General features: G+C 43.2%; 1 protein-coding gene across 3 annotated transcripts; it reads left to right on the top strand.

The window, feature by feature from the left end:
• Nucleotides 1-6500: 6500 nt before the first annotated feature.
• IL20RB (interleukin 20 receptor subunit beta) lies at nt 6501-54932 on the top strand. 3 transcript variants are annotated; one of them, XM_033212555.1, is made up of 7 exons: nt 6501-6832; nt 24488-24614; nt 26176-26366; nt 32316-32440; nt 34797-34947; nt 38256-38398; nt 53202-54932. In XM_033212555.1, exons 1-7 carry the CDS (start codon nt 6745-6747, stop codon nt 53310-53312), a joined length of 936 nt encoding a protein of 311 aa, XP_033068446.1. In that variant the 5' UTR covers nt 6501-6744; the 3' UTR covers nt 53313-54932. The 3 variants fall into 3 exon arrangements, with proteins under 3 accessions (XP_033068446.1, XP_033068447.1, XP_033068448.1); XM_033212556.1 differs by lacking the exon at nt 6501-6832 and adding an exon at nt 10074-10177; XM_033212557.1 differs by lacking the exon at nt 6501-6832 and adding an exon at nt 10107-10198.
• Nucleotides 54933-123438: the final 68506 nt, after the last annotated feature.

The raw sequence follows: 123438 nt of genomic DNA, 5'->3' as shown, positions 1-123438 counted from the left end.
ACTTAAATTACCTCCAGCTGTAATGTCCTACCTTATAATCCAAAGGTTGCATAGAAGCAGGGTTGTCACAGTCTATGTAGTACCTTTGTGAGAATTAGGAAAAGGCATCTTTTTCTCTAGGCAGGCCCAGCCTTTCTCTAGAAGTTTGAATTTCACTCCCACCTTGTTGCTGGAGTACCTTCCTCAGGGTACATCTGAACGCAGTGGCCTTATACAGAAATGTTGTTCAACCCACACAGTGCTTTAAAAAATTAATTGCCAACATTTAAAAATTAGGGAGTTTCACATAAAATTTTGAAGTCAAAATATAGAGACGAATCTCTGACGATTTATTTGGGAAGCAAGAATTGTAATTCAGGGCATATACACAGATAGTAGTTTTTGGTATGTCCAAAGAACAGAGAAGATTGGGAGTTTTATTATAAAGAGAAATGTTACATATGTTTTGAAAGAAAACTGGCTCTAGAGAAGTTTTTGGGAGCTGGCAAACTCTGATGTGTGATAGTGATAGGTAAAACCAGTCTTAGAGTCACAGCAGGTCATTTCAGCAGCTACTAGGTAAAACTGATCTGAGGGTTTGCAGTTGGCTGTTTCAGTAGCTGGGCTTGTGGAAAACAGTTCGTGGAGCAGCTGCTATGCCCTTCAAGTACTTTTTCCTCTTAGCACATTGAATCTGATTTTGTTGGGTATGACAAGAATTACCCAATTTGTATAATTAACTTTCACACTCCCAACCCTTTTCCCCCTAGTTGAGATCTCCACATGCAGTTTACTCTCCCTGTTTTTACTGTAACATGGAAAGTTTTGGGTTTGGAATCTGGAAATTACCATTTTTTTCAGAAACACTCAGTTACATTGTCCAAATCAAGAAATTAGGAGTGTGGCATTACAGTACTCCCTAAGTTTTCCATTTTAACACTTTGCTAGAAGATAAGAGGTCCCTTATAATCTTGCATTTATAGAACTTTTAACTTTCCAAATGGCTTCACAATCAAGGTCACTTTTTTCTTAAAGGACTTTTGATATAGAATAGATGCTATCTTAATTTTATGTTTTGAACACTACCCTTTTTTAAAAAATGACAAATTACTGTTTCTGGGGAAACATTATTAGAAGCATTGGCTTGCTACTCGATTCTGATAGGCTGGTTCTGTTAGTGTTTAGCAAGTGTTTGTGACTCAATTCTCTGCTATCTTTTTAATACTTGACCAGCATGATATGCATGCCCCACACCCTAATTTCTTGCTGTAACATGACCTAAACTAAATGACTTAGGAACTGAAATATTTATTTCTACTCTACTAATGATGTGCACCTTTTATATGAAAGTATACATAGCTTGCTGAGATTTGTTTAATGAGTAGAACCAGGGTTAGGCTTGGTGGGGTTTTGAACAGAGGAGGAGTTTGAGCTGTCAGCCGCCATGTTCACAGAGGGAAATGTTTTAAATTAGTGTCTTTGAGAATATTTCCTGGTGAGTTAAAGTAGATTTCTAAGGTAGTTGTTTTAAATAAATTTCTGTGCTCAGATAATTTATATCTTAGACTATGGAGAAACTTTTCAGATAGCCTTCATGAAATTACTGAGACGAAAAGGTGAATTCCAGAATGAGACTGTTAAGTGTTGTCTATTTTAGGCTAAACACAGGAATGGTTATTAAACTGATATTTTTGAGTCCTTTTGAAGGAAACTTAGTAATCGAATAAGGATGGCTTATCTAAGAGAAGTAATGTCAAACTTGACATTTTCTAGACTTAATAGTCAAGGGGGATGTTATAGAGAACAAATTAATCAGGGCATATGATGATGTCAAGATGAAAATTTTTTTAAATTGTTACCTCTCTCTATATGTGATTTTATGTTTAAATACCTTTTGGAGTTACTCATAATTTATCCAACCAGCTCACCTCAAATATTGCTGAGCTGAGACTGTTCTAGCAATGTAATAGTGAAGAAAATGGACCAAGTTTTTATAAAACTTATATTTTAGTGATGTCATACGTAATGGAGAAGAGCTCTGAATTAAAATAGAGCAGGTTGAGGGTTGAGTGAGGGTGAGGGTGTTAATTTATATAGGATGATAAAAAGAGGCCTCTGATAAAATTGACCTTTGAGTATACTGTGTGCTCCACTTAATAGAATCACTGATGACTACGAACAACCAGTGACTGAATAAAATACAGCAACCAAAATCATTTGAAAATTATGTAGAACTTCACTATTACAGAGCATTGTTTCTGGTTTTCAGATTTTAAATTTGACCAAAATGGTATTTTATTGAAATGCGGAGCATTTAACTACAGAAGGCTATTCTGAATAAACCCTGATTCTCCATTTTAAGAGGAGTTTTTTGGGGGGGGTGTCAGAAAAAGCTAACTACAGAAAGGACAGTTTGGCCGACTTAAGGGTTCTAATTGAGCACACTCTAAGGAAACCGTGGAGGTTAAATTCCTGATGACCAGACGATAAACATTTGGGAGGAAATTGAAAAACGGAAGTGTTTCAGAAGAAGTGAAAAAGGAATGCAGGAGCCCTGAAAATTAGATTCTATTAAGTGTGTAGAAATTCTGCCTGGGGCCGGGCACAGTGACTCACACCTGTAATCCCAGCACTTTGGGAGGCCAAGGCGGGCGGATCACTTGAGGTCGGGAGTTCAAGACCAGCCTGACCAATGTGGAGAAACAGAGTCTCTACTAAAAATACAAAATCAGCTAGGCATGGTGGCACATGCTTGTAATCTCAGCTACTGGGAGGCTGAGGCAGGAGAATCACTTGAACCTGGGAGGCAAAGGTTGTGGTGAACTGAGATCATGCCGTTGCACTCCAGCCTGGGCAACAAGAGTGAAACTCCACCTGGAACAGACTTGGTGGAAGCATGAATTAGAAGAGTCTAAGACAAATGGAATTCCGCTATTTAAAGTCCCTGTGTTCCTTCTAGAAAGAAAAAATTGAGACAGTGAGTTCCAACTAAATGTCAGAAGTGCTAAAACACAGTATGTAGGTATCTAAGAATCTTAGTGCAAAGGGAAGGAACTATTCTGTGTTAAGTAGGGGAAAGGAAGATTACTGGAAAGTAGTAGTTGACCACATAGTTCATTGAAGGACATAGGGCCTATCCTGGACTTGCATAACCCTAAGAGTGAGTGCCTCCGATTTTGCACCCTAGGTGCTTCCCTTAATTTTAGTCCTGGCCCTGCAGGGCACAGAGAGCTTAGGGTTCTCTTCCTTGGCCACAGAACTTCCCATCCCTCCCCACTGCCTCAACCTTTTCATAAAAACCTTTTCTCTGCTGCTTTTCCTTCCATAAGTAAATATCAGAGGTTTAAGTGGCAAATAGTGTAATAGAAAAAAAAATCCTATTTCTGAACTGTACCTACTTACAGGAAATAGGTCTATTCTTCCAGCAGTTTATCTTCTGACATGGATGATCCTCCATGGAAGGTACCAGAAATTAACCTGAGAAGTGCAGGAAACAGGATAGAGAATAGTTTCGTTGTGCATGTTGCATAGACAAGACATTACAACTTCTCTTTCTATAGAGGGGCACCCCAAAGCCAGAAGAGAAAGGCAAAATCAGGGTCAGGGATCATCCAGGAATGTTAGGGGTTAGCAGGTGAGGCACAGCCCTCCAGAAGTCCCTACCCAGTGATATAGCCCAGGTAGAGGTGGGTGGTCTGAGTTACTTGTTGGGTCATGACCCAGGTTTGAAACGGATTATTGTTCAAAAAATATGACAGGCAGATGGCATTATCTCTCAGTGCCCCTTGAGGTGTGCTGAGCCCAGGGCAGACTCTGTGCAATGGCTTACGAACGATTGGCAGGCAGTACTGTCTTGCCAGAGCATAGTAGTGCTGGACAGGAGTGTCTTAACAGGGACCCATGAGCAGGTGGAGCTAACTATCCATCGTAACACTTCAAAGTTTGGTGAACAACTCTTCTTCTCTGACAGCATAGCTACATGATTCTTATTCTTTCTTCCATTTTCTCTGTTTACTTCCCTTTTCATCCTCTTAATTCAGTCATATTCCCCTCTACCTTTCCATCCTTGCTCATATCATTCTCCCAAAAGGAATGATGAACAGTGTGCCTCTCTTCCCCCCTACCCATATCTAATTGGTACATCCGGAACCTCATATTGAGGTCTGCCTATTCCCTAAAGCCTTTGCTGATCTCTTGGATCACTCCTCTGTCCCGCAGACACATTGAAGCATTCCTTTGATGCTAACTGGGAGGCAGTTAAGGTGAGTGAAAAAAGCTTGGAGTTACACAGACCTCAGTTGGAATTCCTGTTTCCATCCCTGACGAGCTGTGATCTACAGTAAGTTAATTTCCCTGAGCCCTGTGTTCTCACCTGAAAAGTGGAGAATCAAATCATATCTTACCTTGCAAGTCTGTTGTATAATATATGGACATGTATATAGTGTGTAGAAACCCTTTAGGACAAATCCTGGCAGATAATAGATATCCAGTACACATTGGCTTATATTGTTAACTTTTGACATGCTGGAACTGTGAGCAGAAGTGAACTTAGGAGAGAGGAATCAGGAAGCCAAAATGGACAACAAAGGTAAGATTGGGGACAGACGTTGAGGCCATGTATGAAGCACTCTTAAGAGGAGCAGTGAGAGACTGTACAAGCAGCTAGTGACCAGAGGTCAAAGCACAGATGTGACCACTGACTCACAGTGCTGGGATCAAGGAAAATATGCACCAAATTTTCTTGGCTATGGTGTGGTAAAAAGATATTCAGCAATGTTTATTGTATACTTTTTTTGTGCCAGATCCTGTTCTAAGTCTCACTTAGTCCTCACAACAGCCCTGAGTTGGATACTAATAATTGTTCCCAATTTTCAGATGAGAACCATAAAGCAGATAGTTTAAATGACTTGCGTAAAGAAACACAACTAAAAAGTTCACACCAATCAACCGGAAACAAAGATGATTTATATAGTGGAGACTCCCCTGCCCATATAAGCATCTAAGTTCAAATTTCTCAAGCTGAACATTTGCAGCCTTTTTCTATAGCACCCCCAATCCTGCCTGTCCTGACCACACTCCACCCACTTCATTATTTCACTTGAGGTGCTGCCATCCACCCAGTTACCCAAACTCAGAACCTGAAAGTCGTGTTTGGCTCCTCCTCCCCAGCCCTCTTAATCCACTCAATATCCAGGAGCTTTCAGTTCTACCTTCTTTATCTTTTGAATTTGGTCATTTCTCTCTACAGGCATGAGAAATCTAGTGGAAGCCAACAATGTCTGTCGCCTAGATCACTACCGTAGCTTCCTCATGGCCCTCCTGCCTTCAGTCTGGCCCCCTGTGCTGTTTTCTCCACCCTAGTTACAAACTTTTTAAAGCTCAAATGCAGGGAATGACATAGTCATATTTGAGCTTTGAACCCTTCCTTTGGCATTCATTCCTCTCAGGATAAATTCCAAGCTCCTCAGTAAGGCATTCAAAACTCTCTAGAATCCTGTTTCTGTCTGCCATTAAGCCCCATTTCTCGCCGTTTCAACCTTGTTCTCGTGTTGCACCAAACTTCTTATTTCCTAAAAACAACATTCCTGGCTGATTTTTTTTTTTTTTCCGGAGTTTAACACCCAGTCCTGGAGTCACCTCCTTCAGGAAACTTTCTGTGATCCTACAAACTGGGTTAGATATTTCTTTTTAGTGATCCTATATTCCCTTATGAATATTGTTGTCACTTCATTTTAAAAATGAACTTATGATTATTCCTGCGTCCATCTTCTCCACTAGTTGGGAAATTCTTGTTGAGGGAATGGACTGTTGAATTCCTAAGAACTAGCACATAGTAGGCCTTCAGTGAATGCTTCTTGAATGAATAAATGACCAATTTTCCCAAGGTTACATTATAAGTTCTGAAACTTGAACCAAAATACATTGTACTCTAGAACCCATGTTTATTCCACTATTGTATTTGCACATTAGGGTGGTTAAAGTCCTTCAAGGGCTAAATTTTAAGGGGCTAAATACTATCATAAGGTTTTTCTTCCACCTCTTGAAATTGGTTTTAATTTTTCAGTAGTACATTCACATGACTCAGTAATCAAACGATATACAAAGATATTCAGTCAGAAGTCTTGTTCCCATTTTTCTCTTCCACCTTTCCAATTCCCACTTTCTCTGCCTCAAGGTAACCAATCTTGTTCATTTCTTATATCTTCTTTCAGTTTTTCTTTTTGCAAATGCATGCACATGTGAAGCTATATATTCTTCTTTACCTTCCTGACTTTTAGAAAGGTATTTTAAATTTTTTCAAATATCTCTAGTTTTTCTGAAGTGGGCATGTATTAGAAAAAAGAGCTGCTCAGTACCCAGCTTGAATGAATTCACAGAGAAACTTGGAAGAGGACAGCTATTTAATGAGGGAGGGAGATAATCGTGCCGGCTCATTGGCTTCTAGGGATGTACAGGGTCCTCTAAGACAGAGCCTGTGGTGCGGGTATCGCTCATAGGCAGATTCTCAAGCTCCCCAAAGTTACATTTTCTCTGGAACTCTCCTAGGCCACTCCCCGCTGATGCAATATCTGGGTTTGGACAGAAAGGAGGGTGCTTCCGAGCCCGCCCTCTCTGAGTTTCCTGGGCCGGCTCTAGAACAATTCAGGCTTCGCTGCAACTCAGACCTCAGCTCCAACATATGCATTCTGAAGAAAGATGGCTGAGATGGACAGAATGCTTCATTCAGGAAAGAAACAATGTTCTAGGTCAAACTGAGTCTACCAAATGCAGACTCTCACAATGGTTCTAGAAGAAATCTGGACACGTCTTTTCATGTGGTTTTTCTACGCATTGATTCCATGTTTGCTCACAGGTAAGTATAAATTAGAATACATCCAATAGTTGGTCCTTGAATATTGGTTAAGAAGGCAAAAAATACTTTCCCAGGGCCTGGGGTTGAAATATGTGTATAGAATATCTTATGTCTGTTTTATAAAAGATTTATCACCTCCTAAACCTCTATTCCCACATCCCAAGAAAAAGCCGTTCATTCTGTTTGGAAATCTCTCTTCTTAATGTCCACAGAACAATCTAGAAAGAGAAATCATCAAAATAAATAAAAGCAGAGCTCTGTGCACTTTGTTATTTATCTTATCGTATGGTTTTAAAGAGTGCAATATAGTTCTGTCAGACTTTGTGTGTCTTGGAGATGTTAACTATAAGAACAGATTAAAACAAAGATTCTAGCAAAATACACATGAATAAAAAGACAATTTGTGAGCTTAACATTGGATACAAGACTTAAAAAAATTGGATTTCTCTCCTGGTCATTGAAGAAAAGGTACTCCATAGCATTCTAAAAAATATTTGGTTTGGGACATTTTCCCTGCCAATGAGATTACATGATTTTCTCTGCTCCGCTCCTGGTTGCTTGTATCTACCTGCTTTATTGTGTTAAACTTGGAACTCCTTAGCCTTTGATGTTTGTTCATGTCAAATCATGTTTAAGAAAAACTTCTAATTTTGATACTCCAAGACACTAGGCACTTTGCAGTGTTGATGGGAGCCTTGAGTACTTTCTCTCTCTCTCTCTCTCTCTGTGTGTGTTTTACACAGAACTAATTTAATTATTCTAGTTAGTTTAAATCAGGCAACAAATCAGTACTAAGACAATTTGCAAAGGTGTAAAACTGGCTTAAACATCAAATTTATGGTGTTTTTTCTTAGTTTAAAAACCTTCACAGCTCCCAGTTGTTCAGCACATGGTGTCCAAATTCTGTTGTTTGTCTCTCATCACTCAGCATATTCAGGCCCCACCCTATATTTATTTAACCCTATTTCTCACTACTCCTTGAAAACAAATATGGACTACAAGCAGCTGCTGGTTTAACAGTCAGCATATTATACCTTCATTTCCTCTTTCTGGCCTTTATTGTTATAATTTCCCACCAGAAGCACCATCTTCAGTTTTTCCTTCTATGTCTTTTCAAGACTTCTCTCTTCTTTGACCCCAGGTACTTTAGCTTCGGGTGGTTACTGCTCTTTCCAGCACTGGCCTGGAGGGCCAGGGCCTGGGCATCTTTTCTGGTGTCCCCACATCCCCTAGCACAGGCTAAGCATGCTGGTTGTTTGGTTAGTTAGTTGGTTATTTAGTTGTTGGAACAAAACTGTTGCCAATAAAACATCCCTCCACTAAGCTGAAATGAGAAGATGGGAGGGTGAATGAGAGGAGGAAAGCCCAGCATTTTTTGACTTGACCTTTTCTTCAATGACGCCAGTCTTATAAGTCTTTTCTTGAAAACTCCTGTTTTAAACAGATCTGGAGGTGAGTGTGCACTTCTGACACTTATAAACTTACATAGAAAACACACACACACCAAAAAACCTCAGTGGTGAAATCACAAGGATGTCAGAGCCAGAGAGACCTGTGTGTGAGTTTTGGCTCTGTCACTCACTAGCTCAGGATTGAATCATGTAACGTCAGTTTCCCTACCTGTGAAGTGGTCGTAATAGCCACTTTGAGGTTATGAGGGGTTAAATAAGATGACATAAACAAAAGCACTTTGAAGACTTCAACATTTCCCCACCCCGAAATGTTAGTTATTGTTATCTGTTGGTTATACAGATGATGGTATCAGTAGATAATTGCTTTAGCTGAGGTTGCCTTTATGCAGTTTTGACCATTTCCTCTGGATTGTGTAGGTGCCTGTGATGAATTCTGCAAATTCTGAATGAACTTCTATTGGTTACTAGATCACTGGACAGATGGGTAGAGTTGTGGCTGTGTTTTTTGTTTGTTTGTTTGTTTTGTTTTGTTTTTGAGATGGAGTCTCACTCTGTCGCCAGGCTGGAGTGCAGTGGTACGATCTTGGCTCACTGCAACCTCCACCTCCCGGGTTCAAGCGATTATCCTACCTCAGCCTCCCAAGTAGCTGGGACTACAGGCACATGCCACCACGCCCAGCTAATTTTTGTATTTTTAGTAAAGACAAGGTTTCACCGTGTTGGCCAGGATGGTCTCAATCTCTTGACCTCGTGATTTGCCTGCCTTGGCCTCCCAAAATGCTGGGATTACAGGCGTGAGCCACCGCACCCGGCCATGGCTGTCTTTCATAGAAATCATTTGCCTTGTCCTGTCCCTCCCAAATAATAGTGTGTGATTCAGAAAGCTGATTCTGCTACCAATAGTAATAATAACAATGACAGTCACAACTGCTATTTCTGAGTACACATTTTGCCTTAGGTTAGCAAAAATGTTCTCTTGACTTCTCACATGAATCCTGCAAGGTGGGTGTTATCCCCATTCCACACATTAGGGATACAGACTAAGAGAGGTTCAGTTATTTGTCCAAGTACATATATCTAGTAAGTGGGGGAATTGGGATTTGATGATGGTTTGGTCTGCTCCAGAGCCTGAGCCCTTTATACTTCTCTGCAGAAGAAGCTGAGACCTTAAAACAAGGTAGAAGAAGGGAGGAGGGACAAAGGAAAGGAAATAAAGAAAATGGTGCTACCTTTTCTAATGCATTAGCCTTAAAGGCTGTTAGAGGTAAAGGTGACAGAAGATAGAGGTAAAGGTGGCAGAAGAAGAAGATAAAGGGAGTGGACGTCAGACCCACTGAGCGTGCTTCAGAGAAGAGATGCAAAGATTTTTGCATGGAAAGGTTGCCCCAGGGCTTTATGGTGGGTAGGCTTCACGCTACTTCTCTTGGACTGACTCACTCAAGGTTTTATGAAATAGGTGTTCAGCAGCAAAAAGGGTCTGATTTAAAGACGAATGAAGGTTAAAAGAGTTAGACCTAGGCTAATTTCCCCAAGGAAGCCAAAGCTTAGTTTACTTGTTCAACTTTCATTCTTTTAACACCATTTATGTACCAGGTTCTGGGATGTGTGCTGATTGCAGAGATTTTAAAATTTGTCTTCAGGGAGCCTAAGAGCCTGCTGGGAAGTACACTAAAGTCTTTGACATTTGGGAATTTAACAAAATTTTAACTATTCTTTAGTCACCAGAAGTAAAGTGTAGATCTGTGGTTCCCAATCTCAAATGCACATTGGAATTACCTGGGGAACTTTTTAAAAGCTAAATTCCGTGACTTCACAGCTAGAGATTCTGAGTTAATCTAGGGTGCTGTCTGGATGTTGGGACTTTTTCAAAACTCCATGGGTGGGGCTCCTTAGAGAAGTGATTGATTCCAGGACTGGGCAGGGAAAAAACAAGATGAGACAAGAGCATTTTGTGGTAAGTAATGAAGTGATTATAAAAAGATGAGGGCCTAAGTTTAACAGTTAACATAGTATCCTGGATTGGATCCTGGGATAGAAGAAAGACCTTAGTGGAAAAACTAGTGAAATTGAAATAAACTCTGGAGTTTAGTCAACAATAATGTGCCAATATTGGCTTTTTAGTTTTGACCAATGTTTTATGGTTACATAAGATGTTAGCATTCAGGAAGTTGGGTGAAGGATATATAGGAACACTGTGTACTATCTCTGCAATTATTCTGTAAATCTAAAAGTATTCCAAAAACTTAAATATCTATTAATAAAAATAACATGAGTAAAAGGGGTGGGAACAAGTTAAAAGGACACAGGCAACTTGAAAGTATTCCCATTGGCCAAAAGCTAGAACAATTTGAATAACAAAATAACAATAGGGTTGGACTTTACAGAATAAATTAAAATATCCATGAGTCCATACTGGTAAAAATAAATAATTGAATAAATAAATAAATGGTGGAGAAGGAACAGCTCTTCTTCACAAAAGAATACAATTAAATAAAATATCACTACTAGAACATCACAGCAATAATTGTTACAAGAAATATCCATCAGTAGATGTTAAAATTAATAGGTGAAAGTTTGAGGAGAAATGGAATATTTGCACAGTCTCAAAGTATCTCCCCCAAGGTATTTATTAACTATACAGGGGAAAATGGTAGTTTTACAGTAGAGACACTTTCTTAACCAAGTGATCAGGGCAGTTAACATCACCGGTAATAAAGTGTATTGATATCATGTACTCCCTGTGAGTGTCTGGAAAAAATGTGTAACCTCAATCAAATCATGTGAAAATATCAGACAAAACCAAACTGAGATATGTTCTACAGAGCAACTGATGAGTACTCCTAAAAAAATGTCAAGGTTGGCCAGGTGTGACTATAATCCCAGCACTTTGGAAGGCCAAGGCAGGCGGATCACGAGGTCAGGAGATCGAGACCATCCTGGCCAACATGGTGAAACCCTGTCTTTACTAAAAATACAAAAATTAGCCAAGTGTGGTGACATGTGCCTGTAGTCCCGGCTACTTGGGAGGCTGAGGCAGGAGAATCACTTGAACCTGGGAGGCAGAGGTTGCAGTGAGACAAGATTGCACCACTGCACTCCAGTCTGGCAACAGAACAAGACTTTGTTTCAAAAAAAAAAAAAAAAAAAGTCAAGATCATTAAAAAAGACAAAGACAGACTGAGAACAGGTTGGAGGAGACTAACTAGACATGACAGTTAAATGAAAATCCTGAATTGGATTTTGGCAAAAAAAAAAAAAAAGAAAGAAAAGCATTAGGGAAAAAACTGATGAAATTTGATTAAATACTGAAGCTTAGTTAATAATATTACATTAATATTAATATCTTAATTTTCGATAATTGTGCTATGGTTATGTACATACGGAGGGCTGAGTGAAGAGTATATGAGAGCTGTCTGTATTATTTTGCAACTCTTCTGAAAGTCTGAAATTATTTCAAAATACAGTTAATCTGTTCATTATTTCACTGGGCTAACATCAGGGTATGGGCAGGACTACATTCCTTCTGGAGGTTTTAGAGAATCTGTTTCCCTCTTCCATGGCATGAATGTACTACAGTTTGTCTAACCATTCACCTGTTGAAGGACATCTGGGCCGATTCTAGCTTGACTATGAATATTTGTGTGCAGGTCTTATGTGATATAAAGTTTTCATTTCTCTGAGATAAATGCCGAAGAGTGTAATTGCTAGATCATATAGTAACTACATGTTTAGTTTTACAAGAAACTGCCAAACTATTTTGAAAAAGAGTATCATTTTACATTCCTACCAACAATGTATAAGTGATCCACTTGCTCTGCATCCTTGACAGCATTTGATTTTGTAACTTTAAGAACTTTTAGCCATTCTGATAACTGTGTAATGCTATCTCATTGTGATTGTAATTTGGATTTCCCTAATAACTAATAGCGTGCTTATTTGCCATCTATATATCCCCTTTGGTGAAATGTCTATTCATATCCTTTGCCCATTTTTAAATTGGATTGATTTTTCTACTGCTGAATTTTGAGAATTTTTTATGTGTTCTAGTTACTAGTTCTTTGTGAGATAGTGGTTTGCAATTTTTTTTTCCACTTTGCAAATTGTCATCTCATCCTCTTAACATGGGCTTTTGCATAGCAAAAGTTTTTTAATTTTGATAAAATAAAATCATGTTCTTTCTTTTATGGATTTTGCTTTTGGTGTCAGGTCTAAGAACTTTTTGCCCAGCCCTGAAGATTTTCTCCTGTTTTTTTCCTAAAAGTTTTATTTATTTATTTATTTATTTGTTTGTTTGTTTATTTATTTATTTATTTTTTGAGACGGAGTCTTGCTCTGTCGCCCAGGCTGGAGTGCAGTGGCCGGATCTCGGCTCACTGCAAGCTCCGCCTCCCGGGTTCACGCCATTCTCCTGCCTCAGCCTCCGGCGTAGCTGGGACTACAGGCGCCCGCCACCTCGCCCGGCTAGTTTTTTTGTATTTTTTAGTAGAGACGGGGTTTCACCGTGTTAGCCAGGATGGTCTCGATCTCCTGACCTCGTGACCTCGTGATCCACCCGTCTTGGCCTCCCAAAGTGCTGGGATTACAGGCTTGAGCCACCGCGCCCGGCCCTAAAAGTTTTAGAGTTTTGTATTTTACATTTTTGTGCATAAGGTGTGAGGTTTAGATTGAGGTTCTTTTTTTTTTTTTCCTGCAGATATCCAGTTGTTCCAGTATTACTTGTTTAAAGCCTTTTTTTTTTTTTTGTGAGACATGGTCACACTCTGTCACCCAGGCTAGAGTGTAATGCCGCAATCACAGCTCACTATGGTCTCAACCTCCTGGATTCAGGTGACCTTCCACCTTAGCCTCTGAAGTAGCTGGGATTGTATTAGCTGGGACCACCATTTCTGGCTAATTTTTGTATTTTTTTATAGAGATGGGGTTTTGCCATATTGCCCAGGCTGGTCTCTAACTCCTGAGCTCAAGTGATTCACCTGCCTCGGCCTCCCAAAGTTCTGGGATTACAGGTGTGAGCTGCCATGCCGGGCCTAAAATCCTGTTGGATTTTAGGATTACTTTTGTCTGGAATTATCAAAAAGCAGTTGAGCACATTTGTGTGGATTTATTTCTGGAATCTCTATTCTGTTCCATTTATCTTGGGTCTATTCCTTTGCCAATACTACATAGCTTTAATTACTGTAAGTCTTGGAATTGGGTAAATTGATTCCTCTCACTTTATAATTAAAATGGTTTTAGTTATTCTAGTTTCTTTGTTTTCTTTCTCTCTCTCTTTCTTTCTTTCTTTTCCTTCCTTCCTTCCTTCCTTCCTTCCTTCTTCCTTCCTTCCTTCCTTCCTTTCTTTCTTTCTTTCTTTCTTTCTCTTTCTTTCTGTCTCTCTCTCTCTCTCTTTCTCTCTCTCTCTCTCTCTCTTTTTTTTTTTGAGATGGAGTCTTGCTGTGTCATCCAGGCTGGAGTGCAGTGGTGCAATCTCAGCTCACTGCAACCTCTGCCTTCCAGGTTCAAGTGATTCTCCTGCCTCAGCCTCCCCCGTAGCTGGGACTACAGGCACGTGCCACCACATTCAGCTAATTTTTTGTATTTTTAGTAGAGACAGGGTTTCACCGTGTTAGCCAGGATAGTCTCGATCTCCTGACCTCATGATCCGCCCCGCCTCGGCCTCCCAAAGTGATGGGATTACAGGCGTGAGACACTGCGCCCAGCTTTGTTTTCTATTTTCTTTATTTCACACCGGGTAAATGTGAACTATTGTTACATGTATATAATGTGTAGTGATAAAGTCAGGGTACTTAGGAGAGTCATCACCTGAGTACAATACATTTTTGTTGACTATAGATAGCCCTACTTTTGGCTGGGCACGGTGGCTCACACCTGTAATCCCAGCACTTTGGGAGGCCGAGGCGGGTGGATCACGAGGTCAGGAGATCAAGACCATCCTGGCTAACACGGTGAAACCCCATCTCTACTAAAAATATAAAAAATTAACCAGGCGTGGTGGCGGGCACCTGTAGTCCCAGCTACTCAGGAGGCTGAGGCAAGAGAATGGCATGAACCTGGGAGGTGGAACTTGCAGTGAACCAAGATTGCGCTACTGTTCCCAGCCTGGGTGACAGAGCAAGACTCTATCTCAAACAAAACAAAACAAAACAAAAAAACCCCTACTCTGCAATCAGGCATTGAATTTATTCCTTCTAACTATATGTTTTGTTTTATTTTTTTGAGACGGAATCTTGCTCTGTTGCCCAGGCTGTAGTGCAATTGCACCATCTCAGCTCACTGCAACCTCTGCCTCCCAGATTCAGGTGACTCTCCTGCCTCAGCCTCCCAAGTAGCTGGGACTATGGGCATGTGCCACCATGCCCAGCTAATTTTTGTATTTTTAGGAGAAACGGGATTTCACCATGTTGGTCAGGCTGGTCTTGAACTCCTGACCTCAAGTGATCTGCCCCCTTGGCCTCCCAAAGTGCTGGGATTACAGGTGCGAGCCACCACGCCCGGCCACTTCTATCTAACTGTATGTTTTTACCATTTAACCTACTTCTCTTCTTCCTCCCCACTCCCACCCACTCACTCTTCCCAGTTTCTGTTATCTGTCTTTTCACTCTCTACCTCTGTATGATAAAATCGTTTAGCTCCCACATATAAGTGAGAACATATGATATTTGTCTTTTTGTGTCTGGCTTGTTTCACTTAAGATACAGTTCAATTCACATTGCTGCCAATGACATGATTCCTTTCTTTTTATGAGTGAATAAATAGTATTCCATTGTGTATATGTACCACATTTTCTTTATCCATTCATCCATTATGGATGCTTAGGTTGATTCCTTATCTTTGCTATTGTGAATAGTGCTGCAATAAACATGAAAGGGGAGGTTTCCCTTTGACATATTGATTTATTTTCCTTTGGGTAGATATCCAGTAGTGGGATGGCTGAATGGAATGTTAATTCTATTTTTAGTTTTTTGAGAGATCTCCATACTGTTTTACATAGTGGCTGTAATAGTTTACATTCCCACCAACAGTGTGTAAGAGTTCCCTTTTCTCTGCATCCTCATCAACACTTGTTATTTTTTGTCTTTTTAGAAATAGCCTTTCTGACCTGGGGTAAGATGACATCTCACTGAGGTTTCAGTTTGCATTTCTCTGATGGTTAGTGATATTGGGCATTTTTTCATATATCTGTCGGCCATTTGTGTGTGTGTGTGTGTGTGTATATATATATATATATATATATATGTTTTTTTTTTTTTTTTGAGACGGAGTCTTGCTCTGTCGCCCAGGCTGGAGTGTGGAGTGCAGTGGCGTGATCTTGGCTCACTGCAAGCTTTGCCTCCCAGGTTCATGCCATTCTCCTGCCTCAGCCTCCTGAGTAGCTGGGACTACAGGCATGTGCCACCACGCCCGGCTAATTGTTTTTGTATTTTTAGTAGAGACAGGGTTCACCATGTTATCCAGGATGGTCTCGATCTCCTGACCTTGTGATCCGCCTGCCTCGGCCTCCCAAAGTGCTGGGATTACAGGCTTGAGCCACCGCGCCCGGTCTGTATATCTTCTTTTGAGAAATGTCTACTCATGTCCTTAGCCCACTTTTGGGGTTTTGTTTTTTTAATGTTATTTGAGTTTTTTGTATAGTCTGGATATTACTCTGTTGTTGGATGAATAGTTTGCAAATATTTCCTCCCATTCAATGGATTGTCTCTTTACTCTGCTGATTGTTTCCTTTGGTGTGCAGAAGCTTTTTAGTTTAATACAGTCCCGTTTGTCTCTGATTTTTGCAACAGTCTCAGGAGGATTGATATTAGTTCTTCTTTGTATTTTTGGTAGAATTCAGCTGTTAATCCATCTGACCCTGGGATTTTTTTGGTGGGAGATTTCTTATTAATGATTCAATCTTGCTATTCATTATCCATCATTAAGGTTTTCTTTTTCTTCCTGATTCAATCTTGGTAGGTTGTATGTGTCCAGGAGTTATCCATTTCTTCTAGGTTTTCCAGTTTGTCAGCCTATAGTTGTTCATAACAGTCTCTGATGATTTTATGTGGTATCAGTTGTAACATTTCCTTTTTAATTTCTGATATTCTTTATTTGGGTTTCCTCTCTTCTTGTTTAGTCTAGCTAGTGGTTTTAAGATCAACTTTGTTAATCTTTTTGAATAATTTTTTTTTCATTTTCTTGACCCTTTGTATTTTTTTAGTCTCTAATCTGCTCTGATGTTTATTATTTCCTTTTTTCTTCTAATTTTAGGTTTGCTTTGTTCTTGTTTCCAGTTCCTTGAGGTGCATTGTTAGATTATTAATTTTAATATTTCTACTTCTTCAATGTAAGCATTTATTGATATAAATGTCCCTCTTATTACTGCTTTTGATGTATCCCACAGATTTTGCTATGTTGTGTTCGATTTTTATTTGTTTCGAGAAATTTTAAATTTTCCATGTTAGTTTCTTTGTTGACCCAATGGCCATTCAAGATTATGTTGTTTAATTTTCTTTTTCTTTTTTTTTTTTTTTTGAGATGGAGTCTTGCTCTGTCGCCCGGGCTGGAGTGCAGTGGCCGGATATCAGCTCACTGCAAGCTCCGCCTCCCGGGTTTACACCATTCTCCTGCCTCAGCCTCCCGAGTAGCTGGGACTACAGGCGCCCGCCACCTCGCCCGGCTAGTTTTTTGTATTTTTTTAGTAGAGACGGGGTTTCACCGTGTTAGCCAGGATGGTCTCGATCTCCTGACCTCGTGATCCACCCGTCTCGGCCTCCCAAAGTGCTGGGATTACAGGCTTGAGCCACCGCGCCCGGCCAATTTTCATGTACTTAAACTGGACTTTAGACCGGTTTACGTTTTTCTGGATATTGATTTCTAGTTTTATTCCATTGTGGTCTGAGAAGATACTTGATAGGATTTTGATTTTTAAAAATTTGTTGGCTGGGCACAGTGTCTCACACCTGTAATCCCAGCACTTTGGGAAGCCAGAACGGGCGGAACATGAGGTCAGGAGATTGAGACCATCCTGGCTAACACGATGAAACCCTGAAACCCCATCTCTACTAAAAATCAAAAAAAAAAAAAAAAAAATTAGCCAGGCAAGGTGGCACATGGCTGTAATCCCAGCTACTCAGGAGGCTGAGGCAGGATAATTGCTTGAACCCGGGAGGCGGAGTTTGCAGTAAGCTGAGATCATGCCACTGCACTCCAGCCTGGGTGACAAGAGCTAGATTCTGTTTCAAAAAAAAAAAAAATTATTAACACTTGTTTTGTGACCTAACATATGGTTTATTTTGGAGAATATTCCATAGGCTGATGAAAAGAATATATATTCTGCAGTTGTTGGATATAATATTCTGTAAATATCTTTTAGGTCCATTTGGTCTAAAGTCCAGTTTAACTACAATGTTTCTTTGTTGATTTTCTGTCCAGATGATCTGTCTAATGCTGAGAGTGGAGTGTTAAAGTCCCCCGTCCCCAATCATTATATTGCAGTCTTTCTCTTTAGCGGTAGTAATATTTGCTTTAAGACTCTGGGTGCTCCAGTATGGGCTGCATATATATTTAGAATTGTTGTATCTTCTTGCTGGATTGATCCATTTATCACTATATAGTAAACTTCTTTGTCTCTTTTTAATTGCTTTTAACTTGAAGTGTCTATCTTATTTGATATAAGTATAGCTACTCCTCCTTGCTGTTGGTTTTCATTTGTGTGGAATATATTTTTCCATCCCTTTTACTCCATATATGTCTTTACTGGTAAGGTGAATTTCATGTAGGCAGCATATAGCTGGAACTTTTTTTTTCCATTTATTCAGTCGTTTTATATCTTTTAAATGGAGAATTTAATCCATTTATATTCAAGGTTATTAATGATATGTGAGGTTTTTTTTCCTGTCATATTGTTAAATTTTTTTCTGTTTGTTTTACATATTATTTAGTTTTTTCTTTTTCTCCTATTGTTCATTGTGTTTTGGTGGATTTCTGTAGCAGTACCATTTGAGTCCTTTCTCTTCCTCCTTTGTGTGACTGCTTTACCAGTGAGTTTTATACTTTCATGTGATTTCATAACGGTAAATGTTATTCTTTCACTTCCAGGTTTAGGACTCCCTTGAACATTTCTTGTAGGTCTGGTCTAGTGGTAACAAATTCCCTCAACATTTGTTTGTCTGGTAAAGACTATTTCACCTTGATTTATGAAGGATGATTTTGCCAGATATAATATTCTTGGCTAGCGGGTTTTTCTTTTTTTCCTTTCAGCACTTTGAATATATCATTCTATTCTCTTCTGGCCTGTGCAATTTCTGCTGAGAAATCCACTGATGGGGTTTCCATCAGACTGGATGCTTTTTTTCTGGCTGTTTTTAGGATTTGCTCTTTATCTTTGACTTCAGACAGTCTAACTATAATGACCATTTTACATTGTATCTCTCTGGACATCATGAGCCTCCTGTAACTAGATGTGTAAATATCTTGCTAGACATAGGATGTTTTAATATATTATTTGGTTAAATAGGCTTTTTAGTCCTTTTGTTCTTTCTTTCCCCTTAGGGACACTGACAATAAATAAATTCAATTGCTTTGTGTTATCTCAAATGTTACGAAGCTTTTGTTCATTCTTTTCAAAAACTTTTGAGTGGATTATTTCAAAAGACCTGTCTTCAAGTTCTGGGATTCTTTCTCCTGCTTGATCTAGTCTATTGTTGAAGCTTTCAAATGTATTTTGTATTTCTTTCAATGAGTGTTCAGTTTCAGAATTTCTATTTGGTTCTTTTAAAAAATATCTCTCTCTTTGGAAATTTCTCATTTATATTCTGAATTGTTTTTCTGATTTCTTTTTATTGTTTTTCCAAATTCTCTTGTATCCCACTGAGCTTCTTAAATATCAATATTTTTAATTCCTTCTCTGGGATTTCAAAAATTTATTTTTGATTAAGGTCTATTGCTGGAGAATTGTGTTCCTTTGGAGATGTCATATGTCCTTACTTTTTCATGTTTCTTGTGTTCTTATATTGGTATCTGTACATCTGTTATAACAGTTTCTTCTTCCCAGTTTTGAGTTTACTTCCATAGGGAGGACGTTTTCCTGAAGATGTACATACGGTGTTCATTGGCTATAGCATTTGGCTTTTATTTATTTATTTTTATTTATTTATTTTTTTGAAATGGAGTCTTGCTTTCTTGCCAGGCTGAAGTGCAATGGTACAATCTCGGCTCACTGCAACCTCCACCTTCCGGGTTCAAGCAATTCTCCAGCCTCAGCCTCCTGAGTGGCTGGGACTACAGGCACATGCCACCACGCCCAGCTAATGGTTGTATTTTTAGTAGATATGGGGTTTCACCATGTTAGCCAGGATGGTCTTGATCTCTTGAGCTTGTGATCCGCCCACTTCTGCCTCCCAAAGTGCTGGAATTACAGGTGTGAGCCACTGTGCCTGGCCCATTTTTGCTTTTATTCTGGGTACTTTGGCTGCAGCATTAGTAGTATCTCTGATTTCATCAGTGGGTTAGGGTACAGTTATTGGAGTCTGTGGTGAAGTTGTGCTGTGGGATGCCAGGTGGGCCAGTCTACAGGCCCCAATTTTGGCACTGGTGGTCTGAGTATGCCTATCCTTGTGTCCCAGGGTTGGGTATGCTGGCACTGATGTTGGTGGTTACCAGCACGTTGATTCTTGGGCCTCCACATGACTTGCTTGCTGGCAGTGGTAGTGGTGGACTGGGCAGGCAAGAGGGTTCTTGGGGCCCTAGACAGCTAGCATGGCACAAGTGATGGCAGTAGCAGTGGCAGGATAATTATCTGAGTTCTAAGAGTTGTCCTTTTATGATGGCAGTGGGTGTGATGGGCTGTGTAGGCCAGTCTCCAGGACTGCAGGTGGTACTTGCCAGCTGATGTGATGGCAGCTGAGAGTTTAGACCCAACCTCAGGACCCCAGAAGGAGTACTCAGGTACCCAAGGTGCCCTTGTCACCCTCCAAGGCCGTGGGCTATGTGCTGTGTCTCAGAGAAGGCAGTGAAGCTGGGTTGGGTGAGCTTGTACTCAGGCCCTTCAAAGTGGGAGCAGGCACCAGTCATGGTGGGTAGGGGTCAGGGCAATCCTCAGGTCTCAGGTGGAATGCATGGGTGAGGAGTTGTAGTAGCCATGCTGAGGTCCTCCCACTGGAGAGGGTGGGGCTGACCTCTGTGGCTACAGCCTGGGCCAGTAGGTGGGGAACATGTACCTGTCTCATGCTTCGGCCCTGGTGGGGCTTACCCCCCAGCCCTGGCAGCAGCCGGCCACACCTAACTTGAGCCCTCACCTTGCTGCAGGAGCCCCCAACCAGCTTGTGACTAAGCCCCAGTGGCAGCTTGTGCCTGTTTTCATCCCAGTCTCAGTTCTGGCAGCACTCACTTCCCAGCATTGAGAGCTGCAGCCCATGCCTCACTTGATTCTGAGTCTCAGCTGTGGGAGTTCATTCCCTGTTTGTGCCCTAGTCTCAGCAGCAATAGCTTGAGTTTCTCTAATGGTGCTGCTGGCCACCAGAATAGCATGTGCATCTGCCAAAGACTAGGATTTAAAATGGTGCCTTGCTGTAACTGTTTGGGTCTCAGAAAAAGTATGGGACCCAGCATGAGTTCCCTTCTTGGGACAATTTTGTCCCCCATTCTCCTGGCAGCTCCCTATGTATGTTTTCAGGACTTAGGAGGGTTGAGGAACTCTCTCGCGGCCAGGATTGCATGATTCCATGGTGGGAATGAGGGCCACTGGAAGTCTCTCACTTACTCTTTCCCTACGTTGAGAAGTCACTCTTGGCTGCCAGCTGATCCTAGCCAAGCAGTCTGCCTCTCCTCCTCCTTCCTTGCTTTTGGTGTTTCCTGTAACTTTTCTGTTGAGTTCCAGTGTTCTTTTTTGGATAATGTATTCAAAGTGTGACTGTATATACATGATTCTGGTTCTTCTAAGTGGAGGAGGTAAGCATGAAATGCTTCTGGTAAGCTATCTTGAAACCCCTCCCCCTCCTTTTAGGTATTCTAGTTCCTTTGACTTTTATTATAAAATTTAGGAAAAACTTATCCATGTTAACAAAAAATTTGCTGGACTATCGATAGGAATTGCATTAAACCTATATATCAATTTGGGGGAGAACTGGCATCTTAACTGTTGAATCTTCTAATGCATGAACACAGTATGTCTCTCCATTTATTTAAATCTTCTTTGACTTCATTTAGCATTGTGGAGTTTTCCCTGTACAAACCCTGAATATATTTTGTTAGATTTACACCTATTTTTTTCAGTGATTATAATTTTAATGTCTGTATATGTGTTTGTTGCTGGTATATAGAAATATAATTTTGTTGTTGAGACGGAGTCTTGCTCTGTTGCCCAGGCTAGAGTGCAGTGGTGCAATCTCAACTCTCTGCAACCTCCACCTCCTGGGTTCAAGCGATTCTTCTGCCCCAGCCTCATGAATAGCTGAGATTACAGGCGTGCACCACCACGCCCAGCTAATTTTTGTATTTTTAGTAGAGATGGGGTTTTGCCATGTTGGTCAGGCTGGTCTCGAACTCCTGAGCTCAGGTGATCCGCCTGCCTCGGCCTCCCAGAGTGCTGGGATTACAGGTGTGAGCCACCGTGCCTGGCCTAGTTTTAGATTTTTTTTTTTAAGATTCTGTGGTATTTTTCTACGTAGCATATCATGTCATTTGCATATAGGGCAAGTTTTACTACTTCCTTTATAATCTGTATTTCTTTTACTTCTTTTGCTTGCCTTATTACAGTGGCTAGAACTTTCAGTAGTATGTTGAATAGGAGTGATAAGAGTGTACATTTTTGCCTGTTCCTGATCTTGCAGAGGAAGCATTCAGTCCTTCACCATTAAGTAAGATGTTAGCTGTAGGTTTTTTGTAGATGGTCTTTATGAAGTTGTGGTAACTCCCTGCTGCTCTTAACTTGAAGAGAGTTTTTGGTTCTGTCTTGGTTTTTCTTTTTCTTTCCTTTTTTTTTTTTTTTCTGAGATGGAGTCTTGCTTTGTTGCCCAGGCTGGCGTGCAATGGCGTGATCTCGGCTCACTGCAACCTCCGTCTCCCAGGTTCAAGCAAGTCTCCTGCCTCAGCCTCCCAGGTAGCTGGGATTACAGGCATGTGTCACCACACCCAGCTAATTTTTCTATTTTTAGTAGAGACTGGGTTTCACCATGTTGGTCAGGCTGATCTCGAACTCCTGACCTCAGGTGATCCACCTGCCTCAACCTCCCAAAGTGCTGGGATTACAGGCATAAGCCACTGCACCAGGCCTGTTTTGTCCTATTTTTCATAATGAATGGATGTGGTAAATCCTTTTTCTGTGTCAATTGATATGATTTATGATTTTATTCTTTACTTTATTGACATGGTAAATTACATTAACTGATTTTCAAATGTTGAACCAGCCCTGCATACCTAGAACAAATCCCACTTGGTCATAGTATACAGTTCTTTTTGTACATTATTGAATTTGGATTGCTAATATTTTGTTGAAGATTTTTGTCTAAGTTTATGAGATATATTTTTATGTAGTTTATGTATCTATTTTCCTTGTTTGATTTTGGTATCACAGTAATACTGGCCTCATAAAGTAAGCTGGAAACTGTTCTTTCCTATTCTGTTTTAGAGGAAATTGCATTTTGTTGATGTTATCTTCTTTAAATGTTTGGTAGCATTTTCCATTAAAACCATATGTGCCTGGAGATTTCATTTCTGAGAGCTTTAAGTTATATAATTAAATTATGTTAATTAATAAATGGATTTGTTGACATAATTTAATTATGTAATTACATTAACTAGTTTTATAAAATGTAGCTGTATATTTATATAGCTTTATATTCCCCAAATAGCTGGCTAGAGAATTTTTTTTTTTATTTACCAGAGGAAGGTGTCAGAGGGGACCATTCCCTGTCCTCCTGTACCACTCCACCCCTTTTCCTTTCCATCCCTTGGGTGATTTCAAGCTTGGAGGTGGGTGGGGTCAGGAAGCCTGCCTTGTGGGTGCTCCCGGTGTTTCCCCACAGAACAGACCATGGATGCTGAGGGTAAGATGGAGGTGCATCACTAGGCCCCTACATTAGCGAAGGAGCAGGGAAACCAGGTGGGGTGTCCCCAGCAGCCTTCCATCCCTTTGTGGTCACAGGGCTTGATAACGAACAGCAGGTGCCAATCTGGAGATAGGCACAGAGATGAAAAGTCCCGAATGAGGACTCCAGCCCCACCCCTACTATGCTGTAGATGTTATCACTGTACTATAACAGCAAAGAGAGGCAGGTGTTGGGCATTTAAAGAGGAACACAGCAGAGAGTTCAGACTGTACCTTGGGGTGACATGTGAGGATGAAGTTTTTGGTTTTGTGACTGCCCAAAGTCCTTATGAGCAGGTTCACCTTCATAGGGCTCTTTCATTCTCTACAAATCATAGTCCCACTGTGTGCATACTCTGGGCACACTGTGTCTGGGCACACTCTGGGCATACTGGTGTCCCAGACTGACTCAGGGGCCTGCAGTCTTTCTGAGGTGGAGTCGCAGAGCTGGCTTGGTGTCCCACTTGAATGGACTCTCTCCACAGCAGATCTGAGCCTGTACTTCCCACCTGGCAGCTGATGCCCCATTTGGCCTTGCTGAGGGACATGAAAGGATGTGCTTTGGCATCTGAGGATGGCAGTGGCAGGAGAGGGAGGTGATGAGAATGTTGTGGTAGTCTGCATGGGTTTTCCATGAATGATTAAGAGGCTCATGTTTATGCAACTTGCTTAAAGCCACATAGTAAGTGGCAGAGTCGCTGGATCCTGGTCAGTCTAACAGAAGAGTCATAAATAATGTGACTTAGTTTTCTCATTTGTACAATGGAAAAACTAATGGTCTTTACCTCCCAGTATGGTCATGAGAATTCAATGAGACAATCATGTAAAAATCCAGCACATGGCCTAGATAGAACATGGTAAGTATTAGATAAATATTAGTCATTATTAATATTGATATGTCATTTATCAACAAAATCAGAATTACAATGATGGTACCAAAAATTTAGCATTAACATAAGTATGATAAAATTAGAGTTGTTTCTGGTTTATAAACATGTGAGGCCTTTTTTTTTTTTTCTGGAGACAGAGTCTCATTCTGTCGTCCAGTCTGGAGTGCAGTGGCACAATCTTGGCTCACTGCAACCTCCGCAGGTGAGGCCCTTCATTAGACATTAATTTGAAGCTGTGGCATTCTCCCACTATGAGCCCACCTGTCAGCCAGGCTATCTGCCTTGATCCTAGATGAAGTGGCCATTCTGCCTGCCCCTCAGAACCTCTCTGTACTCTCAACCAACATGAAGCATCTCTTGATGTGGAGCCCAGTGATCGTGCCTGGAGAAACAGTGTACTATTCTGTCGAATACCAGGGGTGAGTTTTGTTTTTTTTTTAATCTTATTTTTAATAGTTCTTCTCCTTTAGGCAGAAGTTGGTTCCTGAAGGCATAGCCTTTCCTCCTGAGCCCAAGGTGGCTTTTTGAGTCCAGGGATAGATTATCCCCAATGATCTACCCCCTCTGTCTGCATAGGCATTGAAAGAGTTGAAGAAGCAAGGGAAATTGTTCCATGGATTTGACAGTGAACTCTCTGGGAAGACGAACGTGCCTAACACATTTTGTTGGAGTTCTTTTAAAAAGTGAATCAACTGTTCAACAGGTTTGACTCTGACTTGAGATGGATAAATCACTGGAGACTCAGATGCTTTAAGGGTGGAGAAGTCCTTACTTTTCCTGACTATAAGCTTATACCTAGAGCCAAAACAAACTATAACCCTAAAGGTCAGCTGGCCCTGGGGCCAAGCAGGCTCTAGTCTTCTCCAGGTGACCAGGTACTTGCAGCTATTGAAGATTGATAAGGACACAGAAATTGCTCCATGTATTTCATTAACAATGAGTACAGGCTGAGCACCTACATGTGTAGATATTCTTCTAGGCTCAGGGATGCAGTTGACAAGGTTTCTGGATTTTGAGAGCTTACATCTAGAGGAGGATATAGATGGTAAATATATTAGGCCAGCATTCCTTAGTATGGTAGCCACCAGCCACAGCTGGTTATTTAAATTTAAATTAAATTAAATTAAAATGTCTTTTTCCTGCCACACTGGTCACATTTTAGGTGTTTAATAGCCACATGCGGCCAGTGGCTACCATATTGAACAACATCGGTTTAGAATATTTGCATCATCACAGAAAGTTTATTTTTGGAAAGCACTGCTCTGGGGAATTTTGGACAGTAATCAGTGCTAGGAGGAACCTAAAAGGCTGATGCCATAGAGAGTTGACGCTGAGTCTCCTTTATATTAGATGGCCTGGGATGGCCTCTCTGAGGAGGTGATATTTATGCCATGTCTGAAGGACAAGAGGAGCTGGCCATGTGAACAGCAGAGGCAGAGCGTTTGAGATGGAATGAACAGCTAGTCAAAGGTCCTAAGGCAAAAAGTGCTCAGCATTTCGGAGAAATGACCAGTGTGGCAAGAATATCATACTTAGGAGCTGAGTGAGAGAGAAGGCCAAAGCATCTCGTAGGCCACTGGCAAGAGTTTGGATCCCATTCTAAGTCCTGTAGGAAGCCAGTAAGGAGAGAAATGTCATGATCTGCTGAGTGGTGAATGGTTTCGAGAATGGCAGGTGTACAAGCTGGGAGACCACGGCAAGGCAAGGAATGACAGTGAGATTAGGGTGACGACCCTGGAGATGAAGAGATAAGAGATACAGACACATTGATGTTTATGCCTAGGTTTCCCCATCTGGCGATAAAAGGAGTAAGGGAGAACAGATGGTTGGTAAGGAGGAGAGTGGAGGAGCTGGGATAATGAGCAAGTACTTACTTTACTTACCTGTACAAAGTAGGAGAATGAAGGCAGTTACTTGCAACCATAACAGAGCCTGTGTCAGAGGGGCTGGTGTAACTCTGTGCCCTCCTCTCTTTAACAGGGAGTATGAGAGCCTGTATGTGAGCCACATCTGGATCCCCAGCAGCTGGTGCTCACTCACTGAAGGTCCTGAGTGTGATGTCACTGATGACATCACGGCCACTGTGCCATACAACCTCCGTGTCAGGGCCACACTGGGCTCACAGACCTCAGCCTGGAGCATCCTGAAGCATCCCTTTAATAGAAACTCAAGTAAGGCCCTTCTCTCCTTACACTCCCACCCCCACCAGCTACTCCTTTGGGAACCATGTTCACCTAGACTTTCTAGACTTTTTTTTTAACATCAAAATAGTCCTGCAAAGCCAGGGTATTGTGAACACAAACAACCCTTACTGGTACATTTGAAAAATTGCCAACTGCTTTCTACATGCTGCTCTCTCTCATGCCCTTTAACTTTACAAGGCATTCCTGGTTGTCTGTGTCAGGGAGTGCAGGTGTTGGGGATGCTGACACTGGGAACCTGGAAGGAAAGCTGCTCTGGAAGTGAAGAGATGGCACCAGGACTGCTGCTCCCTACCCTGATTGTGCCTCTATAAATCTTACACTGCCTCCCACTTGATGCCTCATTGACTGCATATTTACTGCCCATGTAATCAGCTTTGTTGTGCAAGAGGATTTATAGATTTAACAGAGCCACCGGAAAATTGCCCGTCTATAATGACTTCTGTGGGAAATAAATAACTTTTCTTTTGGAGTGGTACCTGGAAAAGGATTGAGAAAGAAGTAATAGAGGAATCCAGATAGGTGGCCAAATATAGCTGAGTACAAGCACTGGCCATTGTGTAAAAGGACGTGTGTGTTTGGGGAACAGAGGAGGCAAGGGCTGATGGGCAGGGGGTAAGGAAGCAGCTGATCATGTAGTGAAGGGCTCTGACATGAAGCTTGACCAAGTCAGTAGAGGGGAGCCATGAAAGATGAGAGGATCTAGACCAGGTATATCTTTTTTTTTTTTTTTGATATGGAGTCTCACTCTGTCGCCCAGGCTGGAGTGCAGTGGCGCAATCTCGGCTCACTGCAACCTCCTGGGTTCATGTCATTCTCCTGCCTCAGCCTCCCAAGTAGCTGGGACTACAGACACGCAACACCATTTTGGCCAGCTGTTCTTGAACTCCTGACCTCAAGTCATCTGCCTGCTTCGGCCTCCCAAAGTGCTGGGATAACAGGCGTGAGCCACCACACCCAGCCGACCAGGTCTATCTTACAAAACAACCACTCTGACTGCTGTGTGGAAAGGGAACCAGAGTAGGGCAAGCCTGCAGGGCAGGGGAAGAGCAAGGAGGGGGTTGTAATACTCCTACTGATCCCAAGAGTTTGGAAGGGGATGGGAAGGAGATGATGAATCCAAGAAACATGACTGATTTAGAAAGGACAGAGCTTAGGGACCAAGTTTGTGGGGATGGAGAAGGGAGAGAGAATGATGGTGTCCAGCTGCCGACTGGAGTTGGTGAGAACACCAACTAAGGCCACTGGTCTTGAAGAATAGGAGACACCCCAGGTTTTGAGAATGAGATTTCTGCAAGATGTCATGTCATGGATGTCTGATTGGCAGCCGGAAATCAGTCTCTGAGGCTCAGAAAGCTTAAAGCCAGATACATAACATGAAGTGGTTTTGTTCATTTGTTTGTTTTATTTTGTTTTTGAGGTGGGGTCTTGCTCTGTTGCCCAGGCTGGAGTGCAGTGGCGCCAACACAGCTCACTGCAGCCTTGACCTCCTGGGCTCAAGTGATCCTCCTGCCTCAGGCCCCCAAGAAGCTGGGACTACAGGCACACGCCACCACACCTGACTAATTTGTTTTTGTATTTTTGGTAGAGATGGGGTTTCACCATGCTGCCCGGGCTGGCCACAGACTCCTGAGCTCAAGTGATCCTCTTGCCTCAGGCTCACGAAATGCTGGGATTATAGGAATGAACCATCACAAGGGGCCATCACAAAGTTAACAGCTAAAGGTTTGGAAGTAGATGAGACTGTCTAGGGACAAGATATTGAAGACAGACAGAGGACAAGGTCCTGGAAAACCTCAGACTTTAAAATGTGGGTGGAGGGAAGGGCACTAGGGTAGAGAATCATGGTAGGGAGAATAGAACAGCTCCTGAGAGGCTGAAGGAAGCCCCTGGATGGGCCCTTGAGAAAGTAACTTCATGGAGTGGAGAGGATGACCATCTGGCTGCTGCGGTGGAGGACTGCATGGAGGTAGGAAGGGGCAAGGAATGGGTGGGAATGTAACCAGTTTAGAGCTGCAGGAAAGGCAAAATAAGGGTCTTCCTCAGCCTCTGTTTTTGTGATGTGGCAGAAGAGCTTCTGTTGTGAGTGATGGTGGAGGAAGGTTTGGGGCAGAATTTGCAGCATTTGGATGAGTCAAAGGTTACTGAGGAGTATATGATATTAGATGGAAATTAGGAAGGTTTAGAAGAAGGCGAGCCCAAGCTGAAGAGCAGAGGAGGGAAGGGATGGGGCAGGAATAGGACCATTGGAATGGGATAACAAAAGGAATTTTGGTGCAGATCATGGGCTCCTTTGCCCAGGCCTCCTTCCCAGGCACAAGGACTGAAATGGAATGGAATGGAGTGACTTCATAGAATGGAGAGGATGATCATCTAGCTGAATTTGTTCCAGGAGGAGTTGGTCGAAGTGGCAGGATCTGGGGGAGATTAAGGAGCCCTGGAGGGCACTGCAAAACTGCCACTACCTGCAGTGCCCAGGCAGCACCCAGCACTACCTCCCTCGGGCTCCTAAGAGCATGGGGATCCGGCCAAGACCATTGCTGGGGGCTGGCAGCTGTTGTTGGAAAGCAGACATGGGTCACATAAAGATAAGGGAGTGCCTGCAAAACTATGTGGGTGGGGATGTGCTGTAACACCTTGTACTTAAGGAGGCCAGTATAAACAGGAAAAGAGCTTGCTGCAGGGGGAGCTGAGGTACAGGAGTCTGTACTTGCATCAGAAGATGGAAGATAACGGTTCTATGAGATCCCTCTGTGATCCAAGCGAATGAACTGGGGTGGCATCATGATCTCTTAAAGGTATTAAGTTTGTCCTCTTCCATTTGAAAAAGGCCACTCAGACTTCTCTGTAGGAATATGAAAAATCTTGATTTAAGGCTCTCCTGAAAAGGATCCCTACTCTCTCTCTCTCTCTCTCTCTTTTTTTTTTTTTTTTTTGAGGCGGAGTTTTGCTCTTGTTGCCCAGGCTGGAGTGTAATGGCACGATCTTAGCTCACTGCAACCTCCGCCTCCTGGGTTCTAGCGTTTCTCCTGCCTCAGCCTCCCAAGTAGCTGGGATTACAGGAATGTGCCACCATGCTTGGCTAATTTTGTATTTTTAGTAGAGACAGAGTTTCACCATGTTGGCCAGGCTGGTCTCCAACTCCTGACCTCAGGTGATCCACCGACCTCAGCCTCTCAAAGTGTTGGGATTACAGTGGGATTACAGGCATGAGCCGCTACGCCTAGCTGAGGGTCCACACTCTTAAAAGGAAGCTTTATTGAGAGCAAAGATTTTTTTTTTTTTTTTTTTTTTGAGACAGAGTCTCACTCTGTCGCCCAGGCTGGAGTGCAGTGGTGCCATTTCGGCTCACTGCAAGCTCCGCCTCCCAGGTTCACGCCACTCTCCTGCCTCGGCCTCCTGAGTGGCTGGGACAACAGGTGCTCGCCACCTTGCCCGGCTAATTTTTTGTATTTTTAGTAGAGACGGGATTTCACTGTGTTAGCCAGGAGGGTCTCGATCTCCTGACCTCGTGACTCGCCCGCCTCGGCCTCCCAAAGTGCTGGGATTACAGGTGTGAGCCACCGCGCCCGGCCTGAGAGCAGAGATTTTTAACTTTGCACATTCGAGTCACAGGGGAGCTTTAGAATCACTTATCCTGGGGCCCTTCCACAGAGAGTCTGGTTTGAATGATCTGCATGCATCTTGTTCACTGGGAGTTTAAAATTCTTCCCAGATTATTTTTATGTACAGCCAGGGTTGAGATCCACTAGTAAAGAGACTAAACACCCCACACGAGGGAGGTAGAAATGTAGAAAGAAATGGGCTCACATTCTGTAGATTAACTCTGTGACTCTGGGCATGTCCCTTAATCTCTCTGTAAAACAGGAACAATGTTAGGCTGGGCGCGGTGGTTCACTTTGGGCGCGGCACTTTGGGAGGCCGAAGTGGGTGGATCACGAGGTCAGGAGATCCAGACCATCCTGGCTAACACAGGGAAACCCCATCGCCTGTAGTCCCAGCTACTTGGGAGGCTGAGGCAGGAGAATGGCATGAACCTGGGAGGCGGAGCTTGCAGTGAGCCGAGATCGCGTCACTGCACTCCAGCCTGGGTGACAGAGCGAGACTCCGTCACAAAAAACCGCCCCCACCTGCCCTCCCCATAAAAAAACAGGAACAATGTTTACCTTCTAAAGCTTCCTGGGCAGATTAAATGAGATAAGCATGCAGAAGGCATAGGACAGAGGTTCCTGCCCTAACGCTGTCGAACAACTCTCCTCTGAACTGAAACTTCAGATTATTTTCTCTAATTCTGGTCTCAATAAAGATGGAGATCAGAAGACCCAATTCTAATCATATCTGACAGAAAAGTCGAGGAGTGAAATATCTGTTTCCCTTCTGGAGGTGTTTCAGAGGTAGTGCTAGTGGTGCTGAGTGGTCATATGAATCTCAGCACTGAATGTGTTTTCTACAGTCGGCCCTGACTTCCCAAGTCCTCCTGACCCCCATCCAGGTAGCTCTCCAACAGCCAAGCATATACACTTCTCTGATGAGGGAGGCAAGGGGGAAAGGCTTTGTTCTCTGAAAACTCCCTCTAGACACTGCCTTTCTTCTGAGTGTCCACTGACCCCAGGGAAGGCAGATTTAGCCCAGAGCATGCCCCAGCCCACTTTCCAATCCAAGACCAGTGATCAGGGTGGCCCTTCTGGTCCTGCAGTATCTGGGTCTGAGAGGCAGGTATAACTCCATCACCAGTAACCAGGGTGTAGAGACTATCTGTGTGGGCCTTCTGCTCTTGGTCTGCTGATGGTAAGGTATTCACAAGGGCTGTGGGCCTCTCTGCTGGGGACCTTACAATACGAAAGATAATGTTTGCGCTTATGCTGTAATTTCTAGAGTTGATTATTGGAATCTGTAAAAAGCCTGTGGGCCGGGTGCATTGGCTCACTCCTGTAATCCCAGCACTTTGGGAGGTCAAGGTGGGCAAACTGCTTGAGCCCGGGAATTAGAGACCAGTCTGGGCAATGTGGTGAAAACCCATCTCTACAAAAAATGCAAACAAAATTAGCTGAGTGTGGTGATGTGTGCCTGTAGTTCCAGCTACTTGAGAGCCTAAGGTGGGAGGATTACCCAAGCCTGAGAGTTCAAGGCTGCAGTGAACCATGCTAGTGCCACTGCACACTTCAGCCTAGGTGACAGTGAGACCCTGTCTGAAAAGAAAAAAAAAAAAAAGCCGGTAACTTGCCAGCATCCCTTACTCAGGATATGAGATGAAAAATAGAATTGGGCTGAGAATAGAATGGCCAGCCGTATTCATGGTCTGCTCATCTGCTGATACAGGAAAGTTGTCAGTAGCCAGTACATGCCACAGATCTATGTGAGTTGTGGGAATGCACGTGGTCCTGCCAGATATGCTCATTCCTAAGGGGCAAAGACTGGGCCTGGCTGTTCAGTATAGACCTGAGCTCACATAGGCATTTGGCAAGCATTAAAATATAGCATCTGCTCACTTAGTGAGCCAAAGTGAGGAGCAATTTTTGCTGAAAAAGTGGTGACAGGAGGGGCATGGATCATAACATTTTAAAAGAGCAAGAGATAATGTTTACTGGAGTTTTTAAGCACTTTTCTTGTGTATATGTGCCTCCTGGAGAAGGAACAGTGGACTTTATTAAAGGATTAAAAAAGAAGAGAATTACAGTATTTGTCATTTGTTTTTTCATTCATTCATCACTCAAAAAGCACCTGAGCATACAGCACCTGAGCACCTGCTGCATACAGGAGAGTATTTGTGTACATGTTTCCATGAGCTTGAAGCTACAGCTGACTCCCTCCCTTCCCTACAGAAACTGAAATATTTCCATAGATGTCACGGTCATTGTGTTCCAGGGAAATCAGCCCTGTCTGGGGCTGGCTTTGACTCTCCTGTTGTCTTGCCAACAGCCATCCTTACCCCACCTGGGATGGAGATCACCAAAGATGGCTTCCACCTGGTTATTGAGCTGGATGACCTGGGGCCCCAGTTTGAGTTCCTTGTGGCCTACTGGAGGAGGGAGCCTGGTGCCGAGGTGAGACTCCAGCCTTGGCCTTTGGGTCAGGCTTCGGGAAAGAAGGCACAGATCTCTGAGGGTGAGCAAGGGAAGGCGGCCCCTGCAGTGCTCACTGGGTGACGTGGGGATGAGCAGTTCTGGGTGAAGTGTGCAAAAGATGGGTATGCTGACCACCCCATCAGTCTCTTCTCCAAAGAACTGCCTTGGTCCATTCAATCATTCCTTGGCTGGGAGCCTTTCCAGGCCACATCTGCTGAAGTGTGGGGCTGCCCCCTTACCCTAAACTCTAACCTAGCTGGATGCACAGTATCTTTTCAATGCCTTTTTTCTCCCTCATCAGCTCATCTCCTCAGCCACTTAGGGGCAGCAGTCAGGATTTCTAGATCAACAGGATGGTTTCAAAAGCACACAAGGCTGGTACAAACCTCCTGAGGGTGTGTATCTTGGCAGGATGAAGAGGTAGAGGCAGGGATCCAGGAGCTGGCTTATGAGTAAACCCATCTAACTATGAGCAGGTGGGCCACGCAGAATGCCCAGGTGGGGTGCTGCCTTCCCCATGGGAAGGGCCCTACAGCCTGGGATGGCTGGGACGCCAGCCCTCACAGAAGGAATAGCCAGACAAGCAGCAGCAGTACAAGGAGTGAAGCATGAGCAGGAACTAGGGGACACTCAGACCTGTGGAGACTCTGTCCAAGCATATGGTGACAAAGCTTAGAGGCCCACTCCAGGCAGCACAAGCAAAGATAGGCTTTATCACAGGGATTAATACGGTGCAATAAGGAGCTCTCACAGATCTATGAACAGAGCTGGCACAGGGCCAGGCTACAACCTCGCTTACCCAGAGCCCTTGCTCCCCTGTGGTGGGTCCCTGCTCTTGCACACTTTCTGTGGCCCTTTCCTAGCTTATTCCAGGCTGTGATCCCTCATCAATGCTTCCTACTCATGCCTATGATGTGCCCCCCAGCCCCTCCAGGCCTCTTAGGCCTGACTCCTCCTCACTGTGTCCTCTCTCCTTTGTCCCTGCTTCTAGCTCTCAGTATTCAGTTTCCCAAGACCAAATCCTCAGAAGAAGAATCCAATTGGTCTTGCTTGTCTTATCAGGCCAAGCTTCAGGGGTTGCTGGTAGCCAGCTTGCCCCTGATTGGACCTTTCTCAGGCCAAGGGTACCCTTGATCTTATAGCAGTATCTGGACTCAGAGCACGTGCCTCACCACCCATTCAAAGAGGGCTGTAGGTTGGGTAGCTTCCCATGAAAGGTGGTGTGGGCAGGTACAACACTGGGTTTCAGTATTTACCCCTGCTAGGCAAGAGCCCACTGTAGGATATGGCATTGCCAGCCAGGCAGATGGAGTAGTGTTGGGGACAGGGCAGAGCCTGTGCAGGAGGAAGCATGCAGCTCCCTCAGATTCACTGGGATGGAGCCCACTACCCACCCTAGGTAACTGGCAGTGCCAGGGCTAAGAGGGGAGCATGTACCCTGAGTCATCTAGGCTTGGTTCAGGCAAGCCTCCACAGGTTCAGATGAGGAGCACAGCCTTAGGGAGGGGCATGGAGGTGGAAGGGTGAACAGATGGATGGACAGATGGGTGGATGAGTGAGGAGGTGCTGCTCATGGCTCCACTGCACTGACTCCCTGGCAGCAGTGGCCATGCCAAGCCCCCGCTCAAGTCAGGGTCTCTGCACAAATGTTACCCTATCAGAGAAGCCTTCTCTAACCACTCTGTTTAAAATGGTGCCTCCTCGTTACCATCTCTTTGCTCTGCTTTTTCCTTCACGGTCCTTATCACCACCTGATGTGTACTTTTTCATCGTCTGTCTCACCCCATGTAAGCTCTATGAGAGCAAGGACTTTGTCCATTTTGTTCAATGCTAGGTCCCTGTGCTTAGAGCAGCGCCTAGCACATAGTAGGTACTTAATAAATATGATTGAATGAATGTGTGCATAAGTGAGAGGGAACATTCTGTGTGCATCCGGAAAGGAAGTATCTGCAACTTTCCTTCCTTGGCACTTTTTGCCCTTTCCAGTCCTGCTGCCTTCTGGGAATAACTTTTCTTTTTCCTTTTTTTGAGATAGAGTCTCGCTCTGTCGCCCAAGCTGGAGTGCCGCGGCATGATCTTGGCTCATGGCAACTTCTGCCTCCTGGATTCAAGCAATTCTCCTGCCTCAGCCTCCTGAGTAGCTGGGATTACAGGCACCTGCTACCACGCCCAGCTAATTTTGTATTTGTAATAGAGACGGGGTTTCACCGTGTTGGCCAGGCTGGTCTTGAACTCCTGACCTCAGGTGATCCGCCCACCTCAGCCTCCCAAAGTGCTGGGATTACAGGTGTGAGCCACTGCACTTGACCAATAACTGTTTTCTGGTCTCTCAAAGGAGCATGTCAAAATGGTGAGGAGCGGGGGTATTCCAGTGCACCTAGAAACCATGGAGCCAGGGGCTGCATACTGTGTGAAGGCCCAGACATTCGTGAAGGCCATTGGGAGGTACAGCGCCTTCAGCCAGACAGAATGTGTGGAGGTGCAAGGTAAGGCTGGCCTCTCTGTCCCTGGAGCCCTGCACAGGTGATAGCTCCTCCTGGTCATATCTCAGAGGCCTGCTGGGTTCCTTTGGTTCTGAGTTTTTCCTTGATTTCACTGACCTCCCTCATGGACTGGGTGGGTTCCCATGGTGAAAGTATGTTTGTCACTCTGATTCCCTAGAGGTAGGAGTCCACCCTGGAGCTGGGTGGGGTTAGGAGCAGCTGTCTGAAACACTTTCCCCCTTAAAGCTTCCTAGGCCTGGGGGCCAGGTATTGCAAGACTGGTTTACCAGGTAGTTATTGCCTGAGAATCAGAGCGGGCTGCAGAGGGTTCAGAACAGGCTTCAGAGGGTCAGACCTTGGAAGGAGGCACTACATTGTATAATGCCACAGCCTTCTTCATCTGGAAGGGACGTTATGGAAAGTCTAGAGAATCCTCGTTTGAATTACTCTTTTCCCTTGAATATTTTAAGGTCAGAAAACCTACAATGTTTAATAACCCTTTGAAAAGAAGCAAAACCAAAGAAGAGCCTACATCCCATGATCTGTCACTCAAACGTCACTAGTTACATTTTTGTGTATAGCCTTTTAGTCTTTAAAAAAAAAAAAAGATTATCTTTTTTAAAAGACTAATTATTACCTTAATTTTGTAGTACATTTATTTATTTATTTATTTTTCTAAAAAAATTTATTTTATTTCATATGTAGAGACAAGGTCTTGCTCTGTTGCCTGGGCCTTGGCCTCCCAAAGAGCTGAGATTCCAGGTGTGAGCCACCACACCCGGCTCATTGAGGGCATCATCCTTCAGTCATTCCCATGTGTAGGCACATGCTGTAGTCCTATAACATATACATTTTGTGCCTGCTTTTTCACAAATATCATATGCATAACATTTTTCATGCAGATTTCCTGATTACTATTTTATACTACTTTATAAAATCATACAAGTCAAGCTTGCTTAACAATCGAAACAACACCAAAACATATAAAGTAAGGGGCAGGACCAGGCATGATGGCTCACAGCTGTAATCCTAGCACTTTGGGAGGCTGAGGCAGAAGGATTGCTTGAGCCCAGGAATTGAACACCAGCCTGGGCAACATAGCGAGACCTCGTCTCATTTTAATAAATACATAAATGAAGAGATGAGTGTGCCCCATTCTTCCGCATATTACTCAGGAGGTTTCCGTCCGTGAGTTTGGCGTTTAATCTTCCAGGCGTTTTCTGTGTGGTACCAATGCTCACACACATAGATGGGATGATATTGTACCTACTACTCTGTACTTGGCTTGTCTTCACTCAGTAGTATATTGTGAACATCTTTTCATGTCAATACATATGGATCTACCTCATTTTTAAAAATTACACTTTAAGTCCTAGGGTACATGTGCACAACGTGCAGGTTTGTTGCATATGTATACATGTGCCATGTTGGTTTGCTGCACCCATTAACTCATCATTTACATTAGGTATATCTCCTAATGCTATCCCTCCCACCTCCACCCACCCCACGGCAGACCCCGGTATTTGATGTTCCCCACCCTGTGTCCAAGTGTTCTCATTGTTCAATTCCCACCTATGAGTGAGAACATGTGGTGTTTGGTTTTCTGTCCTTGCGATAGTTTGCTCAGAATGGTGGTTCTACCTCATTTTTAAAGGTCTGAGTGTGGTGGCTCATGCCTGTAATCCCAGCACTTTGGGAGGCTGAGGCAGGTGGATCAACTGAGGTCAGAAATTTGAGACCAGCCTGACCAATGTGGTAAAACCCCATCTCTACTAATACTACAAAAATTAGCCAGGCATGGTGGCACACGCCTGTAATCCCAGCTACTGGGAAGGCTGAGGCAAGAAAATCGCTTGAACCCAGGAGTCAGAGGTTGCAGTGAGCCAAGACTGCACCACTGCACTCTAGCCTGGGTGACAGAGCAAGACTGTCTTTAAAAAAAAGCATATGTATATGTCAATATATGTAAATGAAAGGCTGTTGCTCTAGCTCAGATGTTGCTAAGAACTGACTTATGTATGTAGTTGTTTCCTTCCTTGGGATTAGTTTTTGGAATTAAAATTTCAGGAGTTGGGGAGAAGTGAGGATATGGGCACAAAGAAAACAGAAAGAATAAGACCTATTATTTGATAGCACAATAGGGTGACTATAGTCAACAATAATTGAATTGTATATTTTTACATAAGTTAAAGAGTGTAATTGTATTGCTTGTAACACTAATGATAAATGTTTGAGAGGATGGCTACCTATTCTCCATGATGTGCTTATTTCACATTGAATGCCTGTATCAAAACATCTCATGTACCCCATATACACCCACTATATACTACAAAAATTAAAAATTAAAAATTGCAGGAGTGGATGAAAGGGTATGAACATTTGTGTATCTCTTGATGCGTACCACCAAAATATTTTCCAAAATCATTGAAACAATGTACAATGACCCCAGCCACAAGTCCACCAGCTTCTCCAGTCTCATTGACTGGGCTACCCTTCACATTGCAGGTGAGTAGCCTGGCCCAAAGCGGCTAATTGTGTTGCTCAAGAGAGATGGGAAAATAACCTGTACCCTCTTCCACATCTCCAGATGCTCAAATCTGGCCTTTTCTGCTACAATTATTTGGTAGAATGACTGTGAGCTTAGGAGCCAGTCCTATCTGGGTAACCTGGGGTAGGCCACTTAACCATTCTGAGCATAGATTCCTCTTCTATAAAAGCAGGGGTACTCACACTCATTGTGAAGAACAAGCAACTACACATCCAGCCCCTAGCATAGTTCTGGAAAGCAACAGTAGCCCTAGCACACAAAATAGGGGCTTGATATATTGTAGTTATTTTCTGACTGTTTTCTGAACCATTTCCTCCATAACATGAATCAATGCCAAGAGTGAATTGTGAAACATACTTTGTTTTCAGTTACCACCCAGCCCCATTCTGTGCTGTTTCTTTCAATACCTCCCCCTCATCCTGCCCAGGGCTTGGCACTCTGCCTTCCTCCTGGCAGTGGTGCCAAGGTACGTGCTAACACAGCAATTGGCTTAACACAAGATACTCCTCCCTTTTGTGTCACAAGAAAAAGATTTTAATCTTCCCTGGGGCTTTCTGGAAACCATGCCTTAATCTGGATTCTAGAAAAATGCTTTTAATGGTGGTAATTTTGGTCACTAAGGCACACATCAAATCTCAGGATGATGGTGTCTGCCGTCTTAGCCAATGTGCAGAGTCAACTCCAGGAAACTGGGGGAGGCTCAGGATTGAAGATTTAATCTTCACTGTTGTTTTCTAAGCCTGTTTTTATCTTTTGTTTTCAGGAGAGGCCATTCCCCTGGTACTGGCCCTGTTTGCCTTTGTTGGCTTCATGCTGATCCTTGTGGTCGTGCCACTGTTCGTCTGGAAAATGGGCCGGCTGCTCCAGTACTCCTGTTGCCCCGTGGTGGTCCTCCCAGACACCTTGGTAATAGAGTAGTTCTTTATTTCTTTCAGTATAACACTGACCAGATGTAGCTTGGACCTTAGCTGGGCATGGACACATGTTTCCATGTTTCCATCATGAGATTATAGGCATCTGCACAGAGAGGGGAGAGAAATACTTACAAAAGACTTCATTTCTAACTAGAGATACTGGAAGAAATCTCCCTTCTCCAGGGCGTGGTGACCTTCCTGAGGCAGGCCACCTCTGCTCTCTCCCAGGGCCTGGGATGGCAAAGAGAGAAGATGTGTTGCCCAGCCCAGGATGCTCAGCATTGCAGGAGTCACTCATGGTCTTCCCCTCCCAGATTGGCTTGCTGAGCATTCTTGGCCTCTTCCCACAATTGTAACAGCAACTACACCCAATAACATGTTCCAACCCAACTTATTCAATTCACATGCCAAAAGCCTCATTGTTCTCAGAGTGAAGATGTACATAGGAGGCATGGACTGTGCTTTGATTTTGGTGGGATAGGGTGGCGTGAAGAGACAACAATCTGGACCTTCATAGTGAGTGCCTGAGGTTAAGAGACCCTACCTGTATTCTCAGATCCTCATGAGGCCAGAATTCTTATCTTACTCCTGAGGGCCCTGGACCACAGGTTTGGGTCTCTCCAGTGGGTATAGGACCCATGCACCCATACAATGGTGGGGGAAACCCAAAAGCAGGCCTCCAACAGCTCCCCCATGTTCTCTGGCTGCCTCTGCAGATGTTTCACCCCAACCCCCAGACCTCAACCACACAAAGTAGTGCAACAAAGCAAAGCAAAACCAAACAAAAACAACAAAAACGAAATCAAAGAGCCCCATCCCTGTCACCCTAGGGAATTCTCACAGTTCTCTCCTGGGAGGAGGGAGCCAGTGTCGGCTTCTGGAAAGCAACTAAAGCCAGAACTGTCTGCAACTTATACATGCCCATAGCTCCTTATCAGCCTGGAGTCACTGTTTCTGAAAGGAGTCATCCTTGTGACATCTCTGTGGCCCTGCTTTCTTGCCCTACACAGGAGGAATAATTCTCACTATAAATCAGTCTTCAGGACACCCCTCCACTCTGTTATCCTAATGCCAGATCTCCCTTCTATCCCATACTTGCGGGTAGTCATAACGACAGAGCTAAGTGCCAGATACTGTTCGAAGGCTTTATATTTATTGAATCATTTGTTGTCATAAAGCTTGGCAGTGTCCTTTTTATCAGTTCTCCCTCCATCCTTCTCTGAATCACTGAATGACTTACTGCTATGCATAAAGGCAATGGGATATATCAAACCCCGGGAAAGAGGGTGGGCCTTTCTTACCCTTCAGCAAGAACGTGAGGGTCTCAAAGTACCTTGAAGCATGAAAGGATATGTATTCTGCAGTTACTGGGGAAGTGTTTTATAAATATCGATTAGGTCAAAATGTTTCATGGTATTGTTCAGATCATCTTTGTCTTTTTTTTTTTTGTATAGTTGTTTTAATATTGAGAGTAGTATATCAAAATGCCACTATGAGTGCGGGCGTGTCTCTTTCTCTCTCTCTCTCTTTTTTTTTTTTTTTTTTTTCCGAGACGGAGTTTCACTGTTGTCGCCCAGGCTGGAGTATAGTGGCGCAATCTTGGCTCACTGCAACCTCTGCCTCCTGAGTTCAAGCAATTCTCCTGCCTCAGCCTCCTGAGTAACTGGGATTACAGACGCCTGCCACCACACCCGGCTAATTTTTGTATTTTTAATAGAGACAGGAGTTTCACCATGTTGGCCAGGCTGGTCTCAAACTCCTGACCTCGTGATCCACCCGCCTTGGCTTCTCAAAGTGTTGGAATTACAGGCGTGCTTCACCACACCTGGCCTGTTTCTCTCTTTATGTCAAATTTTCCTTAACGTATTTTGAGGCTCTGTTTTAAGTTTATTCACATTTTGACATTTAAGTGTATTCAAATTTTGTTATGATTTCCCAAGTAATGGAGTCTTTTATCATTATGATATGCTCTTCTTTACCTCTGGTAATATTTCTTAGTGTGATATAAGTATATCCTTTTTTTAAATATATATTTTTACTTTAAATCTATCTATATATTTATATTTAAGGTGTGTCTCTTATAGACAGCATATAGTCATTCTTTTCTATTATTATTTTTTGGTATAAATCCATTCTGATAACCTCTGCCTTTAAACTGGTATTTTTAGTCCACTAACTTTTTTTTTTTTTTTTTTTGAGATGGAGTCCCACTCTGTCACCCAGGCTGGAGTACAGTGGCATGATCTTGGCTCACTGCAACCTCTGCCTCCCGGGTTTAAGGAATTCTCCTGTCTCAGCCTCCCGAGTTGCTGGGACTACAGGTGCATGCCACCACACCTGGCTAATTTTTGTATTTTAGTAGAGACGGGGTTTCACCGTATTGGTCAGGTTGGTCTTGAGTTCCTGATCTCAGGTGATCCACCCGCTTTGGCCTCCCAAAGTGTTGGGATTACAGGTGTGAGCCACTGCGCCCGGCCTCCATTAAGTTTAATCTAATGATTGATATGGTTGAATTTAGGTCTATGATTTTATTTTCTGTTTTTCTCCCCCCTTCTGTTCTTCTTTTTCTGCCTCTTTTTTTTGGGTTAATTAAAAAATTTTTTTTGAATTTCACTTTAGTGGCTTTTTAGTTATTCTTCTTCACATTACCTTTTCATGGTTGTCCTAGGAGTTACAATATACATATTCTTAACTTTTCACAGTCTACTTAGAATTAATACTATATCATTTCACATGAAATGTAAGAATCTTAGAAGAACCTTGGAATAATTTTTGCTTTACATAGATATATTTTTAAGGTATTTAAAATAATCTTTTATATTTACCCACATATTTACCATTTCTGGAACTCTTTCCTCTTTTCTGAGATCTGCATTTCCATCTGGTATGGGCTTCCTGTCATTTTATAAAACTTCTTGTCTTTTTTCTGTCATAGGTTTAGTAATGTAGATCTGCTAATAACAAATTCTCTTAGATTTCTTTTATCTGAAAATGTCTGTATTTTGCTTTCATTCTTGAAGGATATTTTTGCTGGATTCTTGGTTGACAATTTTTTCTTACTATATTTTTATTTTAAATATTAATTATAATATTTCAAAAATAATAACATTTTATTTTAATAGAGATGGCATCTTGCTATGTTGCCCAGGCTAGTCTGGAACTCCTGGGCTTAAACAATCCGCTTTCTCAGCCTCCCAAAGTGCTGGGATGACATGTGCAAGAGCCACTGCACCCAGCTCTTACTACTTTAAAAGTGTCAATTGTCTTCTAGCTTACATTGTTTCTGATAAGTAAACAGCCATGATTTTTTTAACATCATTCTCCTATGTGAAATGGGTTCTCTTTCTCTTGCTGATTTTAAATTACCGTTGGTTTTCACCGGTTAAATTATAACATGCCTAGATGGGGTTTGCATTATATTTATCTTGCTTATAGTATATTGAGCTTCTTGAATCTGTAAATGTGTATATTTTTAAGCTACAATTTGGAAAAATATCAGCCATTTTTTTCTTCTTTTTGTTTTTTAGAGAGAGGGCCTCACTCTGCCACTCAGGTTGGAGTGCAGTGGTGTGATCATGGCTCACTGCAGCCTCGACCTTCTGGGTTCAAGTGATCCTCCCACTTCAGCCTCTTGAGTAGTTTGGACTACAGGCATGTGACAGAGCAACCAGCTAATTTTTAAATTTTTTGGAGAGACAGGGTCTTGCTATGTTGTCCAGGTTGGTCTTGAACTCCTGGGCTCAAGCAATCCTCCTGCTTTGGCCTCCCAAAGTGCTGGGATTATAGGCATGAGCCACTGCGCCTGGTCACAGCTAATTATTTTATTTTTTGCAGCAATGGGGTTCTCCCTATGTTGCTCAGGCTCGTCTGGATCTCCTGGGCTCAAGTGATAACCTACTGCCTTGGCCTCCCAAAGTGTTGGGCTTAATAGACATGAACCACTGCTCCCAGCCCATATTTCTTCAGGTTTTCTTTTTTTCTCATTCTCTTCTCTGCTTCTGTGAGTCCAATCTTATTTATAGTAGACCTTCAGATATTGTCTCCGTAGATCCCTGAGGCTCCATTTGTTTTTTTTTTTTTTTTTTTTTGAGACGGAGTCTCGCTCTGTCGCCCAGGCTGGAGTGCAGTGGCCGGATCTCAGCTCACTGCAAGCTCCGCCTCCCGGGTTTACGCCATTCTCCTGCCTCAGCCTCCCGAGTAGCTGGGACTACAGGCGCCCGCCATCTCGCCCGGCTAATTTTTTGTATTTTTTTTTTAGTAGAGACGGGGTTTCACCGTGTTAGCCAGGATGGTCTCGATCTCCTGACCTCGTGATCCGCCCGTCTCGGCCTCCTAAAGTGCTGGGATTACAGGCTTGAGCCACCGCGCCCGGCCCGTTTGTTTTTATAAAAAACTTCTTTTCCTCTTCTTTATTCTTCAGATTGAATAGTTTTATTAACCTATCTTCTTGTTCCCTGACTCTTCTGTTATCACCAGTCTGATTTTAGGCACGTCTAGTGAATTTTGTATTTAAATTTCAGTTATTGTATTTTTCAATTCTAGAATTTCCATTTGTTTCCTTTTTATAGTAAATATTCTCTGCTGAGATTTTCTATTTGGTCATTTATTATAAGAATATTTTCTTCTGTCTTTGAGGATCATTATAATACCTTTGTCTGCTTTACTTTAAAATCTTCGCTAATTTCACTAGGTGGGTCATGTCAAGGTTGGCCTTTATTGATTGTTTTGTATTTGGTATAGGTCACATTTTCCTATATTTTGTATGTCTAGTGATTTTGGATTATAGTCTGGATACTGCCAAAAATATGTTATAGAGATTTTGGATTCTGTCATGTTCCTCTGAAAACTATTGTTTGTTTTTGTTTGTTTGTTTGCTTTAGTAAGCAGTTAGTTTGGAAGATAGACTCAACTCTGGTCTCCTATGCAGTAGGCAGTTGGTATCTTTTAGACTGTTTAGCCTTAGACAGACTGGTAGGAGCTTTCCCCACACCTGCACCTCACACAGTTCGAAGGTCAATCAGATATTTGGGCAGAATTTATGTACAGAATTATAGCTCACCTTTTCTGGCTCTCTCCTTTTTGGGATTTTTCCTCTTACTTTCTAACTTCTGTGTTTGCACCAATCTCTGTTTTTTGGCTTTTCAAAAACAATAAGACTTTTTGTGGCACCAAGTGGGACCTGCCTTCAGGCAAGGAGCTGTGAAAAATGGGAAACTCACCCAGTGACATTCCCTTCTTCCAAGCATGAACTTTCAGTTGCTCTACCATGATTTAAGAATCTGTTTTTAACATTTGGGTCAGTTTTAAAAGTTGTTATCTGAGGAGTGTTGGTCTGATTGGCGCTCCTCTGACATAAGTGGAAGTAGAAACCTGCAATAAAAGAGGAATTCCCTGACCTAATCCAAAGCGATGGTAGTGGTAGGGAGCATTTCTGGCTGAGGCATATCAATAGCTCTTCTTTCTCATACACGGTAAAAAGCTCAGCCTTCCTCAGCCTTCCTCAGCTGGGCTCCACCAGGTGGTTTTCTGTTGTGATTTCTCTCTGAACTCTGCTGTCCATGCTTATTCTTACAGGCAACTACACTCTTAACACTCTCTCTTATGTTTTCTCTTCTAGTTCTATCAGGGGGCCAGAAGAGTTTTTCTCTCTACCTCAAGATCAGGGGAATGAAGATCTTCCCAAGACCCAGTGCCTTGTTAGTGAGGAACAGGGTAAAGAGACAGGGAAAGAACCATGTAAAGGGTTAATAACTTATAGGATTTCAGGTACACAAGAAGAGTCCTCAACTGGTAAGATCTCCTAGGAATCCTGATGCATCACGAGCCACACCCTAAAATCAGCTTTTGGAGAAAACGAAATAGCTTAGATGAAACCAGAGACTGGAAGACTCTATGACAGTATGACCAATTTCATCCATGGCAGATAGACGTCACTACCCTTGACTACCTTTTGCTTCCCTGTTCTCTGTTACCATTCTTCCTACATCATTCTGATGTCTGTTCCTACAGACATTCCCTTTCGTAAGGCTTTTAACTTTTATTCTTATTTCACGCCAAGATTTTTAAAATGGGCAGATTATCTGAGTCTATGCATTTCCCCACAGTGCTGTGTGAGAAGCAGATCACTAATGTCCATTGAATCCCATACACATTCTTGAGCTGTGAATCAATACTGCCACCTCCCCTCTCTCCGCTATGACTTTAGCATAGCCTAGCTGCATTTCTACATTTGTGTTACTTACAGATAATACTCCAAACTATTAAAAAGTGATATCTAGCCATCCTTGCAAAGTCGACTCATCTTTCCAACTAAACCATGGAAAATTACCAATCAGAAATCCTTGACAATTCTTCAAAAGGGTCCACTGAGTTTGTGTTTAATTTATCTGTATGGATGAAACATTTCATGTCTACGTCTAAAATTTTATAGTAGGTGATGGTTGCACTCTGAAATATGACATTAAGATTTTTTTCCATGAAAGTTTATATCACCAAGTAACAATCTTTTTAAAAATTGTTATACTTTAAGTTCTAGGGTACATGTATACAGCCTGCAGGTTTGATACATAGGTATACATGTGCCATGTTGGTTTGCTGCACCTGTCAACTCATCATTTACATTAGGTATTTCTCCTAATGCTATCCCTCCCCCAAGCCCACCCCCTGACAGGCCCCAGTATGTGATGTTCCCCACACTGTGTCCAAGTGATCTCATTGTTCAGTTCCCACCTATGAGTGAGAACATGTGGTGTTTGGTTTTCTGTCCTTGTGATAGTTTGCTGAAAGTGATGATTTCCAGCTTCATCCATGTCCCTGCAAAGGACATGAACTCATCCTTTTTTATGGCTGCATAGTATTCCATGGTATATATGTTGATGGATATTTGGGTTGGTTCCAAGTCTTTGCTATTGTGAATAGTGGCACAGAAAACATACGTGTGCATGTGTCTTTATAGCAGCATGATTTACAATCCTTTAGGTGTATACCAGGTAATGGGATTGCTGGGTCAAATGGTAATTCTAATTCTAGATCCTTGAGGAATCGCCACACTGTCTTCCACAATGGTTGAACTAATTTACACTCCCACCAACAGTGTAAAAGCATTCCTATTTCTCCATATCCTCTAGCATCTGTTGTTTCCTGACTTTTTAGTGATTGCCATTCTAACTGGCGTGAGATGGTATCTCATTGTGATTTTGATTTGCATTTCTCTGATGACCAGTGATGATGAGCATTTTTTTCATGTGTCTGTTGGCCGCATGGATGTCTTCTTTTGAGAAGTTTCTGTTCATATCCTTTGCCCACTTTTTGATGGGGTTGTTTGTTTTTTACTTGTAAATTTGTTTGAGTTCTTTGTAGATTCTGGATATTAGTCCTTTGTCAGATGGTAGATTGCAAAATTTTTCTCCCATTCTGTAGGTTGCCTATTCACTCTGATGGTAGTTTCTTTTGCTGTGCAGAAACTCTTTAGGTTAATTAGATCCCATTTATCTATTTTGACTTTTGTTGCCATTGCTTTTGGTGTTTTAGTCATGAAGTCCTTGCCCATGCCTATGTCCTGAATGGTATTGCCTAGGTTTTCTTCTAGGATTTTTATGGTTTTAGGTCTATCATTTAAGTCTTTAATCCATCTTGAATTAATTTTTGCATAAGGTATAAGGAAGGGATCCAGTTTCAGCTTTCTACTTATGGCTAACCAGTTTTCCCAGCACCATTTATTAAATAGGGAATCCTTTCTCAATTCTTGTTTTTGTCAGTTTTGTCAAAGATCAGATGGTTGTAGATGTGTGGTGTTGTTTCTGAGGACTCTGTTCTGTTCCATTGGTCTATGTATCTGTTTTGGTACCAGTACCATGCTGTTTTGGTTACTGTAGACTTGTTTGAAGACTAGTTTGAAGTCAGGTAGTGTGATGCCTCCAGCTTTGTTCTTTTGGCTTAAGATTGTCTTGGCAATGCGGGGTCTTTTTTTGTTCCGTATGAATTTTACAGTAGTTTTTCCCAATTCTATGAAGGAAGTCATTGGTAGCTTGATGGGGATGGCATTGAATCTATAAATTACTTTTGACAGTATGGCCATTTTCATGATATTGATTCTTCCTATCCATGAGCATGGAATATTCTTCCATTTGTTTGTGTCCTCTTTTATTTCATTGAGCAGTGGTTTGTAGTTCTTGTTGAAGAGGTCCTTCACATCCCTTGTAAGTTGGATTCCTAGGTATTTTATTCTCTTTGTAGCAATTGTGAATGGGAGTTCACTCATGATTTGGCTCTCTGTTTGTCTGTTAATGGTGTATAGGAATGCTTGTGATTATTGCACATTGATTTTATAACCTGAGACTTTGCTTAAGTTGCTTATCAGCTTCAGGAGATTTTGGACTGAGATGATGGGGTTTTCTAAATATACAATCATGTCATCTGCAAACAGGGACAATTTGACTTCCTCATTTCCTAATCGAATACCCTTTATTTCCTTCTCTTGTCTGATTGCCCTGGCCAGAACTTCCAACACTATGTTGAATAGAAGTGATGAGAGAGGGCATCCTTGTCTTGTGCCAGTTTTCAGATGGAATGCTTCCAGTTTTTGCCCACTCAGTATGATATCAGCTGTGGGTTTGTTATAAATAGCTCTTATTATTTTGAGATACGTTCCATCAATACCTAGTTTATTGAGAGTTTTTAGCATGAAGGACTGTTGAATTTTGTCGAGGGTCTTTTCTGTATCTATTGAGATAATCATGTGGTTTTTGTCTTTGGTTCTGTTTATTTGCTGGATTACATTTATTGATTTGCATGTGTTGAACCAGCCTTGCATAGCCAGGGATGAAGCCGAGTTGATTGTAGTGGATAAGCTTTTTGATGTGCTGCTGGATTCGGTTTGCCAGTATTTTATTGAGGATTTTCGCATTGATGTTAATCAGGGATATTGGTTTAAAATTCTCTTTTTTTGTTGTGTCTCTGCCAGGCTTTGGTATCAGGATGATGCTGGCCTCATAAAATGAGTTAGAGAGGAATTCCCTCTTTTTCTATTGATTGGAATAGTTTCAGAAGGACAGGTACCAGCTCCTCTTTGTACCTCTGGTAGAATTCAGCTGTGAATCCATCTGGTCCTGGACTTTTTTTGGTTGGTAGGCTATTAATTATTGCCTCAATTTCAGAGCCTGCTATTGGTCTATTCAGAGACTGAACTTCTTCCTGGTTTAGTCTTGAGAGGGCGTATGTGTCCAGGAATTTATCCATTTCTTCTAGATTTTCTAGTTTATTTGCGTAGAGGTGTTTATAGTTTTCTCTCATGGTAGTTTGTATTTCTGTGGGATTGGTGGTGATATCCCCTTTATCATTTTTTATTGTGTCTATTTGATTCTTTTCTCTTTTCTTCTTTGTTAGTCTTACTAGCGGTCTATCAATTTTGTTGATCTTTTCAAAAAACCATCTCCTGGATTCATTTATTTTTTTGAAGGGTTTTTTGTGTGTCTATCTCTTTCAGTTCTGCTCTGAACTTAGTTATTTCTTGTCTTCTGCTAGCTTTTGAATGTGTTTGCTCTTCTCTAGTTCTTTTAATTGTGATGTTAGGGTGTCAATTTTAGATCTTTCCTGTTTTCTCTTGTGGGCATTTAGTGTTATAAATTTCCCTCTACACACTGCTTTAAATGTGTCCCAGAGATTCTGGTACGTTGTGTCTTTGTTCTCATTGGTTTCAAAGAACATCTTTATTTCTGCTTTCATTTCGTTATTTACCCAGTAGTCATTCAGGAGCAAGTTGTTCAGTTTCCATGTAGTTGAGCGGTTTTGAGTGAGTTTCTTAATCCTGAGTTCTAGTTTGATTGCACTGTGGTCTGAGAGACAGTTTGTTGTGATTTCTTTTCTTTTACATTTGCTGAGGAGTGCTTTACTTCCAATTATGTGGTCAATTTTAGAACAAGTGCGATGTGGTGTTGAGAAGAATGTGTAGTCTACTGATTTGGGGTGGAGAGTTCTGTAGATGTCTATTAGGTCTGCTTGTTTTAGAGCTGAGTTCAGGTCCTGGATATCCTTGTTAACCTTCTGTCTCATTGATCTGTCTAATATTGACAGTGGGGTGTTAAAGTCTCCCATTATTATTGTGTGGGAGTCTAAGTGTCTTTGTAAGTCTCTAAGGACTTGTTATGAATCTGGGTGCTCCTGTATTGGGTGCATACATATTTAGGATCGTTAACTCTTCTTGTTGAATTGATCCCTTTACCATTATGTAATGCCTTTCTTTGTCTCTTTTGATCTTTGTTCGTTTAAAGTCTGTTTTATCAGAGATTAGGATTGTAACCTCTGCTGCTTTTTTTTTTTTGCTTTCCATTTGCTTGGTAGATCTTCCTCCTTCCCTTTATTTTGAGCCTGTGTGCGTCTTTGCACATCAGATGGGTCTCCTGGATACACAGCACACTGACGGGTCTTGACTCTATCCAATTTGTCAGTCTGTGTCTTTTAATTGGGGCATTTAGCCCATTTACCTTTAAGGTTAATATTGTTATGTATGAATTTGATCTTGTCATTATGATGGTAGCTGGTTATTTTGCCCATTAGTTGATGCAGTTTCTTCCTAGCATCGATGGTCTTTGCTATTTGGCATGTTTTTGCAGTGGCTGGTACCGGTTGTTTCTTTCTATGTTTAGTGCTTCCTTCAGGAGCTCTTGTAAGGCAGGCCTGGTGGTGACAAAATCTCTCAGCATTTGCTTATCTGTAAAGGATTTTATTTCTCCTTCACTTATGAAACTTAGTTTGACTGGATATGAAATTCTGGGTTGAAAATTCTTTTCTTTAAGAATTTTGAATATTGGCCCCCACTCTCTTCTGGCTTGTACAGTTTCTGCCGAGAGATTCGCTGTTAGTCTGATGGGCTTCCCTTTGTGAGTAACTCGACCTTTCTCTCTGGCTGCCCTTAACAGCTTTTCCTTCATTTCAATCTTGGTGAATCTGACAATTATATGTCTTGGGGTTGCTCTTCTCAAGTAGTGTCTTTGTGGTGGTCTCTGTATTTCCTGAATTTGAATGTTGTCCTGCCTTGCTAGGTTGGGGAAGTTCTCCTGGATAATATCCTGAAGAGTGTTTTCCAACTTGGTTCCATTCTCCCCATCACTTTCAGGCACACCAGTCAAACATAGATTTGATCTTTTCACATAGTCCCATATTTCTTGGAGGCTTTGTTCATTTTTTTTAACTCTTTATTCTCTAACCTTGTTTTCTCACTTTATTTCATTAATTTGATCTTCAATCATTGATACCCTCTCTTCTACTTAATCTAATCAGCTACTGAAGCTTGTGCATGTGTCACAAAATTCTCGTGCCATGGTTTTCAGCTCCATCAGGTCATTTAAGGTTTTCTCTACACTGTTTATTCTAGTTAGCATTCGTCTAATCTTTTTTCAAGGTTTTTAGCTTCCTTGCGATAGGTTTCAACATCTTCCTTTAGCTTGGAGAAGTTTGTTATTACTGACCTTCTGAAGCCTACTTCTGTCAGCTCGTCAAAGTCATTCTCCATGCAGCTTTATTCCATTGCTGCCAAGGAGCTGTGATCCTTTGGAGGAGAAGAGGTGCTCTGATTTTTTAAATTTTCAGCTTTTCTGCTCTGGTTTCTCCCCATCTTTGTGGTTTTATCTACCTTTGGTCTTTGAGGTTGGTGACCTACAGATGGGGTTTTGGTGTAGATGACCTTTTTGTTGATGTTGATGCTATTCCTTTCTGTGTGTTAGTTTTCCTTCTAACAGTCAGTTCCCTCAGGTGCAGGTCTGTTGGAGTTTGCTGGAGGTCCACTCCAGACCATTTGCCTGGGTATCACCAGTGGAGGCTGTTGCTGAACAGCAAATATTGCTTCCTGATCCTTCCTCTGGAAGCTTTATCCCAGAGAGGCAGTTGCCTATATGAGGTGTCTGTCAGCCCCTACTGGGAGGTGTCTCCCAGTTAGGCTACACGGGAGTCAGGGACCTACTTGAGGAGGCAGTCCGTCCGTTCTCAGAGCTCAAATGCCATGCTGGGAGAACAACTGCTCTCTTCACATCTGCAGAAGTTGTCTGCTGCCTTTTGTTCAGCTATGCCCTGCCCACAAAGGTGGAGTCTAGAAGCAGTAGGCATTCTTGAGCTGTGGTGGACTCCGCCCGGTTCGAGCTTCCTGGCTCTGTTTACCTACTCAAGCATCAGCAATGACAGATGCTCCTCCCCCAGCCAGGCTGCCACCTCACAGATTGATCTCAGACTGCTGTGCTAGCAGTGAGCAAGGCTCCAGGAGCATGAGACTTGCTGAGCCAGGCACAGGAGAGAATCACCTTGTCTGTTGGTTGTTAAGACCTTGGGAAAAGTGTGGTATTTGGTCGGGAGTGCCCCATTTTTCCAGGTAGTCTGTCACGCCTTCCCTTGGCTAGGAAAGGGAAATCCCACGGCCCCTTGTGCTTCCCGAGTGAGGCGATGCCCTGCCCTGCTTCAACTCGCTCTCTGTGGGCTGCGCCCACTGTCCAACCAGTCCCAATGAGATGAACCAGGTACCTCAGTTGGAAATGCGGAAATCACCCATCTTCTGCATTGATCACGCTGGGGGCTGCTGACCATAGTGTTCCTATTCAGCCATCTTGGAATGCTACCCCACCAAGTAACAATCTAAAACAAAACTATATATGCAAGGCAAATTATATTAATTCTGCCCAGTATATATTCTCTGTTTAAAAAATATAATTTATTTTCTTTGTCTTTCATCCATAATTGCTTCATGGGAATGGGTGCTTTGGTGCTAAAGGGTCTCCGTTTCCTTTCTGTGACTCACTTTATTCTTTCTCTTCTTGCTGTCACATTCTGCTGTAATGTAGGTAGCAAGCATAAAGATGGCCCCAGATTAGTAATTCTTCAATGACCCATCCAAGTATGACCTTGCATGCTTCATAGAAAGTGGAGTTTGTGTGGACTCACATGCCTCTGAGTCCACACAGGCACTGGAAAGAAGAAAAAAGAAAAAAAAAGGAAAGAACTTGCAGTGTAATGAATGTAACTCAAGAGGGAGGGGGGTGGGGATCATGGCAAATATGTTTCATCTTCTCAGTGACAGCAGGTTGCTACCAAGAGGAAGAGTGAGCCAGTGCTGCCAGATCTCCAAGTTTTAAATGAGAAGCCCAGAAACCTAGATTTTTATGAGAAATCTCTCCATTTTCAAATGTTGAAAACTGATTCCAGTTTTACAAAATATGCTGAGCTTTGCTTGAAAATTAGTACTAAACTGTGGGACCACAGTTTTGCACCTTCCAAAATTCTGAGATTATGCTGTTTGTTTTACTTTAATGTGCTAGAACTGCACTGTCTAGTACAGTAGCCACTAGTCATATGTGACTGTTAGACACTAGAAATGTGGCTCGTCCAAATTGAGATGTATTGTAAATATAAAATACAGAATGGATTTTGAAGACAGAATGAAACAAGTTTATAAAATATTTCAGTCATTTTTTAAGTGACATGTTAAATTGATAATATTTTGGATATATTTGTTAAATAAATTATTAAAATTAGTTCCACCTGTTTATTTTTACTTTTAAAATATGCTACTAGATTTTAAAAATTGCATATGTGGCTCACATTATATTTCTATTAGACAGTACTGTTCTGGAATTTAAAAAATAATCATGTATGACCACTGCAGATGTAGGGAGTTAGTGTCCTGAGAATCTGACTGCACCGGCAGCAGTGAGTCGAAGGCCTTCACACTAACACCCCTGCTTAGTGAGCACTGCTTGTGCATTGTCTCTTCCTGTTGGCATTTGCCCATGGACACCAGGAGTGAGTCTCTATAGCTGCCATTTTGCCAACAAAGATGAAGGGAGACTGGCTCAATGAACCTGATGTCTCCTGAGGAACTGAGGTGGAGGAAGCCGTTGTGCCTATTTGTGCCCAGGTGGTACCCTTGGGAGTCATGAGGGGAAGGGCCGAGAGAGATAACTGTAGAAGAACTTAGAGATTTTGGCAGAGGTGAGCAGGCGAGTAATAGGTGGGAGAGTCCACCTGAAAAGTTGATGTCTGCATGTTTATAACTAGTAATGATTGTCTCCTGGGGCCACTGGGAGAAGATGGCGGGAACCTGATATATGAGCAAGGAAGGGACTTCCATTTATGGAACATCCTCTCTGTACTGGGCACCATGCTAGGTGCTGTTCATAAAGCATCTCAGACCAGGTCATAATTCTCAGAGCTCTCTGGTGGAAGAAGGTTAGGGTTTTGTTGTTGTTGTTTTTGTTGTTGTTGAGACAGGGTCTTGCTCTGTTACCTAGGCTGGAGTGCAGTGGTGTGATCAGCGCTTACTGCAGCCTTGACCTCCCAGGCTCAATTGATCCTCCTGTCTCAGCCTCATGAGTAGCTGAGACCACAGACGTGTGCCACCATGCCTGGCCAGTTTATTTTTTGTGGAGAGGGAGCCTTGCTATGTTGCCCAGGCTGGTCTCTAAGCCCTGGGCTCAAGCGATCTGCCTGTTTCAGCCTCTCAAGGCAGGTATGAGCCATTGCACCTCCCTTTAAATTTTTTTCTAAGAACGAGAATTACATTCTGGGTTTTTGTGGGTCAGGGTCTTAGAATGAGGAACTCTGACCAAGCAGGGCTTCAAGGGAACTGCAGGGTAGTGAACTGGGAGATAATCTTAGCAGATGTTGGAATCCCCTCATCTAGGGGTTGAAATTGTTTTTTGGTTTTTGTTTTTGCTTCTTGGAAATTAATTAATCAAATAGTTAAACTTTTAATAATATTCTTTACTATTACTACTACTATCCTCTAATGAATATCAATGAAAATTATTTTTCAGAAAATAACCAATTCACCCCAGAAGTTAATCAGCTGCAGAAGGGAGGAGGTGGATGCCTGTGCCACAGCTGTGATGTCTCCTGAGGAACTCCTCAGGGCCTGGATCTCATAGGCTTGCGGAAGGGCCCAGGTGAAGCCGAGAAGCTGGTCTACATGACGTGGAAACCATGAGGGGACAAGTCGTGTTTCTGTTTTCCAACACAGACAACGGATGAGAGAAGTAGGAAGAGCCTGTTGTCTACAAGTCTAGAAGCAACCACCAGAGGCAGGGTGGTTTGTCTCACAGAACACGGACTGGGACTTAGGAGATGTGACCTCTAGACTGGGGGCTGCCATTTGCTGGCTGAGCAACCCTGGGAGAAGTGACTTTATCCCTTTGGTCCTAAATTTTCTCATCTGTAATGGGGGAATTACCTACACACCTGCTAAACACACAGACACAGAGTCTCTCTCTATACACACACGTACAGATATATACACTCAGCACTTGCAAGGCTAGAGGGAAACTGGCGACACTCTAAAGTCTGACTGATTCAGTGTTTCTGGAGAGCAGGACATAAATGTATAATAAGAATGATCAAGGACTCTACACACTGGGTGGCTTGGAGAGCCCACTTTCCCAGAAGAATCCTTGAGAGAAAAGGAAGCATGGGAGCAATGGTGTTGAGTTCACTTCAAGCCCAATGCTGGTGCAGAGGGGAATGGCTCAGTGAGTTCTATAGTAGGTGACCTGGAGGAAGGTCACAGCCGTACTGAAAACGGGATGTGCATGAACACAGAGGATCCATGAACTACTGTAAAGTGTTGACAGTGTGTGCACACTGCAGACAGCAGGAGAAATGTATGTGTGCAATGCGACAAGAATGCAGAAGTCAGTAACATGTGCATGTTTGTTGTGCTCCTTTTTTCCTGTAGAGTTGCTAAAATACAGAATTTAGCAAATAAAAAGGGGCCACCCTGGCCAAAAGTCATCTTTAAAGTTCTAGTTACATTGTCAACCTCAAGTCCAGAGAGACTCCAATGGACACATTTGGTCAAGAGGACTGGGGGTGGGGGTGGGGGCAGCGGAGGAGCAGCCCCAGGAATCCAGAGTCCAGGGCTGCCTGGTTGGGGGCAGCCTCTGGCTGCATGAAAACCCCAGCTGAGGCAGCTGGCCTAAGCCTCACCTGGTCAGGGTTCTCCTAGGCCTTTCCTGCAGGCCCCACCCCACGGGAAATCCCTGGGGAACCCTCTTTTCCTTGACAGCTTCCTCAGGGTATCCCCAGTCCCTCTTAGTCCGTTCATTTAGGACCTACCTCTGGATGCCTCTCCCCACCCCTTTTCCCCACCAGGTGAAGAAAGAGCCAACTGCAGAGAAGGAATGAGGGGAGGAAACTTCTTGAGGGGTGAAGGGATTGATGGGCAGGGCCTGCGCTTTGCTTTCTAAGCCCCTTGAAGCTCTGGAGCCTCTGAGTTGGTTTATCTTCACTCCTACGTCCTGGGCCCTTTCCAGCCAGCCCAGTGATGGGACAGTCTAACTGCATCAACGGGGTGTTTCCCCAGAAGTCCACAGCCCTTCACCACCTGGAGGGGTCTCTCCAAGAGCATGAGATCGCTGAAGACCTGTTCCTTCTTTTCCTTTGTATTATTTTGTATGCTTCTCTGTGTTGTTTGTTAGACGGTGTGTGCTAATTTTATATTTGACCCAAACTGGAAACACACTTTCAGTTTGCAAAAACAAAGACCATATTACTATATCAGTCATCACCCTCCCTCCTCTTTCTTCCTGTCCCCTTATGGTGGGGTGGTGGTGGGGCACTATCCTTCTGTCCCAGCCCAGGCCCAGAACTGAGAAAGGACCATGACCTCCCTCTGCTTGAGTCTCTCACAACTAGTCCTAGTGCCCATCCATTTTTTGGCATCTATAGGTACACAGAAATTTATTTTGATTCTTCTGTTTTCTCCCCTTACCCTGAACGTACATTTATGGAGCCCCAGCCATGCACCAGACCTGCCAGCCCCCAGTGGTGGAGGGGCTGTGTCCTCTACAGCTGGCTGTTCCTTCTCCCCTGGAGCGCTTCTATCCCAAGTCCCCAGGCCTCCTCCCTGCCCCTCCAATGCATTTATCCCTACACCTGGACACTTACATGAGTGAAAAGGAATGTGATTAGCTATTACAGCAGGACCACAGCTATAAACCAGGACTTCTCTGGGCAAACCAGGAGCTGGGTCACTCATCATAAGGCACAGCTTCCTGCCACACTCTTTTTTTTCTAGAAGCGCCAACCCTCCAGATGCCCAGTCACTAAGTCCAGGGGCTCAAGCTCAGCACTATTGGTTTGCTTTGTTTTCCCAGCCTCTCAATGAGCCCTGCAGGAATTGGGGAAATACTTGTGTGTGTATGTGTGTGTGTGTGTGTGTGTGTGTGTGTGTGCTGGGGGGGAATGAGTATCTGGGAGCAGCCTACAGCAGCTTCTGCTGTTTCAGTGAAGACTGTCTCTTGCAGCCCAACGCAGTAGAGTCCACTGAGCCCCCAGAATCAAGCCCAGCTTTCTTAGTCCTGCCTTTAGGGTGCAACTGCCAGGGTCCAGTGAATAAAATCCCTGCTCCATGAGGCTTACACTCCAATGGGGTAAAGGAGAAATAATAACACAATAACAAAGTATTATTATTAAGTGAATTATTTAGTGTATTGGGAGTTTGTAAGTCACGATAAAATGAAAAGGTAGAGCAGGAAACAGGGGCTGAGGGCAGGTTGCATCCTCTTCAAAATGAAAGTGGATGGAAACAATGCACCCAGAACTACCTGTCAGATAAGTCCCTGCACAGTCACATGGTGTGAGATATTATGAGAGATTCTAGAACAAAGTAATTTGGCAACAAATCTTTTTTTTTTTTTTTTTGAGGCGGAGTCTCGCTCTGTCGCCCGGACTGGAGTGCAGTGGCCAGATCTCAGCTCACTGCAAGCTCCGCCTCCCGGGTTCCCGCCATTCTCCTGCCTCAGCCTCCGGAGTAGCTGGGACTACAGGCGCCCGCCACCTCGCCCGGCTAGTTTTTGTATTTTTAGTAGAGACGGGGTTTCACCGTGTTAGCCAGGATGGTCTCGATCTCCTGACCTCGTGATCCGCCCGTCTCGGCCTCCCAAAGTGCTGGGATTACAGGCTTGAGCCACCGCGCCCGGCCTTGGCAACAAATCTTTAGGTGTATGTAGTCTAAAACAAAAACTTTATTCAGTATCTATACTGTTTGTATTGATAGCGTATTTTTTGCAACAATTATCAGATAAAGCAAGTAAATAATATATATTTTGCATATTTTGGTAAGAATCTAGACTTCAGGATTAGTCACAAGGCTAATTGTAGGTTTCAAATTTGACTAAGAACAGGGTACTGTTGGTACTGAATCAAACATATTAATATGAAGTCATGTCTTTACAAAACATTACATTAAAAATATTTTGACTTTTTTCCACTGAAATGGCCCAGAAGAAATGTCACCTCCGCAATGCATGTTAATGCTAAGATTTTGGTTTCTAGTGTTAGTTTTCTCCCAAAGGAGCCAAAGTTTCTTGGAACAGTAGTGGATGCCATCTCAGTCTGGAGCTGAAAGGTACAAGGTAATCCTAGAACGCCTATACCTTTTTGGGACAGAAAGCAAAGCGTTAAGTAAGGGTCATTCAAAATTACAAAAGGAACAATCTATACAGGGCCCCTCCTGGCCAAAGTTGGGACAATATAAGCACCAGAAGGAGAATATTGGCTGCCACAATTGATACCATATATTTGAAAAGTCATCAGTCCATGACACCCAAGAAGAGCAAAGCTACCATAATGCATTCTCAGAGAAGATGAATCTAATAGAATGCATTTCTACTTGTTATTCAGTCGTGTTGGTCTTGTCGACTTGTTTATCGTGTCAATGAAAAATACCAGTAAATGCAAATCAATCAGTCAGAGGGCATTTTTTCTCCTGTAAAGGCTCCTCTCTACCCCTTAAGGTCCAGTCTTTCCCCGCTTGGCTCTCCCTGTCCTGTCAAGGGGTTCGGTGGAAACGTCTTTTAAGTTCCCTTCACAGAAGGATTGCAGACTCTGCCGGTCTAGTCTCTGGGCCAACCTTCCCGGTCTCTTTAATAAAGATGTTTTTTATTATTTTCCCTGTGCAGTATATTATCCTTAGGCTAGAGTAACTTTCCGGGCGTGCAGACCTCTTGGTTTCCTTTGAATCTGGAGGACTTGATCCCATCGCCAGCTTCCGGAACTCACCAGGAGGGGAAGACCCCATTACATCCACGGGCGTCTGGCGCCACCTAGTGGTCAGTGCTGAAAATTTTTTCTCTTCCCTCTCGCAATGAAGCTCTCTGGGCTTCCCGGATGAAGAAAGGAAACTCAGGCCGGTTTCCCAGAATAATAACTCAGTTACACAGTTTCCACGGGCTTGGTCCTTCACAAACCTCCGCTGTCACTGGTGGAGTTAGAATTTAGCAGCCACCTTCTCCTCGCTCTGTGTATCTGTCCCGAGCTCATGGTTTGGGGCTTCACGCTATACCAACGGCTCTCCGTCCTTGCTGGGACCTTGGCCTCTCTCTCTCTCCGGTCTGTTGATCTTTCCTCCACGCTGCCATTCCCTACCTCTCGGAAATAGACTTTTTTTGGATGTCTTTTTGTTTTCCGTCTGTGTGTCCTATTTCTAGGATCCCTTTACTAGACGGACTTTACAGGAGTGTTCCTCAACCCCCGCACAGATCAGTGGGGAGGAGCCTGCCTGCTGCTTGCTCATGTTAAACCAGCGTGCTGCCCAGCCTGTCAAGTTTGGAACTGGAATACTAGAGTTGGCCCCAAATTACAGCTTTCTCTTGTGGCTCCTGGGACTCCCAGTTTCTTCAGCAACAACAACAAAACCTGGAAAAACGTATCCTTGCCAGAGGTGGGAGAATGAGGCTCACAAAAGGAAAACACGGACCTTTCTTGTCTCCCCCAGCGAGAGACTGCAAGACCAGGTTGTAAAACCCCATTAAGGACCTTAGAGGAAGAATTGAGCAAGGAACCTTCTCAGGTGCCTGCAAACATCTCCAAGAGCAAAAGTATAAATCCTCATATTGTGGAGGAGATACATGTTCCTGGTTCCTTCACTGGACCTCATTGAGAAAATTAAACAACAACAACAACAAAACTATGTTAAAAACCAAAAACCAAAAACCAAAACAAACAAAAAACCCTGGCGGCAGGGTGCCGTGGCTCATGCCTGTAATCTTGGCACTTTGGGAGGCCGAGGCGGGCGGATCACCTTAGGTCAGGAGTTCGAGACCAGCCTAACATGGTGAAACCCCATCTCTACTAAAAATACAGAAATCAGCCGGACGTAGTGGTGGGCGCCTGTAATCCCAGCTACTTGGGAGGCTGCGGCAGGACAATCTCTTGAACCCCGGAGGCATTGCAGTGAGCTGAGATCCCGCCATTGCACTCCAGCCTGGGCAATAGAGCGAGACTCCCTCTCAAACAAACAAACAAACAAACAAAAAACCAACCCTGGCTTTTGGAGAAATGAGTGCCTGAACAAACCTCAGTAACTTCTAAATTTTGCGTCTGTACTTAAAACAGCTCCTCTAGGAAGTGGCCACGTGCCTCCAAATTTCCTGGAGATACCAGCCAGTCTTCTATGAAATTGCCTTAGTATAAGATTAGGTCTACAAAACATCATCTTGAGTTTCTGGACCTAGGAGATTACAACCCAGAAAGTAGGCTCCTCTGATGTCATCCCACCTGCATTAATCACAGGTAAGCTTTCCCAGGTGAAATCATTTCATTGCCATTAACTGCTCACTGTCTCATTTGAACTTTTTTTTCTTTTTTTTGAGATGGAGTCTTGCTCTGTCTCCCAGGCTGGAGTGCAGTGGTGAGATCCTGGCTCACTGCAACCTCTGCTTCCCGGCTTCAAGTGATTCTCCTGTCTCAGCCTCCTAAGTAGCTGGGATTATAGGCACCTGGCACTATTCCCAGCTAATTTTTGTATTTTTAGTAGAGACTGGGTTTTGCCATGCTGGCCAGGCTGGTCTTGAATTCAGGTGATCTGCCCGCTTCAGCCTCCCAAAATGCTGGGAGTACAGGCATGAGCCACTGCGCCCTGTCTTACTTGAACTTTTGAGTCTTGCAGTTGGAAATAGATCAAAATGGAATGGATTTCCCCTTTTCTTGGCCTCACCCCGGATCAGGCCTAGATTATGGAGGGCCAGTGAGTTGGAACACTTACTGTGTGTTTTTGTTTTTGTTTTTAGACAGTGGTCTTGCTCTGTCACCCAGGCTGGGGTGCAGTGGCGTGATCTTAGCTCACTGCAACCTCCACCTCCTGGGTTCAAGTGATTCTCCTGCCTCAGCCTCCCAAGTAGCTGGGATTGCAGGCGCCTGCCACCACACATGGCTAGTTTTTGTATTTTTAGGAGAGATAGCGTTTCACTATGTTGCCCAGGCTGGTCTCGAACTCCTGGCTTCAAGTGATCTGCACGCCTCGGCCTCCCAAAGTGCTGGGATTGCAGGCGTGAACCACTGCCTGTGTTTTAAATGAAGAATTTCAGTTTAGCTGATGGCAGCAAATAGATGCTGAAATTTAAATACAAGTAACATTAAGTAACGTCTTGCTCTGTTGCAACTTTGGGTTGACAAAGGCAAGCCTCAGGTTAAAGAACTGATAAAAAGCTTGGGCATGAAGTGTGGGTCTCAGCATGTTGCTTAAAAACAAAAAGCCCAGCTTCCAGAGATGTACATGGTGTTGATTGTGGCAGAGTGTATAAGAAAGTGGGGCCCACTCTTTTCTTTGGCTAATGACTCATTTAAAAACTCATTTGTCACCTACAACATTTATTCCAAAATTGGAATTTTTGTATTAAATGCTATTTAAAACTTCAGAAAGGCATTAAAAACTTGATAATTGAAACAGGTGATATGTCAATTCACCTTTTAAATTCAAAGAATATAATTCAGAATAAATCATAAAATTTGGGAAGAATTTGGAATTTTTCACCAACACTAAATAGCTTTGCATAAATGTGTGCTATAATTGTAAACACTAGTGTGTTTTACTAACTGGTTTTATTGGAATCCACATAGTCTGAAAATTGTATGATTCTGTAAAAACTTTCCGCTTGAACTTTCTGAGAATGGTTTAAAGGTGAAATAATCTGATACACTTCTCTGTCAATAAGAAATAAATCATGATATGATTGGACATATCTGCTTATGTGGTTTTTTTTTTTTTGAGACAGAATCTTGCTCTGTTTCACAGGCTGGAGTACGGTGGCACCATCTTGGTTCACTGCAACCTCCGTCTCCCAGGTTCAAGCGATTCTCCTGCCTCAGCATCCAGCGTAGCTGGGATCACAGGTGCTTATGTATTTTTAATTTAAACTTTGTTGAAGTATATCTGATTGTATTGTTATGGCATTTTCATTTGGCTTTGGGAAGTTTGAATTTTCTATAGAGTTAATGTAGTTGATAATTGTGTTTTCCAAAGACTTCTGAGAATTTGGAAATCTGCAGTCTATTGGTCTGTAATTAAAATAAGGACAACAATAATATATATGAAGCAAAGTCTGAATTTTTATTCATAAGTCAAGAGAGTTCCCACCAAAATCTTAAGATACTGCATTTATAGCTACTATTCTTGGCTAATCATAAAGATTCTGATCCTCCTGTGAGAAAATAACAAATTTTGACTGGTTCTGGGTCAAGAAACTACTAATTGGGAGAACCACTTTGATTTTTCACTGAAAATGTTGGTGTAACAACACATACCTGATATATTAGGTTGGTAAGGGGGTGTTGAATATTATAAAGGGAGGGAGAGCCTATAGCTCATAAAAAGGAGCAAGATGAATTAAAAGCTTGGAAGATAAGAGCAGAATTAAAAAGAAAACAAGCAAACAAACTCCTAAACCTGTGAAAGTAACATGGGTTTGATAGATTACATGTCAGGGGTAGAACTGGCTAATTCAGCCAGAAATCATGTGTGTCAATCTGGATTATATCCATGGATTAAAGCACTGTAGATGGAGAAACGCAACCATCATGCAGAATGTTGGCCACTGTGCTGCTGGAGGCTCCTCTATCACCTCACGGTGGGGAGGATCCCCTGTGTTCCTGGTGGCTGCCAGTCACCCCCCTCTAGAGCTTTGGTCTGTCAGCTGTTCTGATGCCAGGGCTCTCAAATTGCAAACAAAGGAGAACAGATGAGCCAAAGCTCTATACAGAGCCAAAGAATCAGAGATTATGAATGAGTTTGGAGCAAAGAGATTTTTAGCAAATCCTTAGTGGAATGCCATCTAAAAATCAACAAAAAAGAAGTATTAGAAAAGTCGAGCTTTATTTAATAATTGAAAAATTTGCATTAATGTTGTAATATTATTTTAGAACTACTTTTTCCAGACAAATAAGTGATCATTTATTTTGTCAGAAATCTAGACTTCTTAGCATAAGAGAAAAGGAACTACAATTGTAGAATCAAGAATTTGAGTAGGTGATGAATATTTCAATTACACTGATTTAATCTTTACCAGTTAGGTGAATGTATTAAATTATCACATGTACCCCGAAAATGTGTGCATCTATGACTTATCAATAATAATAATAATAATAATAAACCCCAGAATGGCACTGATGTTTCAAATTAGGCAAAAAATACCTTAATGGAATTCATAAAACTAAAATTTCTAAAGAAAAACACTCTGTATCCCATAAATATGTACAATTACTATGTGTCAGCTAAAAATAAAAGGAAAAAAGCAAAAAAAGACTTTGATTAGGAACACTTTATTGTTAGAACTGGACTGAAAAAAATCAAGATAAATTCAAGCTTTTACAAGAACAAAAATAGTAAATTAAAAATATGTATCCTTTGTCTCTCTGTCTATTGAAATGCCCAGGAGTCATGTCACCTCACAATGCACTTTGGCGCCTACATTCTGGTCTCTAACGCTCTTCCTACCAAAAGCATCTTGGGAGAAATGACATATTCCATACTTTGAGCTAGAAGTTCAAGGAAAACCTACACACTGAACAACAAGGCCAGAAATCAAGAAAGTTTGAATAAATCAATAGAATCAAAAGGACAGAGGAGCCCATCTAAAAGGGGTTCTGCTGGCGAAAGTTGAGGCAACTTGACGTCAAAAAGACAGTATTGGCTGAAGCCAATGGGCATATGGTGGATTGGAAAAGCCATGAGTCCAAGAAGATACATAAAAGGAGCAAAAGACTACAAGTGGTGTAAGAGAAAATGGAGAAAAAAAGAGAGAATTTGCCGGCCGGGCACGGTGGCTCACGCCTGTAATCCCAGCACTTTGGGAGGCTGATACGGGCGGATCACGAGGTCATGAGATCAAGACCATCCTGGCTAACATGGTGAAACCCCATCTTTAATAAAAGTATAAAAAAATTAGCCGGGCGTGGGGTGGGCGCCTGTAGTCCCAGCTACTCCAGAGGCTGAGGCGGGAGAACGGTGTGAACCCGGGAGGCGGAGCTTGCAGTGAGCCGAGATCATGCCATTGCACTCCAGCCTGGGCGACAGAGCCAGGCTCCGTCTCACAAAAAAAAAAAAAAAAAAAAAAAAAAAAGATCTGCTAAGTCATTTACATGTTGGTATTATGTTGGTGTTACTGATTTGTCTGTTGTGTAGATGAAGAAAACAAAAACTAGGAAACACAAATATATCAGTCAGAAGAAGTTGTAAAGCTCAAGGGGAATATGAATGCAATGACCCTGTAAGTTGCGACTTGGAGTCACATAATGCCACATCAAATATCACAGTTAAATTGGGATACTTTGATTATACTCTTGCACTAGAAGGACCCATAACACTGATGCTTAGGAATTGAAGTTGGATGGATTCTAGCTGCTGCCTGGTGGTCAGTCCCCCTCATTTCTTGCTGCATGGAGGTCATAAGTTAATAGTAAAAGTCCTACTGAAAAAAAAATTTTTTAATCTGTGTTTAATTTCCACAACATTGATCAAAAAGAAAATTCTCTTTTAAGAAATAAATTAACTCAAACTTCTTAATAAGCCCATACAAAGATGACAAACTGGGCAATGCGTGTCATTAATTCAAAGAGTATTTAAGTATTTAACTTCAGTCACAGCATGAACACACTCACACATATTTATATACACATATGTATACACACATATGTATACACACATACACTTACACACATACATATACACACATCACATATACACACATTCACACTCATACATAAATACACACATATATAAATGTATACTTGTATAAACACTTATATGTCAATACACACATATACACACATGCAAGTATACACACACACAAACACACACACACACACTTTGAAATGCTCTGAAAACTTACAGTTCATATTGTTAACTTATTTTAAAAATGCCAAAATTTATAAATTTAGAAAAGGAGAGATCTTTTGGATCAACATGTGGAAATGAGATTCAGACTCAGAAAAAAGCTTTTCAATAGAACTTTTCTAAATTCTTATAAAGGGTTACAGCTTGCAAGGTGGCCATCCCACAGGCTGGAAAACCTACCTCTGGCCAAGACTGGAGACAGGACTCTGCAAATTCTCTCTCTCTGTCTCTCTCTCTCTCTCTTTTTTTTTTTTTTTTTTTTTTTTGTGAGACGGACTCTCGCTGTGTCGCCCAGGCTGGAGTGCAGTGGCACGATCTCGCCACTTTGAAGGAGGAGGGGTTGGGGTAGGAGCTTTATGCTGAAAGGGTTGGCTAAACACACATGTTCAACAGGTTACAGGAGGAGCCTCCTGGGTTCAAGTGATTCTCCTGCATCAGCCTCCTGAGTAGCTGGGATTACGGGTGTCCACGACCACACCTGGCTAATTTTTTTTGTATTTTTAGTAGAGCCTGGGTTTCACCATGTTGGCCAGTCTGGTCTCAAACTCCTGGCTTCAAGTGATCTGCCCGCCTCAGCCTATCACAGTGCTGGGATTACAGGCTGCCCTGCATTCTTACTGCTGTGCTGTTCCCTGTTCTTTCTCAGGGAAGAAGGTCCTCACTGACCCCCTCCCAGCCCAGCCCCTGAGCTTCATGACCTTCCCAGCTCCAGGTTTCCACCGGTAACCAGTTTCTGGATCTAGGCCCCTTGGTTCAAATTCTTTTGAAAGAGAATCTGCTTGAGCCAGCTCATGAGTTGATGTCTGTCCTAGGTCTAGATAATTTTGGCTTAGGGGCAGGGCCAAAAGCAAAGGAGTGATCTGAGGAAGGGAGAAAAGCCTGGTGGCTGCCACTATCCAGGTGAGGGCTCCCAGAGGGAGCATGGACAGACCCATAGTCAGGGCCAGCTTCATGGCATATGGCCAGTGCAGTTGCGCTGTGAGCTCAAAAGGCTCCCGCCTCCTTGGAGTTTAGTGCTCTGTCGTTGCTGTTTCAAAATTCTTAATTTTACCTTTGAATGTGTGTTTTGTAAGTGAAGTCCAATGGGACAATGCAGTGTGCCAGGGGCTTGGAGGCTCACCTTACATGTGGGCCCACCTTGTACTGCCTCCTTGGCACGGGTTCTGAGCCACCCGCTTCCCTGCCCTGGCTCCATGTCTGACGGACCTCCTCTTCCCTGCCTCCACCCCGGGACCATTGCTGCTCTCCACCTCTGCAGGGGCCTAGGTGGGGGCTCAGGGGCAGACTGTTGGGTGCTCATACTTTGTGATGTCTTGGGGCATGGCATGGTGGTGGCTGTCTTCAGGCTGGCATTGCCATGATGTGTCTGAGCCTCTCACTACCCTCTATCCATGTACCAAGTGCATCCCAGCATGGAGGTTTAGAGATCCTTGGGGATCACCCCTATGCTGTGGGTTGGGGCTGTGAGTCTGTGGGAAGTGGAGGCACCCGCTTGAGTTTCCCAGGCCCTACCCTCAGGTGAGGCTGGGGGCACTGGATGGCTGGTGGGAGGTGGAACCCACAGGCAGGCAGTGTGCATATGCATGTGCGCTGTGTCACAGGGTGCCTGGAGAATCCTCCCTTCCTCCTTCTTTTTATTTATTTTTATTTTTATTTATTTATTTTTGAGACGGAGTCTCACTGTGTCACCCAGGCTGGAGTGTAGTGGCATGATCTTGGCTCACTGCAACCTCTGCCTCCTGGGTTCATGCAATTCTCTTGCCTCAGCCTCCTAAGTAGCTGGGACTACAGGCACCTGCCACCACGTTCGGCTAAATTTTGTATTTGTAGTAGAGACAATGTTTCATCACGTTGGCCAAGCTGGTCTCGAACTCCTGACCTCAGGTGATCCACTGGCCTTCACTTCCCAAAGTGCTGGGATTACAGGAGTGAGCCACCGCGCCCAGTCCTCCCTTCCTCTTTCTATACTTCCCTGAGTCTGCCTTAGGTTTGCCTCTTCTGGCCAGCTCATGGCACCCTCTGGGGACAAGCCATGAAGGAAGAATTCTGTAATTTCGGTGATTCTGCACCAAGTAAATGCTCTGGTATTTGCATTTAAAATTGTCATTGCACACTATAAAGATGAGCATTGAAGAGACTGTACTCATAATTTTAAATTTTTGACTTTTTTTCCACTTAGAATACCATTAAACAGCAAATAATAATAATAAAAAAAGCCCACCATGACAATCCTAGAAAGAGATCACAAAAGAAAGGAAAAAGCTTTCCATGCACCTTTAATGACACTTTTTCTACTTCATGCACGAGGGCCCTCAAAATGTATGTAGTGGATACTGCTTATGTTCAATGTGTGCAGCCAATGAAGGAAACAGAGGAGTCCAGGGCCATAGGGCAAGGATGGCGAGTTTGTGTTGGGATGTGTTGGGTTTGGGGTGCTGGATGTCTGGAAGGCTGTATAAGAGTGGCAATCCCAGCACAGGTGATAGGCAGCATGTTATGCTGCTCAGAGAGGAGGCCCCTGGGTTTGGTAGGAGAGCTGTGTCAATAGTGGGCAGCTGCGTGTCCCACGGAGGAGTGGAGGGGTAGCAATCCACTCCTTCCAAAAGCATGAATGCAGGAGGAAAGTACCAAGGAGAGCAAGTCAAAGGTGACTGGAGTAGGGGGTCTCAGCATGCTAGAGTCACCCGGGAACATTACAAAGGGCAGATGCCTGTGCCTCACTCCAGATCATTTGAAGAAAAATCTCCTGGGGTGGGTGTGGTCATCTGCCATTCAAAAAAATCACAAACACATACACAAACAAAAAGGCAATAAGAAATGGAAAACAGCTCTGGGTTATGCAGAAGGATGGCGGGTTCCGAAGCATCAGGACGAGGCTGCTCTTGTTTAGAGATGCATTTTGGTCCTGGTGTAGCTGGTTTCTAGCTGTGTGACCTTGGACAGGTCACTGTCACTTTTCTCCCTCTCATTTTCTGTCCCAGTGAACAAGGAGCTTGGACTAGATGGTCGTGGAGGGGCACTGGGCTCTGTCTGTGGGGACAAGGGTCTCTTTCCCCGTCCACGCTGCAGACCTTCCTTACTCCCCACAGCCCTGGTCTGCTGTGGGCCCAGCACCGGCCCTTCTCATCCTGCCCAGAAAAAAGGAAATTTCTCCATAAGAGCTAATGTAGTGGGGACCAGCTTAACACTCTGGAGATTCATAGTGCCAGGGGAAGCGGAGCAGAGGGACAGGGAATGTGGCTTCCACACTCAAACTACCCATGTTCTGACTCGATCACTTAATAGTTATGTGACCTTGGACAAATTCCTTGGCCTCTCTGAGCTTTGATTCCTCACCTGGAAAGCGGAGTGAATAACAACATTTCCCACAGTAGGACGGGGAGAGGATTAAATGAGATAAGCGTGCAATGTTCTTAGTGCAGTGGCGGGGGTACAGTCAGCACTCAGTGATTCCAGCCCACTGGAATTGACTGTAATCCAGCCTTGCTGCTTGGCCACTTGCTCTGCTTTCAGACAGGGTGATCTGCGGGTTCTGAGGCTTGTGGGGTACGCTAGATGGGCTGCTTCCGTGCCAGGCTAATACAGTTCCTGAAACATCCCGGTTACCTCCCTGGGTGTAGACTCCCCACCTGCCCCAGTGAGCTGTGCCCAGGCCCCTCTTCTTGCCCCTCTTACCTGAATTGGTTGTTGGAGTTTCCAGGCTTGGGAAGCTCAAGCCAGGCTGGGCTGGTGGTGTAGCCATAGGAGAGAACAGGAGCTTGTGAGCAGCACCGCTGAGGCCCAGAGCCTTCTGAGCCCTTTGGGGCAGAAGGGAGAGTCTCGTCTATGTGATACCAGCATTTGCACCTGAGATTCTTATACAAAAATCCTGTGTCCCCACTCAACCCTCTGGGGTAGAAAGAGGGCTTGGGGAGGCCTCTAGCACTGCGGCTTCTTAGAATAATGAGCCAGTCTTTCCTACATCAGCTCTCTTGGAGAGGCGTCCACTCTCGCGGGCAGGACGGGCGAGAGAGGGAGGGATTCCTGCCAAAGCCACTAATAAACAAATTCCTCCCATCACTGAGTGAAGATGTTGCCACTTTGGAAACGGGCTTGTCCACTCTGTTGGAAGGCGGAAATGTCCTGTGGCTGGGTCCTACATCTTGCTCAATAGTGTCTGAGACATGACTGGAAGACATCTGCTCAAGACGGTGGAGTGAGCACACATAAAACCCTCTCTGTGACCACCTCCAAACCTGGAGGAATGATGGGGACATACACATACTCTTTCTCTCTCTCTCTCTCTCTCTGTGTGTACTAAGAATGAAGAGTAAAACTACCGGAGAAGCTGGTGAAGAGCAGCCCAGGGGTAGAAGGAGTTGGGTATACATAGGCTGGCTTTAAAGCTCTTGTGAGAATGGAGATGGACATGCCTATGCTTGACAGGAGACCCGACCCATGCTCCCTGCATGTAGCGGGGGCTGAAAACACTCCAGAAATGTGCTGCTTGCTCACGGTGCAGGAAGAAAAGGGCACTCACATAAACATGAGAACCAGGCTGGTGCTGCACAGGGGTGCTGCATCAGGAATGTTTTTGGCTGACAGCCAACACCCCAAACTCCCTAACATAAGACCTGCTCCTGGGTGTGCAGATCAGGAAGAATGGGCTCAGGCAACTGCAAAAGCACCTAACATGGAAGCGCCTGTCCATCGAAAAAGAATTTCCACGCAGAATGAGCTATACAACAAAAATTGCAAAGAACATGTCAAAATTTATCATGAGGCGTACTTCTCAGGCTTAAGAAGCAAAATTAATAACAGTAGAGGTGGAAATTATGAACCATTTGAAAGTATGATAATTAGTCTCACAGAAAGTCTCTCATCCTCCCTTAAAATTTGTCTAGTTGGGGGCAGTATTTCCCCTACCAATGGATGACTTTCTGATCATTCCTGGGTAATAAAATGCTTGGTAGTCACATGAAATCATGGCTTTAATTCACAGTTAAAATAGTCTATTCCCAGACAGAAAAACAGTCTAAACTCCTTTTTTTTTTTTTTTTTTTTTGAGATAGGGTCTTACTCTGTTGCCCAGACTGGAGTGCTGTGGCAGGATCACGACTCACTGCAGCCTTGACCTCCTGGGCTCAAGTGATTTATCCCACCTCAACCTTCCCGTAGTTGGGACTACAGGCACGTGCCACTGTGCCAGCTAAATTTTGTATTTCTTATAGAGACAGGGTTTGCCATGTTACCCAGGCTGGTCTTGAACTCCTGAGCTCAGGTGATCCACCTGCCTCAGTCTCCCAACGTGCTAGGATTACAGACATGAGCCATCGCGCCCCATCCACTTTAAACTCTTATAAAATATAAAGCCTCTTTTGTCTCTAGCAAGGGGCTTTCTTACTTCAGGGAGGGGTGTGGTCGGCTTCTCTTTTTTTCCTCCTCTCCTTTACCTGCTGCCGTTGTGCACCCACCTGGGATTGGAGTTCCAGAAGGGGAGAGGGATTGTAGCACTGTTCACAATAGCCAAGATTCGGAAGCAACCTGAGTGTCCATGCACAGACAAATGGATAAAGAAAATGTGGCACATATACACAACGGAGTACTATTCAACCATAAAAACGAGTGAGAGCCTGTCATTTGCAACAACATGGATAGAGTTGGAGGTCATTATGTTAAGTGAAAGAAGCCAGACACAGAAAGACAAACTTTGCATGTTCTCACTTGTCTGTGGGGACTAAAAATTAAAACAACCGAAGTCATAGAAATAGAGAGTAGAAGGATGGTTACCAGGGGCTGAGGAGGTCAGTGAGGATAAGTGGGGATGCTTAATGGGTACAAAAATGGAGTCAGACAGAATTAATAAGATCTAGTATGTGATAGCACATTGAGGTGACTACAAGTCAACAATAGTTTATTGAATGTTTTAAAATAACCAAAATAGTATAATTGGAATGTTCATAACACAAAGAAATGATACATGCTTGAGGTGATGGAAACCCCATTGACCCTGATGTGGTTATTATACATTTTATGCTTGTATCAAAACATCTCATGTACCCCACAAACATACACACGTACTATGTGTCCATAAAAATTAAAAGAAAAAAGAAAGGAAGAAGGGAACTGGGCTCAGGAAGGTCTTACTTGATTGGAAGAGTTGAAGGCTGGTTGTGGCTCTCTGGGCCCTGTTGAGGTTTCAAGCTGATTCTTTCTGCTATGGGCACTTTTGTGAGTTTTTTGTAGGCATGCCTGCTGAAACTCAGATTGTCACTCCCATGATGTAGGCAACACATCTTTTTTTAAAGCTTTATTCCTTAGCTTCTGGTTTTCCCAGATGCCGCCTTCCACTCTGCAGCTGCAGGCTGTTTGGCTTCCTCAAGGTGAGCCAGGCTCCCACCTTCTTTCTTCCTCAGTGGTGGGGACACAAACCAAGCTCTCTGCATGGGACCCTAACCTTGGGGCTAAGCGGTCATCTGCTCCATTCCACCCTTTCCCTGGGGTGATGAGACTTGGGGCGCTTCAACAGCCCTCTTCTAAGACATCCTCTTCACATGCCCTTGGAAATGTCCAACAACTCAATCCTTCCCATATGCTTTCAAAAGGTGGAAGGCATGACTTTTAAATATTACTTTTTTTTCTTTTTTGAGACAGAGTTTGGCTCTGTCGCCCATGCTGGAGTGCAGTGGCGCGATCTCGGCTTACTGCAAGATCTGCCTCCTGGGTTCATGCCATTCTCCTGCCTCAGCCTCCCAAATAGCTGGGACTACAGGTGCCCGCCACCAGGCCGGCTAATTTTTTGTAGTTTTAGTAGAGAGAGTTTTGTAGTTTTGTAGTTTTTGTAGTTTCACCATGTTAGCCAGGATGGTCTCGATCTCCTGACCTCGTGATCTGCCCACCTTGGCCTCCCAAAGTGCTGGGATTATAGGTGTGAGCCACTGCGCCCAGCCTAAATATTACTTTTAGTCTGGGTATGGTGGCCCACACCTGTAATCCCAGCACTTTTGGAAGCTGAGGCAGATGGATTGCTTGAGCCCACGAGTTCGAGACCAGCCTGAGCAACATGGCAGAACCTCATCTCTACAAAAAATTCAAAAATTAGCCAGGTTTGGTGACATTCGCCTATAGTCCTAGCTACTTGGGTGGCTGAGTGGGGAGGATCACCTGAGCCTGGGAGGTCGAGGCTACAATAAGCTATAATCACACCACTGCACTCCAGCCTGGGAGACAGAGTGAGACCCTGTCTTAAAATAATTGATTTTAAGAATAACATTATGTTACACACTGAAGTGGTAAGGAGGGAATAGTGTCCTTGCAATGAGAGCAGGATATTATTAAACAAAAATAGGCAGTCATGAAATATATTGCTATTGGAAATAAAAAAAAGACTGCAACAGGCAGGATAGACAACAGGTGAAAATAGCTGGTAAAAGATAAGTGAATTAAAAGATAGAAATGCTGGTTGCATTGGCGCCCGTCTGTAATTGATTCACAGTGTGTTGGAAGGCCAGAAGTTTGAGACCAATCTGAGCAACATAGTGACACCCCATCTCTTAAAAAAAAAAAAATTAGCTGAGTGATGACATGTACCTGTAGTCCCAGCTACTTGGGAGGCTGAAGTAAGAGGATTTACTTGGGACCAGGAGTTCAAAGTTGCAATGAGCTATGATCGTACCACAGCACTCCAGCCTAGGTGACAGAGTCAGTCTTTCTTTCTTTCTTTCTTTCTTTTTCTTTCTTTCTTTCTTTCTTTCCTTCCTTCCTTCCTTCCTTCCTTCCTTCCTTCCTTCCTTCCTTCCTTCCTTCCTTCCTTCCTTCTTCCTTCCTTCCTTCCTTCCTTCCTTCCTCTCTCTCTTTCTTTCTGTCTCTCTCTCTTTCTTTCTTTCTTTCTTTCAGATGGAGTTTCGCTCTTGTCGCCCAGGCTGGAGTGCAATGGTGCGATCTTGGCTCTCCACAACCTCCGCCTCCCAGGTTCAAGTGATTTTCCTGCTTCAGCTTCCTGAGTAGCTGGGATTACAGGCATGCACCACCATGCACAGCTGATTTTGTATTTTTAGTAGAGATGGGGTTTCTCCATGTTGGTCAGGCTAGTTTCAAACCCCTGACCTCAGGTGATCTGCCTGCCTCAGCCTCCCAAAGTGCTGGGACCACAGACATGAGCCATTGCGCCCAGCCCTGTTTCAGAGAGAGAGAGAGAGAGAGAGCGAGAGTGAGAGAGAGAGAGAGAGAGAGAGAGAGAGAGAGAGAAAATGTATATATAACATAGCATCAAAAGATGAAGAAATGGAAAATATGAATAAGAAGTTGAGAGCCATGGGAGATAGACTGAGGAATTCTGACACACATCCAAGAAGATTTTCTGAATAAGAAAAATAGTGAGAACAGGGGAATGAAAATGAAATGTTTGCAGAGGTAATGGCTGAAAATTTCCATAATCAAAATAAAATTCCAGTTCAGGAAAGTGCACTGATTGTGATGCGGTAAAGTAAGTAAGGTAATAAAATACCCAAATAAGCCCTTCTGAACACTACCATGACTCAGAGGGAACAGAAAAAAAGAGATCCAGCCTCAGTGCGGCTGTGAGCCCATGTCATACCTGATCACATTCCCATCGAGGGAAACACCTGGCTCTGAGTGTCTCCTGACTGACTTTGGGCCCAGGGTAGGAGAGTGGAGGACGTGTGATTGGAGTCTCCACAAATTTCTACTATTTCCTTCTTTCTCCATTAAGGTTATTTAGCTGACCTTTTCTTCCATTAAATTAAAAACAAAAGAAAGAAAAGACTTTCTGCTGCTTTTGGTCCTCAGGCAGCTTCAGATGATCACAAGACACTTGTTATTTAGGGCTGAGACACATGGCGCAGCACACGGCAGGCACTTATTTCAGGATTTGCCAAGCACTGGCACCTGGCTCCATGACTGAGGCCCTGCTGACTCCAGTCTTCTAGAAGAGGCAATGATGGGGACAGGGTGATGAGTGTGGAGACAGCAGTGCCTTGTCTCCTGGGACACAGTCTACTTGCTATTCTGTGGCACAGCTTTCACAGGCTATGATTGCAAGAAGAGGAGGGAAAATAAGGTGTGGCTAATCTCTCAACCTCTAATGCATCTATATATATATTTTTTTCCTGAGACAGGGTCTTGATCTGTCAGGCTGAAGGCCGAAGTATAGTGGCACAATCACGGCTCACTTCAGCCTTGACCTCCCAGTCAGCCTCCAGGTAGCTGGGACTATAGGTGCGCACCACCATGCCTGTCTAATTTTTAAATTTTAAATTTATTGTAGAGGTGGGATCTCACTATATTGCCCAGGCTGGTCTCAAACTCCGGGGCTCGAGCAATCCTCCTGCCTTAGCCTTCCAAAGTACTGGGATTACAGATGTTAGCCATTGCATTCAGCCTTAACCTCAAATCTTTAGACTAATTAAATTCATTTCCAAAAAAATACATGTTTATTGTAAAAACAATTTAAGTAATACGGAAAGATGTAAAACCAAAAGCTTCTCCCTTCTTTCTCTTGGTCTTATGCCCTGGATGTGAACTCTGTTAATATTTGGTTTGTGTCCTTCACATCCTCTGTCTCTTATAGCTGGGATAATATGTGAGGTTCCACCAGTTATGGTTCCCCCATTCCACACTCCCTTTTCTCTGGATTCCTCCTCCAACCACCATTTGGGGAAGTAGATGCAAGATATCCATTGGTTATGGAAGCTGTCACAGTGGAATCAGTGAAGAATATGCCAAATTCTTGAGTTTTAAGATTAAAGTTCTCAACCCAGATGTAAGATAGAAAAAAACTGAGCAAATTGTATATTGGCTCAATCAGTTTTTTTTCCCTCTTCCCAACCCCAGATTAGATAAAGCTGAGTTGAGGGAAGAGGTGAAAAGGGGAGGAAGTAATGAGAAAAGCAGTCATGGTTTCCAAGAAGGGATATCCCTGTGTCTTCCTCTGGGGATTATATGTAAAAAAGTATGGGAGAATATTATCGAATTCTCCAGATAAAGTTTGGGGACTCAGGTGCAGGAGTGTCAGTGACAAACTTCCACTTGGAGGTCTGGGGAGCAGACACCTCTCCCTGAGACTGAGATATGAGGTAGATCTCTAAGCTTAGGAGCCAGAGTAAGAAAAAGAACACTTGTTAATTAACTAAAGTTAAATATAAAACGCCTGAATTTACTCGGAAATGACCATGACTAATTTTCTGCCATTACGAGGATTGCAGATTCCAAATAAAGGTAAAATTGTATAATGGAACAATAAAAAAGTTATATTATGTACACCCTACACTGCTTGAAAAATTTGTGTATCTATATATTTTGTATATCTACGCTATTCTAGCTCTTTTCCTTTTCTTCATGACCTGGCTTTATCCTGAGATGGATGAAAGAGCTATGATTTCAATTTCTTCTTCTCTTTGCTGAGTTAAGATATTTGAACACGAATTGTTGGTTTGTTTATCACCAAAGATCTGGTGAAAGCAAAAATTTGTTTCCCACTCCGTCCTCTTCCCGGATACTTGCAGACAGCAGCGTCAGTGGTATTTGGCTTCTCTGAACCTGGCTTCGGCAGAGCCCTCTGGAGCCAGCTGTAGTTCCCGGAGACGCCACTAGGTGTCAATGTAGGTCTTGGTTGGCCAACTGCCGGCTACGGTTGATTTGGTTGGGTCCCCGCGGAGCCTTAGCGTCCTCTCCGGCAAAATAACAAATGTCCGTCGTACAGGGCACTTTCTTCGGGAAGGACTCATGGGAGCTCAGAAGTTTGCATACGAAGCCGAGGGAGCGAGGGGCTTCTGATAATGATATTCAGCGTCGAACGGAGTCGCTCATAGGCAGAGCCAGAGTCTCTCCTAGCTTTGATGTATGAGATTATTATGGAGAGTAATGCAGGCCGAGTGATGCTTGCTTGGCAGGCTGTGGATATGGATTCCTATGTGGACTGCGAGACCGGGCGCAACAGGGATGTCGCTTCCTAGGGACAAAGAGGGGTGAGGGGAGAGATAGGGACGGCCAGGAACCGAGGACTGTCATGGGAGGGCCAGGCATCTCTGTCTATTCTCAGCAACAATGGATTGGTCGTTTTCCCGGAGGTGCAAGGGAGGCCAGTGGATGGGCGGATTAGCATTTGTCCTCAGTCCTGTGGTGGAAGGCAGTGCACTCCCAGGCAGAGCCACCCCTTGGTGAGATGGCCACAGGGCTGCTCTTTTGGACTCTTTATGTGGAGGAGCTTGTCACTCCAGGGCTTTACAAAGATGACCGAAGAGGAAAGGGAGACTGGGCGGGCACTGGAATGAGATATCATTGGAGAGTCCTCTGTGGGCAGTTGGGGGCGGTCCTGGTAGACACCCTAGAGAGGGTTGTTAACAGAATAGCCTTTCCTGTCTTCCTGGAGGTTCTGCCAAACTCTCCCATTGCTCATTCTAGTTTAGACTGAAATGTTGTTTTCTTTTTTGTTTCAAGATTTTTTTTTTTAAACCACACCTTCAGTTTGGAATAAAAATTCTGTCCTGTTGGTTTAGTGTTTCTATTCACTTGCATGAGTCCTGACGAGCTCCTACTGCCAGTGTCATGAGAATCGCCCCTCAATACACTGTTCTGCCATGACAGAGGGTTTACCTCTGGTTACCTCTGGACACCAAGCTGTGATCACTGCCACAGCACATCCTGTCAAAGTCTGGTCCTGGACAGATAGATGCTTGCCCTCTGCAGTGTGAATTCTCACGCTTGCATTAAAGTGATTGACTCAGTTTATTCTCATCTGCTCAGCTGTTACCCTCAGAACCAGGCACAGGCTCTAGCCAAGGGCCCTGCTAGGTCCAGTTCTTCCCTCACAAACCCTCAGGCCCCAGACCTCAGATATTTGGTTACAGCTCGAGTCCACACCCTCAGTTAGGCTTCCCTGCCCACAGACCTGTCTTCCCTGACAACTTTCTTGGCCCCAAGTCTGGATGTTAGACCCTTTGCTCCCAGAGACCCCAGCTTCTACCGCAAACTGTCCAACCTTTTTCCAGGTTCTGCAGATGTAGGGGCCTCAGGCAGGAGCATGCCTTCACGGCACCACAAAATCCTGTTACACTCCTCCAGGGCATCAGCAATAAGGTTTTAAACACCTTATACCCCTGGGGGCCTTAACATCCTCTGCCACTATGTGTATATGTAAAAATAATATAGGCCAGGTGTGGTGGCTCATGCCTGTAATCCCAGCACTTTGGGAGGCTGAGGCGGGAGGATTGCCTGAGGTCAGGAGTTTGAGACCAGCCTGGCGAACATGGTGAAACCTCATCTCTATTAAAAATATAGAAATTAGCCGGGCGTGGTGGCACACGCCTGTAGTCCCAGCTACTTGAGAGGCTGAAGCAGGAGAATCCCTTGAACCGGTGAGGTGGAGATTGCAGTGAGCCAAGATCGTGCTACTGCACTACAGCCTGGGTGACATAGTGAGACTCTGTCCCCCCCCCAAAAATATATATATAGCCTTAATTTGCATAATTAATAAGGTTTCCCCAAGGACTCCAAGGTGACTTGCTATCCTTAGCCAATGGACTAAGAGGCAGCCAGTGTAATTTGTTTGATTTTGGACTCCTTTTGTATCTAGTTATTTTGATTTTTGATAATTAGCTCATTATCTTTGTATTTGCAGATGCTCAAAGTAAAATCTCTAAATATCCACTTTCATTCATTGATTTTATGGGGAGGCACACAGTAGGCAGTCATGTCTGTTTTTTGTTTTGAGACAGAGTGTCACTCTGTTGCCCAGGCTGGAGTGCAGTGGCATGATCTCAGCACACTGCAACCTTCACCTCCCAAGTTCAAGTGATTCTCTTGCCTCAGGCTCCCGAGTAGCTAGGATTACAGGCATGTGACACCATGCCTGGCTAATTTTTGTATTTTTAGTAGAGATGGGGTTTCACCATGTTGGCCAGGCTGGTCTAGAACTCCTGACTTCAGGTGATCCGCCCACCTTGGTCTCCCACAGTGCTGGGATTACAGATATGAGCCACCGCGCCCGACCCATCATGTTGGTGTTTGAATGAAGGCGCGCAGGGTTGCTGGCGTGAGTGCTCTGTGGAAGACTGATTGCCAGCATGGAGGGATGGGAGGCTGGAGGGGCTGCGTGGCCTGTGCTCATTCTCCCTCTGGCTCTCTGGCTCTATCTCCTCTCATTTTCTCACCCGCTCTCATTCCCTGGCCTCTCCTCCCTGAGCCTGAGCCTTCAGCCTGTTTCTGGGGTCTTGATGTTGGGTCCCTTGCCCTGCTCCGTGTTCTTTGCCACTACGATCTATAATGACTGGTGCACTTAAAACAACGTTGGGTAGGAGAGGCTTCTTTCTGGGTCTGGGGCAAAACGTAGGCCTGATGGCACTGTCTGTGTGATACCACTGAATGTGCCTCCAGGCTCTAGCAGTTGAGGGCAAGGAGGAGGGTGTGTGAGGGGGGCATTGGGTTCCTGATTTAACTATTTTGTGCCCATTGTCATGTGGAAGGCAACATACATGTGGTTCACTGATTGGCAGACAGGCAGTTGGGGGATGGGATCAGAAGAAAGGAGGGGGCCAGAGAGATGATGGGCCAGAGAGAATTCTGGAGGTTTAGCTCAAGCTCTGGGAAATGGCCAAGACTCTTTTCTAGTGTTCAGTCCTGTCCAGGACCATTAATTGACCCCCCTGTGAAGGGTCTGAAGTCCAGAAGTGAAAAACATGCCAGTCATTAGGGTGAAAGCACAGTGAAGCCTGGAGAGGGGCGCATAGCTAGGTGACAGAGCCAGGGGCATCTGAGCACAGCACCCACCCGAGTCCTCCCTCAGCCTTAGTGCGTGTGGTTTGAAACTGGAGCTGTCAAGGTGCACCCTCTTGAGGCACATGATGGGACAAAACCCAGCCAGCCCTGACTGAGAACTCACTCCTTTGGAGGCTTACTCTTCCTGTGCTGAGACCCGCCTGTTGTGGCCTCCCGACAGGTGCCTTTCTACACCTTGTGAGGTCCCCTCCTCTCAGTACCAATTCTAGTCTGGGCTGTTCTCAGGCATGGGGGCTCAGGCAGAGCTCAAGTGAGGTCCCTGGCCTGCGCCTCAGCTGATGTCAGGAGGAAGAAGCCCTGAAATGCATGGAGTGGGCCGACTAGAGTGCATTGTGTACACACCATCAGAGTGCGAAGGGTGTCACTGCCGGTTAGTCATCCCGGGTCTCTCACAGATGAGGACACTGAGGCCCAGAGAGATGGGAGCTCTCAACTTGCCTGGAGTTCTTCAGCCCCATGGGCTCCTGGGGCTGACCCTGGCTGCCCTGACTGATTTCATCACTGTCCATCATCTAAGTGTCTGCCTTCCTGGATCCAGAAAAATGGGAAACAATGTATTGTTCCACTGCTTTCTGAACACCTCCAAAACAGTTTCCCATGACTCTGAACTCCCCAGGGAGGGGAGGGTCTTCACAGGAGGACAGGAACTGTTTCCCACCAATGTAGCTGGGGCTCACTCTGTGGCACAGTAGGCTTCTGTTGAAGCAAACACTAGGTGGGACTGCCTGGGTTTCCCTAGACTGATCAGTTTCTGGATGTTAAAGAAGAAACAGCCCAGGGATGATGATGGCACTTTCTGTCCCCACTTCCCCCCTCCCTACCCTCTGCTAAGAGGGCTTATAAATCATTCTTTCTTTTTAGGGGGGCAAAAATGCCCACCCACTTCCATACATTTAAAAACAGCAATGATGAGGCAGAATCATAACAGACGGTATTTAACTAGTTCATTTGGCTCAGGCATGATGGCCTGGAAGTGCTGCAGAATCATCCGGAACTATTGAAAACTCCATTCTGAAAAGCCCACACATTTGACTAACGCATAGTTGATGTTCCCGTTTTACACATCAAGGATAATATGTAGTATGGGTTGAATCTGTGAATCCCCCACTTTTTTTAAATAACAGATGACATCCTGTGATCTCTTTTCCATTTTTATTTTTTTTTTACTACAAGTACAATGCACACCGATAAAAAAGATGTACGTCGCATGTATCCGTGATAATAGCCATGGCAAAGGCAGTCTGAGGCATATTAACAACAGACTTATCTATGGAGCAGCACCTTATGTAAGATGCATTTTCCTCTAGAGCCAAGCGGCAAAGAATTTACCTACATAGTAGATAAAGTGGCCCCTGGGCCCACATGTAGTCCCGTGCCAGGCCCTGTGGCCAGGGGAGTTTTCTCACCTACATAATTGACATAACAACGGTAAGGTTTCCACTTAGCACAACAGAAGCTAACATGTAAATTGGCACCTGATGCTCGGCAGTCCGACTGTACTAATGTCACCTGTGGAACCCAAGATAATTTCAGTGACATCTTTCTTTTCTCTTGGGGAGAAGTGTGCTGTCTGCCAGTGTCCATCTGACAAGCTTGAATAAACATTTTCTTGGCAAGTGGAGACACATGTTTAGGGTTTACTTGAATTTAGCCATTCAAGATGTTTTCATAAAATCTCTCTCATCCCCTTAAAAAATCCTATAGGGCTAAATAGTGACAGAAAACTAGGTTGAAGCTGATAGGATGACCCTGAGTCCTCTCCCTCCTTATGGCTAGGTGCTCACCAGGCTACGGTAAGCAAACAGAACATCCAAGAAAAGCCTGTAACTTTCATCTGTGCAACCCTGTGCCAAGGGATGTGATGTGGTCAGGGATCCGATGCTGTTTACCTCTTGCCTCCCTCATCTGGTCACAGTTTTCTCTTCTGCAGCCCCACACCCTTCCTCTCATGCAGTGGACCAGCAGTTCTGTGACCATAGATTGGCTCTCCATTTTTCCATGCAGGCAATCATTGAGCTAGTGGTGGTGGGGACCCTTACCTAGTTCCTTATCGAGGCTGCTATCTACCATCCCGTCTTCCGTTCTTGCTGCCCAGCCTTCCCTGGCTTGTCCGCCGGCTCCGCTTTTCTACTGTCACTCTCTCTAACAGCTCAGCATTGCTCCCCTCCCAGAGCCTCCATTCAGCCATCCTGTCAAGCCTCTGATCCAACCATCTCCACCGCTTGCTGTCTCTGCTCCTTATCCAGGCCTCTGAGCCTGCTCAGGGAAGTCATGCAGGTTGAGTCAACACCTAACCTCAACTGAACACCCTGAGCCATGTTGAACTCCTCTTCCTCTTGGGGCCCCTTCATGGCATATCTACCAAGGTGCCTTCAAGCCTGAGCCCCTCAAGGCCTGGCCTGTTTCTGCCTCCCTATGCTCAGGGTGTTTGTCACCTCCAACTTTCATATTTCAATGACTCTGTCATTCCTCATTCTCCTGTGGCCTGATCACCCCTTGGATAGCAGGCCTTTCCTCATCTTCCATGGCTGGACTTTTCCAAGGAGTGGTCAACATTTCTGCCTCCTTTTCTTTAACATCTGTACATTTCTAATCTCTTGACATTTAACTTCCACCCCTTCTACTTTATGAAAATAAGTTTTTGAAGAACACAGATGAGACTATAATGCCTAGACCTCAGGGGCTTTTCCTCAAGACTAGTGGTAGCGTTTGACCTGTATGAACATACAATTGCTCTTGTGGTAAGACAGAATAATGATCCACCAAAGATGACCATGTCCCAACCTACTGGAACCGGTGAATATATGACCTTATGTGACAAAAGAGACTTTGCAGATGTGATAAAGTTAAGGACCTTGAGATGGTGATCCTAACGCAACCACAAGATTCCTCATAAGGGAGAGACAGGAGAGGAGTTTTAGAGAAGGAGATGGAATGATGGAAGCAGAGATGGTGGTAATGCGAGGCTCTGAGCCAAAGAATGCTGGCAGCCTCTGGATACTGGAAAAGGCAAAAATTGATTTTCCCCTGGAGCCTCTAAGAAGAATACAGCTCTGTTGATACCTTACTTTTAGTCCCATAAGACCCATTTCAGACTCCTGACCTTTAGGACTGTAAGAAAATTAGTTTGCATTGTTTTAAACCACTCAGTTTGTGGTAATTTGCAGCAATGGAAGCAGCAATAGGAAGCTAATACACTTTTCACAACTCTCTTCTTCCAAAATTGTCATATCTAAAAGGATGGGAACTCCTGCTTCTTCTGCTGGTCCTTTTTATTCTTTTCCCTCCAAGTTAGGGTGTTTAAGCCTCAATCCATTTCACTTGCGTTGTATTATCATTTTCACAATGAATGTTTGTAGAATACGTTTGTATGTCTGTTTAAGAATTCTGCCACAGGCTGGGCACAGTGGCTCACGCCTGTAATCCCAGCACTTTGGGAGGCCGAGGCGGGTGGATCACGAGGTCAGGAGATCGAGACTACCCTGGCTAACACGGTGAAACCCTGTCTCTATTAAAAGTACAAAAAAAATTAGCCGGGCATGGTGGTGGGCGCCTGTAGTCCCAGCTACTCGGGAGGCTGAGGTAGGAGAATGGCGTGAACCCGGGAGGCAGAGCTTGCAGTGAGCTGAGATTGCACCACTACACTCCAGCCTGGGTAACAGAGCGAGACTCTGCCTCACACACACAAAAAAAAAAAAAAAAAAAAAAAAAAATCTGCTGTATTTGGCACATTTGGAGACACCCACCTCACTCACATTCCCTTCTTAGAGAATCTTCCTCCACTCACAGCCCCTGCTGAGTAGACACCAGGCCATGTGACCTTACTCTTAGTCATATCTGGTAAGTGTTGGTGTATGTACCTCTTCTAAGGAGAGATCATGGGTAAGCTGACCTGGCTCAGAAAAGATCCGCTGGGCTGATCAGATCTCCACTCTGAGGAATCTGTCCTAGGTGACCAAGACAATTTTCAGTTCGTGGTAGGCGCTGGAGTAGAAAGGCTGTGGTAGAGTTTTGTCTGGGGTGGAAATAAGGGCCAGATGAAGTTACAGAAGAGGGAACACTCAGCGATGCCTCACTGGGAGGATGAGAAGAGAGCAGAGGTAATCAGAGAAGCTGAGAAGCCACTCAAGAGTGAGGAGCTGAAAGTCTGTTTCTTAGAGCAGCCTTCATTTTGTCTTTTTCTAGGCCGAGTGATTTTTGCATTTCTCTGAGATGGCTTTGTGTGCTCCCAAAACCCCTCTTTCACTTAAGCTAGCTTGCATGCATTTTTGTTCCTTGTTCCTTAAGCTAGCTTGCATGCATTTTGTTCCTATCACACCTAAAGATCAACTAGAATGATCTTTATTTGCCCAGTTGCTCAGTCCAGGAAGTTGGGAGTGAGTCAGCTTTGATACTCCTTGCCTGCTCTGTTGTTCTAGAACCTGAGTCTGTGAGAAGAACTCAGGACAGACACTGATAAGTACCAACAGTTAAAGACAGGACGAAGAATCTTCAAAAGGGGATGAGAAGGAACAGGTGGGGCGCAGTGTCTCACACCTGTAATCCCAGCACTTTGGGAGGCTGAGGTGGGCAGATCACCTGAGGTCAGGAGTTCTAGACCAGCCTGGCCAACATGATGAAACCCTGTCTCTACTACAAATCAAAAATTAGCTGGGCATGGTGGCACGTGCCTATAATCCCAGCTAGTTGGGAGGGTGAGGCAGGAGAATCACTTGAACCTGGGAAGTGGAGGTTGCAGTGAGCAGAGATCACACCACTGCACTCTCGACTGGGTGACAGAGCAAGACTCTGTCTCAAAAAAAAAAAAAAAGAAAAGAAAAGAAAAGAAAAAAAGAAGAAGAAAAAAAGAGGATGAGAAGGATCAGCCCAGGAAGTTGGAGGGAAACTAGAAATGCATACTGAAGCATCCTCGGAACAAAGGGAGGCCGTGGTCAGAAGTGTTACACACCATCAGACTCTAAACCACGTAGCTTTTGTTTTGATGTCAAGAATAGTTTGGGATGATGAAAAAATAAATATCTTTTTGGAAATTCAGTAACTCAAAATCAAGAGCTTGAAGAGCATTTGAATGGGGGGACATGTAAATCATCCTCCAGGGGAAGCTAAGGAGACTTGTTGAGTAATACCAACTACAAAATACATACTGGGACAAGAAATTACAAGTGAGGCATTTCAGCTAGATCTGACCCAGAGCTTCTCAAGGTCTGGGTATTGTCTTATTCAGCAACCTATTTGCAGCTTAGGGTCTAGCATTCATTCATTCTATTCACCTATCTTTGTTGCACATGTAGGTACCAGGCACATAGTAGGTAGTCAGTAAATACATTGGGTGAATTAAGCTATTTATATACACACACCATGCTCTGAAAAGTGTGCATCTAAAAAACTCCAGATTTGCCTGCCTTACAATTTTAGCTCTTAGAATGCATGGGAAGAAGAGACTTTACAAGTAAAAATATTTTTCAGTTGCCAGTGAAGGAATCTAGATTTTCAGCAAGTCTTGAGTTGTATGATAATGAAAATACTTAATGAAAAAATTGTTATTGGATGAATCTATACACCTCCAATTTTTTATCTGTGAGCAATTAAAAAATAAAGTATAGGAATATCCCTTACAAAAATGTTACGGACAAAGGCCACCTGGGCACTGGGTTGAGTGTGACCCTGAATGAAGGTGATGTCCTGAATCTTCCGGGGAACTGCTCTGAAGTCACAGTGATCCATATGGATTTCTTTGTCCTAGCATAGGAGATTTAACATGGACCCTGGATCTTTGACAGGGGAAAATAAACTCCCTCCCTTTGTGATTCATTTTGGAAAAAAAGAGAAGAGGAACTATATAATAAAATTTGCTCTTGGAGATTCTGGGAGCAACAGGACAGAAATCTTGCAGATAGCATGCTTTGGTTGGGTTGAAAACATGCTGTTTCTATGTCCATAGGAAGCCCTCCAGTTGGCCGCAGCCTGTCTTTATCAAAGCTGATTAGGATGCAAAGCAGTCATGCAGGCTTGTTCATGGAGCTTGTCTCACCTTTGTCCCCTCAACTCTGCCTAGGCCCATTCCTAAGTGTGAAAGTTCTGATTGTTATCTTGGTTACAGAATCTCATTCCTTGTCTGTTTTCTTTTGCCCTTATCCTCACATTTCTTTGAATGTCCTTTCATGGGACGCCTTGATCTGCTCCCAAAGAAATGCAATTATCAGAAATCAACCTCTCTCACCCATTTCTGCCCTAAGCAGCTTTTGCCCACTGGTGAATTTCACATTGTACTGAGAAAGTCAGCAACTAATACTAATAACAATAAAATATGTTTGTATTTTTAGATGACTTTTTCCACTGGGGACTCCCTGGTGAGAGCTAGGCGCTGAGCAGAGTGAGGGTGTATATGAGCCGGAAATAGAGAGCGAGAAAGAGACCTGGCCGGTTGAAGCCTTTTCTTGACAGCTAATTTCCATTTTTTGGTATCAAGGGGTCTGTGCCAGTAATTGGCATGCAGATTGTGTCTGATGGGCCTGTTATACAGAATAAAGGAATCTGCTAGTTAGAATAAGCCAACCCCAGGCTGATGGATGGGGCATAAGGAGGTCATTGCAAAAGAGAAATTGTGTGTGTATGTGTGTGTGTCCCTGTGCGTGTGTGTGTTTCACAAGAATTCCTACCCCCTCCCGTCTCCCTCTTTATCCAGCAGACTCTAATCTTTCATATTGCATTGAGACAAATGTTGCTCCGTTTCTCTCCCACTCTGTTTTTTCCTTGAAGGGATATTTGATGGAACCCACTGTAGGTTTTAATAAAGTGTGGGGGCAAAGGAGAAATTAAAGCAGTGTCATGGTTTGTTAACAGCCCAGGATCGTCCAGGATGGGCCCAGGCTACAAATTATGCTCTGGAATTAATTGGCGGAAGGTAGTTCTCCTGTCCATCATTCTTAATCCAGCAGCTATGGCATATCGACAGGAAAACGTGTGCTGTTATCCATATCCCCTTTACTTTGTTTAAGTCATTGGTCTGATCAGTCATTTTCTTGATCCCCACCCCATGCATTGATTAGGTAGGAGTTGTGCTATTTGCTGCTACCTCTTAGGTGAGCTACGCAATTCTAGGCATCCTCTTAAGGAGGCTGCTTTCAGTTCAGGTACCCGCCATGGGTCACAGGAGCTGACAGCTAGCCTTCCCATAGCTGTGGGAAGCTGAAAGAGAATTTAGCTTCCATGTTCAAAGCTCTACTAAAACCAAAACCATTACAGGTTTAACTGCTATAAATATCTTTGTTTGGATTTAAAGAAATATGAAAACATAGAACCAAGCAGCTTCTGCTCACCTATCCTTGGTACCACTCTCAGACTGCAGTGGCAGTCTCTTAACTCTTCCTTGGCTTGATATTAACTCTTTTATCCAACATTCTGGGATGAACTAGAAAGTTGATCCCAACAGCACTTAGACAGCGTGGGAAATTTGATACCATTAGGCCACACATAGCTTTCCCTAAGAGCCCAAATCCTTAACTTGTATGAGGGAGAAAATGACTTTATATGCTCAGAAGACCTGACTTTGTCTTTCCTGGCTACAAAAGGGAAACATTTTTGTGTGTCCGACTCTAGGAATTCTTAGGATAGACTTTTCCCGATTACAAAGAAGTAATCTCCTGTCTAGCTTTTTCTCTTTGTATATAAAACTGAAGTTTATCTCATTTGCGGAGATGAATTTTTAAACTCCTGTTTACAGTGTTTGTGGTCCTCTTTATAGTTTCAGGCCTTGTATCTGACAGGACTTTTGTCAATAAAGTATGTGAAGGTTTTAAAAAGGCTTTTCTATAAAAACATAATCAAATAGAACATTATAATATTTAAAAAAGAAATAGATGAGTCCCTCATAGAAAATTCTTTGCTTTCTTATTTATTTATTTATTTATTTTTTTTTTGAGACGGAGTCTCGCTCTGTCGCCCAGGCTGGAGTGCAGTGGCCGGATCTCGGCTCACTGCAAGCTCCGCCTCCCGGGTTTACGCCATTCTCCTGCCTCAGCCTCCCGAGTAGCTGGGACTACAGGCGCCCGCCACCTCGCCCGGCTAGTTTTTTTTTTTTGTATTTTTTTTAGTAGAGACGGGGTTTCACCATGTTAGCCAGGATGGTCTCGATCTCCTGACCTCGTGATCCGCCCGTCTCGGCCTCCCAAAGTGCTGGGATTACAGGCTTGAGCCACCGCGCCCGGCCTGCTTTCTTATTTTTTATTAGATAACTTCAGTTGTATCACTGAGGTTGCAAAACCCTTCTTTCATCTTCCATACTGATCCAGAAGACCCCATAGAGTGATCTCCTCAAGGAATGTCTTCCCCCAAGGGTGCCTTAATGCCTTAGTAGGTGACTGCAGAAGAAACATTTGGGAGGGGTCAAAGCCATTTTTGACTCAGTCCTATTCCTTTGCTTGGCTCAGGCACTGCTTCTTCTCTCACTGACTCCCTAGGGGTGGGGCCACTGTCTGACCTTTCTGTTTTCACCTCCAGCAGCATGTGGAAAAGTGCTGGAGAGAAAGGGGAACTAGAAGGGAAGGAGAGGAAGAACTGGAACCTGGAGGCTGGGAGTGGGAGGGAGAAGCAGGTGAAGATGAAGAGAAAGGGATATAGAAAGGATAAGGAGAGGAATGAGGAGATCAGAGAGGGGAGGGAGCTGGATGGCCATCTGCACACCCTGTCCTCCAAACAGAGGCCCCATCAGACCTGCCAGGAAGTCCTCAAGGTTCCAGGGCAAGGCTGCTGTGCCACCTATGGGCCTGGAGATCCTGCAGGAGGCAGTCATCATCTCTGCCAGGATTTCTTTTAACTATGCTCAGTCCTTCCTTTTATGCCCTCTCCTGCCAAGGTGAGACCACCCTCCTTCTGCCAAGTATACCAGAGGGTCTTTTGTTGGCTGCAGATGTAGTTAAGTTCTCTCTGCTTCTCTCTGTCAGACATATCAGAATCTGGGAGTGTTCACTTTGAAATTGGAAGAGCAGAGATAATTTTTTTTCTTTTCTTTTCTTTTCTTTTTTAATGGTAGGAGAGGGTAGAAAAGGAGAAGAGGAGAATAGGTGAATGGAGTCCATGGTATTGCTCAAGGTTCAGCTGAGTGGACTGGGTGCGAGGCCCTGTGAGCAGGGGCTGGGGGATGCTCTGGGAGACGCAGAGGTCCCTGCTGGCGCTCAGGTTTCTCCAGGTTGCTCAGGCCCAGAGGGTGAGGGCAGGGTGTTTTAGGAGTTGGTGGAGCTGCTTGGTGAGACTCTGGGGACAGTCAAAGCTGTTTTGGGGTCGGGTGAGGCAAGGTCCAGAGCTGGAGGTCATTTCCCCCTTCTGCACGGGGCACAGCACGAGGGAGCATCTGACGATGGTGGCTTTGGGAGCAGCCATCAATGTCTGGGGCATGGATAGAGGCATTCCCTGGAGGGCCTAGAATGGGTGAAACTCCTGCAGATGGCTTTTTGGATAGGGGATATGGACAAATGAGATGTGGAATAAAGAGGAAGGAGGGGCTGATACTTGATGGCAGTTGCATAGACCAACTTGTGAGTACACAGCGGGCTCCCTGCTGAGGTCTTTCAGAAATACCTTTGTGTACTTTATGTTTATCTGGGAATCTGGAGTCTTGCTGTTTTTTGTGTGTGGGGGGGTTATTGAGCTCATTAGAGGTCACATTTGACATTCTAAGTCCCATGACCACCCTCCCCAATGATAGAAAAAATAAAAGGATAGAAAAGAAAAGAAGGCTGCAGCTATGATGTCTTAGTCTGTTCAGGCTGCTGTAACAAAAACCATAAACTGGATGGCTTATAAACAACAGAACTATATTTCTCATGGCTTGGGAGGCTGGGAAGTCCAAGATGAAGGTGCTGGCAGATGCAGCGTCTTGTGAGGGTCCATTTCCTGATTCACAGATGGAGGCTTCTCCCTGTGTCCTCACATGGGGAAGGGGTGAAGGAGCTCCCTTGGACCTCTTTTACAGGGGCACTAATTTTGTGCGTGAGGGCGTCTCCTTCATAACCTAATCACCTTCCATGAGGTCCACCTCCTAATACCATCCCTGTGGGGTTAGAATTTCAACATAGGAATTTTGGGGGACATACACATACAGACCAGAGCACATGAGGAACATGCCACTTGTCAAAAGTGTGGGAATTGCCTTCTAATTAGGCATCTTCCAGCAGGACTGATGCGGGCACTGCCTCTCTCTGCTTCTCCAGAGGATGGGCTCGCTACATTTTATGCTCCTTGTCAGGGAGCCTCCTTCTTAAAAGTCCCTTCCTCTGTGTTCTTGGGACGTTAAAAACGTTGAACAGGCCAGGCGTGATGGCTTATGCCTGTAATCCCAGCACTTTAGGAGGCTGAGGCGGGCGGATCACTTGAGTACGGAGTTTGAGACCATCCTGGGCAACATGGTGAAACCCTGTCTCTACAAAAATTAGCTGGGCATGGTGGTGCATGCCTGTAGTCCCTGCTGCGTGGGAGGTTGAGGAGGGAGGATTGCATCAGCCGGAAAGGTGAATGTTGCAGCGGGCCAAGATTGCGCCACTGCACACCAGCCTCAATGACAGACCAAGACCCTGTCTCCAAAACAAACGAACAACCCACCCCCCCAAAATCCCCAAACAAACAAACGAACCAAAAAACCTTTAACAAAGTTCTTAAGCCTCCGAGTTGGCTTCATATTATGCTCTATTTCTCTTTCTTCATGTTCCCCTTTATTTTCCTACTGCCTGGGGTGAATTTTGGTGACTGTATACAGAGCCAATGCGGTCTATTGGAATTGGAGAAAACTTTGGGTAACATTTGTGCAAGTTATATACAGGCACCCCTTCCTTGGGGGAATAGACTCATGCAGCGTGCATAGAGTGAAGCATAGGCTGCTCTTGTTCCCCCGTGGCCCCCTTGGCCAATGCCCTTGAACAGAACAAACTTAAAGGGGTGCTGTGTCTTCCACCTTCTCACCTGTCAAAGGTACTAGCATTTTCATAGGATCATTATGTCTCATTTTTCAATATCTTTTTCTCATTACATACTTTGGGTTTTAAAAATTTCTACCAAAAATTATCTTCATATCCCCCTGAGGTCTGTGCTTTTAAAGCATTGCTCCCTAAGGATATGAGCTTGTTCTTGCTTGAGCCATGTGGCCTGTTAGGTATTAACTGAGAAAACAAAACCACTTCAGTTATTGCAGCAGAAGGAATTTAATGTAAGAAATTGATTAAGCAGGTGATAGAAGAGCTGAGAAGACAAATGGTGCATGAGGCAACCCAGAAGTTAGCACTCAAAGGAAGCTGCTCCCACCCCTAGGATGAAGAGACAAAGGGAGGAGGTGGTGCTATCAGGGACAGCCGTCTTGCAACTGTGAGGTTGCAGGCATAAGGACCAAAAGTCAACAAGCGGAGGACAGGAGCATAGAAAGATAGGAAATAGAGCATCATTAGGCTGTGACGCCAACTCTGAGATCGCCTTTCTCTTGTCTTCTTGTTACCAAATAATAAATGCCAGCATTTGTTAGAATCTGTTAGTTAGATTTTCTGTTACTTATAGCTGAATACATCTGATGCAATATTTTTCCAAGTCCTAACCTATTTCCAAGTAACAGTAGTAACTGCATTACATTAAATAATGGCATTTATATTCAACAAACCCTTTGAAAGCTGAGGCCACAGTGACCTTTTGGCCCAGCCTATGGGTACACATGCTGCCCCAGGTCTGCAGGCAAATTGGAGGTGCTGGTCAGTGATCAGGAGCTGAGCTGGGGATGAAGCACACTGGAATTAAGTTCCAGGATCTCCCGCTGGATGCCACAATTGTGAAGTTCATTCAGCAAACCTAGCCTTTGCATTCCTGCCAGGGGTCCCAGAGGAAGTCATTTCCATTTTCTTTTGGCCATCAGCGGACACAGGACTTCCTGATTGGCTCATGCAATATAAACACACAATTTAGTATTTATCCTGGAAGCTCCCCTGAGCCTTAAATTCAACAATGCATTGAAAGATCTCCTCTCCTTTCTCTCAGGTTCTGTGATCTTAGAGCCCTGAGTTAATGAAAAGAAGAGATTCCTTGAGGCAAGGCCCCATTTTCTCTCTTTGCTGATGATTTTCAGATGGGTTGGTTTCACTTGTTTGTCATGCAATGCAGTCTGGTATATCTGTGGGAAACTGTACCTTGCAGATGTGATAGCAACATTTGTTAAAATAATTGTTCAATTTGTTAAAACAATTGAACTATGTTTAATTTTGCTTTGTTAGCTCAAATACTTCATAAATTGGTGGAGATTGGTCTTGCAAGAATCAGAGAGTAAATGCTTTTAGATGGGTTTTGTCTTTTCTTTTCTTTTGTATTTTTATTTTTTTTTGAGATGGAGTTTTGCACTGTTGCCCAGGCTGGAGTGGAGTGGTGTGATCTTGGCTCACTGCAACCTCTGCTCCTGGGTTCAAGCGTTTCTCCTGCCTCAGCCTCCCAAGCAGCTAGGATTACAGGTGCCCACCACCACACTCAGCTAATTGGATTTTGTCTTTTCTTTCACCTTTTGTGTATTGTAAGGCTTTTTATATTTTGTCTTACAAGCGCTTGGCAGTCATTTTTAATTCTTAGTACAAGACACAAAAGTTATGAAGTTGATATAATTAATCATCATCGTTACCATCACAGCAGAATATTTATAGGGCTTACTATATGTCAGGTATATGATATAAGCAGTTTACAAAAACTAACTCATTTTAGTAACCATAAAACCCTATAAATAAGTGTTAAGAGTTGGATTGTGTCCCTGTCCCTGTCCTAGCCTGCAGTACTTCAGAATGTGACCTTATTTGGAGACAAGGTCTTTACTGAAGTAATCAAGTTCAAGTGAGGCCATTAGGGTGGGCCATGATCCAATATCACTGGTGTCTTTATGAAAAAGGAAAATTCGGACACATATCCATAGAAAGAAGATAATGTGAAGAGACGGGGAGAGAAGATGACCATTTGCAAGCCAAGGAGAGGCCTGAAACAGATCCTTCCCTCATGGCCCTCAGAAGAAACCAACGCTGCCAATGCCTTGGTCTCAGACTTCTAGCCTCCAGCACTGTGAGACAATGAGAATCTGCCATTTAAGCCACCCAGTTTGTGGTATTTTGTTATGGCAGCCCTAGCAAAGAAATGCAGTATGTATATACTTATTACCTAATAATACTATTATTATCTGCATTTTCAAATGAGAAAGTAGAGGCACAGAGAGGAGAAGCAACTTGCCTAAGTTTATAAAACTAAGTAGAAGATTATATTCCTAGTCCTCTGCGTAGGAGCCGCGGTGTTACTTCCCAGGCACCCAGGCATGCCGGAAGTAGTCAAATGGAGAGGGTGCCTTCAGTCCAGGTGGCCAGGTTTCATTTACCCCAGGCTTTCCTTCTTAAATCTTCCATTTAGGTGTCAGTGTGGAAGTGGATCTGATGTTTGCTTAGCTGAGAAATGGGGCCATGTTTATAATGAAATGTCATTTCATGTGACCCAGGATCCAGCTGTTCCCTGGACTATCAGAAGGTTGTGCGTTCTGCTGACTGCAGAGATGTTATGATGCTTCAAGTTACCTCTGCCCTTGACCCCCAAGTAGTGGAGCTAGACACAAGCATGTGTGCATGTGCACACACACCCACCACTTCCTCCATGCACACATAGTAGTACACACACACCCCTCACCTACATCCACATTTACAAACAGAAATGCCTAAACAATCTGGACACATGTACACATACAAACACACTAGTCCCCGAGAATATGCATGTACTCATTCTCAAGCAACACACCTATACACTTATAAACGTACACACCAATACACCTGTTCTCACACTCCCTTTCATACAAATGTGCACGTGCTTACACACAACTGAGATCACACACATGGTTAAGCAGGCTCCACCAGTGGACCTCTGTTTCATCAGAGTGTGTGACAAGCTAGTGTCGTGTCTCAGGTCAGGTTGCCCAGAAGCAGATCCTGAGATGAGAGAGAGTGTGCAAGAGATTTGCTAAGGAAGTCCCCTAGGGGAGGCCAGTGAGGGAGAAAGACAAGCAGGACAAGAAAGAGGAGGAATAATGCGATTGTAGGTGAAGTTGCAGCCTTGGTCTGTGGAGCCACTGGAGCACTCTGGTGCATTCTTTTGTCTTTCATCAAGGCAAAGGAGCTGGCTTTCATACCCTTGCACCAGTCATGCATTAACTTTGGACAGCCCCAGGGACATAAACTCCTAGGGACTTCTGTCTATCACTGTTTCTGGTTAAAGAAGACTGCAAGGTAAGATCCCTTAGAAGCAAAGCACACTTCGGGAGAGGAATCTGGGGAGTGGCACACAGAACTGGTGAAGGGGATGTGGGCAAGATACAGTGTATGTATGTATGTGTGTTAGGGGAGTGCAGGCGCCTCTGGGAGCAGGGAGATTTCTTTGGAGGAGCAGAGGGATGATCCAGGGATGTGGGGGAAGAGCAGAGCCCATGGGTGTTGGTCTTGGCCCAAGAAGGCTAACTAAGCAAGGGCTTGAACAGAAAACTCAGTGATGGTAGCCCATGGGGCAAAGGCTATTTGCTCTCCAGCCATTTTCATGCTTCCTTGGCCAGGATATGAGGAAGACTAAGGTCAGCCTTGGCACCAGCTGCAACTCTATGCCCTTGAGGGGAGGGGTGGATCAGAAGGAAGATTTCCCATATAATTTGGGGGATCCAGGTACACAGCAATATCCCCAGCCCACATCTTTATACCCAGGGTGTGGGGCCAGGCCCTCCCCACACTTGTTAGCCTCTAGAAGGCTGCTGGAGAGAACTGCTTCTGCAGGCATATCCATTGGAGGGGTGATTGGGGTTTTCTCTACCACTTGTCAGCCACTTTGACTGACTAGAGGTCAGTTTGCATGTACAGGATGGCAAAGTCCCAGGGTGGGGACAGGGGAGGAAACTCACGTTTTCCTAGCATCCTTCTGGTAGGTATTATCATCCCTATTTTGCAGATGAGAAACTGAGACAGGAGACGTAAAGTGAGTTGCCCAAGTTCATACAGGGGTACGGTGGTGAGATTGGAGTTCAAACTTACACTTGTTCTCTTAATGGTTGGACTGTTTCAGGGTCCTGGGACTGCCAAGATAGAGGTGGCAATGGTAGCAGAAGCAGAGCCTTGAGTGTGGGGTTCCAGCTGGCCAGGCCAGGAAGCACCTGCCAAGCCCAGCCCAGGTTCTTTTACCTCCCCGTGAGCAGATAATCAGGCCTCATGTTTCACCTGGCATAGGCTGGTCTGGCAATCTACTGGGAATAAGCAAATATCTCTCATGAACAAGCAATAATTTTCAGGGACTGGACAATTTAAATTTGTATTTTAAAATAATTTAATTGCAAGGGCACAATCCTGATGCAACAGAAACCAAATTTTCATTACTGAACAGAATACTTAACATCTCAGTCAGAAGTATAGACTGATTCATGGTTGTTCTCAGAAAAAGGAGTAAGAATTGCTTTATCTCTGCCTGCTTGACTAAAAAGGTCATCATAGTGGGCCCTCCCTGAAGAAAGAGAAGACCTGACTAAGAACAAATTCCTGCTTAAACTCTAGGAAGTAAAATCCACTTGGTTGCCAAAGTGACAGTTTTCCAGCTTCAAAAATTAAATTTCACCTAAGCAATGGGAAGGAGTTTTTAGCTTAAAAATATTAATTTTCTCTGTTATGAGTTGTTTCCTTGACAGCTGGTGCGCTACCTTCGAGCAAGATTCCTTGTGGTGCTTAAAAACATTTAGTAATATGGCTAAAAACCAGCACCTAGGAACCTGCCTTGGGCCTTAACATGGCAGTGTTTGAAGACTGATTCCTCAAATAATGGGAGGTTGAGGATAAATACTTCACAACTTGGTGGCCCTTGCATTAAGTAGCAGGGAATTGATGATAAAGCATAGCCATCTTCCAAGCTTCTAGACTTTTATTGGGAGTCTAGACTTTTATTGGAAGTCTTATATTAAAAAGAAAATATTGGCCAGGCACAGTGGCTCACGCCTGTAATCCCAGCACTTTGGGAGGCCGAGGTGGGCGGATCACGAGGTCAGGAGATCGAGACCATCCTGGCCAAACAGTGAAACCCCGTCTCTAATAAAAATACAAAAAATTAGTGGTGTGGTGGCGGGTGCCTGTAGTTCCAGCTACTCAGGAGGCTGAGGCAGGAGAATGGCATGAACCCAGGAGGTGGAGCTTGTGGTGCACTGAGATCATGCCACTGCACTCCAGCCTAGGCGACAGAGTGAGACTCTGTCTCAAAAAAAAAAAATAAAAAAAAGTTTTTCTATTAAATTTATTTTGAATTAATTTAGATTCATACACAGTTGTAAGAAATAATACAGAAATACATGCATTAAAAATGTGTGTGTGCATTGGGGCCTATTGGAGAGTGGAGGGTAGGAGGAGGGAGAGAATCAGGGAAAATAAGTAATGGGTCTAGGCTTAATACCTGGGTGATGAAATAATTATACAACAACCCCATGACGCAAGTTTACCTGTATAACAAACTTGCGCTTATACCCCTGAGCTTATTAAAGTTTAAAAAAGTGTGTGTGTATGTGCGCATTTTCTTCATCTCATGATGCTTATGAAATTTTTCTGCTTGGTCTTTCTGATTAGTAGAAAGTCATGCATATGGCACTGTGGCACCCTGACCTCCGAGCTGCTCTGCATCAACAGCCCAGTCACAGAACTAAATGGCTGCATGTTTTTGTCTTCAGTTAATGTTATAAGGGAAGAATTGAGCCACGTATTTCAGAAATTCAGGCAGTATGGTTTGAATATTGCCTGCAAACTCAGGTTTGCACCTCATAAATGGCCATAAAACAAACCATAATAAAATCAAAAGAGAATGAAATAGCATATTTACAACTACAATGGAGGAGAAATATATTTGTGATATTTAAAGTAAAAGAGGATATCAGCCGGGCGTGGTGGCTCACGCCTGTAATCCCAGCATTTTGGAAGGCTGAGATGGGTGGATCACTTGAGGCCAGGAGTTTGAGTCCAGGCTGGCCAACATGGTGAAATCCCATCTCTACTAAAAATACAAAATTAGCTGGGTATGGTGGCACATGTGTGTAATCTCAACTACTTGGGAGACTGAGGCAGGAGAACTGTTTGAACCTGGGAGGCAGAGGTTGCCGTGAGCCGAGATGGTGCCATTGCACTCCAACCTGGGTGACAGAGCAAGACTCTGTCTCAAAAAAAAAAAAAAAAAAAAAAAGTAATGGAAGATATCATTAGAAACAAGGTGAATCAAATCAATTATCAAAGAGTTATGACTTTTGGTCATGAGAAAAGAGACTAAATGACATAAAAATCAGCAAATTATTTTAATTATTATGAATAAAGCTTACAGTCCAAAATAGATAAGGAATCAACCATAAAGAGACCTGAATTCTACCTGATAATTTATCAAATGAAATGAAGATATTGTTTATCTATAAAGAAAAGAAGCTATCTTCATTAGTATCACCTTTAGAATTAGTGTCATCATATTACCATAATGCATAGATTTGCCCTATTAAAATGTCTTTTTAAATTTTAATTAGTTAACTGGTTAATTAATTAATTGACCAATGGGGTCTTGGTCTGTTGCCCAGGCTGGAGTGCAGTGGCATGATCGTAGCTCACTGTAACCTTGACCTCTTGGACTCACTAATCCTTCTGCTTCAGCCTCCAGAGTAGCTGGAACCACAGGTGTCCACATTAGCATTCTTGGCTAATATTCAAAATTTCTTGTAGAGATGGGGTCTCACTATGTTGACCAGGCTGGTCTTGAATACCTGGGCTCAAGCAATCCTCCTGCCTCAGCCTCCCGAGGTGCTGAGATTACAGGCATGAGCCACCATGCCCAGACTTTATTTTTTTTACAAATAGTAATTAACATGAAAAAATGTTCAGTCTGAATAACAAAGAAATACAAAGTTGAACAGCTATGGGGTGTCAACTTTAAATTAATGAAAATAAATAAGATCAATAAAACCCATTGTATTAGATCTGCACATAAAATCTACATGCAGGGCTGCCTGTTCTGCAAGTTGTTACTGTTTTCTGGAAGTGCAAGCTGGTAGTTTGTAATAAGGAATATGAAAACATTCATCCCCTTGGACTGTATAATCCCACTTTTGGGAACATACCCTAAGGTAATAATCTAAATTTAAAAAAAGCCATTATAGAGAGCTATGTATGGTAGCATGTTCATAATAGGGGAAGATGGAAAGTGACCAAAATGCCCAGTGAATGGGAATGGTTAAGTGAACCATAGTGTATCAGAATTCTCTGTGACCGCTAAAATGAAAAAATATGTGAATTGTGCTCATATGTAAAAATGTGTATACATCACAATGCTAAATGCAAAGCAAAGCAGAATGCAGAATAAAATACCACTCTTAAAACTTTATATAAATGATGTCTGTGCTTTGATAAGTCTGGAAAAAATGTAGATGGATATAAATAGATGAGAATTTTAAATTCATGGGCTATTTTTCCTATAAAATTATTTATTTATACATTTATCAAATATCTATTTGATGAAAATGAAACAGTGGGTAAAGCCTCATTACTTGAGTAATCCACGTAGTAAGTTGTTTTCTTTTTAGCACGTGGGGTGTCTCTAGCTTCCCTTAGCAAGCTGACCTCGCAGTTTCAGAGCCAGGGTCAGCCCCGGTGGTAGGGCCTGTTGCCTGCCCAGGAGGACATTATAAGGATGCTGCAAATATCTGTGATTGGTCATGGAAGAGAGGGTCCCCCTTCATTCCTTGTTCCAGATACTGTCTTTGTTCTTTCGCCTGAAGTGAATGCATCCTCTGAACCTTGAGAAAGACTTCCCACACTCCCGGGCTCAGAGGCGGAACCTAAAACAATATCAAGTGAGATCAGGTTTGGGTTGGGCAGGTGAGGATCTGACCTTGTGTTCCTGCTCTAGCAACCTTTTTACCTCACATGTACCTTAGCAGGTGTTATTCTTAGGTAACTTCTGATTGCAAGTTCTAGAAAATCCGGCCTCAATTGGCTCAAAACCAAACCAAAACAAAAACAGAACAAATATTTTGTCTCTCATAACAAAAAGGTCACGATTGGGCAGCTCCAGGCTGGTTAACTCTGTGGCTCCAGGTTCTGTTCGTTTTTCCATTCTGCCAGTCTCAGAGGGTCAGCTTGGTCCTTTGCTAGTTCTGATCGTGGTCCCAGCATGGCTGCTGTGGCTCCAGTCCACAGACATGATACATACTATCAGGACTGTCTTTTCCCTCTCCTTTCCAAAGCAGAAACATATTTACCTAAATCTGCCTTATGTCCCACTCCTCCACACCCCAGCAGCCTTTCTTTCATTTCTCATTGGCCAGAACTGCATTCCCTGTTCATACCTAAAGAAATTGCTGTTAGGCCCAGTGAGACTTCAGTGAATTGCTATAGTTAGACTTACCAGGACTTGTTCCTGTAGCTGAGGATTGGGTCTTCTGTCCCTGACATTTATCGGTTCCCAAGGTCTTCCCCTCCTGGTCTTGCTAGGAAGTTGGGGCTTTAGTTTCCCTACTCTGCCATGTGTTTCCTGCGACTGTACCTGCATCCAGAGCCATGAGGCGAGCGACCACATAGAGAAAAAAAGCAATGGGAATTCTCTCCATGCTAGGCAGACCCCAGTTTCTGTGGTCAGAGAGAAGGCTTCCCTACTCTTGGAGTTTAGGTGCCTGCCTGGTGACCGCTCCCATTGCTCATGTTGTAAGGGAAGAATATTGCCTGGGGGCTAGAAACTGAATGAAAAGCAACCCACCCAGGGTATTTCTCCCACTCTCTCTGACCGATAGGGACTTTCTTTCTTAGGCCTCAGCTTGGAGTTAGACATTTCTCTTGGAGTTCTTTCTATCCTCATCTAGTATACAGCTCCGGTTTCAGATTGCCTTTGAATCTAGGCTCAGAGGTATTGAGGGATAAAACCAGGAAACTCACCATTTTTTTGTTTTTTGTTTTTGCTAGTTCTTCGAGTTCTGGTTTCGTTCCCCAATCTATTTGCTAGCATTTTACTTTTAGAATCCTTAGCTACTTCATGCATTCTGTCCAGGTAGAAGTCAGCCACAGTCCTGGGGGACGATAAGATTGACTCCCAAGTTAGATTTCCAAAGGAATAATTAATATTTGTTTCCCCTGATTCATGTGACTGGGAAGTGGCAGAAACAGGAGTCATCCTTGGTCTGTGGGACCAAATCTGCATTTTTCACCACTGCATCGTTCTACCTCTGGACAGGGAGCACAGGTGAACCAGAGTTCAAGTTAGGCTTGGTTCCTCCTCATGGCTGTCTTGGAGGCTCCAGTCTTCCTTTCTTTAGGCTTGTGTTGCCATGTGGTATAATTCTACAAAGACAAGGTGCTCCTCTTGTGCCTCTCATAATCTCTTTGGGATTTGCTATTGGTTAGAAAGTATGTTCTTACAGAACTGTGGGAGGGAGAGAGTCTTACAGGCTATTAATTCATCTGCATTTCATCAGGGCTGTCTCAAAGAAGATATTTATAAAACTGTGTTAGGGTTATACAAAGCCTCAGGATAAAAACACAGCATCTTCTCCCAGAGAATTAAAGATACACTAAGGCAAGTTATTTGAAGTTTTATTTGAGCATTAAAACAAATAAGCATATATTATGAGGTAGAATGCAAAAATCACATGAATTTGGAAACATCAAGAAAGGTCAAACTTGAGGTAAGGTAGGATGCTACTCAGACCATCAAGTTTCCTGACCCCAAACCAGGGTTCCTAACATCAACAATAATCACTGTAAATGGACTGACTTATTTGTCTGACAAATATCTAGTGAATTACAGCCCTTCCCTGTTCTGGGAGTCAGTGTCCTCACATCAGATATGAGGAACCCAGACAGAGATCCTCTGAGGCCATCGATGTTAGCACTGCTCCCGACTTGCTTGCCATCCGTTCCGTACAATGCTGCAATTTTCAGATACATCGACTTCCTAGAGAGACCAATATTTACTTCAGTGGCTGAGGTTTTCACAGCAGACACATGTAAGCAGGTGGCACTTCTGTACTGGGAGTCATCTTGAATGTGAAGAAAGAAGGGTAAGTTGGTTCCGTTATGGGTTGAATTGTGCTCTTCAATAAAGATACATTGAAGTCCTAATCCCCAATACTTCATAATGTGACTTCATTTGGAAATAGGTTCATTATAGGATAATGAAGTTAAAATGAGGTCATTATCAGAGCCCTAATCCAATATGACTGGTGTCCTGATAAAAAGGAGAAATGTGAACCCAGAGACAGACAAGGACAGAGGGAAGACGATGTGAAGAGAGAGGTGCAGGGAGAATACCATATGAAGATGAAGGCAGAGATTGTAGTGATGCATCTATAAGCCAAAGGTTCCCAGCAAACCACCAGAAACTAGGAGAGAGGCACGGAATAGACTCCCCCGCACAGCCTTCGGAAGGAACTGAACCTGCTGACTCTGGGTTTTGGACTTCTAATCCCTCAGACTGTGAGACAATACATTTATGTTATTTTAAGTCACCCAGTTTTTGGTACTTTGTTATGATAGCCCTGGGAAACTAATCCAGCTTCTGAAGGCTCAAGAGAAGGAAGGCTTAGTCAGATACAGTCTAGTTTGAAGGATTAAAATGCCTCAGAGGACTTCCAGATAGAGTTGGTAGATTGAATGAAAACACACCTATTTCACCTTGCTTTTTCCTTGTGAGCTCATGAATAAAAGGGTTTTTGAAATTTATGAATTCACAAAGACAAAGAAAGGGAATCAACCAAGTCAACCAAATATCAGGGGTGGAAAGCAGGTGGGCAAGTGGCAATGGCCTTGACTGACTTGAAAGAGCTACATCCTAACCTAGCAATGGGTAAATCCAAGAAGCAACTCAACTGATACCAGAACCCTCATGTCCACGTAGAAGACAGGAAGAAATGTCTCCTAGGAGTCTCATCAGGCTGAAAGGAAACACTTAAAGACACTGACACACAGAGATGGATGACAAATAGCCTAGCTAGATTACCTGAATGTGAAGATGAGAGTTGATGAACTCCCACCACATGCTTTGCACTTCCAATGACATTTTTAGAGTCACACTCTTGGAAGTAGATAGTCTAGGATCTCCATGTTATGAAGAAATCTTCTTACATGTAAGAGAGGGTGCTATGGTTTGACTGTTTGTTCCCTCCAAAACTCATGTGACAGTACTCACAGGTGGGGCCCTTAAGAGATGGTTGGGTCACAAGGGCTCTGCCTTCATGAATGGGTTAATCCATTCATGATTAGTGGAGTAATGGAAGTGGGTTAATGGATTTATGGGTTATCATGAGAATAGGATTAGTGGCTTTACAAGAAGAGAAAGAGAGATCTGAGCTAGCACACTCAGCTCCCCTGCTATGTGAAGCCTTACACTGCCTCAGGACTCTGTGGAGTGTCCTCACCAGCAAGAAGGTCCTCACCAGATGTAGAAGAAAAGACCTTGGACTTAGCCTCCAGAACTGTAAGAAATAAATGCCTTTTTTTTTTTTTTTTTTTTTGAGATGGAGTCTCACTCCATCCCCTGGGCTGGAGTGCAGTGACGTGATCTTGCCTCACTGCCACCTCTGTCTCTTGGGTTCAAGTGATTCTCCTGCCTCAGCCTCCTGAGTAGTTGGGATTACAGATGCCCACCACCACACCCAGCTAATTTTTGTATTTTTAGTGAGGATGGGGTTTCACCATGTTGACCAAGCTAGTCTCGAACTCCTGACCTCATGTGATGCGCCTGTCTCGGCTTCGCAAAGTGCTGGGATTACAGGTGTGAGCCACTGTGCCTGGCCTAAATGCCTTTTCTTTATAAATTACTCAGTCTCAGGTATTCTGTTACAAGCAACAGAAAGTTGGCCAAGACAGAGAGACTAAAACAGATACAAATGTTTTGAAATAAATAATTCTGTACTAGGAAAAAGTATGAAAAACAACTATCAATAATATTCTCGGAGAGATAAAAGAAGATATTGCAGGCCAGGCATGGTGGCTCATGCCTGTAATCCCAACACTTTGGGAGGTTGAGGCAGGAAGTTAGCTTAAGGCCAGGAGTTTGAGACCAACTGGGCAATGTAGTGAGATCTCTACAAAAAATACAAAAATTAGTGGTGTGCCCTTGTAGTCTCAGCTATTTGGGAGGCTGAGGTAGGAGGATCATCTGAGCCCAGGTGTTGGAGGCTGCAGTGAGCTGTGATCATGCCACTGCACTCCAGCCTGAGTGACAGAGTAAGACCTTGCCTAAAAAAAAAAAAAAAAATCAGTCATGAAACAAACAAACAACAACAGAAAAAAGGATTGCTGTTAAACAAAGAACTGTTGGAATTTAAAAACATGTGAGATAAAAGTAAACATTCAATAGAAGGGTTAGAAGAAAAATTTGATGAAATCTTTCAAATGGTAGAAGAAAAATTCTAGTGATAGAAAATTGAAGTGACAATATAAGAAAGTTATAGGATCAGTATAGGAGGTCCAACATCCAAATAATAAAAGTCAAAGGAAGAGAGGATAGAGATAGCAAGGAAGGATACATTGTTAAATAAATAACTCAAGAGAATTTTTCAGAATTAAAAACATGATTATCCAGATTGAAAGGTCCCACTGAGTGTCAAACACAATGACAGAAAATCAGCCAACTCTAAGACACATTATAAAATTTTAGAACACAGGGGTTGAGGAAAGATGCCAAAAGCCTTTAGAGAGAAAAAGCAGGTTATGTTGTGAGGGTCAGGAATCAAATAGTATTGGAAATCTCAACAGTGACACTGGAAGTTAGTGTAGGATATAAAATAAACCATCAAAATATTGAGATGAGATGACTTTGATGCCCAGCTCTATCAGTCATGGGTCTCCAGAGAAACCAATAAGATATGTCCAATGGGATATATAGTCAGGCCTCCGTATCTGTGGTTCTACAGCTGCAGATTCAACCAACCTTGGATCAAAAATGTTTAAAAAATTCCCCAAAACCAAAATAACCCCTCGCAACAATGAAAAGATACAAATTAAAAATAATACAGTATAACAGCTATTTATATTGCATTAGGCATTATATGTAGTCTAGAGATGATTTAAAGTACAGTCATGCATTGCTTAAAGCTTGGGATATGTTCTGAGAAGTGTATAACTAGGCCATTTTGTTGTTGTGTAAACATCACAGAATGTACTTCCACCAACCTAGATAGTATAGTTTCTACTAGGCTCTATGGTATAGCCTATTGCTCCTAAGCTACAAACCTGTACAGTATGTTACTGTACTGAATACCGTAAATAATCATAACCCAATGGTATTTGTGTATCTTTTTTTTTTTTTTTTTGAGATGGACTTCTGCTCTTGTTGCCCAGGCTGGAGTGCAGTGGCGCGATCTTGGCTCACTGCAACCTTCACCTCCCAGGTTCAAGGGATTCTCCTGTCTCAGCCTCCTGAGTAGCTGGGATTACAGGTGCCTGGCACCACACCCAGCTAATTTTTTGTATGGTATTTGTGTATCTAAACATAGAAAAAGTATAGTAAGGACGTGGTATTATAATATTTTGTATAAGCGGTCCATTGTTGACCAAAATGTCATTATGTGGTGATGTGCTTAGGTTATAAGCAAATACTATGCCATTTTATATAAGGGACTTAAGCATTCTCAGATTTTGGTATCCCAGGAGGTCCTGGAACCAATCTCGCATGGATACTGAGGATGACTGTCTATGTAACATTATGTATGTAGAATATATACAAATAGATTTATTTCAAGGAATTGGCTCATGATTGTGGGGGCAGGCAAGTCTGAAATCTGTAGGGCGGACTGGAGATGCAGGCAGGAATTATTGTTGTAGTCTTGAGGAAGAATTTCTTCTTTTTCAGGAAATCTCAGTTTTTGCTTTCAAAGCCTTTCAATGGATTTGATGAAGTCCACTCACATTACCGAAGGTAATCTTAATCTCTTTTGCTTAAAGTCGATTGATTGTAGATGTTAAGCACATTTACAAAATACTTTCAAAGCAACATCTAGATTTGTGTTTGATTAAGTAAGTGGGTAGTATAGCTCAGCCAAGCCGACACATGAAACTAACTGTCACAAAACCTGAACTATCAATTAAGTGTGTCAGTAGAATAAGATGTTTTCAAGGATGGAAAGTCTAAACAATTTTATATGCCATACACCCTTTCTCAGGAAGCTACTGGAGGACATGTTCCAACAAACCAAGAAATTAAACTGAGCGAAAGGAAGACATGTGTCTCAGATGGTCTCCCTCGAAGACTTTGAGACATTGATTCTTGCACAAGTGATTTATTAAAAAGACCTATAAAGGAGTGGAGGAAGCAGAACAAAAGAGAGAGGAAGCCAAGCAATGTGATTCCAGGCAGTGTTTCATGGAGAGTGACTTTTATCTGATCCTGGAGAATTCTGTGGTATAAATGACTTCAGAGTTGTCCCGACCTGAGGCAAGGGAGCTGGCTTGCATATTCCCAAGCTAGTGTAAGAATCAATTGTACTAGTCAATGTTCTGGAGGGTGGGGGCTGGGAGATAAAAATTCCTTGGCACTTGGATCTCCGGCTTTAGACAAAGCACCTCCAGTAGCTGAGAGCAGTCTTCTGAAGGGCTGTAGGTGCTGGCTCTTGGAAGCAAAAGCACTCTGAAGCCAGGAAGTGCATGTGTGTCTGTGTGTGTGTGTGTGCGCGTGCGCACAAAAAATGGTGAAAGGGAGTGTAATACTACAAACTGGGATACAGGAAACAGAAGATCTAAAACAGGAAACAAAGATATCCCTAGGATGATGGTGAAGGGAAACCCAAAAACAACAGCTGTGCAAACAGTTCAGATTGCCATAGTGGATCAGAAGACCAGCAGATAATTATTCAAGAAGGTAAAAATGATTAGATGCTGAATGAGTTTGAACACAGTAAGACGTTAACATATATGGAGAAGACTTTGAGGTTGAATTAATGATAAGGATATAGAAAATTGAACAAATGAAAAACCAAGACAAGCGTAAACTCAAGGGAAAGCAAAATGTATTATAAAGTAAAGTAACATAGCTCACAAGCCTCATGAGTAAGTTGTGAATAGCATTTACATAATCATAATAATGTAGACACTGAATGTTTTGAATTTAGCTAAAATTATGAATCAACTCCATTGGGAGGATCAGGATAGGAAGTAGGTGTGTGTGGTGTGGTTGCAAAGAATGGTGAAAAAGTTGCATCTTTCATATTGGGAAGCCAGTGGAGGGTGCAATAAAAAAAATCAAGAAGTAGCAATATCAGCACGTTACTTATAGATAGGGGCAAAAAAGTCCAAAGCATTTGCTAGAAGTTGAAAGTTGTTTCCTCTGGGTGGTGAAACTGGGGGTGGGATGGGGCAGTGTATGAAACTGCTATTTTTCATGGAAGTCGTACAAAATGGTCTGACTCTTGAAACTGTGTGCATGCAGAACGTTTATTAAAAATAAAAAAAAAATTAAAAAAGAAAGCAAGCCCTGAAGGCAGAGATGACAGAGATGTCGGAAATTAGGAAGAATAGGAGGCTGATTCAGATATATTTTAGCTGTATTAGTTTGTGGTCTCCCACTTCCAAGCAGGGCCCCAGTAGATAACAATGTCAGCAAGGAGGCTTTGATCTTCAGACTTTAGGAACAGAGAATCTTAGAATTTGAAAAGTTAAACTCATAGGGTCATAAAAGTTTGCAGTTTTATATGGACTGAATCTCATTATAACTAATTTTCTAAAACTCTGCTCTGGCTGTAGTGTGCCATGATTGTACCTGTGAATAGTCACTGCACTGCAGTCTGGGCAACATAGTGAGACCTTGTCTCTAAAAAAAACACACAAAAATTACCCTCCACTCAGGTTTTACTTCCTCTAAGAAAACTTTACTGATCCCTCCCTACATTCCCAAGATGCCTGGGTTTCTTGCTGTCCAGCACTCATCAGTTTACAGTAGCAGGTTGTTTACTTGCCTTCTCCCTCCACTGATGGCAGAACATGTGCTTGCAATCACTTCCAGGTAAATGTAGTCATTTCCAGATTGAACACCATTGTTCAGGATCCTGCCCTGAACTCCCATTCTTTCCCTGGAGCAGCATCAATTTACCTCAGCTTTGTGGAGAGCTCCTGGAGTCCGGTAACAGCAAAGTCCCTGTTAGCATCTGAGATGTGTAACTGTCTTCCTCTGGTTTGGTTCCTGGCATCCATCCTACTGACACCTGCTGAGATGTCTGTACCATTCGTCTGTGCCTTTCTTGTCTTGACCACAGGGATCCTCCTTATCTTCTGTCCTCCTAAGCCACATCCTTGAGCCCCCTGGCTGTACTCCTGAGCCTCTGGAGGGCTGAGGAAGACTCAGAGTTGGCTATGCTAGGCTCTGTTTGCTCAAACATATCCTGCTACCATTTTGCTCCACTACATCTGTACCATATCTGGGGCTATGAAACTCTTAGGAACCTCACCCTGCTGGGTCTTTCCTGGGAATGACAAACATCCCTTTTCCCACAGATCCCTGAACGAATCTGTGTTAGTTTCTATTGCTCTACAACTGTGTTATCACAAACTAGAACAACATATATTTATTATCGCATGATTTCTGTGAAGTCTGACCACTGCTTAGCTGGGTCCTTTGCAAGGCTGCAATCAAGGTGTTGGCCAGGACTGAGTTCTCATCTGAGGCTCAACTGGGGAAAAATCTGCTTCCAAGCTCACATGGTTGTTAGCAGCATTCAGTTCCTTGCAGGCTGCCAGACTGGGAGGGGAGTCTCAGTTTCCTGGTGCTTGTTCATTGGAGGCTGCTCTCAGCTCCTTGCCACATGGTCCTCTCCATAGGTAATGCACACAGCAGCTGGCTATTTACAGCCAGCAAGGAAGAGTGTCTCTTTGCAAGATGGGCACTATAATTGTATGTAGCATAATCACATGCACATAATCACGTACCTCTGTTACTTTTGCTGTATTCTATTGGTTAGAAGCAAGTCATAGGGTCCACCTACACTCAGGAGAGGGATTCAGGCAAGGATGTGAATTCCAGGAGGTGGAGATCATGGAGGAATACCTTAAGGTCTGCCCCCTGAAAGTTGTGGCTCTTGGACCTAGAACTCTCACTTGAGGGTGCAGAGCCCCACTTCGGTATTAATCTCTGACTCTCCCTGCATATCTTTGTCTCCTCTTGGCCTGTGGAGTATTGGGTGGCAAAATTAACTTTCTCTTTTCTCAGGCATGTCTTCTAAGTTCTACTGTTTGTAGAAGCCTGGATTTTTGTACTCAGAAGCAAGGATTTTGAGATTTTTAAGCTGTGTTCTCTGCCAGAAATGTCAAAACTTAAAAGCTAGAAACTCATTTTTGTTCTTTATTTTTTATGCCTTTCCTTTCCAATTTAGTAAGCCCAGACTGCTCTAGCTATTTCCTGAGAGGTGGGGAAAGGTCATGGGCAAAAGTGAATAACTGGGAACAATATCGCTTTGCCCAAATAATACACAGGGTCTGCTGGAATGAACACAGACACAACACCAGAGACCTGGGTACAAATCTTAGCTCTACCACTTACTAGCTTTGTGATCGTGGGCAAGTCATTAATTTTCTATGAGTCTCAGTTTCCTCACCTGTGAAACAGTGATAATGACACCTACTCTATAACGTTGAAAGAATTATAGTAAAGTTGGTAAGACTCCTTTGTAAATTATAAAATGTCATATATGTATGTATTACTATTATAGTTGTTGATTCTCTGATGGGTGGTTAAAATTGACACAAGTATGCAAGAGACCCTCTAACAGTGATTGCAGATCAAACTCAATTATGAAAAGGCTGCTTTGTAGTTCTGGAGTTGGCAGAGAGGCTAATGCCTTTGATAGAGGTGAAATGTGTGATAGCAGATGCTGACTACACACTTGTCACGATGTCTTGGGCAAGCTCTGGTTTGACTTGAGATTTTACCAAATCAGCATCATTATACCAGATGATAATATTATGTGTGTGGATGCCTCAGGTAAGTTATAGAGATGGAGTGAATGAACACTCAGATTCCTAAACCCAGGCGTATCCACTCCTGGGAATGTTATTGGAACAGTTTATTTATTCTCTGCACAATGTTCTTTCCATCACATCCATCATATTCTTCATTCCAGGCTCTGTGTGGGAGAGAGTTATATTATGCATAGATTTGCAGAAGTATTTTCTTCTCCTTTGACTTGCTCAAACAATATTAATTTTAATAAGCATTTATGGAGGCCCTGCTGTCAATGGGTGGTATGGAAGGCACAAACAGGCTATAAAATTCTTTTAACTTTTTCCCAAAAATCTCATCTTCTGTTGCCTGGTAGCTCATCTTTTTCTTGAAGGAAGAAATTGATACCTCACATTGCAGACTCAGCTGAAGTCCTGTAAAATGAGGCAATCAGCCTGTTACATGGCTACGAAATTAGAGCCCCACTGATGGTAGAAGAAACTTCTTGAGAAGTCTGTCACGATCTGGCCATAGAGGTTTTGAATTTGTCTTTCTGGACTCAATCTAAAGATCTTTGTCTCCTTGTTGGGGTCTTTCTGCATTATCTTTCTTTAGGCGAGCTGAATTGAACATGCAATGTCTGAGTAATGACATTATTTATTTAATATTCATAGCAGAGTGAATGTAATTTCACTTTGACATGGGATAAAGAAAGAGAGAGGATGATTTAGTGATCTTAAATGCTGGTGTTTTGGGCCAAGTGAGACAAAAGGTGTGATTAACAAAGGGACTCCCTGTGGGTGTCAGAGTGAGAGGCCAAGCTTGCCTGACTGTACAGAGAGGAGATACAAGAGTGGGGTGTCAGTGTCTGGGAGGCTTCACCAGCCTTAGGGCTACCAGGGCATTAAGCACTGCTCCAAGATTGAGAGTGAGTGTTTGTTTCCTGCATTCTTTCACTTTCCTTGCTCTAGCCCACAGGTATTAACTCTGGAAGGAGTAGACAAAGGCAGGTGGGGATTATTAGCGTTTGTGAGTTCTTACTATGCTCCAAGTCCAGGGTTAAGGACCTTACAGAAGGAGCCTGATTTAATCACAATAAGAACTGTGAAGCAAGTACAATGACTATAGTACAATAAGACTCAGATGAGGAGAAATGAAACTAAAAATTTATCAGACATTGAATTCAGTTTGCAAATTCTTATTTTTGATTCTAGAAGAACGTGTAATCTAGCAATGTTTCAAGATTTTTAGCCCAACGTATCCATTTTTTTTTTTTTTTGGTATTTCTAGTTCAAAATGTAACCATTTTAAGGTCTCTGCCCCTCATGCACATGCATTTTATTCAAGGGAATCTTCAGAATCCAGTGGTCTCGGGGTAGTGGGTGTCTGGCCTGTGGTTGTCTCATCAATGTAGCATCTGCTGCAGATGCTTCTCTTTGTCTCTTGTCCCGTCTCAGACTGGGCACGCTGCTTATTCTGGGAGCAGGGAAATCTTCCTTTGTTGACTTGGCTCCACTTTTGCTCTTGTGTTGCTACTGACACCCTGAGTTCAGTTGCAGAGACTTTCGTCTGATCTGGTTGGGCAAGCATTGCCAGCCTCAGCTCTCAGGTTCACTTGCTTTGTGCTATGGTTACCTCCAGGTTGGCTCATGGGTGCTCATTCTCAATGACTTTCTTCTGCTCTCCATTTAGGCTCACACAGAATCCTAGGGCTCCTCCATCCAGGCCCATTACCTTTCACTGTCATATCTCCAAGGCTGCTGGCTCATCTCAGAACTCAAGAATGAGCAACCAGTCCCCTCTACTCTCAGATCCTCTCTGCCCAGCCTGGGCTTGGCCCAGAGGGGAGAGGCAGGGAGTTGGGATCCTCCAGAGTATATTCTTACTTCTTCTCTCAAAACTCTCTTCCTTCTCCTCTAGCTTTGAAGTCTTCCATTTTCTGTGGAGTACAAGGATATACCTGCTCTCTCTATGGGCATCCCCATTTCAAATTTTTCCTGTCTCACACCTAGAAAGTGTCATTTGACCTTACAAGATTAAGAATGCAGCACATTTGTTCTCAAAGTTAACTGTTTGTTACCACATCAGGATGTCTTTCCCTTTAGTTGCAGAGCCTGGGTAGGACAGCGCCTATATAGCATCACATCGACTAATGCTATGGAATATAATTTTGCTGTACTAGTGTTATCCCCATTTCACACATGAAGAAAATCCAGAATTGCCTTAAAGCAGATGATTTCCCCCTGAAATCATGCTACTCCCCAGAGAAGTCAGTGCTAGATTCTCGGTGGGTAAAAGAAATGTCTTATAAGGCACTATAGACCCCAATGTCACACTGGAATTGTTGGTCTTGAAGTGAAAGACACAAGAGTCATCATTGGAAGACTGGCTGTGCTAGATGGGGCTATGAGAACTATGTCAAGTATACAGGTAACAGGCAGATTCTGGCAAACAGGCCCCTTACGCTTTGGCCAAAGCAGGAAGAAGGAAGTAGTTGAGTGCATTCCCAGTATGCTGACTTTGCTATGCATTCAAGGAATCAGAGAAACCAATAAGAACCCCCAAGTAGGTTCTATCCAGTAAAGATGACTTTGGAGATAAAAGAGTTAAAAAATCAGGAGACATTCTTGACTTCTGAGGGCTGATTCACCAGTAGGCATAAACGCAGTGTTGGGGAGACATAGAAGACACATGAATCCCCAACTTCCCAGAAAGAAATATTAATTGTCAGAAATGCAATAGAGGACCTCTAACTGAAGATGGCAGACTGAACTATGCACTTATTTCTACTTCTTACCAGATCTCACTGAAATGACAGAAGAAATAATAAAAATACAAACCCTCCAGACAAAGAATACAAGACAGGCTATACCTTCGGACATGCATTTTTGAAAGTTCCTCACAAAGTGCCTGGATCACCACATGATCCCATGCTGTAAAGCCCACCAGCCAATAACGCCCACTGAGGCACAGACAGCTTTTAAGACTTCATTTTTAGATAGAAAACCAAACCAACCAACAAACCAATAAACCAACCAACCAACCAACAAACAACCAACCAAAAACAACAACCCTACCCAAATCCAAACAGAGAAATCCCAAAGATCATCAGGCATTTGAAAAACATCTCCCACAGGAAAGACAGTGAACAAAACAAGCAAATCAGACAAAATATCTCTGAGGAAACACAAGAAGGGGAGAAGAAACAAAACAAAACAAAATATGATCTATAAAATAGGATCTATAGAGATCCTCATAGAGAGATAAGAGAGAATATCATATGGGTATTTTCAGAGATAAAAGGTGAATTCATATGGAAGTGCTCCTGATAATTTAAAATATGATAAAATAATACATTCAATAAATGAGTTGGAAGTTAACATTGAGGAAGATAATGTGGAAGATAATCTCTCAAAAATAGAACAAAAAGCCAAAGAGATGGAAAACAGGAAAAATAAAACTGGAGAATCAGTTCAGGATGGCAACATTGAGAAATAGGAGCCTCAAGGAGAACACCGAGGAGAGGAAACAATCACAGAAATAATACAGGAGGAATTTCCAATGCTGCAGGACCGGAACCTCTGAATTTAAAAGCCCAGCACAGTGAATTAACATAATTTGACTATGAAGCTCATCTTCATGTAATTTCAAAATACCAGGAATATAGAGAAGAATGTACAATCTTCTAAGGAGAATAAGCAGATTACATGCAACTTACCAGAAATCAGAATAACATGGAATTTGTTAATAGAAACCCTGGAATCTGGAAGACAAGGAGTAATGCTTTCAAAATTCTAGGAAAATACATTTCAATCTAGAATTCCATACCATCAATCATGTGTGACAGTAGAATGAATTTGCAGATGTGTAAGTTCCTAAACATGTATCTTCTTTGCGTAATGTTCAGAAGGCTGCTGAGCGTGTGCTCCACAAAATAAGATTGCAGACCAAGAAAGAGAACATCAAGTCAGTGCAGGGAAAGGCAACACAGAAGAGAGGCAAAGGGAATTCCCAGGATAATGGGAAGAGAAGTTTCAGGATTGCAACTACTTACTAGGTCTAGAGAGTACCAGTTAAGATTGAACAGAAGGATGGAAGGCTCCACTAGGAATGTGAAGAAAACCACCGGAATTGATAGATTAGCCAATATGTTTGATGGTATTTAAATGGTCCATATCTTCCACAGGAGGAAGTTGACATATAAAGTATAAAACAGAAAACTTAAGATTTCTATTAATATGGCTTAAAAATATGCAACCAGAAGCAGAATTTAAAAAATAACCCTGAAAATGATTGGCTTTGAGGAAGGAGATTCAGGGGTAAAGAAGGAGTGATCCTAAAGACTGATGTTTTCATTTGACGTCTGTAGTTCTTTTTAAAAGTGTATATAGGGGCCAGGAGCAGTGGCTCACATCTGTAATCCCAGCACTTTGGTAGGCCAAGGTGGGTGAATTGCTTGAGTTCAGGAGTTTGAGACCAGCCTGGGCAACATGATGAAACCCTGTCTCTACAAAAAAATAGGAAAATTAGCTGGGCATGATGGCATGTGCATGTAGCCCAGCTACTTGGGAGACTGAGGTGGGAAAATTGAGCCTGGGAGGTTGAGGCTGCACTGAGCCAAGATTGTGCCACTGCACTCCATCCTGGGCAACTCAGCAAGACCCTGTCTCAAAAAAAGGTATGTATATGTATTATTTTGAAAAAGTTTATTTGGAAATTTGCTGATATTTGGCAGTTTTGGCCCATGAAAATTGTAATTTCACATGGTTCAACCTAAAATTAAATTAAATAGATATATGGAAGAATCTTTAAGAGTAATGCTATATACAGAAGGACATATACTACATGGTCTCACTTAGATGTGGAATCTAAGAAAGTTAAACTCATAGAAGCAGAGGGTAGAATGGTGGTTACCAGGGCCTAGGGGTTGAGGAGGCTGGTTGGGAAGATGTTGATTAAAGGATACAAAATTTCAGTTAGATATAGGAGAAATAAGTTTGAGAGAACTATTATACAACATGGTGATTATGGTTAATAACAACATATTGTGTTCTTGAAAGTTGCTAAGAGAGTGAATTTTAAGTGTTATCACCACAAAATGATAAATATGTGAGGAAATGCCTAAGTTAATTAACTCATTTAGCCATTCCACAATGTATATATGTTTTATTTGTCAATTATATAAAAAATAAAGTTGAGAAAGAAAAAGGGCAATGATATACATATCACTATTGATTAATTCTGTGGCATTATGAAAACCAAGAATTTTTAATCAGCATAGAAAAAGGAAAACAAAGAAAATTATATGCACTTTAGTGTAACTTGGTGGATGAGAATATTTTAGCTGTGTCATCTCTGCCCTTCTGGTGTCCTATATGTTTGCATGTGAATTTTTTCTTTTTACTGCAAGTGTTGCATCCCCCTTCTTTAGCTGTCTACAATTTCAGCCACAGTTGTAGCTTCTTTCTTGATAAATGCTTATTTGAAAACAATTCATTGGCAATCCCTTGATGCTCATGCTTCCTATCTATCTAACAATTTATCTCTATACTTTGCACCTCTTTCTCCCAACACCTTCTCCTTCCTCACTTTGATCAGATTTCCTGGGAGAGGTTGCACAGTACTCAACATTGTACTAGGGTGCATGCAGTGTTGGTTTAGGACCTCGGACAGCAGTCGAATACACGCTGACCTGGGAACTGCTTGCAAACTCTGCACTGCAGGATGTATCTATCCCCTTAGCAATGGCTGATTGTGACAGAGATAATACTTTTCCCAAGCTGGAACAGTCAGATTCCCTCCTCTAGGATTTTCTATTGAACTTGAGGGACAACCAGTTATTTAGCTTCCTTGTGTAGCTGCAAAGTCATGCCTCAGGAACTGTGGGGTGTGCATTCTGTTCCATGGGCTGAGGACCAGTCGACAGAGACAGACAGTAAAGCAGATGCATAGAGAGGATCAGAAATGAGAGATGGAATTGAAATCATGATGACTTTTCAGTTCTTTCTTGAGAAAGGCTGCATTATTCCCATTGGGTTCTGTTAGACACTGTAGCGGACTTAAATAAACTTCTCTCTTTCTCTGCTTGGGCTAGACTGAGTGGGTTTCAGATGCTTGCAACCATGAGAATACTAATGTGTACATGTTAATCTCCAGAATTCTATAATTCAATGACCTCTAGGACTGCTTATGTTTTCAGGGGATGGGGAAAACGGGAACCAGAAGTTCTGGGCAACTAGGAAGCTTTGATGGGTATTTAGAGGAGTTCTGTGTGGGTGAATTATACCGAACTTAGTGAATATGTTAAGAAATTTCCCTACTTCATAAGTATACCTAGGAGAGAGCCTGACTAGACTAGCTAAATATTATTTTCCTTCAAGTTTTGATGTTAGTATTTGAAATGTAGCAGATAGTTTAAAAGCCTAAATGAGTCCTGCTTGTATTTAACTGTGGTAAGGGGAGATGTCTTCTTTTGATGAAGATTTTCCTTCCTGATCTTCAGTGGGTACAGTGTGGAATCCATTTTAGATAGCTCCTGTCTGTATTAATTTCTTCTCATGCTCAGTATTTTTCTTCCTTCCTCTTCTCTGTCTGACCTGATATGATGTCATTTGGGCTGTATTAAACATTTTTTTGAAAAAGAGCGAACATTATACATTTCATCCAAAAAATGCTATTTCTGGGTCTACAATTCATCTCTGCCACGGCATTTTCCTGGTTCCTAAAGGACTTTGGTACAGACGTACCCTCTCCCCCTCCTCCCTTTCACCTTGGATTCAGCACTAAAAAATGTAAAAGACGTTAATAAGGCAGGAGGTGCTTTATGCCACAGGGTATAGATGATACTATTGGAAATGAGGAATCTTCTTCCTGAATGTTGTCAATTTGTTACTTTTCTGAGTCCGCTGGTGGCAGCTCAGCGTGGGGCCCCGTTATCTCCCAGCCCAAGCAGCTGGCTTTGGGCGCAAGTCTGGACTAGGAGAGATTGCTTTGTGGCCCCAGTGGGTTATTTCACAATTTTCTTTTCCTTGAGAAACTTTAAAAAGCCATCTAGGCTTCACTACCTGTGTACTTCATTTAGAGCTTCTACCATGTGACTCAGTTCAGAAAATGTAGCAGCCTGATCTGATCCCCTGCTGTGAAGAGGGTGAAATACATCGCCCTGCTGTGGGCTGGTGCCTCGGACCCAGGGTGCGGTGGGTCTGCGAATCAGGCCAGTTTGGCTCAACAAACACTTATTTGATACCTACTGTGTGGGAGCAATTATGCTAGGACTCAGGGTACAAAGGTCAATCAAAGGTGGTCTGTGCTTTCAAAGAGCTCAGAGTTTAGTGATGAAGATGGAAAAATAAACAAATATTATATAATGGGTGAAGTACAGGGAGAGAAGAAATGTAAAAGCAAGAGGATGGGGTATGTTGTGCTGGAAGTTGTGGAAGGGTGAGGAATGGATTATGGAGGGAGGTGGCCATCTCATTTGAGTCTCAAAGAATAAGTCAGTTGGGAGTAAAAGCTGGGAAAAAGCACTTGAGGAAGATGGAACAGCATGAACAAAACATGGAGGTATAAAATTGCTTGGCCTATCTGGGGGACAAGTAGATTTCTAGAGTGTTCAGGAGAGGAAGGGGGATGTAAAAGACAGGTCTGGAGAGGTAAGCAGGGCCAGGCAATTGTGTACCATGTTGTGGGGGAGGGCGATTGGACTTTCTCTTGTAGGTGCTAGGGAACCATCACAGCTAGGGTGTGCCTTGCACAGGCTTAGGGATTGCATTTCAGGAGTAACCTGATGGGGAAGGCACAGGGCCAGGAACCCTGGGAGGGATCTGGTGGTAGAGGCAGAATGGAAGGGCTGGCAGCAGCAGAGTTGGACACCTTCAGATGCTGAGGGTCTGAGCAGGACTAGGGCAGTAGGGGACAGCCAGGTGGGCAGACAGGCAAAGGAGAGCCACGCTGAGTACAGAGCCCTTGAGGGCTGGATCTGAAGTTTGCACAGTGAGAGACTGAGGAAGGTATGGAGCATCAGAATAAGCCTAAATAGAGCAGAGTAGGTCAGAAGTTAGAGGCCAACACAGCAGCTGACACAGGAAGGACCTGTCAGGAGTTGTGACCCCTACCTCTTCACCGCCTGCCCCTAACCATCGCCCCCCACCCAATATGCTGGAGGGGACTAATAAGAACCATGCCTGTCTGTTAGATGGGGCTGATAGGGTTCCAGATGATAGATGTGGTGGCTTGGGCCAGGCAGTGGCAATGGAAGGAAAGGAAGTGGTCAGACTGAGATGTATTTTGTAGTTTGAAGCAAGAAGGTAACTTAGGACTGACTTTAGATTTCTGACTTTTAGCTACCAGAGGTTGGGAGAGTGGTACCAATTGTTTATATGGTATATTAGTTTGCTAGGGCTGCTGTAACAGTTTTTGTAGTTTAAACAACAAAAATTAATTCTCTTACAGTTCTGAGAAATCTGAGATTAAGATATCAGGGTTGATTCCTGCTGAAGGCCCGAATGGAATAATCTGTTCCATGCCTCTCTCTTGCTTTGTAAATGGCCAGCTTGTCCTCATGTCTTCACAGGTTTCCCCTTTCTTATAAGGGCATCAGTCATATTGGATTAGGGCCCTCCCTAGTGACCCCACTTTAATTATTCCTTTAAAAGTTCTATCTCCAAATAAGGTCACACTCTGATGTACTAGAGGTTAGGATTTCAACATATACATTTTTGGAGGAACACAATTCAGCCTGTAACATTGATGGTGGTCAAGAGTGGAATAATTTTTGTGAAGAAACTCAGGAGTTTACTACTGAACATTAATTTTGAGATGTCTTTGATGTACACAAGTGAAAATGTCAGGCAAACAATTGTATATACAGAATCCGGGGCTTTGACATGAGATCTGGGTTGGAGATAAAATTTAGGAATTGTTGGCAGTTTTAAATTCTATTTAAAGACATGGGAATTGGCCCTGTGTGTGTGTGAGGTGAGGTGGAGTGGGGTTTGGGGGACAGAATACTTATATACAAGGAACAAAGGTCCAAGTTCTATCCTATGAAAGTCCATAGGAGGTCCTCCAATCTATAAGGCTGGGGTCCATCTCTTCAGGCCTGCAGGTCAGTTACAATGTAGGAATTAGCTTAACAAGAATTGTGGAGTGAGGCTGGGTGTGGTGACTCATACCTATAATCCAGGCATTTTGAGAGGCCAAAGCAGGAGGATCACTTGAGGCTAGGAGTTTTAGATCAGCCTGGGCAACATAGCAAGACCCCATCTGTAAAAAAAAAAAAAAAGAATTTTGTAATTCTTGGCAAAGGATTCCCCCACTGTGAATAGATATTTATTTAAAAAAAAAATCTTGGCTATAATATGTTTATATGTGTAATGCATGACTACTACCCACAATTCAGCAAATTATAGTATGATAAAAGAAAGTAAAAAAAACCCACTCCATATTGGACATTTCATATTCTCTTTGTTTTGCCCTTACTTCAGCCTCTACTATGGCAAACTGCTTTGTGCAGGCATTTGAACTCCTTCCATTGGCAGTGCCTTGGCTCAAGCTACTTATCCTGAGGGTTCTGTGATATCATGGCATGGGATGCCAGTGAGAGTCTGCTTGACATTCACACATGCGCAAACTTGAAGTGAAGGTTGAGTGCACAAACTCAATCAATGGGTTGGAAATCAGTGGATAAGTACTTCTCAATGTTGATCTTTGGGGTAGGGGAATAATTCTGAGATATCTTCTGTTTATTTCCTAAGGAGAACCTGGACAGATGGCCTACCAGTTGCCCATGGTAATGCCCAACTTGATAGTATCCTTATGTTGGCTTTTCTTTCTTGTCTGTTTTACTCCCCTTAGTCTGTACACTTCCTGAATAAATCATCTGTGCATTATCCTTGTGTCAGGGAACCTAAGGCAGGATATACCTCAAATACCCAACCCCCGAATAACCATCCTCAGTATAAGCAACATTCCAGAATCTCTCTATGCACATACACAGGGCTGGTAGCGGGTTGAAATAAGTTTATAGAAACGAGATAATTTTGGCTGGGTGAAGCCCAGTACAGCCACGCCTGTAATCCTAGCACTTTGGGAGGCCGAGACAGGTGGATCACCTGAGGTCAGGAGTTCCAGACGTGCCTGGCCAACATGGTGAAACCCTGTCTTTACTAAAAATACAAAAAATTAGCTGGGCATGATGGTGGGCACCTGTAATCCCAGCTACTCGGGAGGCTGAAGCAGGGGAATCTCTTGAACCTGGGAGGCAGAAGTTGCAGTGAGCTGAGATTGCACCATTGTACTTGGGAGGCAGAAGTTGCAGTGAGCTGAGATTGCACCATTGTACTCCAGCTGGGGCAACAAGAGGGAAACTCTGTCTAAAAAAAAAAAAAAGCAAAAGAGATAATTTTATACATCTGTGAATAGTATTTTTAAAGGATATCAAAAGGAGATCCTTAAGAGAAGCCAGGGCTGGGACTGATTGAGACTTGTATGGCACAAAATTTAAGGAGGCAATCATTCTTAGGGTCATATATGTGTAGGGTCAGACAAGACCTCTCTTGTCTCATCCTAGTCCCAGCCCTAAGAAGTTCAGTGAAGTCTCTTCATCACTACAGTCCCAAAAGCTTGTTCAGGGAGGGGGCACAATGCCTGCTGAGTAGGGGAGACATTTGGGGGCACAGCATTCTCCTCCTTGTGCCACTCACGTGAGTGAGTAAAGACAGCACAGTGTTTAAGTCTCAAAGAGCACAGGCTTTGGGGCCAGATGGGGAGGTCTCAAATCCCATCTCTGTCATTTACTAGCTGGTTGGTCTTGGGCACCCGCATGAGAATTAATCTGTTGGAGAGTGGTGGGAAAAGCATGCCACATTGTTTGGAGTAGTGTCTGCCCCACTGGAGGTCTGATTAGGACCCTTATTCATGAGATGGTTGCTCTGGAAATCCCAGGACGATGAAAACAACTTCTGTCCTGGGAAACTGGAGAAAAATATAGTAAAGGAGAGGACCACTAAGTACTTTTCAATTCAATAAATAATTATCAAGGATCCATTATGTACAGGGCATTGTGCTGAGCTTTAGAGGAATAGGATGGAGGTGTAATTAAGGCAATATGTACCCTTAAGTTCTCTTGATGGGGGCCATAGCTCGTCTTGCTGGTGTATTCTACAGAGTGGCAGGCCAGGGAGTTTGTCCTTTATTTGGAATTGGTTTGAATGCTGAGCTTATGGCTGCTTTTCAGAACTGGTGATGCAGCAGAGGTAGCAGTGAGGTGAGTTAAAAAACGGAGTCTGAATGGGAGAAAAAAAAATGAGGAGGGTAAGATACAGATACTAGATCCAGGGAAAAGATTGCTGGTGGATAAGAGTAGGGTATTGGCTAACAGAATAAATGTAAAGAGGGTCATGAGTGAATCCTGGAGACAGAAGCTGCTTTCCAGCTTTATGGCATGGTTTGTGGCAAAAGAATGGGGCAGGTGCCAGTCACCTAATGTGAGAGTCATCTTCCTGCTTCCTTTCCTAGGCTTGAGTGTCCTTAAGGAGGAATGGCTATAATTTCTGGGGATACAGAGACTTTGAGTTTGGAGTTAATAATCTGAAAATTAACAATATTTTCATTTTCCTACAAATCAACTTTCTTTGGGCATCAAGTCAAGTTTCAGTCCTTTGTCACACCAAGTCATCTCCTTATTCTTCTTGACTTTGCTGTGGCTGATGTTTGTCAGTCACAGAGTTTCAGCCACACCTGAGTACGTGAGCTTGCTTAGCGGAAGTGCTGGCCATGCTTGCTGGTTGCTGCCCCACAGGAAATCATGCTCATTTTTCTCTGATATTAAACAAATACCCTTCCTTGACACATTCTAACCACCTTGACCCATTTCTCTACATTCCCTCCAAGCTCTTTGAAGATAGTCTACTTTTATAATATGCTTCTTCTCTTTTATCCATTTTCCCTCACATGACTGTGACCATCTTGTCTTCACCATCACTGCACAGACAATTTTTCACCCTGATACCCTCTGGATCACTACATCCAATGGGTCTCTTTCAGTATTTACCTGAAGTTTTCACTCTCTGGCACTGGATACTGTTGACCATGCCTTTCTTTTCGGTTTCCTCCTTTGGCTTCTGTATTACTCCTGTCTCTTGTTAGCTTTCCATCTCTTCGACTGTCCTTGATAGATTCCTTTTGTTTCATCTGCCCCTCACATGTTGCTATTTTTTAAAGTTTTGCCCTGGTCCTCTTCTTTCCTCTTTCACTCTGAGTGGTGAAATTTTGACTGTAATCTATCCTATAATTCCTATAATTTTGACTGTAATCCTATACTTTTGACTGTAATTTATCTATCAATCATTGATTCCTACACCTATGACTACCATTCAGAACTTGTCCGTGAGGTTTCAGACCTGTGTATTCAACTGCCAATAGGGTGTCCTGAAGTATTTCAAACTTAAGGTGCCCAAATTCGACTCATTTTTTCCTAGAAAGCCTGATCCACTTAAAATATTACCCTTCTCAGTAAAAGTAAACCCCATTTATTCAGCTGCCAGGACCTTGGACATTATCCCAGACACCTCCTTCTCCTTTGTCCCTCACATGCAATTCATTATCAAATACTGTTCTTTCTGCCTCCTTGACATCTCTCCTATTTATTTCTTCTTCTCTGGTCTTCTGATTGATTGGTCTCTGTGGCTCCAGTCTCACCATACCCAATGTATTCTTCAAAGTCTTGTCAGTGTGATCTTCACAAAATACAAATTCGAGCATTTTACTCTCTGGCTTAAAACTAGCCAAAGGCTTCCCACCACCTGGATCTCTAGAATAAAGGCTAGACCTCTTAGTCTGGCCTATCTGAGCTGACATAATCCAGCTTCTGTTGTTTTGCCAGCCTCATCTTCAGCAGAGTTCTCCTCATATGCTGTGTTTAGTGGATGAATCCATCATTCAGGCCACTAATAAACACGACAGGTGTACTGAGCACCTCAAGATCTGTTTTCCTGGAAGCCTACTCACCATATTGAGAAGCCTATGGGATGTCTTGAATAAAAAGTTTTAAAATAAGAAGTAAGATTTATTCTCTGTGACTCTGGAAGGCAATAGCATAGAACTTCAGGGAGACAGGTTTCAACTCAGCATAACATTCTGTAAATGAGAGCTGGCCACTAAGGGATGGAGTTCCCTGAAGTAGTGAGCTCCCCACATCTGAAGGTGACCAAACAGGCACTGAATGACTATGACAGGAAGGTTAGAGGAGGGACCTCTGTTCTGTGTGGAGTATTGGACTATAGGACCTCTCATTTTCCTTCCTCCTACAAGAAGGAGAAGAGGAAGGGGAAAAACTACTATTTATTGAGCACCTATTACGTGCCTTGTACTTAATATATATTGGTTCATTTTTCCTCATGATTACCCCGGGAAAAGTCCATTTTATTGATGAGGAATCTAAAGCTCAGAAAGGTGAAACAACATTCCCGAGGCTGCTCAGAAGGTAAATGATAGATCTGGGCTTGGAATCCACTCTGAGAGCAAATTCCCCAACCAGCATCATCATCAGCATCACCTGGGATCTTGCTGGAGCTGGAATTCCCAGACCTCATCCCAAATCTACTGAATGAGAAACTTGGGGTGGGGACCAGTCATTTGTGTTTTTAAACAAGCCCTCCAGGTGGTTCTGATGCCCACCAAAGTTTAGGAATCCATTATATTTGATTATGTATATGGGAAATATTAGAAAGAAAATTCACTTCAAGTTTTTTGAGAATTAAAAAAAAAAAACTGCTCTCAGTCTATAAGGCATCAACATTTAATCTGCTGCCTTCCAGTGTGGGGCAGGCCAAGGAACTTCATGGTAGGCCTAAACATCCTGCAGCTCCCAGCAGATTACCATTCCGCAGATTCAGTTTGGGAATTCAGAAACAACTTTTCCCTGAGAATAGCTTCTTGTGGCTTCATATATTGTTTTGCATAAGGAACAATATGAATCTTGGTAAAAGAAAAACAAAGCAAAACATTAACAACATAGAACACTCTCCTATTTAAAATATGAAGAAGATGCCACAAATCTCCCAATCTTCCTTTTATAGAATTTAATAAAAGCAAGACAAATTTGGTGGTTTTTTTTTTTTTTTTAAAGCCAGATAGAACTGCTGGTAGTATGCTATTATTTAGTTTGTTAATTCAGCAATATTGCGAGTGAGACCCAGATACTATAGCATTTAAAAATAATGCAACCTTGCTCCCAATGCAAGTGGCAAGAGCGAGAGGTCTCCATGGAGCTTTGCTAAAGGGAAAAAAAAAAAAGAAATTAAAAAGCGTCCACTAATGTACTGGCAAGTAATGAAATAAGAATCTGACACTTGGTGCATTGAAATGCAAACAAGATGTCCCTGTGTTACCCTGGCAATTCATCATAAAGGCCGGTGCATTTCTGCTTATTATACATGAGGTGCAGTGAATTATTACCAGGCTGGTTCTTCTAACAAACTTTTCAAACTATGAACATGATAGGGTCAAAAAGAGATTTATATATGTGTTTGTGTGTGCTTGCATTCATGCTAGGATATGCACACAGAAGTGTATGTTTCTCTGCTTGTGAGTACATGGGGAGCCAAATATTACAAATGCGAAATTTAGGTGATGACCCAGGTATTCAGAACCATTCTATCTCTGTATATATGTATGTACACATACACACACACTTATATACATTTTTTTATGTGTAAGCACTATGCAGATGTGTTATCTCTAGATAAAATGAACATGTTGTCAAGTAACACCAACCCAAACAGGTTTTTGAGAAATGTGTCACAAGCAGAGTTTTGATGGGTTAAGATGATCTTGGAAACCTATTGTTGGAGGTATTGCATCTTCATACCTAAAGAAAGAGTTGGAAAAGAAATGGATAAAAAGAGATTTAAAAACAAAAACAAGACAAAAACTCTAGATGTGATCACTAGGTGCTTGGGATTTTAGGGAAAATGTTTGGATCGCAGGTATATCTGCATGAACATGCGTCAATCCATTCCCACCCACGAGGGGAAGACAGATTTTTGTTGGGAGAAGACTGCAGAAAATAAATGCTTTGACTCTTTTTATTATCATATGTTTTAGTTAAACAAAACCCTGAAACTTTAATATATTTGTGGGGTGTCGTGTATGTATATGTGTAAGATTAGAGTCGCGATTTGGGCATGTGTCTGGCAACTACTTGCAGTGAGGTGAGAATATATGTCAATGAGAGGATTCCAGGAGGGAAAGCAGAAATTAAATTAAATTTTACAGGTGTTACTCACCACAGCCCTGTAGAGTTGGTACTATTGTTAACATCATGGCACAGATGGGAAAATTGAGGCACAGAAATATTAAGTGAAGTACCCCATTAGAAAGTGTAGAGCTGGGATTTGGGTTCAGTGTCTGACTGCTTTCAAAGCCTTTCCAGCTCCCAAGGAAGGAAGAATTAGAAGACAAACAACACAGTGTGCCATGAAGAAAATTCAGTAATGGCTCCCAGGTCAGGTGGACTGGGATTTAAGGTGCTCCCTTCAGCTTTCAGTGAGAGTGAAACGGGATGGTGAGTGCTATGGTTTCAATGTCAATTTCAACTCATGTTGAAACTTAGTTACCATTGTAATAGTATTAAAAGGTGGTACCTTTAAGAGTGCTTAGGTCACGAGGCCTTTGCCTTTATGAATGGATTAAGGCTGCTATTTTGGGAGTGGGTTAGTCATAACAAAAGTGGGGAGTTTGGCCTCCATTTCCTCTGTCTCGTGTGCTCACTTGCCCGTCACCATCTTGTGATGCAGCAGGAAGGCCCTCTCCAGATGCTGAAGCTATGCTCTCGAACTTCCCAGACTCCAGAACTGTGAGAAATAAATATCTTTTCTTTATACATTACCTGATCTGTAGTATTCTGTTATAGCAGCTAGCAAATGGCCTAAGACAGTGTGAATGACAGAAATGGGAAGAAGTTGGGGGGAGGGGGTTATAGTGATTTCCCTAGGAAAAATTCTGGTCACATCTCCTAAACCAATTTCATTACAGGATCTGACACAAGGTTGGCATGTAAGTGAAACAAATAAATGGAGATTCAAATGGAATACACAGAAAAATATCTGGAAGGATATACAACCAAGTTCCAATAATAGTTATTACTGGGAAATGAGACTGTGGGGAGAGAGAAACAGGAAGTTTTTCATTTACATTATTTACACGTCTCAGTTTTATTTGTAATCTATGATAGTTCAAATAGGTTTGGAGTTTCCATTGTTTAGTTAATATTTTTCTAAAGCATTGATTCTCATACTTGGCTGATCACTGGAATTTCCTGGGAAGCTTTTTAAACAAGCACATTCCAGAGCTGAACAGGACCCAGGGAATCAGAATCTTCATGGTGGGTCCAGGGATCTCTGATTAAAGAGTTCCACATATGATTCTGAGGATGAGCCACATTTGGGAACAGTTGGTCTACTTATGATAAACAGTTTAAAGCACCTTCCAGCACTTTGGAAAGACTTAATTCCATATAAGCAGTTGATACACTAATTACAAATTTGCCTTATCTAGTCATTAATTTAGGTTCCCTAAGGACTACTCTGAATACTTTGGATTAAAGGAGTAGTTGAACCTAGTTAACCTAGTTCTGATTAGTGTATAGCTATAAAATAGAAAAACATATTTTCTGAAAATATCCTTCAATTAATTTTTATTACCAATGTAAGACTAGTCTTTTCTATAATTAGTGAAAAATGCTTTATTTTTGCCAGTAGATTCCCCGATTTTAACATGAGAAAATGGAATCTCAAAGAAATGAAAAAACTTGCTTAAGAATATGTAGCTGGTTAATGGCTGATCCAGGACAAATGCAAAACCTGCACTGTGATAGGCACTGGTGGGTCAATGACAAATAATACGGGGTTCCAATGTTCCAGGAACTTAGGGTACAGTGAGGGAGCCTGACAGGTGTTGTGACCGTGAGTTTCAGTCAACATATCCAAGACACCTGCAGCCTAGAGTGGGTAACAATAGAAGTAGTGGGTTGATATCATTATACAACCTGGTGCCCAGAAATGAACCTGTCTTAATTTTTCCAGAACAGAACTTAATCTCTGTTTTGAGCCTTATTCTGATAGTAATTGAATAATTTTAATCAATACAAGTAATCTTGCTCAGTTCAGGAT

Source organism: Trachypithecus francoisi, unplaced genomic scaffold (assembly GCF_009764315.1).
Source record: "Trachypithecus francoisi isolate TF-2019V2 unplaced genomic scaffold, Tfra_2.0 Lachesis_group0, whole genome shotgun sequence".
NCBI classification, from domain to species: Eukaryota; Metazoa; Chordata; class Mammalia; order Primates; family Cercopithecidae; genus Trachypithecus; species Trachypithecus francoisi.
This window is presented reverse-complemented; position numbering and strand designations above follow the sequence as displayed.

Bases quoted from the DNA above. Each gene is read 5' to 3' on its own strand.
- IL20RB (XM_033212555.1), top strand. From the start codon at position 6,745: ATGCAGACTCTCACAATGGTTCTAGAAGAAATCTGGACACGTCTTTTC. The intron at 6,833-24,487 runs GTAAGTATAAAT...CCTTGATCCTAG, and splicing joins GATTCCATGTTTGCTCACAG to ATGAAGTGGCCATTCTGCCT. The intron at 34,948-38,255 runs GTAAGGCTGGCC...TTTTGTTTTCAG, and splicing joins AGAATGTGTGGAGGTGCAAG to GAGAGGCCATTCCCCTGGTA.